We start from the raw sequence: 142,263 nt of genomic DNA, 5'->3' as shown, positions 1-142,263 counted from the left end.
TGACTACTAGTAAGAATTTTACCTTTTTTTATCTTTGAAGCAACTGACCAAATGCCTTTTTAGGACTGCCAATTTTGCTACTTTCCCTGACTACCTTGTATTGCACATGAGGAAGTTTGTGATGGAAGAAGGATGGGTGCCAAAGAAACTAGGTATAATCCTTTTATTGTCTCAAGTCTTGGTGTTTTAATTTTTCCTTATGATTCCTGCGTTGTTCAATAATAGTTTACAATATGCATTGCAGATGTTTATATTGATGTTCCTGATGTAATTGACATCACACACATGCGTGGCAAGGGTTTGCAGCCAGGAGAAGAACTACTACCAGAAACAGGTCGGTAATGCTTATCTTTTAGATTCTCATCATGTTGGTGCGTTTCTGAAAAAATGGATCATCTGTTCAGCTTTTCTTCTATAGCTTATAATTTGATGGGTAAGTTTTGTAGGTCCTGATGGTGATGTTGAACACACCCATTTAGTTGCCAGTGAGGACATTGTTTCTAAGCTCGCAGCCATGGGTTTTAATTATCTGCATTGTCAGAAGGCTGCTATAAACACTGCAAATGCTGGAGTTGAGGAAGCAATGACTTGGTTGCTATCTCACATGAATGATCCAGGTTTGTGTATGGAACCACGAAGCAAGCTATTAACACTGAGTTTACTTGGCCATTATGTGTATAGCAACCAGTATTTTTTTATCTTATCAAGAAAATAATTGGTGAATAACTTGTTTTTCGGCACCCGATGCAGATATAGATGATCCTATTTCCCATAGATCAGATGCTATGGAACTTCAATTTGTTGATGAAACAAGTGTTGAAACTTTGATTTCATTTGGGTTTCAAGAAGATGTTGCTAGAAAAGCACTGAAAGCTTCAGTAAGATTCTTTTTTAACTTGAACTCCTTTTCATGAAGTTCCATATACTTGTATTATTTGAAATGACCCTTTGACTGTTGCTGCTATGCATATATCACTTTTAGTTGGTTGCAACTTTAGTTCTTTCATTCTATGTGGCACTTTTCTCATCTACATCCAGAAGTATTTCCTATAATTTGGTATTATCAGCTAGTCTGCTGGATGCACTAACTTTGTTATGGTTTACCCTTAAATAGGGTGGGGACATAGAGAAGGCTACAGATTGGATATTTAGCCACCCCGAGGCATCTGCCTCAGCAGATACAGATGCAACCTCAAGTGGCATGCAGGCTGGAGATCCTGGAGTACCAGATGGAATTGGCAGTTAATTTCCTTCAACTTTTGCCCAATTATTCTAAGCACATTAGGATAATAAGTTCCACTATATCCTTGTTTGCATTTACTGTTTATTTCTTTGTGTTTACTTACAATGAGACATGCACTTGGTCGCTTTGATATGCCCAAGTTCTGGCACTTCATTTATGATATCAACTTTGAGAAATGAGCTGAGGCTTGAGTGACAAGCACCCAAGGGTAGTTTTCTCATAATTTTAATTGCCCTCAGGTGCTTAGAATATATAATGTAGAATTTCTAGCCTTTAGTTGAGTAGAGTTATCTTTTCAGACAATAGAGAGGTAACTGTTTTGTCAAATGTTTTTGGGATTTGTAGATTTCATAAATCATTCAAATATCTGAATCTTTGACACTAGTTTTCTAAATCCTAATTTCATAGGCTGATCATTTTCTTTTTGAACATTAGATATCAATAGCACTTTATGTTAGGGAAAACAAAGTGTGGTCTATGAGCTTTCATTAGTCATTAAAACATTTGAATCTTTGTCATACGTTCTTAAACTCAGTTGCATGGGTTGATCAGTTTCTTTTTTAACATGAGATATAGATAACACTTTGTTTTGTTTATTAAAACATCATGTTTCTTTCTGAAACTCAGTTGCATGGGTTGTTCTTAAATCTGTGTGATTTTGCTTTGTTTGTCTTTTCAACTCCTTATCATACTAGTGGTCTGTCTTATTTTTTGAGTGCTTAGTTGTATGATAAAGCTTTATATATATATATATATATATATATATGTATGTATATATATATATGTATGTATATATATATATATATATGTATGTATATATATATATATATATATATATATATATATATATATATATATATATATATATATATATATATATATATATATATATATATATATATATTTGTGTGTTTTGTCTGTGCTTTTAAAAATATCATTGCTGGCAAACTATGTTTCCTTTTGTAAACTGGTTTTGTTTTGCTGGAGGGAAAATATTATGCCTCGGGGTGTATGGTGCTCTTGAATTCTTTGAACTTTGTTGATCTTGGTCAGTTGTGACGCATCTCTTATGCAGTTGAAAGTTTCTGTTGGCTCCTCTGCTGTGTTGGTTGCATGATTTTGTTTTCTTTTCCAGGTGTCATTTTAACGATTTTAATGTGCAGGATACAAGCTTATGGCATTAGTTAGCCACATTGGGACCTCTACCCACTGTGGGCATTATGTGGCCCATGTGCATAAAGATGGAAGATGGGTGATATTTAATGACAGCAAAGTCGGGGCTTCAGTTGATCCACCAAAAGACATGGGATACTTGTACTTCTACGAGAGAATAGATGGCTAAAGTCGCACTTGGTCAACCCTCTATTGAAATCAGCAAATCTCTGGTGAGAGGGGAAATGACTAGCATTTGACAGGTCATAAAATTAACATCCCCCTGCTTATGCTTCAGTTCGACATCAAGCAACTTTTGTTTAGGCATTGTTTTCTATGGTTTGTTTTATTGGTGATTTTCTGTTAAATTATTCCTGATGTGAGGTCGATTGTCATGAATGGTTAAACAAAAATGCATTTGTTGCCTTTGCTCACAGACAAGATGATATTTAGTGTCGGTCCAAACTCTTGTCTCTTCCTATATGTTCGACTGTGCAACTCATTAGATGAGATAGTCAAAGGTACTTTGGTAGTTGTGGTTTCTGGTTTACGGTTTCTATACAGAGTATAGGACCGATACATGTGATTAGGTAGGAAGGAAACCATCTTGATCTGAAATTGGTTTGGGTGACGCTTGTGATCTGTAGCACTATTTGCTGTGTTGTAGTTATAGTGAGAGTAACCTGGAAATTGTTATAGTGTTAATGTTTCCGTGATATTACTGCTACGATAGTGATGCTGGAGCTTGGTAAATGTGGTTCTCATGCTGAAGGAAGTTTTCACCTACTCGGCAACTGTGTGTGTGTGTTGTTTGTTGTTTGTTGTTTGTTTGTGTGTGTGTAGGTCGGGTCAGGGCGTCGTCTGACAAGTTCGCCCAAGGTTTTGTGTGTGTGTGTGTGTGTGTGTGATGTATAAATTGGGCTCATGCCTGGTCGAGATGCATAATTTGTGTTTGTGTGTGTAGGTCGGGTCAGGGCGTCGTCTGACAAGTTCGCCCTAGGTTTTGTGTGTGTGTGTGTGTGTGCGTGCGTGCGTGTGTAAATTGGGCTTATGACTGGTTGAGATGCATAATTCAGGCTCATGGTCGGGTCAGGGCGTCATCTGATAAGTTCGCCCAAGGTTTTGTGTGTGTGTGTGTGTGTGATGTATAAATCGGGCTCATGACTAGTCGAGATGCATAATTCGGGCTCATCACTAGTTGAGATGCATAACACGAGTGTAAATTGGGCTTATGATTGGTCGAGATGCATAATTCGGGCTTATGGTCGGATCAGGGCGTCGTCTGATAAGTTCGCCCAAGGTTTTGTATGTGTGTGTGTGTGTTTGTGTGTGTGATGTATAAATCGGGCTCATGACTAGTCGAGATGCATAATTCGGGCTCATCACTAGTTGAGATGCATAACACGAGCATTGGTTAGCCAATACGTATAATTCGAGCATCGTTTAGCTAAGATGCATAACTCGAGCTCATAACTGGAGAGGGTCAGCTTTAGGTCGGGTTAGGGCGTCGTCTGACAAGTTCGCCCAAGGTTGTGTGTGTGTGTGTGTGATGTATAAATCGGGCTCATGATTGGTCAAGATGCATAATTCGGGTTCATCACTAGTTGAGATGCATAACACGAGCATTGGTTAGCCAAGATGCATAACTTGAGCTTATGATTAGCTAAGATTCATAACTTGGGATATGACTAGTCGAAATTCATAACTCGAGCTTATGACTGGTCAAGATGTATAACTCAGATTTTGGTTGGTCAAGATGTATATCTCGGGCTCATTCAATTGTGACCCTATCGATGTGGGCCTTGGGTCTTTCTTGGCTGGCTCGAAAATCCTTAACGAGATGTATAGTTTTTTGGTGAGAAAACTTGTGTTTTGGCGAGACACTTGCTGGTAGGAAACTTTGGTGTTGGCAGGACATTTGCTTGCGGGAACTCTGGTTTTGGTAGGAACTTCGTTTTTGGTAGGCTCACCCACCGGGGAGATTTGGATTCTTTGAATTCGGTCGCTTTTTTCCTAGGAATCATGATGGCGAGGTGAGCTGTTTCCCTCTCCTAGGAAGGCGAAGGGTTGTGTCAGGCAATAAGGTTTTTATAAACCCTCCATTGCCTGAGCAGTTCATTCCGCTCATTTGCTCCATTTTCCCCCATCACCTCATTCCTTCCTCTCATTGGGCATTAGCAGTTCAAGTCAGAATGTCATCTTCCTCCTCTTCGTCAAGTCGATTATCGCCTGAGGTCGTAGCATCGTCCTCGAGTAGTCCTAGAGAAGTAGTTAGTTCATCCTCGGGTGGCATGTCCCCAGTCGATATAGAGACCTTCAAGGCCTTACAAATGATGAAGTTGTCTCATGACTACGACTCAATCATGATCGAGCAGCTTCTCGAATGCCTTCGAGAACGCTATAACATCCCAGCCGACTATGAGCTTCATGCTCCTTGGCCCAAGCATCGCTCTTACGACCCCCTCCCGAATGGGTTCAAGCTGACGATTGATGCGCTCGAGGTGGGACTTCGGTTCTTGCTACATTCGATTATCGAGGCTTACCTCGAGTGGTGGCGGATCTCGCCCTCATGACCCGTATCCTCTTCTTTGCATATTTTTACCTTTGCAAGGGATAGGGCAGCTACCACCTAATTGCCCGAGGTGGTTTCAAGGTGAGCAGGGCACCTTCTAAGAAAAGGGTGGAAGACTTGTTACTTCTTTATAAGTTATAGTCAGGGATGGTGGTTCGGTTGTTAATTATAGATGTCTTACAAGCCAATCACGTAAGTGATGACACGTGTGGTACGCCACACAATCTTTTTACTTAACAAGAGACAATATATATATATATATATATATATATATATATATATATATATATATATATATACTACTGGATCTAAATATATACAAGCTTAACAAGGGATAAAAAAAATTACCAAAAAAGGAAAAGGGGCAAAGCTAATGGAAGAGTTGGTAGAATATGGCTTGTTTGGTTTCTTCTGCCCTCCTTTTTCTTTTTCCTCGGCTTTTTGCCTCATCCTTTAGCCTCTGGTTTGCTGAAAGCATTTGAAGTGCATAATGCATATCCTCTCCTCATCCACGTTTCTTTTTCTCGGAATCAGCTTTTGATCCTACCTGGTTCCTTGCAGACCTGAGATGCAACGCTTTTGTGTTACTCGTGCACTGTCTACATGAGAAGAAAACAGTCTCTTCCCAAACAATAAGATAAGTTGTTCCTGAACAACAGGTGATCTGAGCTGAGTAACATGAGATTGTTTTGATCATTAGTAACATGAGATTTTTTGTTTCTCTTCATGAGAAAATTAAGACTGAATTCACAGCATCAATAAGCTTTAATAATAAAAAGCCAATTAGCCTAAAGCTTGATGATGTCTAGTGTTATGAGACTGAGAAGCCGACAGAGATGTTTGAACGCAACCAATCTCTTCAATAACATCAGATTCTTCTTCCGAACAAGTATGTAGGCTTCTGTCTGCAAACCTTGTGATGCTCCCAATCCACTCCTTACCGTATAACCACGAATGAAACCATGCATTACAATGCAAATTTAGAAGAAGAATAAATGAAACACCGAAATTAATATTGAACTGAACGAAATCAAGCAGGAAAGTAATATTTAATTCTTAGTAACATCATATATATCAGCATCGGAAACATGCCTTGACGATTACTACTATCGTAGTGTAACACAAGCTTGCAATAAACCAGGTGAAGATACACCTCAAATAGTTTGCAGGAAGAGCTACGGCGCGTGGAGACGATGACTCCATAGTTGACTATAATCATCGTCACCCTCAAGCCTCAGACGTCAACGCTACATGACGAAATCTGCTGCAAGTGGAACGACGGGGCGCTGCCGCTGCCTTTCCCGTTGTCGATCGCAAGGAAAGCCGGGCAGTTAACCTGCAGGTGGTAGTGACTGGAGACCCATGTCCCGACCTTCCACCGGAGACGCCCCTCCGCCTTGATATAGACCAGAAGGAGCCCCGCCTCGCGGTCTTGGATGAGGGAGAAGGCGAGGTACGGCGCCACGGCGACGGCGGCGCCGTACAGGTAGGGCGACCACACGACAACATCGTCGTGGCCCTGGTAGCCGGTGGGGAGCGCCGTGGAGGCGGTGATCCGCTGTCCCTTGTAGGCTGCAAAGGCGTCGAGCTTGTCGTAGTATATGCCGACGCGGTCGTTGAGGTTACGGGAGTCGAGCGTGACCTGCATGACGGTGGTGAGGAGGTTGGAGCCTGCGGTGAGGTTGAGCTGGAAGATGGAGGTGTCCTTGAGGTAGAACTTGGGCTTGGAGGGGCGGAGGACGAGCCAGACGACGAGGATGACGATGAGGACAACGATGATGAAGGTGAGGACGGTAGCGAAGAGGCGTCGGTACAGCTTGCGCCGCTGGCAGTGTCCATGGTTGCCACAGTCCTTCGCCGACATGATAAAAGGATGATGAACAAGAAGAAGAAGAAGAAGAAGAAGCAGGTTGAAAGGAGCCAGAAATGTGAAGATATATAGTGATACTAGAGAGTCAAAGAGAGGTGTGATGTTGGTAGGAAACGAGATTGAAGTGGTGTCATGCAAGTGTTACATGTATATGATCATTATTGCTGATGCAGTCATCAACTCTCATTGCTTCTTTTGCTGTCTGCGTCCTTCCACCTTTTCTATGTCCCCCATCTTCTGATTGCTACAACCTAAACCATCCAATAATGACAATGCTGGCCGGTCATTCTTAAATGAGTTTGAGATCTTTCTGTTGACTTGCACACTTGGAGCTATCAAAAGGCTCATATCTGCAAATTATTTGTTTGCTTATATAAAAAAAAAACTTGTGAGCAAGGTTTTAAATACCGGTGGATCCATAGATATTTACTAGTTTGTGGAATGATTAATATCAGATCATATTATTGGTTATCGATCCACATATTTTTTTGTTTTTTTCCTAATATTGGATGGTATGAGTGAGTATGTTAATACAGTGATATCATACTAATGTTGTTAACATGTGATGATGTAATTTTGAATAGTTTGAGCATACATATAAAAGTAATTCCCAAGGCTTAGAAAAGTTACTGGAGATGGCAGACCAAGGAAGCCAAGGATATCCCAAAACCTACGATGGAGGGCTTCATATATGAAAGAAAATAGATAATCCTCAACACTAGTGCTTTTTGAAAAGCTTGCAAACTAAATAGCAGCAAGAACTGTTTGATTCCTGAACTTGAATGTTTGATTAGAGAGGGAACAGGATCAGCAGTGAAGAGAAAAGAGATTCTGTGATGTAGATGATGGAAAAGATTAAATGGAATATGCTAAGAGAGAGAAAAAGAAAAGGAGCAAACGGCAGCATTAGCTAAAGTTGAAGTGGACCACCTTGGAATCTCACAAAGTTGAGGCAAGAAACATGTTGACATTTGGTTCACATCAAACCATCATCATGAATTATAGCAATTCTTATTATGTTAAAAGGTAGGCAGAAAACAAGATGAGTATTTTTTAAATTCTGAAGTTAGTATTATTCTTGGATATTAATGAATTCTAGTATGGAAAGACTCTTAATTGAAGGAAAAAAATTATAAAGTTTAAGATTTGATCATTGTATAAATACTATGTGTCCTTGGGTTATGATAAGTCAGATTCAGGCTCTTGGAGCTTTAAAAGTGAGTCACTGGGTTATAAAGTTTTAGAATGGAAACTCATTCTAAAAATGTCTCGTATCTTGTTTATAATTTTTTAATGCATGTTTATAATTTTTTAATGCATCAGCCCTATAAGATTTAGTCGAGAGAATTCTTGACAAATGCCTCTCTGACGATAAAGTCAATTTCTAATATTAAAATATTAAGAACTAGTTGGATTGGTGAGATTAGTCAAACAAGCTAATGAGATCAGAAGAGAGAATGTTTTGAATGTATACCTTGTCTCTTTATAAGGTCATTTGAAAATGGTTATGTTTGAGATCGTCGGTAGAGAAAGGGGATCCATCCCTATGGCATTTTGTGCAAGGGTGTGTCGTGATGTTCACCACTCTTTGTTATCTAACTATGCCTATCACGGGGTCAGGAATTAGGCTACATACAGCTTGTAGCGACCATGTGTCATTAGATCCGACCGCCACCTATCGATTGGATTTGACTAATATGTTGTATAGATCATCGACTCATCGGCTTTGTGTTATGTTTTAGCTTGTGTTAGGATGCACATTTGGCCCACGGGTTGTTCATCATCAAAATACACATTTGGCCCATAGGCTATTTGTCATCGAAGTGCATGTTTGGCCCATAGGTTATGCATTGTTGAAATACACATTTTGGCCCATGGGATATGCATCATCAAATAACGTTGGTCGATCAATGCAAGGGTCATGTGGTCAGACACTTCCAGTCAACCCAATAGACAATATTTGGATAATCGATCATTAGGTCAAGAGGGCCTCTTGCTTTGGTGTTCAACTGGTTAGCCCAAGGCTTGAGACAAGTGACATTCATGGGCAACTTTCTCTTCTCATGTGATCATGACATGTAGACTTGCATGCACCAACCCTTCCTCGATCTTTGATAGATACATTGATTTGGACGCTTGACAAATTTAGTGAGATCTGGTGACTGTGGTTTCAACTATCACACTACTTACATGATGCCTATAGGAGCATCAACGCAAGGGTTGCATATACCATTAGGAATTTAAAAGATCACAATAATTTTGACTAATCTGTTGGGAAATCATAAGGGGGGGGGCATCATATGCGCAGCGGAAGAACAAGAAAAACAAAATCCCCGATTCCCAAAAAGATGTTCGTCGTCGTGCGAAGATTGATGCGCAAAATCCGCAAAACACAAAACTGCGTATAGAGATTGTGTTACCTAGGGAGATCGTATATCCCTGTTTCCTTGCAGATCCTGAGGAGAGGGTGAAGGAGGTCAAGCGTCCTCCTCTCTAGCGGTGATCCACACAGCAGGGTTGCGACGACGCTCCTCAAAACTCCAGGCCTACTCTGAGGTGGAGAGGGAGAGGAGAATAGGAAGGGCAAGCAAAGACTCTAGCCTATGAGGCTGTGAATCCCTCCTATTTATAGAGATCCCGTGTCAAAACCCTAATGGGTCCTTTCCCTAGTGGGTATTGGATCTGCATCCAATAAGACAAGGGCTCCGTCGGATATCTCATATCCGAACCTCTACTCATCGCAATGCCTACCATATGTGTGTGATCCTCTAGGCCCAATATCGAGCTGGCCGTGAGTCATACCTGTCAGAACTCCTTCTAACTCAGTGAATTATTATCTCTGTAATAATTCACTCGACTCATCGACTACGGAAGTACTAGGCCACTACGCCGTAGTCCCCAGACGATACAGGGGAATCCAATCCATTGGACCTGTCTGTCCTCAGTTACCATGTACCTATAGTCCCTCATCCATCTAATATCCCAGAGACCGTATATCGAGCATGGTGCTGTCAGACCCATACGGTTTCTACTCGAGTCTCGCTCTAATCGGATTCTCCCGGAGAACTCTTTCTCTCTCAACCCGAATGACCCTGGCCAGGGATTTGTCTGAGCAAGAACACATGGGATATTCCTCTCATGATACCGAGAGTGGATGATCCTCTATCGACACTCAATAGCCCTCGTAAGGTCGACTACCACTCCCAATGACCAGCTGTACTAGATCTGGGAACAGCCAAACCTATAAGTCTGGTATCAAAGAGTGGAGCACTCATACAGGACATCCTTGGTGTCTCAAGTCTAAGAACCAGATACACCACTAGGACTACGGAATCGTTGTCTGACAATAAGGCATCATCAACCATCCAGCATTCCGTAAGCGGATCAATCAGTGAACTCATTCTCCAATGAGCACCTGTACTGTATCCCTAGTGTCCCTACACGAGCAGCTATGAGACCAGCTGCATCCATCATATGGACGGGTATACAGCACACCAGTCTATCCGGTTATCACGATGTCCCTCTCGAGTAACCTATGACCGGGATTATTTAGGATATGTGTTTAAAGGTGAATCGATCTCATTATCGTGATCTCATCACGATCCGATTCCCATTGCACAAATCCAAGGACATCACAATATATATGCATTTATGCAATAGTTATAAAGTGATATACGCCAAAATATAATAAGCAAAAAGATTCTGTATCAAGTCACACGTGCCATCACTCACGTGATTGGCTTGCTGGGCACTTATGACTAGCAATCTCCCACTTGACCTAAAGCCAATCACCTATGTGTCTGATCCCCATCAGACCCCTGTGACGCTCAAAGACAATCTGAGACAATGGCTTTGTTAGTGGATCTGCAATGTTATCTTCGGATGGAACTCTTTCCATTGCTACATCTCCTCGGGTCACGATCTCTCTGATAAGGTGGAACCTCCTCAGAACATGCTTAGATTTCTGATGAGACCTAGGTTCCTTCGCTTGAGCAATTGCCCCGTTGTTGTCGCAATATAGGGAAATCGGCTCCTCACTATCCGGCACGACTCCCAAATCTGTGATGAACTTCTTCAACCAGACTCCCTCCTTTGCTGCATCTGATGCAGCAATGTACTCCGCCTCTGTGGTCGAGTCAGCAGTGGTATCTTGCTTGGAACTCTTCCAGCACACTGCTCCTCCATTCAAGGTGTACACATACCCTGAATTCGACTTGCTATCATCGACATCAGACTGAAAACTTGAGTCAGTGTAGCCTTCAACCTTAAGGCTATTACCTCCATATACTAGTAAAAGATCCTTAGTCCTTCTCAAGTACTTAAGGATACACTTTACTGCTTTCCAGTGCTCCAAGCCTGGATCCGCCTGATACCTGCTCGTGACACTCAGAGCATGCGCTATATCAGGCCTAGTACATAGCATGGCATACATGATAGACCCTATTGCTGAGGCATAAGGTATCATATCCATGTTCGCCCTTTCTTCTGGAGTCTTTGGGGACATACTCGTAGAAAGCGATATCCCATGTCTCATCGGTATGAGACCTCTTTTGGAATTTTCCATGCCAAACCTTTTGACAATAGTTTCTATGTACCTGGACTGGGACAAGCCAAGCATCCTTTTGGATCTATCTCTATAGATTCTAATCCCCAAGATATAAGATGCTTCTCCTAAGTCCTTCATGGAGAAGTGTCTAGATAACCAAGCCTTTATTGTGGATAGCATTCCTATGTCATTCCCAATGATGAGGATGTCATCCACATATAACACCAAAAAGCTAATAGCGCTCCCACTTACCTTTCTGTATACACAAGGCTCATCTTCGTTCTTAACGAAGTCATAAGATCTGATTGCCTCATCAAATCTTATGTTCCAACTTCGGGAAGCTTGCTTTAGTCCATAAATGGATCTAAGCAACCTACACACCTTATCTGGGCAGTTCTTGGACACGAATCCCTCAGGTTGCATCATATACACCTCCTCCTCCAGGTTCCCGTTGAGGAATGCGGTTTTCACATCCATCTGCCAGATCTCATAATCATAGTGTGCTGCAATAGCCAATAGAATTCTGATGGATTTTAGCATTGCTACGGGTGAGAAAGTTTCGTCGTAGTCAACACCTTGCCTTTGACGATACCCCTTAGCCACTAGCCTTGCTTTATAGGTCTCTATCTTTCCATCTACTCCGATCTTTTTCTTAAAGATCCACTTGCAACCGATGGGTACAATACCTTCGGGTGTATCAACTAGGTTCCAAACCTTATTGGAGTACATAGAATCCATCTCAGAATTCATGGCTTCTTTCCACTTCCCGGAGTCTATACTCATAATAGCCTCCTCGTAGGTCTGAGGATCAATATCCTCTACATCCTCTGCTCTAATATGTCCCACATATCTCTCAGGAGGATGGGATACTCTATCAGACCTGCGTAAAGTTGAAACTTGTGTATTAGATACCTGAACAGACTCGGGCTGTAGAGTGGTGCTTGAGCTTGGTTCTCCAACCACGCTCAATTCTATCATTCTCCCACTGTCTCCGTCAAGAATGTGTTCCTTCTCAAGGAACACTGCTCTCTTAGCTACAAAGACCTTTTGGTCCTCGAGATGATAGAAGTAATACCCACAAGTTTCCTTGGGGTATCCCACAAATTTACATCGCCCTGTCCTTGATTCTAACTTATCGGGGTTGTGTCTTTTAACATGGGCAGAGCAGCCCCAAATCTTAACTACTTTAAGATCAGGCTTCTTCCCTTTCCATATCTCATATGGTGTAGACACCACCGACTTAGTTGGAACTCTGTTCAGAAGGTAAGCTGCGGTTTCTAGGTCATATCCCTAGAATAAGATGGGTAGGTCAGCGAAACTCATCATGGACCGTACCATATCTAATAATGTACGATTTCTCCTTTCAGAGACACCATTGAGCTGAGGTGTATAAGGAGGTGTCCATTGGGATAATATCCCATGGTCCTTGAGGAAGTGAGTAAACTCTGTACTTAAGTACTCACCTCCTCGATCTGATCGAAGAGTTTTGATACTCTTTCCAGTCTGGTTCTCCACCTCATTCTTATACTCTCTGAATTTCTCAAAGGCCTCGGACTTGTACTTCATTAAGTACACATATCCATACCTTGAGAAATCATCAGTAAATGTAATGAAGTAGGAGTAACCTCCAATGGCATGAGTTGACATGGGTCCACATACATCACTATGTATGAGTTCCAACAACTCAGTGGCTCTCTCTCCAGTTCCACTAAATGGAGAGTTGGTCAGTTTTCCACGAATGCAAGGCTCACAAGTTGCATATGACACATAGTCGAATGGATCTAGATATCCATCATTTAGCAACTTTTGAATCCTTCTTTCATGGATGTGACCTAGCCTACAATGCCACAGGTATGCATTGTTCAACTCATCTCGTTTCCTTTTGGACACATTTATATTCATGATATGTGGAGTGGTGTCTAACATAAATAAACCATTATGCAATGTTCCTTTCGTGATGATCTTATCATCTAATAATATCGAACAACCATTGTTCTCAAAAACAAATTTATATCCACTAACTGTTAAACATGAAATGGAGATAATGTTTTTGATAATAGAAGGAACAAAATAACATGCATCTAATGCAATAAAAGCTCCACTAGGCAGATGTAAGGCGACCTCGCCAACAGCTAATACAGCAACTTTTGCTCCATTACCCATCTTGAGGTCCATCTCGCCTCTCTCTAGTCTCCTAGGCCTTGCCAGAACCTGCAACGAATTACATATATGATAAGCACTACCGGTATCTAATACCCATGTGTTATCATAAGAGTCTGACAAATGGAGACTGATCATGAATGTACCTGAAGCTTCATCAAGCTTTTGTTTCGCCCTTTCTGCAAGGTACTCTTTGCAGTTTCTCTTCCAGTGCCCATCTTTACCACAGTGGAAGCACTGGCCTTTGTCCTTTGTTGGGTCTTTCTTAGCAACCTTTGCTTTACCTTGTTTGCCCTTGCCCTTTCCCTTCTTAAGGGACCTTTCTGCTTTCCTTTTCTTTCTGGTCTCACCAGTGTAGAGAACTGGCTTCTCTTTCTTAATAGTACTCTCTGCCTCCCTCAACATATTGAGGAGCTCTGGGAGAGTCACCTCAAGCTTGTTCATATTAAAGTTCATTATGAACTGTGAAAAGGAATCTGGTAGGGACTGAAGCACAATGTTCACACACAAGTTATCCTCTAGGACCATTCCTAGACCTGTGAGTTTCTCTATCCACTCAATCATCTTTAGGACATGGTTCTGAACCGGTGTCCCCTCAGTCATCCTAGCGCGGAAAAGGCTCTTGGATATCTCATATCGTTGAGTCCTTCCCTGTTCCTCAAACAATTTACGGACATGTAGGAGAATGGATCTGGCATCCATCTTTTCATGTTGTCTCTGTAACTCTGGAGTCATAGAGCCCAACATATAGCACTGAGCAAGAGTGGAGTCATCAATGTACTTCACGTAGCGAGCGATCTCATCCTCGCTTGCCCCTTCTTCGGGCGTAGGCATCACTGTATCAAGGACGTACACGATTTTCTCCGCTGTGAGAACAATTCTCAAGTTACGGAGCCAATCCGTATAATTTGGACCAGTGAGGCGGTTGACATCAAGTATGCCACGTAAGGGATTTGAAAGCGACATTTTCTGAAAATAAAGATGTAGCAAAAATGAATAACATGCAGATTTTACAAGAAATAAACTATCAAGATATGGACTTCTATCTTAATATGCTCCCACTATTTTACTAACGAGTCACGCGACACCCTCAGCACGTGAAACGGAAGTCTCCGGCAGACTTCTAGTGGGGATCAGGATCCAATCAGCGTCTTAGTGTAACCTCGAGGGACTCGACCAATCACACTAAGCCTAAAAGGTAGACAACTCTTGCCGATCACAACTCCTTGTGATTCCCGTCCTGTTCGGCCTCCGAATCACCATGGCCTCGAGGGACTCGACCAACCATGATGCTCGGTTAAGTCAACACCTTCGTTACAAGATGAGTCTGATTTGATGATATACCCTCGAGGGACTCGACCAAGCATATCATGCCCTCAGGTCACCGGTGACATCTCTATGTCGTAAGCAAGATAGCGAATCGCGATATAGGTGAGTCTCGAGGGACTCGACCAACTCAACCTACACCGGGATTCGGTTCCTACTCATAACGATGGAAGGCCACGTGGGTCAATCTAATTGCCTCACGTTTACCGACTTAATATTATCGAGAGATGTTTCTATGATTTGGTCTCCTAATATGACATGTCACACATATACATATTTAATATATATCTACATCGCATGCAAATATATATACATATCTAGTATGTGTATAAGCAATCACACCAGATGATCATGGACCACAACCTAATATGATTAGGCCCGAGCCAGTAGGCCTAATCACTCACATCAAGATCTATGTGTGCAACGGTGCATCTCCATGCCTTGTGATCGTCCATCTCGTCCTCGTCGGTTCCGTCGACATCTTGATGCATCTCCATGCATCACGATCGTCCGTCTCGTGGGTCCCGCTATGGCTTCCACGCTCCCGCTGCGCCTCCTCATGTGATTACAACTTAATCATAGGCACGCAGGCTCGACAATAAACGAGAAATATAATGGAGGTTCGCAGACCTCAATAATAATAATCACAAGTACACACATCACACGGTCCATGATCATCCGTCCACTCATCATACATCACATGTATAAATAATCATCATCATGTAGGACTACTAGATAATAATAAAAATAATAATCAACTAAACCTTTTAATTAATTAATATTTTCTGAAATCAGGGATATATAGGGAATTTCTCAATTCCTAAGGGTATTTTCATAATTTGGACAAAAGACAGAAACTGGAATTTCTCAAATTCCGAGGGGCAAAATTGTCTTTTTCCCAGAAAACCCTAATTCCCTCTTTCTGCTGCCGCTGCCGCCGCCGCCACCCTGCTGGCGGCGGCCTGTGCGGCGGGGCGAGGGCGCTGCCCTCGCCTGCAGGCGGCACGCTCGCTGGCGGCGCTGCCGCTGCAGGTGGGCTCTCCCTTCGGGCGTCGCTGCCTCCGCAAGCGGTGCTGCCCCGCCGGGCGGCCGCCCCTGTGGGGGGGGTTTCGCCCGCGGGAGCAGCGGCGGCAGGCGTCGCGCGTCGCTGCCCTGCGGCGGCAGGCGTCGCGCGTCGCTGCCCTGCGGCGGCAGGCGCCGCTTCCTTTCGGCGGTAGGCGCCGCTGCCCTGCGGCGCCTCTGCCCGTGGGTTGCCAGCCCCGCCGGCAGCAAACCTGCTGCAAGCAGACCGCTGGCCGGCTGCTGCAGGCACTGCGCCGGCGTTGTGCTGCCTGGCTGCGGCTGCGGCTGCAGGTGGCTGCAGGCATGCAGATCGAGGGCAGCAACTGTTGCTGCCCTTCCTTGCTTTTGCGTCAACGATTTTGACGTCAATATTCTTCCTAAACACAACACACGCAGTTCAAAAACCAATCATTCGCACGAACAACCTGGCTCTGATACCACTGTTGGGAAATCATAGGGGGGGGCATCATATGCGCAGCGGAAGAACAAGAAAAACAAAATCCCCGATTCCCAAAAAGATGTTCGTCGTCGTGCGAAGATTGGTGCGCAAAATCCGCAAAACACAAAACTGCGTATAGAGATTGTGTTACCTAGGGAGATCGTATATCCCTGTTTCCTTGCAGATCCTTAGGAGAGGGTGAAGGAGGTCAAGCGTCCTCCTCTCTAGCGGTGATCCACACAGCAGGGTTGCGACGACGCTCCTCAAAACTCCAGGCCTACTCTGAGGTGGAGAGGGAGAGGAGAATAGGAAGGGCAAGCAAAGACTCTAGCCTATGAGGCTGTGAATCCCTCCTATTTATAGAGATCCCGTGTCAATACCCTAATGGGTCCTTTCCCTAGTGGGTATTGGATCTGCATCCAATAAGACAAGGGCTCCGTCGGATATCTCATATCCGAACCTCTACTCATCGCAATGCCTACCATATGTGTGTGACCCTCTAGGCCCAATATCGAGCTGGCCGTGAGTCATACCTGTCAGAACTCCTTCTAACTCAGTGAATTATTATCTCTGTAATAATTCACTCGACTCATCAACTACGGAAGTACTAGGCCACTACGCCGTAGTCCCCAGACGATACAGGGGAATCCAATCCATTGGACCTGTCTGTCCTCAGTTACCATGTACCTATAGTCCCTCATCCATCTAATATCCCAGAGACCGTATATCGAGCATGGTGCTGTCAGACCCATACGGTTTCTACTCGAGTCTCGCTCTAATCGGATTCTCCCGGAGAACTCTTTCTCTCTCAACCCGAATGACCCTGGCCAGGGATTTGTCTGAGCAAGAACACATGGGATATTCCTCTCATGATACCGAGAGTGGATGATCCTCTATCGACACTCAATAGCCCTCGTAAGGTCGACTACCACTCCCAATGACCAGCTGTACTAGATCTGGGAACAGCCAAACCTATAAGTCTGGTATCAAAGAGTGGAGCACTCATACAGGACATCCTTGGTGTCTCAAGTCTAAGAACCAGATACACCACTAGGACTACGGAATCGTTGTCTGACAATAAGGCATCATCAACCATCCAGCATTCCGTAAGCGGATCAATCAGTGAACTCATTCTCCAATGAGCACCTGTACTGTATCCCTAGTGTCCCTACACGAGCAGCTATGAGACCAGCTGCATCCATCATATGGACGGGTATACAGCACACCAGTCTATCCGGTTATCACGATGTCCCTCTCGAGTAACCTATGACCGGGATTATTTAGGATATGTGTTTAAAGGTGAATCGATCTCATTATCGTGATCTCATCACGATCCGATTCCCATTGCACAAATCCAAGGACATCACAATATATATGCATTTATGCAATAGTTATAAAGTGATATACGCCAAAATATAATAAGCAAAAAGATTCTGTATCAAGTCACACGTGCCATCACTCACGTGATTGGCTTGCTGGGCACTTATGACTAGCATAATCATCCTTGGCCAATGGCATTGGTGCCACATATCCCATTAGTCGAAGCATCGAGCAATGAGGGGATCAAGTGCAAGGTTGTTTGGGGACCATAAATAGCCCTCCAAACAATTCACACCCTTTAGTCTTCAAATCCTTTCAAAGCCTTCGAATCTTTAGACCTACTCGGAACCTCCACATCTTCTTTCGCCTTCATACTACTCACTCCAACACTCGAATAGGTCTGAATGACTTCCTCGCCGAGCTCGTTTCCAATGTTCGACCATGAGTCGGATAGTTCTTTGGTCCCCTCACCACCTTTGGTATCAACTTCCACTACTTCCCCCTCTAATGAAGGGGTCAAAGTCATCGCGATGAGGGAAGCAATCGAACCTCATTGATCATGTCAAGGTCGTATGACTTCAACTCTTGGATCTTTAAGGCTGACTTGACACACATCAAGGAAGCTTTCAACATTCTCTATGAGATCTTGCTGATACCTCCTTCGCTTAGCGATTGACTATATGAGTCGTGTCATTTCTTTTGTACCTCCCTTAATGCCCTGAAAGTGGGGCTCAGATTTCTCCTCCATTTTTTTTTATTTGAAATATTTTTTAAAAAAAATTCTCCTGCCCAATTGGTGCTACTTAACTACCTTTGTCAAGTGGTGCCGAAGGCTTGGTATCCCCCCATCATCAACCCTACTACAAGCTTGCTTTATCGTGACTCTTAGGGATTTGACCTATTTTCTTTTCGATCATTCCGGATGTCAATGTTAGGATCAGAGTGGCATTAGGGGGGGGGGGGGTGAATTAGTGCAGTGGATTAAAACTTGTAAGGTTAAAAACGAATTCGTAAATATGAGGAGATTTAGTTTTGATAGTAACTTGAGTAGATGAAAATCGAAAGCTAGCAGTAGTGTAAATAATAATTTCAGGAAAGTAGGAACTCACACATTCAAGGAATACACCAATTTAAAGTGGTTCGGTCAAAATGACCTACATCCACTTACAAAGCCTTCTTCGAAGAGGCTCACAATTTCCACTAGCAAATCACTTTGAAGGGGAAGGACAAATACCCCTCTTACGACCTTTTACAAGTGGTTCACACTCTTACAAATTTTCAACCAGAAAGAAGGAAGTGAACACTCAAGCAATTAAAAATAAGACTTGCTAAAGACTTTGCTAAGGCTTTTATCTCAATCTATTGCTTCTCAAAAGTTGTATTCTCTGTTGAGAATTGAGGGGTATTTATAGACCCCAAGAGGATTCAAATTTGGGCTCCAAATTTTGAATTCTCTTAGATTCCCGAAGCTGGCAGTGCCACTGCCTATCAATGTCACATTGACCATGTACTGGCAGTGCTACCGCTTGTCAATTTTCACATTGACAGTGTTCTGGCGGTGCCACTGCCGGAACTCTCGGGTGCTGGGCGGTGCCACCACCCAGTCCGGTGGTTCCATCGCCCGACCTTACCGGTCATTAGTTGGGCTTCAAATCTAACCCAAACCAAGTCATATTCGGGCCTAGTTGGTCCCTAACCATGATATAGGATTATTCCTTAATCCTAACCTTAATTACATGTAAACTATACAACTGAAAACATAGTCCTAAGCAAGTCTTTAACTGGCAAACGTCGAGTGTCTTTCCGACGATCTTCCGACGGACTTCTGATACATTGGGCGGTGCAACCGCCCAGGTCAAGCGGTGGAACCGCCTGGGCTCAGTCTCCGAGTGAGACTAGGCAGTGGTACCACCCCTTTCATACGCTAGTACCGCCTAAGCTTGATCTCCGAGTGGTAGTACTGCCCAGTTATGATGGTAGTACCGCCAGGACCCCGAAAATTTGGGAAATGATATTTTTAAGCTCCAAATTCAAACCAGTTCGGGGCCTATATAAACCCCACCCTTTCCTGCATGAAAGGGTACCGAAAGTTTGATCTTACTCTGTGATTTTAGAGCTCAAAAGTGTTGTAAAGGTCAAAAGTTCTCCTCCCTCTTTTCTTCCAAGTTTTGATCATTCAAGAGAGGAGTGAAAATTCTATAAGGGTTGTCTCCTAAGCCCGTCAAAATGAGTGAAACTGTAAAAGGGTGGTTGGCCTTCGCCTATTGAAGGAAGGCCTTAGTAGACGCCGGTGACCTCGTTGGAGGAGGAAGCCGAAAGTGGATGTAGGTCTTGACTGAACCACTTTAAAATCTGGTTTGCATTTCCTTTGTGCTATTTATCTTAACTGTAAATTGCCTTCCTTACTTTACTTCAAATACGTTTCCGTAAGCTTTCAATGTTATTATCTGTACCGAACGACTTTTACGTTGGAATCGGATTTCAACGTACAAACGTAGTTTTAAACTACACTAATTCACCCCAACCCCCCCCCCTCCCCCCCTCTTAATGCTCTTGATCCTAACAGTTTCAAACCCACTATTTAGAATTTAAAGTCATACGATTCTCTATTCCTTTATAAAAATTTGGAGGGATCTTTCATGCTTAAGAGTTGGTGGTGATGAAAGTACTTCTTGAATTTTTCTTCATCGAGTCATTAATAAATCAAGAAGAAAGTTTTCTTGTCTCTCTTCCTCACGCCACATGCATAGCTTGATTTTGAGGCTTATAGTACCCCTTCTCTATTATTTCTCACACATGTTATGATGCAAGCAATACATGAATGCTTTAATTTTATGATTATTAATGAGATCAGGGGATAAAAAATGATATTGATGGTCATTTTTAATAACGTGGCTCTTATACCACTATGTTAGAAATGTGATAGAATTGTGAAATAAATATTGTAGAGGAAGTAAATAAAAAATATAACTTTATTGGTTCTAAATGTTCAAACTTATAATCATAATAATTTCTTATATCTATTTATAGGATATTAGAGTGCAATATTACATTCATAAAAGACAAAACTAAAAATTACCTTAATTTTCATATATTTTCTCTTTAATAGATATCTTGATAACTTTCCACGAGGATTACATTATCTTCTAAGATAACTTTACCGTTTTCTAAAAGATATTAAAGGTATTTTTTTTATCTTGGACTTGAACTTTTGAAGAATTATATTATCTTCTAAAATAATTTTACCTTCTTTCAAAAAATATTAAAGATATTTTTTATCTTGTCAAAAGGTACATACACTTGTCAAGATATCAGAATGTTTCAACCATAGTTATCCTTTTTTTGCTTTTTTGCTCTTTGCTTTGATTTTATTAGTCTTCTGAAATGATCAAGATCTACTAGTAATTACTTGCCATCTTCTTATTAGATCATTCAAACACCATACAAACTAAAATTGGCTTGGTATCTGACTTCCATGCCCGAAGGGATGTTCTCAAGTATTTCTCAGTTTCATCTTCCTAAGGAATAGATAAGCCAACAATCTGTAGCCAAAGACCATGGCTATCATGGTTCCTACCTCCATCCCTCTGTTGTCCAGTCCAAGTTCTTCGATGAAACGAGACTTGCAAGGATTAGCGTTGTGGTGGCTTGTGCTCGCGCATCCATACTGAGCCTGGAGGAGTAACCGGTATGCGTGATAGTTGAAAGACAGATGCCGAATCCATGACATGAAGAATGGAACCCTCTGCAATCACAACCAAGTTCATTTATGTTGCTACACTATATATATATATATATATATATATATATATATATATATATATAAGGATCAGAAAAAAGAGCTGCTACTGACTGATGCGTCGACGGTTTTTACCTGCACGAAGAAACCACCAGATAACATGAAGGTCATGATGATGACAGAAGCTAATGTTGTTGCCTTCTTGATATCCATCAGAGCTGCACCAACGGCAAGTCCCAAACCCTGTCAAAGATTGCAGAATATGTTGCTCATTTATTATTATGAGTATAGCTAGTCTTGCAGTTCTGATAAAAGGCAGTGTTTTCTTAAGAAGAGAATGGGATCATCCAACACCATGACATACATACCTGGGCAGCTACAATGCTTAGAAATATTGTCAGCAAGCTTTCTAGAAATGTTGTGAAGTCTGATCTCAGGCCTGCCATGAAATAGACAATTAACAGGAAGACTATTGGCAGTGTGAGATCCAATGGCAGATCACTCGTCGTTCTGGCAATGAAGTATGCACTGAGCTTGTACATGCCCACTGATCTCTCTTTGGCCAGTATCTCCCGTTCTTTAGGGAAGGTGAAGATAGCTGCAAAGACTGGGAAATAACCCCAGAACACCGAGATGAAGAACAGCAATCCTGCCTGATCTTGTAGTTTTTTGGGCGTGGAAGCGTCTGAATGCCACCACAGCAATCCAATAATGACTGCAGTGGCTACAACCTGAATGACGCGGATACAACTCAGGTATTCGTGGCGCCTTTCCTTTAACCCCCTCCAGAAGAGGATGTGGTACTGCTCCCACCAACCCACCCTCGATTCATCCAAGCTGCAGGGGCCTCGTCCTTGCATCATCCACATCGTGTCGATGGGAGCTGGCTTGAGAAGCTTTTGCTTCTCAATTCCGGCAACCCTGGTTTCGTAGGCACCCACCAGGTACTGCATGCCAAGGAAAGCTGAATGCATGAGCCCAACATCTGAAACGAGGAAGAAGCGATCGATGTAAGAAATGTGGATATATCAGCTTATACGTACTTCATGGATGTCCATGGACGATGACGATCTTCCTTCGATTTCGGGAGTTTTGCATAGGAATCTACGTTGCTGCAGTTCCAGAGGTATCGATTTGTCGTTGATGTTGCCGTTGGCGAGATCTATAAGGAACTCAGCTGGGTTCATCGGAATGAGAGGGCTGCAGCCAATCGAGGAGAAGTAGAGCATGGCTTCCGATGTCTTTCCGAAGTACAAGGAGCTGCCTCGCCCCAGCAGAATCAACTTGTCGAACATGTTGAACAGCCTGCTCGAAGGCTGGTGTATGGTGGTGACCACCGTCTTCCCGGCCTGCAGAAGAAGTGCCCCCGGTTACAACTCGCGAATCCCAAACTTTTGAGTTGAATTCCCAGTTCAACAAACATACAAGAGCAATGTTGTGGAGCATCTGAGCTATCCGAAGTGCCGTGGTTGAATCGAGACCAGATGTTGGTTCATCCAGAAACAGAAGTGATGGATCGAGAAGGATTTCATTTCCGATACAGACCCTCTTTCTTTCCCCGGCGGAAATCCCTCTCGTGTATGCTCCACCTATTATGGTATCTTGGCACCTGTGGTAGGACATCACAGATCTCGCTTCCTCAACTAGAACTGGTCGTGGTTCTGTACGGATGATGCTAACAGTTCTTTACCTTTCAAGTCCGAGATCATGGATCACATTTATAGCTCTTTCTTCCTTCTGCTGCTTGGTTAATGTCTTGGGAAGGCGAAGAAGAGCAGCATATGTTAATGTCTCTCTCACCGTTAGGTTGGGAAACACAACATCATCTTGCAGCACAAATCCTATCCTGCTCATCGGGCACAAACTTCAACTTTAGCATAGCTCTAATTGATAATATTGCACAAGAAGTTTGGTACCTTCGTTTAAGCCATTTAGAATATGGCTGATCGTTGTAGGTTATGAGGCCTCCATGGTCCTTAATTCTCATCTTCCCACTGAGGAGATTAAGCAGAGTTGTTTTACCTCCTCCTGATGGTCCCATCAGTGCTAGAACCTCACCAGGTTCCACGGATCCTGTGACTCCTTGAAGGATGTAGTTCATGGCAACAGAGCTCGTTCCTCCATTATCTGCAAACTTGTATCCCACGTCCGAAAACTGCAGGATTGCAGAATTCTTTTGACACTAGTCCTAATAAATGGAAAACTACCTGTATATATCAAGAGCACGAAATTGTACCACATACAGTACCTTGAGATATATGGGGAAAATTAGATCTATCTTCATTGCCATCCAAATATCTGAATCCAGGTTTTTCTTGTTGTTCATGGATCCTTCAGCTTCATCATCTTTTGCTGGAATGTTAACCAATCGAAATGTACTTGAATTTTGATGTCCATAAGGCTGAACTCTTTTATAGATATAAACACAGTTTTCGATTTCTTGAGAAGTTGCCACTCTTATTACTCTATGGTCTCGAGCAGAATAGTTTTGCATATGGACTTCTGACCAGAAATAATGGTGATATGCAGATATATATATATATATATATATATATATATATATATATATATATATATATATATATATATATATATATATATAATGTATCTTACCATTAGCTACAGAAAAAATTTTAAATCAGCAGCAATTAGAAAGAAAAAAGATACCGCAACATAGCTATAGAATTTTGCATCTTAGTTGAACTCAATCATATGTTTTTTATTGTGATCCCTAAACTGAGATAATGTAGCTGCTTCGGCTGTATTAATAGCTATCACCAATGTAGAACATGTCCTATAAGAGTGAAGTGGGCATGAATCTCTCACCATGTGGATGGTTCTTCCTCTGTGAAGTTTCTGGTGTCTCAGATGATGGCTTGGAGGCCCAAAAGTCAACTACATGCTCTATTTCTCTTGAGCTCAATGTGCCATTAATGGCTAGTGCATCAGTAGCTACCAAATCTTGTGCTCTCTTTGCACATCCTGCAGAAAAATTTGATACTGCTGATCCACCCTTGCTTCCGAAGCTTCCGTTCCTCTTCAAGTTGATCCTGACTCCATGTTCAACATCCTTCATGCCGCTGCTTATCATAGAGTCAGTGCTGTGAGATTTCATGATGCTATGGGTTGGCCTTGATCTCGGAATGACATGGTCATCCATGATTGGGAAGGTTTGTTGAGTTCTTGGTACGAGTGATTGCTCCTCCATTGGCAACTGGCTGTAATGTATCCGAGTGTCAAGACAAATTAAGCTTCCTAGTTGCTATTACAGAATTATAACATGAACTGGACTTTTGTTCTTTAGATTGATCTCTCTTATTGGTCTTTCTAATTGCTCGGTTGATTCCTACGCAACATTATTTCCAAAAAAATTGAGCAAGAGGGAGCATGCATGACGAGAAGATATCTAGCGATCGATTACCTGAGAAGATGGAGCTTGCCAACGAAAATAGCCCACACTCATGTGAACAAAGAGGAGATGGTTTGGAATGTGGGATGGAGTAGGGTGGCCTTTATAGAGTTTGCTTTGGGTTGGTGGATGTGCTTTAGAGAATGTGAGCCGAACAGATGCCACAATGATTGGAAGAGTCGGAAGGAAAAATAATCAGCCACGTCACATGTATCATCTTTGCAAATTTATGAGCCCTCTGCATCACATTTCGGCAAAGTTGTATTTATTTACACCTTCCAATGTCTCCCACCATAGTAGAATCACTGATGCAGGCCAAGGATGATGATGTTGGAGATTCAGTAATATTCACCGAAGCTAGTTCCCATGTGGGTTTACGTGCAAGAATCAAACGTTCAAAGGATATACATATAAGCAGTTTCCAAAAATGCAGCTTTAATTTGTTTGGCACTCACTACTTTTTGGATTCTTTTTTGTGTTTATCACTCATTTCTTATCGACAGCAGAGTATAAATAATATTCGCAAAATGTAAACAAAGAATTAGATATTACTCTTTTGTTCACCAGAAATTACTGTAAGCTTCATGCAAAGCACACATCTGTGCTTCTAGTACTGACATAGATTGTCCAATTTTTCGATGTGTTATTTGTTTGCTGAGAAGAAGATAGCTAGATGTTACTACTGCTGGCTTCCGGTTCTACTTGTGTGTGTGACAGAGATGGCACTGCAAAGTTATCTTCCATGGCAGCGTAAGTGGAACTGCAATGGCAAAGCGACAAACAGGTGAGCGTCCATGTCCAGTCCTCACGGCTGGCTTAACCGAGAACGAAATCGACACAGGAAGGTGGTTCTTCTTTTGTTTACTGCAGCAATTATGATGCTTAAGAGACTGCTTCATTGTCATGTCACTTCTGATGGTCGTTCTTCATGGACAAGAACGAGTAGGACATCACAACACTAGTGTCAATCAAATCACACAGTGACCAGCTGCAGAAAAAAAGGGAGCAAAAGAGTCCTCCATGTGTTATTAACAGTGGCAACCGGATTGAAAGGCGTCCCCAAATCGCGCTCGAATGTTCGTCTCGGCCATTACGAAACTTTTACTAGTAAATAGCTAGTATAAATTAAGAATCATACCTTTTGTTGTTTGATGGGTTAGATCTTGATCATCCACCTAAAATGAGGAGGATGAAGCTGATCAAATTCTTTCATTGATTTCTCCTCTGACGTTGAAGTCAAAAGTTGGTTGGTAAAGGGGCTTCCTGAGCTCTGGAGAAGAGAGAAAGAGAGATGGAGGAAAGCTACGGTGGCGTTCACCATGGTGTTCTTGTGACTTGTGAGTATCTTGTCTGGAGATCACATCCGGACTAACAGATGTTAAGGTGTCAATGTCTTCCAAGTAGTGTGCCGAGAACGCCGATATCTTTTGGATTGATTTGTCGATACGGAGGTCTTTTGTTGCAGTGAACATAACTACGTGTCAACAGCTGACTGATGTGGTATATCATTCGGTGAAATCCAATGTGGGACATAATGGCTCGGGTGAGATCTGATAAGACATGCGTTAGGTGGGTGTGTAGCAAGCTCAAGTGGTCAAACCCTCAGATGATGCGTGCGTAAATGCAGAAGCTCGTTGATCCTTCGACGAGTCGGCTGATCACCCTCAGAATGTGACCACAGCGAGCAGAAGCCATCACACAGGAGCGTACAAGCAAGGCATTAATAAATGCCAAGCTGTGCAGGCGGAGGCGATGCCCCGTTTTTTGGGGAACGAAGGCTGCCCACAATGGAGTGTGCTACCTCCCCGTCTTCTTCTTCTCACAACTCCCCTTCGACAGGACGTCTTCTGTGCTACACTGTTGCTGGAAAGCGCAAACTGCGGAGCTCGAGAATCGCAAAGCAACACTGTTTGCTTGCTGCTACAGGGTGCGGATGGAGATTACTGTACCCTTTCCCAGAGAGTTGGAACGAGCATTGATGAAAGCAAAAAGCGAGTGGATGTATACATGGCGAGAGTACCCCCAAAGCTGAAACATTGGATAAGAAGGCCATTAAGTGGCAGCCTTGGTTGCACTAGTTTTTTTCAAGTTTGATAAATCAAAGATGAAGATTTTGGATTGGTCAATACGTGGGTCCCAAACTCAAGAACAAATAAATAAAAAGATGAAAGACTATGTTAAAAGAAGCATCGATTTGTAAGCCTTCGCGTTTGGAGTTACCCGAGTTGCACAATGAGTCAACGTTATGTATCAAAATGTGCTATAAAATTATCAACTAACAATTGACAGATATTTAGAAAATATTATTAAATTATAAGAGAAATAATTTTTATAGCTGAGAAGAACATAACATCTATTGGCCGAACCACTTTTGAAGTAATAAAAGCAGTTGCTTGGACGCTTCGCACACCCACATAACACACACACACACACACACAAAAGAATAGTCATTACGATTCACAATTGACATATTGTTTCTTTCTAACACTTCTTTGCTTTATATCCAATAAAAAAAAAGGAATAGTCATTATAATTCACAATTGACATCTTTGTTTCTTTTCAATGTGTTATTGTTTATTCAAAAGTACTAATTCACCCTCCTTTTTAGTATCATTATGATCCTAACAATCGCGAGGGTAAAGATCGGTGGCGATTCAGTAGGAGGTGACAGTGCCGTTGGACAAGATAGCCACGACATCACTTTGGGGCTCAGTAGGAGGCGAGCTGGCCGAGGAGTCCCTCGACTCAGCTATTGAGCTAGTCGACCTTGTTGACTTGTTCTATGACATCAAGCAGGATCAAAAAGTGATGAATGGCCAAAAGTCGTAATCAAATGGGAGTAGGTTACTGTCGTGGAGGGAGGAGAGGCTCTAGGACGGAGACTAATAGTGCTCACTTGAGGTCGTGCTGGTTGAGTTAGAGGGCAACTCGATAGTGGGTGATAAGAGCTGACAAAGTCTCTAGCGACTACTACAAGTACATCGACGTGATCGTTAGGGCAATGCTTGCTACATTATGGACATCAATCTTGTCGTAGAATTTGAGATCGCCAAGCCAACCACTGACTACATAATGCTCCTTTGCATCCTTCTGACGATGTTTGTTGGCAGTCGAGACTTGATTGAGCATGTCGAGAAGCTAATGTGCGTTGCCAAAACGAAGTCATCAGACAAAGGGAGTATATGCAAGCAAAATGATTAAGCTCGTACGGGAGGATAGCCAATGGTGCGCTCATAGAGAAAGGGTGTCATTTGGGTCGTGGGAGAGGCAGCAAGGATGCAGTGATCTCATGTTGGTGGTGGGAAGTTGTGTAGGATAGAAGTTGGATATAGAGAGATGCCGGTGAGTAGAAAAATGTTCAATGGTGTATAGAGGTTATAAAAATTACTTTTTTAACCTCGTTTTAGAGTCATTTTCTACGGTGACTATATGTGCAGTATTTCCATCGATAAAATTAATATCGTGAGAAGAAACGATATTTTGAAAGTGTCGATACTAGAATGATAAATATAACTAACTACAAGGGATAATATATAATTAGCACAATCGATTTTTATTGGAATATAAAAAAATGGGATTCTTTGCTGACAAAACAAGATTGGTACGAGAAAAACCAAAAATATTGGATACTTTTGAAACAAAAAATATGAGATATTTTTTAAAAAATATGCTTTTAATTATGATTTTTTTTTAGAGAACTATTCTATGTTCCATTTGAGAACACTATAACTTTATCCAAAAGTTTTATGACTAGTTCAATCGAACCGATTTCAATTCGAATATGAAAACTAGAAAAAAGAGTGATCGAGAAAAACCAAAAATAGGCTACACTTTTTAAACATGAACATCTACTAACACAGAGGTCTCACCGGGATTTGAACCCAGGTCGCCAGATTCAAAGTCTGGAGTGCTAACCACTACACCATGAAACCATTTACGTTTGTTATTCTTAGAATATTATTATAATTTATTTAGCTTCTGAAATGAACAGCCAGTTGAAGGGTGTGCTCTTCGTTTGCTGCTTAAAAAATGCTTCAAGGGACACTTTAAAGCAGACTATGATCATCCTCTACAAACTTTTGAATCATGTTAGTGCATGAAATGTAAACTCTGGTGGTCGAAGAGAAAAAGTATCATTTAGTCAGTCTCATTCAAACTGCTCTCCTCTGCACTCTGTATCTATCATCTGTATGGATTACTTGGGAGTTAGAGAAGCTAAAACTAAGTTTCATAAGCAACCTTCATACAAGGTGTGTGACCTTGCATCACACCTGGTCTGTTAATGAGATACTTTAAACGGAGCTACAAAATTGGCCACCATTTTTTTGGGCTGTTTCTACAGGTCATGCTAAAGGTTGAAGATGGTAATCTGTGGCTTCTCCGCTCCGGGAACACTGGTGGTTTCTCCAAGAAGAATGAGCTCTTTGTTGGTCGTGTTGCCAGGCTAGGATTTGCAGCAATGAGTGTGCTCTTTACCTTTTGATTCTACTTTGATCAACACAACACTCAGCTGGATAGTATTGGTTGCTCCTCTCTTGGACGGTCCGCTGGATAGTATTGGTTGAAGCTATCTCACATTTCCTTTGTAGAAAAAGCAATAGAGATGCTTAGTTCCTAATCGACAAGAAAAGAATTTAAAGGGGCCTAAATACATAGTACTGATTCTTGGTCTTAGAATCTTGAATTGATGTTCAGGTAGTAGCACTGTTGCCGGCTTAGGTACTCCCCAAAGAAATATCTCTGTCGCTTATCTTGACAGTGAGTGCTCCAGGGTCCATTACTGTGGAAAGAGTTGCAACATAAACCTATTTGCCTCCTCCTTGTTTCAAAATATAAGCGCTTGCCCTGTCTTGTATTGATTAATGTTGGAGTTTCTAGACAGCTTTCAGAGTCATATTCTAAATTCTAATCCAGGCAAGCTGATAGGAGTTTTGATGATTTTAATGTTCATTTCCTTTTATCTCTTATTGGTTTATCATTAGGTGTTATTTAGATCTATCAACCAACGATTTCTTCTTTTCTAGAAAACTATTGGGTGAGGTAAATATAATCTTCCTGCTAAGAAGATAGGAGGAACACGCAAACATTTCTTAGTTCATACCTCTATTGATTTGCAAAGGGTCCTCCTCCCATATTTGTCGAGTTACTTGACAACAACATCCAACGGTAGATAGATAGATAGATAGATAGATAGATTGATTGATTGATTCAAGAAAATATTACTTTTATGTCATGATATTTTGATTGAATAATTGTTAGATTGTGTCTTAATTGTTAGATTAAGAGGAGGAGGAGAAGAATGAAAAGAAGAAAATTAGAAAATAAAAGAGGAGAACAGAATTGTAGTTAAATAGTAAAAAGAAGATCTTATTAGAATTAAGTCTTAGATTGAGCATATATATACATATATATATATATATATATATATATATAAAGAAATAAATTTAAAATTTTTAAAATTATAAATAACAAGAAGGGGGTTACAAATAATAATCTTAAAAAAAAAAACTGGATCTCTTTGCAAAACACACACACACAAAAAGAAAAAAAAAAAAGTGAAAACAAAATGTTTTCTGGGAAATTTGTCCTTTTTATAAGTAAGAATATTTAGAAAGACTCCGAGGCGGGTTATCGATCCAGACATTTTTTATTTGATGGTTGGTATCAATCCTTTCGTTCTATAAATTGGCCGCATCTACCACTGCCACTTGCGGCATCGGCGGTGAAAGGTTGTCTTCCCTCCCCTAAATCCTCGAGTAAACCCTACACTGTAATTCCTCTTTTTTCTGCTCCATTTTTCCTTTATTTTCGGCAACATTGCATTAAAAAAAAATTTCTGTAAATTTTTACCAAGATTTGAGATATAAAAGATGGTAGCTTCAACAGAAGAAGCAGCCGCGGCCGCGGCTCGCACACTTCCGCCGCCGCCTCCTATTGGGAATGGCAACTGCGCCGGAGTTGCAGCGGAGTCCGAAAACCCCCCAAAGCGATGTCGAACGGTGGAAGCATCGTGTCGATGAATACAATTCTAAGGTCGATGAGGTATCGTGGTAATACATTCAGTTAGATCCTTTTCTATGGCTTATCGTTCCGTATCCTTTTGTGGCTTTTGTTAATATTGTTGTTGGATTGCAGCTGGAGCAAAGGGTGAATGAGGTTCTGGAGCACTATGCGACTAGAAAGCAACCAAAAACCTCTAAAGGGAGCTCCGGTGCCAAGGTTAAGGAGATGGATAAATTTAGTGCTATTAATAACAGTGGAAGCAACCATAGTGGTGGCAAGCTGGTTGAAGGGTGTCCAAAGGAAGTTATTTGCTCAAAGAGAATGCAGGAGCTCATGCGGCAGTTTGGCACCATATTGAAGCAGGCAAGCACTGACTTTGCAGTTCTTATTATGCCTTAAGTTGATTTTTTACGTTTAGATGTATGTATATACATGAACTTAGATGTCAGAACAAATAAAAAAACAGTGAGATCCCTTTTTTAAAACTTGGTGCATTTCACGTACAAGGTTGTTTTGTGGCTCCCTTTAGGTCCAAGTTTATTGCATAAACTTTACAAATTATGGGCATTAGATAAGACGTAAGCAAATCTACAATGGCCCACACAAAAGTTATGAGTCTTAGGATCAAATGTTTACTTCTTGCTTTATGCTTCACTAAACTGCTTGCACATCATGCTTTTCCTTGTTTTATCCGTTATTACTTTAGTGTAAACACACCTCGGCTGGAAGCAATTATGTACTCTATCATTCTCACTGCAACTTTTTCTAATTGTTCTCATTAAGTAGTCCCTTATTCTTTTTGTAGATGTCACAGCACAAGTGGGCTTGGCCATTCATGGAGCCTGTTGATGTTAAGGGTCTTGGTCTAGATGACTATCATGAGGTGCGATCCTTGTTTATCCTCCACTATATATGCTTTCTTTCAATTATTTGTACATACTCTTTGACTTTCTATCATAAACGAGTGACTTGAAGTTGCTGGAATGAATTCTACATATGAAGCTGACCATCTCAATTCAATAGTTTGTCTATATAGTAAAATTCAAGTTCGAAATGTACTGAAGCATATCTCATTCTTCTTCTCGATTACATATTCTCTTTTTTATTGTGGAATAAATCTTAACAACATTGCTTGGTAGTCTTGAAAACAACCATTGGTTTCCTTATGGAAGTTTTAGATTTTTTTTTCCTTTTGGCTGAGACATGAAGTATCTTTATGATTCTTGTATATCTCATGTCCTTAGCCCATTGTGAATAAATTTCTAGTACACCATATTAAGATCAAGTAAAATCTTCTTTGTCATTATGGTTTGATCACTATAATAGCATGTATAATTGAGTGCTATTTAAATTTGGGTAAACCTGTAGCTAGTTACTTCAATGGTCATCTGAGGAATAAATCAGATTCATCAGATTTTCTTCTCAAAGGACTTGCTTTCCTTCAGAAACTTCATTTAGCTTTATTTGATCTTATTTTGACAAACAACATTTGGACTTCTCTGCAACCTAGGTTATTAAAAGGCCCATGGACTTTTCTACAATCAAGAACCAAATGGAAGCAAAGGATGGCAGTGGATATAAGAATGTCCGTGAAATATATGCTGATGTGAGATTGGTTTTCGCTAATGCAATGACATACAATGATGACAGAACTGATATTCATGTTATGGCTAAAACATTGCTGGAAAAATTTGAAGAGAAGTGGCTGCAACTACTTCCTAAAGTTGTTGAAGAGGTAAACAATAATTTTCTAATTTCTGTTGCACTTTTTGTCACTTCTTGCTAGCAGTTCCTCTTTTGTATTTCTGCATGGATATGGAATAGCTTTTGTCGTGTCAAGTTGACCACTTATCTCTCTTCCATATAAAAATTGTTTGTTTTTATTTTTATTCTTTGGTTTTCACTTGACAGGAAGCAAGACAAAAGGAGGATGAGGCTTGGGATCTTGCAAATATGCAAATTTTTCAAGAGGCTTCTTATGAGACAATGGCCAAAGATACCAGCAGAGAGGTACTCTTGAATCCACCTGTAGGCAGAATGGTTTCCTTGAGCAATGGCCATTATTTTGGAAGATGGAAATGATTTAAAGGGTAGTGTTGTTGGTGATGACAGTGTGGAATGCTTAATTGCTAGACCTGGATGGATTTGATTTTCTTTTTCCTGCACAAATTTTTTTTGGGACTTTCCTGGATCATAGCCACAATTGGACATTGTGGTCAGCATTTCCAGTAGCATACCTGTCAATATGAATATAATCTTGTCTTCAAGAAATCCCTCAGTGTCTGACAATTTCTTTGTGATTAACTTTCAGCTTGATGAACTCAATTTGCATTTGGAAAAGCTAAGGGAGTTGGTAATACAGAAGTGCAGGTAACTATTTATTTATTCACCACGATTGTAGAATATATAGATACTAAAATTCTGCTAAATTATTTGAAAATCGGTTAATTTAATTTTCTAATATTTTATGGAAGTGAGCAGTGTGACAGAAAAAGGTTGTGAACTAAAAGTTAATGAGAAGAAAAATTAATTGGCCCATTTCTTTATTTAGCATTAAATTGAGAACTGCCTTTGTAAATAATTAGCAAGATGGCAGACCTCGCAAATGTGTTCCACACTTGCAGTATAATTAGTCATGCTATGTAATGTAAGCTTAGACAGTTTGTATAGGGTGTGCAGTAGTCATGGTAGCCCCGCTTTTCTTGGTTGGTAGCATTTTTAGTTGTGTTCCTGTCTTGTAAGACACACAAGTGTTATAGGTTGAGTAGTGTAGCCATTTTCATGTGAAACAACCCCATTTTCATGTGCCATTGTTTGAATTTTGGCTGATGACCTTGTGGCAAAAACATTAGTGATCTTAGCACCCTAGAACCCCTAGGTGGCATCGGACTAGATGCGGCCTTAGTTATATATCTGACAGGTGGTGCAATGCCTTTAGTGTGCCTATTTCTATTTGACAAAAGTGCTAAATGAACATTGGGCCTGCACTGCTTGTGGAAGCCCTTTATAGGCGATTGTCAACCCGCTCTTGAGAGCTTTTTATACCTAATAAAATATAGTTGCTTTGTATTATTTGTGATCTTGGTTTTCTTACCTTTTTTGTGTGTGATAGTGGCATATTACCCATGTGTTTGTCTTTCTAATTTTTTTTTCTTTGTACAAGTCCTTGGTGGATTCCATGAGGTTAAGGTATAGACTGATTCTTGTGAGCGGGTGTTGCATGCCTTAGACAATCCCATCTAAGAACGTGATAGCAGAACATAATAGCAGGGTGAGGTGTCAGTTACTACTAATTTCTATCTCATATTAGTAATTTCCATTGTCCAAGATCAATAGAACATTTTTAAATCATTTAGTTGCTATTGTATTATGTATTATCAATTCTTATTTCTTGCTAATTTCATGAACTAATTGTTGGGATTTGCTTGAGATGGTGGACCTTGGTTCAGTGGTAACTTTGCCACTTTAGGACCTGGGAAACTAGGATTCAAGTCTCATAAAAAAGTCTCTTTGAATATGGACGTAAGGATGCGTACTTTGACCATTCCTAAATCCCATATTGACGGGAGCCTCATGCATTGGGTTAGCCCGTTTTAAATGTTGAGATTTACCTGTTTCCACAAAGAAGATATGAGAGTTCAGGTGGATCTCTTACTCCCTATTTTTACAACTTATCCAAAAAGATTTTCAATTGATTTTGTTAGAACAACTCAAATATGTATTGCAGTTGTATTGTAGATGGCATCTCAACAATAAATGCAAACTTTGTATGCGAAAGAGATGGTTGAACTCTCAAGTGTGACTGCCTACATTTTTTATAAATGGACTGCAATTTTGTCTGAAATGGGATGGTACGACTGGTATGTACTGGTTTGATGGCTTCCTGAAACCCAAACCAGCCTATTTCAGCTAAACACACTGTGGTATAAGGTGTATGACCAATATGCCTATTGTATCGAGTGGTACAGCAGAAATCCGATCGGTACCACTCATTAATGGCCCAATTTCGACCAGTACAATGTGCTAAGGTTTAAATTTGACCATTGGCCTACCTTAGGGGTTATTTAACTTCCTCTTGGCTCCCCCTCTCACTCACTCTCATCGTCTTTCTTACCCTCTTTCTTAGTCTCAATCTCACTTCTCATCCTCTTTCTCACTCTTTCGATTTCAAATTGTGATTGGTGGAGGTTGATTTGGATAAAAGAGGCTTGGAATCTTGAGGTCATGTGGAAGTTGTCTTTGATCAAAGGTATTCACCTAATGTCTGTATTTTTTCATAATTTTTATGTAATTAGCCTAAAATTATTGGTGATTACTGATTAGAGATTAGTGACTAACTAAGCCTAATTAGAGGTATTTTAGCATAAAAGAGGATCATAAAAAATATAATAATTTCTATTTTTTATCCTTATAGCTTAGAATTTCTATTGATTTTTAGCTCAGATATACCTTATTCTTATTTAATTTGAATTTATATACCAATATAATAGAAGAAAAGACCTTGAAATAGTTTTTTTTCAAGTTCGGCTGAGTTTTGAGGCATTTTCTTGAAATTTGGATACCTAACCCTATGCCATGTTTTGATATGTTGGTACAGACGTGTATGTACCAATCCAGCCATGGACCGGTATACATAGTCGAAACGAGATGTCAATCTTTGGTGTAATATTCAATTCTTGTTTCTTAATGTGGGATTAACTAAGGATTTTCTATTAATAATGCTCATCAACTTTTCCAAGTAAGCTCTTTCTTTCTTTGCCTTTAAGAGACCTCAGCATTCTTACCCGGTATCTAGCTAGGGCCTATTTCTCAGACAGGACAACCAAAAATGTCCAATGTTTAGAGTCTTGGATACCAACAAATGCCCTATGTAGAAATGAAATTATTTATAGCACATCGAAGAATCCTGAAATGCTATTCCATTATCTAACCTCAAGCATGCAATTACATGCAAGTAAGCTGCCTAAGTTACTCCATAAAATAGAAAACAAAATAGTTCACAAAACAATTTTGTGTTTATCGTTTTGTATGAACATGAGGCAATGAATTAGGTTGATACAATCTAGTAAAGCTAAAATATCATAAACTTGAATCCTTCTCAGTGAGTTTTTAACTTATAGGTCTACTTGAGCTAATTAGTATTACTATTAGTTTAAATAGAGTCGATATGAGTTTGATTATCTTTCAGACTTTAGGATCTTTGTTTAAATAGATAATATGTTAAATTCAGTTCTCGAAGACAAGGATCTTTGTTTATGACTTCAAAAGTGGTATTTTAATGCTTAGATGTGTTGACTGTTGCACTTGAAAGCCTTTGTATAAAACATATTGTAGTATTGAAAGCTGCTAATCTTATGTAAAATACAGTGTTAATCGGGCTGTCTTCACTCTCTTTATGAGGAAAGGCTTGAATACGATTCTAACAAAGAAATTTTACCAGAATGTTCCACATAATGTGGAGTATGGGGATAATGAGATCCTAAAATTAGCTATAATCAGTATTCTCCTGAAAATGTAGTATAAAGAAAAGAAAATCTTTTCTTTTCATTTGTCATGAAATATATTGTTAATTAGTTGATTACTTGCCTCAACTTTCTTTCAGGACATGATATCCTAATTTTAGTTGTACTCCAAAGTATTTAGCATAATATATTTTTTATTTAACGATGACCTTTGTTGACTGGCATCAGTTAGGTTTATACATGACTAACTACCTACTTTTTTAGGAAAATGTCGACAAAGGAGAAAAGAGAACTTAGTGTTGGCCTGAGCTCGTTACCTCCTGAAGATCTTAACAAGGCTCTAGAAATTATTGCTCAAAACAATCCTATCTTTCGAGCTACAGGAGAAGTGGTGGATCTTGATATGGATGCACAGGTTGTTTCTTGTGCATGTTTTGAACTCTTCTTAAGATAATCTAATTGTCATGGCAGATAAAGATTTTTCTGTACTCCTTTATTGTACTGTCAATTGGAATATTATAGCTATATCCAATATCTAGTTGGTTAATCAATGGTTATCTCGTGCTCTTTGTTTAAAGAGAAACCAGAGATGGTGAATATCCAGTTGAACAACAGATCACTTGCTGGAAAGGAGCAAGGTGTCATCTAATGGGGCTTTTAGATTTGACATTTAATGTTGCTATCATGTTGAACATTTTCCTTTTTTGCCGCTATCCTTTGGTTTTAGATAAAATTGCATTCGTCTGTTTCATAATTGTGCTTACTTTGATGGTTCACCAAACTCTTTCATTCTAGTCCTTAATCTGGAAGTGAGCATCAGCAACATACTGTTATATAAACTAAAAACTTTCTAGAAACTGAAACTTGTACAGCAGTCCTACTGATAAAAAAATGTGCAATCTATTGCACTCTATTGTTTTTTTTTTGTCGGTGCAGAGTGAAAGCACATTATGGAAACTCAAATTGTTTGTCAAGGAGGCATTGGAGCTTCAGGCAAAGAACTCTGCAAGCAAGGCAGATGACACCATAAAGCGGAAGAAGGAGATATGTGATGCTGTGGCAAAGACTGCAAGGAAGAGAAATAAGAAGATCCACCCATTGTGATGTTTTATGAGTTCATATAAGTTAATTTGACTGCTACGTCAGTGATACATCAGCTGCTGAAGTGCAACTTAGATGAAATTTTAATTAGCCTCTAATTGCTGCCTTCAGCTGCTGCCTGGAAAGCTAGATGGCTTACTATGAGCACAACTTTGTTTACCTTTGCAAAACTGTCGTCAAAGTAAGCAGAAGAATTGAATTATATGTATACCGTAAGATGATTTTTTTTATTTGCGGACAGAGTAGGATGAATTATTTGGTGGAAAGGTTCCTGAAAACATCATGTGCTACTTTCTGGGATGTTTAACTCCTACTTCACAGAACAAATTCGCTAGTCTTTGATTCCATAGCATCAAATGATAGCACGCGAGCGAGCATATCTTCGATGTCCATGCATAACTGGGTTTGGCAGATGAATTTATGTTAATTTTCATGTAATTAAATTGTATAAACTACACGTTTTCTTGATTGGGGACGTCGCAGGTTGCATCACAATCTAATCACATGTGAAGGCTTCACCCATAAAACACATCAACGTAAGGTTCATCTGCGATGGTCGTGTACTAATCACACTTACCGAATATTAAGGATTTAAAATAAATCTCATTTTTTATATCTACAAGCATTAGTCCATTCGATTACTTTATATATCAAGAAACATTAGTTGAGATCCACTAATCAAATAATAATAATAATAATAATAATAATAATAATAACAATGTCAGCTAGCCCAGCTCATAGACATATTATTAATACTATGATCTTATGATCCAATCCTATTCGCTGCATAAAATACAGATATTGGTACGTGCATTAATACAGATCAAGGTTAAAGAACAAGAACAAAGGACTAAAGATTTGCAATTAGTTCAGTGTCCTATTATAAACAGTCGTTTTATCTGTTCACTCAGTCGATCGAGTGCACGATGTGTTTTGCATTGAAGATTAATAATCCATGCATTACCTCATGATCAACCTCTCATGTCCTATGACCTCTTCATATCATCTTCCTGTGACAAGGAAGACTTTGAATCGCGGGACGAACCACTCTCAGAGCCCAGATCTTGAGCGCCAAGGGATCAAACGAGTCTCCGCTGGAACAACAAAGCCGTATCATCATCAGCAGCTCAGCTCATTACAACCAAGAAGAACTCAAACCTTGTGCTGCATTACCCAAAGTGTTTGTCCTTGTAGCATACAAGGTTGAACAAGCAGGTGCCGTCGACTTCGACGATCCACGCATCCATGCCGTCGTCGGTCGTGACGATCCCATCAAGGTAGATAAAGATCTGGTCGATGACGGTGTCAAGATACCTGCTGTATTGGCCTCGGAGCATGTAGTCCTCCACGCACCCAATGCATTGACCACCCTCCAGCTCCGGCAATACCCCATGTCGAAGGCCATGCTCGAGCAGAGGCAGGAGGAGGACTTCGCGGCGGTGGCTCTCAGGAACAGGGTCGCAAAGCATCACAAGTAGTACTTCCCCATATAGCCACCATCGATGTGATCACAGAGATGGAATTCTGCACAAGGCGACACTGCAAACGATGCTTGATTTGTGTGGAAGATTGGAGTTACGTAAAGCTACAAGAGACGATGCTTCTTGATTCTTATCCCTTCGTTTTGCTTGATTTGAAAAGGACAGAGGATGGTTGCATTATCATCACATGTTTCTTAGTGTCCGGATATTAGAAAGATAAGCAAAAGTAAAAGGAACAGTGAGTCAATTTTTATTATGCTCAGGAAACAAGCAGAAAATGATCAGCTATCGAACATCACCGTAAGAATGCAAACAAACACGCCTTTCACCTCATACAACAAGACGACGACAAAGTTTAGCTTGGTGTGTCGAAAGGGACCTCGAAACAAACCATGTTGAGGCCGCTGACGAGGTGTAGCTTCAAATCTGGAGTTGGCCTGGACCTGAATTTGGTTCGTTATGCTTCTGCTACGTCTGTGAGGCTGTTGCTGCTGTTGTTGTTGTTGTTGTTGATGATGATGATGATGATGATGATGATGATGATGATGATGATGATACAAGGCTCGAAGACGAGAAGCTTCTTGCTCCAATACATCATGCTGAACTGTGCCATTCAAAAACAAAACTGTGATACTTTTGCCACATCACTTCTCAGTAGGTGAGTAGTAGTCAAAGAGATTGACAGTTTTATAAAGTACAGAAAGAAAGATGGTGTTTTTTCTTCTTCTTTTTCTTTCCAACACTTTCCACAGTTTGTCACTGGCAGCAGCTAAAGACTCGGTTGTTCATAGGTTTTTAGTTCTCTCTACAGCTTGTTTGTATACATATTTAAGAGTCAGTGGTGATTTGTATACATATCTATTAGTCGAATCCTTGTCTGAAGAGCACTGCATATGACCAATAAAGTCCCAACTCTAAGATCAAAAGCATACCGCCGTAGATGAACCTGCATGTACAAGCTCGTCCTTCACCGATGGAGGACTACTACTTGGATGGGCAATCATGTTGTTGCCGAACTGCGAGCCCATACTTTGTGAGTTCCTCCAACTGAATTTACATCCATTTGATGAGATGCGCGCTGCATGTCCTTGAAATACTCAACTTTCTGAGATCCCCATGAAGGAGCTGCAGTTAAGGTGCAGTGCTTGTTACTCTCATGGGCTGTGTACCAGCTGCGTTCCATGAGAAACCAGACGTCTCCAAGTGTGCAAAAGAATCACTCGTCGATGAGCGCCTATGAGTGCCTCTCGTCACAGCTGTCTCGGGTTCATTAAGGAGGTCATCAAGCCATGAAGGCTGTTCCTCAAGATGAAAGCCCTCGGACGCAGCACGGTGATGCATCGTCAACCCTCTTTTATATGGCTTATCAAAAAATAATAAAATTTAATGAACTAATATATTGTTGAGATAAAGTGATATAAGAAACACTTTTAACTAAAAGATCAATTGTCGTGCTAGAAGATAGTCGAGCCAATAAATTAGACATCGAGACGTGCTTGAGATTGAACATTGTACCGAGGATAGAGCAATGTCTCGAAAGATTCAATGATATATCAATAGTTACAAAGATGTGCTAGAAGCTATGATCGAATTGCTACCGCTTGAAGCATTCCGTTAATAGGGCCAATGAGGGACCTCATCATACTAGTCGATGATATGATATAGAGACATCAATAGTTATGGATCTCACCAAATAGATGACCCTACTCAACACTCCCTACACCTTCATTTATTTACCAATATCATAATACTTCAACAAAGCATTAAGATATTACCATCTGAGCTCGACAGATCCAATACACAGAAGAGAGAGATAGATAGAGAGAGAGAGAGAGAGAGAGAGAGAGAGCAAGCCAGGAGATGTGAATGCAAAGGAACATAGACAAGTTGTGGATTCCACCACAACCAAAATGGACTCATAGTGGGTTTGGCTGAAGCCATTTATTTCCGTGACCCCTGACTCCGGCTGCCAACCGATCAATCTTTTTGAGGGGTTAGCAAATCAACTTGTTGGTGGACAAAAGTTATGGCATTTATTGGTCAACACACTGCAGCTAAGAGAATATCTCACATTTTTCTCATGAAGCATTCATTTGTGCACAACTTCTCATTGTCTTTGCTAGAAAGTAGCAACTACAAACCTCGAATTGTGTGAGTACCAGAAACAAGCAGAAAATAACTTTTAAAGTTTAGGTGAGTTTAAGAATCTTTCTTTCTTTCTTTCTTTTTTCCAACCCTTGCAGAAAACTTTCATGAGAGCCACACTGAATGAATGAATTAAAGTTTGTCATAGTCTCCTTTCACCAACATGACAACTAAGAATGAGTTGACTTGTGGTGGATAAATGGAGCAGCCTCCGATCTGCTTCCTCTTTTAAGCCTTAGCTGTCTCCATTTAATAATCAACTATCACCCTTAGGAGTGCACACCTTTTCACAATAGATTGCTGGCACTTTTTTTTTCTTCTTCTTCTTCTTCCTCCTCCTCGAACATCAGCAGAATCAATATGTTGGAGCTGTGGACTAATTTTGTCAACTCTCACCCTTTTCCATTTCTATTCTGAAAAAACTGGTAAACCCAGGCAGATATCTACACCAAAAGATTTTGCCACCTTATTCACCTGGTGCTGTTATATAGAATTTTATGAAGAACAACACTCCAGGGAATGTCTACTTTGTTATCAAAGTAGTGATCAGTAAACAACAAGAAGCTTTGATTTACCAATTATTTAGCTTAAATTTCTTTTCGTTATTAAGTTGAATGGATAAAAAATTATGTGCAATTTGAGACCCAGAGCATGTTACTCACAAGGCCATAAAATTTCTCTTTGAAATAAAAAAAAATGATGAACCTTGAATTTATAACCTTTCTATTTTTTCCATTTTTTTTTAAATTTGAGAATGAATAGTATATAATATAAGATTGACTTTTTTTTAAAAAAAATTATTTTTATTTTTATTTTGATTTTTTTCTTTTCTAATTCTACTTCAACGGGGAATCTCGTGCATTTGGTTTATATTTTTAAAATTCTACGTATCAAATTAGTAATTTACAACTTCTTTTTAACGATCTCAATAAAAAAAAATAAAAAAGAAAACCAAATCTTGCCGCTCGAAATCAAGTCAACGCGGCAGGCGAACACGCCATGAGTGCCAGAATCCTGTCCCGTTATTTGACCATTCCGAACCGGAATTTCTACAGAATCCGATATAATGGACCGCTACCTAACAATCCAGCAGCTATCCGAAAACTTTTCATCCCATTCCCGATTGCCCGTTTTCGTACCAGCCTTTTTGTTCGACAAATTATCCGGATCTGCGTGGGTCCCAAGTTTTGATCAAACAGTGGGTAATTTAGTTTTGCTGTCAATTTATTATGTGTTAAAGGAAGTTCCTTTTCAATAGGTTAAGACGCTTTTAAATGCTCGCCTTCGAAGCCAATGAGTCTTGTCAACCTTTCGAGCTCTTTCTTCGAAGTGGGGATTCGCTCCTCTCTCTCTCTCTCTCATCCCTCTTGCGTTCTCCCCTTTCGAAGGCGAGGGGTGCTTCTTTAGTCGTCGAATCGAAGGCGGATTTGCACTTCTTCCGATCGTTCTCCGCAGCTGATGGGTTCCAGGTAAGAATTTGCTCCGACATCTCGCTGAGAAAGTCGAGTTTTTGTTCCGGGTTCTGTAAGAGCCCGATGACAGGGGATTTGCTCGTTCTTTTCATTTTCATTGTTGTTTTATTTTGAGTTGATTTTAATGGTTTAAAATTAGCCATGATGGGGTTTCATCCATAAAGGAAAGTTTTTACTTCTTTCTTTGTTGGGGATGGCAAGCGGTGTGCAAGGTTTGCTTCTTGTTATCAGCTATGCACGCGCATTGCTGAACCACCAAACAGTGAAAAGATCATTTTTGGTGTTTAAGAGGTTTTGATGTGCGTCTGATCTGTGTCTGGCTTATTTCCGAAATGTAGTAATTGCATTCTTTCGGTTCTTCTAGAAATTGTAATTGGCTGAAGAATTAATTTTTTATTTAATCAAAATATAGCATGTATGACATCCTCGACTAGCATTGGCTTCTCTTTCCTTTTCTTTAACCAGTGCAGTATTCTTGATTTTGATCATTGTAAGTGGTAACATTTGTCGTGCTTTTAATCTTGGACTTGGTTGGTGTTGTTTTTTAGCATGGAAAGTTTTGTTTTGTAATTACTCATAATGAGACATTTTTCATTCTTTTACCAGTCTAATTTGTTGATGTAGTTCACTGAATCTGGATTTCACCTTAGTGGGCTGTCTAATATATAGAGGATAATGCTATCGCTGAATCTTTGTCTAAGTCAGATAGTCTTGAAGAACTGCTTATGTTTTGGCAGTTTTCTCGCTCATTTGGCGCAACTTGTCATGCTGATGAGACATCTCTTTTAATAATCATCTGGATCATATAAAACCATTAATTCATGCCTAGTTTCTGGTCAATGAGCTTAAGTTTATGAATTCATTCATGCCTAGTTTCACATGGTTTTATGAACGAGCTATGGTTTTATATAATCATCTGGATCATATAAAACCATTAATTCATGCCTAGTTTCTGGTCAACGAGCTTAAGTTTATGAATTATTTGGTGGGAAGCTACAGGACACATCTTAAGCTGAATGGAATGAATTTTAGTCTTATGACAAATCCTCTTTGGCTATTTTCACGTGCTCTTAATTTTTGCTGTGATATTAAGTTGTAGAACTTAATTATATTGAATCCAGTCCTCAGAAGTGTACAAATCATTTACACCTCGGATCAAATTCAAATGATTCTTTCTCCTCTGGGAGTGTACTGATTTCTTACTATGATATGAAACCTGTGATTAGTTTTAGAGTGAGATGTTTGATTGTAGAACAGAACACAATCCCAAGAGTACTCCATGAAAGATATTTAGATAACTTTATGATGAGCTATCAACTGAATGTCAATTTTGTCATAGTTATTACCAAATAAATGGTCAAGGCTATGTTTAGACAATGGGGGAACATTCCATAACGCCTACAGTGCAGATAGGTATTACTATCTCTTTAGTTACAACCGAGGTTTATGTCAGTGTGGTAACTCTTAAAACTTCTTGAATGGGAGGAATTTTGTTGAAGTGGGAAATAGCAAGTTTTACTTCAAAGGGAGGATTTCTCATCATTGAAAACAGGAAGACAAGACAGCCCTTGTAGGCATATGTACTAACATTAATGCAGTAATATTGTCCGCCCATTTGTATATGACTATAGATATACATATGTGATCTGACTGGCTGCTAGATTACTTCTCTGTCATTCTTCACTTCTTGAACTAATTCAAAGCACATTTTATAATAGTTAAACCAAGTTTTCTTCATACATGGAAAGTACATGCCCTATAATAGTTAAACCAAGTAAAATATTCACATCATTGAGATGGGGTACAAATTTAATAGAAGTTAGTTCAACTAGAATATTTATTATTTGCATCCAGCTTGAATTGGCTAGATCAGTTGGATTTGATTGTGGGATCAGCTTGCTTGAAACACTTCGAAATGGACTGTAGAAGTTGGTTAACTTGTCTTTGTCAGCAATCAGCTCACCTATTGGGTCAACCAGTGCCAGCTGAATCTATGTGATGGGAAATAGTTGAAATTGATTAAAACGGCAGAACTTGGTTGGAATGTCCTAGTTTGACCAAGTCTCTACGGGACAAGCTGAAACCTATAACACTAGTAGATGTAGCTATTTTATTATGCACTAAGCTTAATACCTGATTGATGCAATCATTCTATCTTGATTATAGTTTATCTCGATTGATACAATGTGGCTGTTAAATCATTTTATGCATGATTAAAGAATTACAAGCTAACTCATTGCTTATTAATGGGATCTAATAAAGGTTTAGTAGTCCGGGCTTGTTTGCTTTACATAAAAACCAGTACTGTTTTATTGAGTTCTTGGGCATTGATTAAGGCTAAATTCTAGCTTGTTGCCCTTGTTAATATAAAGTTATTAATATAAAGTTAATAGAGAATATAAAGTTATTAATCACAACACAGTAATACTACAACACAGTAGTACATAAAAAGTAAATGTCTTGTTTCTTACAAAACCTTGGAGTTGAGTGCAATAACTTATTCGAGCCAAGGACAAATGGATAAATTAGTTCAACTAGAATATACATTATTTCCAAGTTTAATATAAGTTAGTTCAACTAGAATATTTATTATTTGCATCCAGCTTGAATTGGCTAGATCAGTTGAATTTGATTGCGGGATCAGCTTGTTTGAAACACCTCGAAACAGACTGTAGAAGTTGGTTGACTGGTCCTTGTCAGCAATCAGCTCAAGTTGGAATATGCTATTAACTCTTAGTCTTGAAAAATTCAGAGCTTAATAATTTACTTATATTCAAAAAAAGATGAACCAACAAGAATAACAGGGAAAACATTGTAACCTTTAGATGCTGAGATGAGAAGGAAAATCTCAGTTATAATCATAGTATCACAATAAGCAATGGTTAAAATCAAGGAGACACAGCATTTTTTAATCTATAACAGTAAGCAGATAGAATTATTGAAGAAGTACAGGTGAAAATAAAATAGAGAAGAGGGGATGAAGGTAGAGAAGGCTACTAACCAAATGAATTTTTTTTTTTTAATTCAGTGAAATGATATATGAGATTCTAGCCTGAAAATTAATTTTCTTTTATCTGTAAATTTCTTAAATGATCTAGCTAAGCTAAGCAAACTTATTGGGGAAGACTTTCACATTTTTAGGAAAGTTATAATATCACAATCTTTTCCAAAAACATATAGAGCTTTCTAAACTTGAAACTTAGTAACTAAATAACTTTCTCAATCCAATTCCTACTTAGCCAAATTCAGTTCCTACTTAAGGTGGGAACATAAACTGTGACTTTAAGTAAATGTTGAATTTTTTGTTTGCAAGAGATTTTATTCTAGATCTTCGTCTTTAGGAAAATTATTTTACGAATTGTTACATGTTGTCTATGTCTCAAACATGTACTATGTCTTTTCTGTGCCCTTCTTGCTTTAGTGAATGAACTATACAATTTATCTTTTGTTCTAATCCTTATTGTTATAATTCCAGAGTTGTTCCTTTCAGTAATCCTCGAAACTCTCCTGATGGAGTTCTTGGAAGACTTGGATCTCAAGATACAAGTGGGTTGGTTCTAAATGGAGAAAGATCTCTGCTGATTAGCCATGAACAGAATGGCGGTGTAGTTCCCGTAACAAGTCCACTAGTCAGTGGAAGAAGAGATATCAGCAGGCAAGCCTTATCACTTCTCATAATTTGTTTCTTGTCATCCACATCCCAGTGTCTTTCGTGTTAATTACCAGTTCCTTTTTTTCCTTGACATCTCTTTTAAGTATGCTCCATCTTTCAGATATCTTAACCTAAAAATAAGTATTTGCAACTTGAAGTGCTGAATTCCTGTAGAACAGGAGATTAGGTTTCCATTGTATTTCATCTGTTAAACCTTACAACTGCCTGGTCTGATCTTTACAACTTTGTATTTGATTAATAATTATACTTTTTGACCTTTAAATATAGCTGAACAAAATATTACAAAGTAATAAAAACACAAATTGACTGGTAAGAAGTAAAATAAGTCAACATATATATTTGTTCTAGTACCCTGTCCTTTTTTATCCTAGTATTTTGATTGATTAAGGTTCAATCTTACAAGTGAATTTATGTTTCATGTCCACCTTGTTATTACTCATGTGGCTTGTCTATTTTATATGAGAAGGACTATCTCTACGAGGTCGAGCAGTTTTTTTGTTTTAGACAAAAAAGATCTATTTTACACTGTTATTGTTGATGAGAATACTTTGAAGAATTTTCAACATATGTACTGATAGGCTGATAGCTAGATATCAGTTAAGCAATGAATTCTGACTTTAGACTGTTTCCCCATACGTACATTCTGGCTTTTTCCCCTTTGTCTTATATTCAGTTTTTTCTCCACACTAATTTTTACATTGCTGTTTCACTCAATATTAGAGTAATCTTACGAACCAAATACTGTACATACTTATTACCTTCTAAGCTTACATTTTGTCTTTTGCAAATGGAAGACATACACTATTCATTAAGCATGTTATTGCCTTTTATTTTCATGTTATTGTGCAATGTGGGAATTATATTGTTTATGTCAGATAATATTAATATAAAAATACTATCCTTCGCTCGATTGTCATAAGATTGATTAAAGGGTTAACTCAAGGTGCAAGAGACTTAAGTTGTACATCATGCTACATATAAAGTGTACATCTAATTTCGTGGTTGCATTTAGAGCTTGTGGATACCACCTATGTGTATGTTTTTTGTATAATCTGGAAAGTAATTGAACAAAAGCTTGGTGTTTTTTGCTTCTCTCATTTCATTAAGCATGTATTACATTATAGCCGTCTCTTTCTTTGATCCTATCCATCTATCTATTAATCTGCTAAATTATGTGTATTGGCTTTTTGCAATGCCTCCTTTTATATATATAGGTCGATGGCTGGATTAAAATCTTTTCGTGATGTTGAGATAGACTTGGAAGATGGTAAAGTTGAGAAAGATAGGGATAATATTTTACGTGGCTACAAACCTATAAAGCTACGTAATCAAGCTCTTCTTTCTGGTCTTGCATACTGCATATCATCATGCAGCATGATACTTGTAAACAAGTTTGTGCTGTCAGGCTATGATTTTAGTGCTGGAATATCGTTAATGCTTTACCAGGTGAGTGGCAATCTGTATTCTATTTTGTTCTTCTAAATCACACCTAATGAACTATAATGTAATACATTATCCCAACATTAATGGTCTAGAATGACTAACAATTTGATGCCTTTTTTGTTTGCAGAATCTTGTTTCAGTAATTGTAGTTTCCATTTTGAGTTCATCAGGTGTAATATCAACAGAACCTCTCACATGGAAACTAATCAGAGTCTGGTTGCCGGTGAATGTTATATTTGTTGGGATGCTTATCACAAGCATGTTTAGGTATAACAAGTTTCTAGAACACAGATTTCTTTACTCTTATCCTTTTGGATAATTCCAAGATTTACTTATGTCTTGAATTTTACATTTAAATTAATGGGCTTAACTATTAAATTAGAATGAAAATGATATGACTAGTCTTAGTGAGAAATGCCAATCAATTCAAATTTACGTCCAAATTTTCACAATCTGCTTGTAATTTTAGGGCCTTTTCTACTTTTATTTGGATAGGTACTTCATGTCGCGTTTGCTTGAACTACTTGCACTTTGTACTGAAGTGGAGGAAAATGAACCATCAAAGCATTCTCTTTGTTTAAAGTTGAAACATGATTTAATAAGTGTAGACTGTGAGAGAACAAATTTAGGAATGCTAATCTGCTTATAGATTTCATGCCTTCAGAGCTACAGGAAGCTCTTCACAAAATATTTTTCTAATATCAAGGCTGTGATATGAGGCAGAGAAGCTTTAGGTAACAGCTATATTCTTTTTGGATAGATGGATCAGTGAGATCTGTTTGCTAGCAGCCAGTGAAATTATGCCAATGAGTTTTTTGTTATGCTACCAAGCCATTTTAGAGCAGAATATACAGAGGGCTCCTCACTTCTAAGAAATCTTGTTTCATGTCTTTGTTTCTTGTCATAATATTTATCATCGAACAGCTTTTTTTCATGCCAATAGATCTTGCAACTATATACTCTTGAGATTCAAAGCAAATTAGGGTTCAATCAAACAATTAGTTTTGAACTTTTCGGACAACTGATGATAATATGGATTGTCAAGGTGTCAATGACTCAATAAAGTCAAAAATCATTTACTCTGTGCTTCTTGGTTTCTCCATTTCTTTGTTATTTAGTATGTTTAAATATGCCAATTCTGTTATATGCCTTTGTCAGTTTGAAGTACTCTCATTTAGTCCTTGTTTTTGTTAGTCTAATTTATACATTTCTTAATTTATATGTAATTCATCAGTCTTGCATATGGCATTATAATACTTTTGGAGTGCTTTATTTCCCTACTTGCATAAGCTATAAACCACAACTTCATCACATATGACTGACTATATGGAATACTACATTCTTGTGTCATCAAATTCTTTCTCGAATGTTGCTCAATGAATGCTTTCCATTTGCAGCTTAAAATACATCAATGTTGCCATGGTAACAGTTCTTAAGAATGTCACTAATGTCATTACTGCTCTGGGGGAAACATATCTTTTCATGAAACATCACGACAAAAAAGTGTGGACAGCCCTGTTCCTAATGGTACACTCCTGTCATGTTTACAAATTTTCAACATTTACTTCAAGAAAAAATACAGTAAATCTGTTGTTGTTCCTTGTTTTGGTAGCATCAACTGATGGTGCATACATCTGCATAAGCTAAGTGTTCTTTATAAATTATTTCAAAAAGAAATTTGGTATGAAGAAGCTGTTTCTCTTTCTGCATTGCTCTTTGGACTCTGAAATATCTTTATTTCAAACAATTGTTAGATGCAAATTAGTACTTTTCTTTTACTACTTAGTACTCAATAGTTTAGCTAATTTTCATCACGTTCATGTCTAAATAGATCACAGTGCTTCGTGCTCTGAGAAAGTCCACATTGATCTTTAGGAACAATTAAAGGCTATTGAGATTTTTTTTAGTTGTGAAGGATTTTGAACTTTAACATTTAGTTTTCTGATTTTTAACATTATCTTGTTTTGCAGATAATTTCTGCGATTTCTGGAGGGGCAACTGATCTCTCCTTTCATGCAACTGGCTATGCATGGCAGATCATAAATTGTTTTCTGACAGCATCATATTCGGTCAGTTGCTTATGTGCCTTATTCTCTCAACATATATGAAGTATCCATATTTTCTGGTTTTGTCAAAAATGAAGAAGTCACATCATATGCTATATAACTTTTCTATCTTATTCCTAAAAAGATGATTTTGTTTGAAGAAGATTTTCAACATTTGTATAACCAAATAGACTTTTAGTGCCAGGAGTTCCTCCTCTTATATTTCTTCTTTTTCCCTTCCACTTTAATTCTATGTTAGTGTCGCTGCAATAAGATGTTGAGATGAATACCTTGGGCTCATTTTGCATTCATGTATTTTGCAAAAGGTAAGATCTCATTATTCGAAAGATAATGTTACACCATATAGTCAGTTTTTGCCACAGCCTCGAGGGTAGAGGTGATTGACAACAAGACTCAGGAAACTATATATTGCATAAGTTCCCACAGCCAGGATTACTCCAGTAAATGCAAGGACATATATAGATTACAATTCAGCTTATCCTTAAAATTCTCCATCTTTGGCATCAGCATGGAGCATCATCCTATCAAGCTCAGGAGGGAATTTGAGATAGTTTTTGGGTTCTCTTGACCAAAGACTATTGTATTGTTCAAAATGGTCTGAAATGAGCAATACATACCGAGGGCTGGTCAAAACTCAAACCAGCCCATCTGCTCGATACACTACATTTGCAAGGTATACTAGTCGGTCACGCCTCACATATATTATTGGATACCTATTTTCTGGTTACTTGATACATTTTGTTTGACCACATTGGAGTCAGCTTGTTACAGCTGCTGACCTATATACCATTTTGGCCCTACTATAAAAGGTGCATATTCTGCAGTCTTTGAAGTGGATCTGTAATTGATTTTTTTTTGCTGGCTATTTTTGTGATATCTAATAGTTGACAAGATGGAAATGCTACATATATATCATAGTTAATTTCATAACAGCATGACATTAGTCTCTTTTATAACACCAAGTTTATTTTATGTTCCTCAATATGAATGACTGACAAATGCAGTTTTATATATCACAGTTAACACTACGACGAGTCATGGATACTGCAAAGCAAGTCACTAAATCTGGAAACTTGAATGAATTTTCGATGGTTTTGCTCAATAACACTCTTTCTCTGCCTTTGGGACTTTTGCTTATATTTGCTTTCAATGAGGTGGACTATCTCTATAAAACGTGAGTGAATAATTCAAGTTGATTATTATAATTTTTACATTATTTTCATCAGTTATACTTCATATATGCTTCTTCCACTTTTATTACTCAAAATAAGTTTATTTTAATTCTATGCTGTGTTACTTAAGCCATTACAAAACAAGTAAACCATTACGAATGACACAGTTAGATTGAATTGAAAAGTCTACTTACCATGGTGGTTAGCAGTAATTGTGTTTCAGCTGAAACACATTGTTTTGGCCAAAGTTTACTGTTCTGATAAGGGAATTACAGATGCAATGGGAGTTCTAGATTATACATATTGTCAAATTAATTGCATTTGATTAACAATACTCCTTTTTTTTTAATTAGAAAAGGGGGTGATGTTGTTATTCCTTTTAACCTTGCCCTTTCCCGTTTGACACCCTTTCTACCGAATTGCAATTTGCAATTTTACCATGAGTTTAACTGCAACCATAGTAAAGACCACAACTGCCTCAAGCAACAGAGGCATCTGATGCCTGAGATAACCGGACACAACCTACTGACATGCCCTTAGTCCCATTACAGGTCAGTTTTCAGGAAATCAAACCAGGTGGTCCTTTTATGTATTTCTCTATGTTCTTTCTTTTCTCTATGTTCTTTCTGGTGATTGGTTGGCATGACCCATGTCGTTAGAACTTAAATGCATGTTTATTATGTTATAAATTTGATATGTTTATAATTCAGAGACCAATTAATCAATATTAACAGAAGAAAATTCAAAGACGTACTCTACTTCAGCAGTGAGGTATAACAATTTGGTAAGGAAAACAAAAGATCTGCAAATATATGTACTTGATGAAAATTTTACAATATATGCAAGAGCTTTAAAATAAAACTGATATTGGTGTTAAAATTTAAATCAATTTACCTTTGAAATATGTAAGACCAAAGAGTTTTTTAACACTTAATTACAACAATAACAACAACAAAGCCGTAAGATCCTAACTATTTGGGACTGGCTAATTAAAAATATTTCACAGGAAATGAACTCAAGTTGGCCAAACTTTGAACTCAAATAACTCTAGCTGCCTCTGTCAACTCATTCAAGTTTTTCAAAACATTTGTAATCAAAAGGAAATGAACCTTATTATATATAAAAAGCAAGAAACAAATGCATAAAACTAATTAAATGTGAAAAGCCTTTTTTGTTGGAACTCAATGTATAACTTTGAAGGTAACCTATCTTTTTCTCCTCTGCACTTAGCCACTTCATCTCTGTAGTACCTAAACTGGCTTGGTGTCACTTTGACAATTTAATCAGAAGAGAATATTGTTCTCTTATCTTGGTTGTTTTAGGAAGGAGGTGATATCTTATGAATTCCTAGTGAATTGGCAGGCCACTTTTGAAGATGCCTATGTTCTGGTTGGTGATAACTTCAAGTGGTTTTTTGGGCCTTGCTATCAGCTTCACATCAATGTGGTTTCTTCATCAGACAGGTGCAACTACATATAGGTATGGTGGAGCAAACTTTAGTTGTCAGATAAAATATGTTGCACTTTCTCATTTTTCTGTTAATTCTATCCTCACACGCAACCAGCGAAGGTTCACATTCATTTGACCATTGTAAGGATATTATTACCTTCACCCTTTTTCTTTGCTCGTCTAGATGAATCAGAAGAGAAACAGTATCAACAATCAACATCATTGAAGCATACTATTTCTCTAGAGTTTGAGTTGCCAAATAAACTGTTAATTCTTCCAAATGATTTGTAGATTTTATGAAATTTAGTCTAAAGTTTTTTTCTTTAGCCTCAACTTCTTCAGTGTTTATGCTCTTCTATTATCCTACTCTTGCTCTGATTCAGCATAAAAGGCAATGTACAAGATCGAGGACAAGTTTCACAAGTTGACCATATACACAGATTGAGGCATCAGTAAGGTGGTAAAAAGTTATTTCAATAAAAGACACTTAGTGGATGAATTAACCAATTCTGAATCTGTAGCTGGTTTATGTATTTTAAGGACAAATAATGTACCTTGCTATCTGGGGGTTAAAATCATATGTATTTTAAGGACACTAGGAGTTGGCAGCATTTGTTGGTAGGTCCTAAAAGTAGGAAAATAATTAGATTAATTTTTTTATGACAGATTGATAAAGGTTCAACATGTTCCATCCTTGGTGGACATGGTGAGTTTGACCTCAAGGCTATAATCCAGCATTCTGTAGCTTCCAAGTAGGAGTGAGTTTGAGCTCAAGGCATTCTATATTTGGGCTTTAAGGAATACATTTGGCAACTTCTTTTGCTGGTTGTCAACAATTGAACATTACCATGCTAGCTGTACATATTTTCAAAAATTCTGAGCAAATCATGACAGTTGTGTGGCTTTTGTCAGCCTTGTAGGATCACTCAATAAGATTCCTCTTTCGATTGCTGGGATCATTCTCTTCAAAGTTCCAACCAGCATGGAGAATTTCTTGAGCATTCTTTTTGGTAGGTTGTCTTCATTTTACGACCCTGCCTCAACCTGTGTGCACATATGCATGTTCTCTAATAATTGATTTGTGTAAACCACGTCTGCAGGCCTCTTAGCAGGTGTATTGTTTGCAAAAGCAAAAATGCGGGATGGATCTCAGTCCTGAGGCAGTAAAAGATGCTCGTCGGACCACAACTTAGATTTGAAAAAGAATTATGGACAATTCAATTAGCGGAGATGCAACTCATATAACATGAAGTGTTAGTGGAACCGAGGACATTATTGATAACAGGGAACGGATACATAGTACAAAGTTCGATACCACTGAAACCTCCTTATCCAAGGTTAAAACATTTTGCATCGAGGAAAAAGGAATTTCACTTTCCTGGAGGTATACATGGTAGATAAATGGGCATTGGTACAGAAATTCTTGGCTACCTACCTCTGCCAATATATATGTAATTTTTTTGGTGTTAGCTGATTTGAATAGGGAGCGCCATTTCGCCTAGTGCCGAGCTCGAAGCCAAACATCACGATGCTACATTAATTATTCTTTTTCATAAAGAATATGCTTCAATAATTTTTATCCTTTCAAGAATAGTTGTTGGTACGAAGGCATGTATGTTGAATCAATAACTAAATTGTCATTCAGCATATAGAGCAGGACAATGTTGAGAGTGTTGTGATTGTTGAGTTGCTAAAGACCCGAGGACCATTGTGCTGATTGTGAAGCTAAAGTATGAGGTCCAAGGATCTTAATACGTGCCTAAACAGGAAGAAAGCAGCAGGTATTGAAGTCTGTTTCTTCATATTGTAAGCATGCTGACACTTGTGCAAGAAGAACTCTTCTTGAGAGGTAACTCTTCTTAAAATTTTCAATCAGTGTTCCCCCTTTCTTTTTTTTTTTTTTGTCATGTTCCTTGGAATAACTCAACAAGACGTTATTAGGGAACTATAAATTTGAACGAAGCTGCTACATCTGTAGTAGTAATTTTTTTGAAGTGAGTATTGTTAAGGATGCGAGATTCTGGTTATTCATACCCACCTAAAACTATATGCACGCTATTTGTCGTAATATATGCATTAATATAGGCGACATTCGGCATCACAGGTCATTAATTTTCCAAGAAATCTGTTTCATGAATATATGGTCTTGTGTTTGGTGAATATATATCCATACGGAATGAAATATTGTTCCTAAATCATTAATTAATCAAAGTTCATAAGTTGGTTTCTAATGGATTTAGAGTTGTTTATATTCCTCATTAATAATATTTTTTAATAAATTTACAATGATATATAGAGATGTCAAAAATATTAGTCTATTCAAAAATATTATAACTAGCAGGCTAATTTCATAAGGATACATAATTGAAACTTTTTTTTATTTTGGTATATGAGAGGGTTTCTTTTGGGTTTTGGGTATTTTACCTCCATTACCATTTTTTTTTTTAATAGACTTGTAGTTTTTCTGGTGGGGTATCAAAATCAAAATCAAAATCACTGTGGACATATTCGAAAACACTATAAACTAATATACAATAGAAGTGAATTTGGTTGTTCTTATTGATCCTAAATCAATAAGTCATTTTAGACTTTTTTTTTTTTTTTGGAACTGCCACGACACAAAATCAAGACCATATATTGTCATCGTCTTTACATCCGATAAATCAAGAATTCTTATTACGTTTGGTCATTTCATCAATATACCAAATATCTCATTTTTCATATGGGATACTTGCATCTTCTTCATCTCCGGCCACCCAACAAAGGAGAAGAAGTGAATCTAAAGGCAATGGCACATGACTACTACTACATATTTGATAAATATTTCTTAATCCTTTCACCGACTTAGAGTCATCTTGAAGAGTTGATGCTTCAGCTTTATAGTTGTAAGCAAACGATTCTATTTATCCATTCAGGACAATCTAATCGATCCCAATGTAACTGAACTAATCTCAAGTTTGAATCAGAACTTAAAATCGCATGGAACATAACTTAAATCTCACTCAAGTTCAACTCCGATCGAGTTCGATCGAAGTCCAATTTAAAAATTGATATCGAAATCCAATTTAATTAGATTTTATTGATGGTTATCAGTCAAATAAAAAAGATTTCTTAGGAGACGATTTTAATTGAAATGACTCTCTTAATTACTTACTTATTTTAGACATTCTACTTTATTCTCCTCTAACTAAATATAATGTGACGAATACATTATATTTAAAATTAATAGCTAAATTTTTTTATCTAAAAAATAAAATAATTTCATGAAATCTTATAATTGATAAGAGAGCTTAAAATAACTATTTTTTTATTTTTAAACTATTAAAGAATCTATTTTAAATTTTTAAAAATAGGTCCTTTAATGGTCCATTTTTTTAAAAAAAAATAGTCATTTTGATTACAAGGTCTTATAAAAATTTTAAAATTTTTGAAGAAATTTTTTTTAATTACATTCTATTTACTTATTTTAGGAGCTTTGCGTACAAAACACGTTACTTTTAGTCTTGTCAAGGCAATCGCCAAAAAAAAAAATAATAATATTTATCGACCTTCTTTTTCCTTTTTATTTTTCTTTTCCCCTATCCTTCCCGCCCGTAGTTTCTTGTGGACTAACCAACCCTAGATCTGGATCTTGAACCGCTCTTATTCGTTCTTCAGGTGCTCTGCGATCCCTTTTTAGTTCTACGCTCATCAAATTTGTGGTTGTTTATTTTGCTTCACATAATCGGTTTCCGTTTTCTAGGGCTGTTGAGGACGTATCCCGATGGCTTCTTCACGCCTGTGCGCCACTTAATTCTCGCCTCATTAACATCCACGAGGTCCAGTTTCAGTGAGAGCTGAGAGCTTTCTATCTTCTCAAGTTTATATTCCAGCGCACGATCTGGTCTCCATGTGCCTGTACCATGGCCCTTCCTCGAGAGTCTTCTTGCCCAAGAAATGGGGGCGTTGTTTGAAAGCAGTGAAGTTCGCACCTCGCTCCTCGAGCTACCAGCAGAGGGCGGCGGATCGCTTGTCTCCTTCCCCGGATCTGGAGGCTTCGGATGAGGAGGTGGGGCGAGGTGTCGGTGGGGGTGTGCACAGACGAGGGAGGGGCCGAAGGCGAGGTAGTCATGGTCGAAGTGGAAGCGTTGAAAAGGAGAATTTAGTAAGTGTCAAAAGGACGTAGCTTTTCAGTAGGTTAAGACCATCTTATATGCTCGCCCTTCGAAGCCCAGTAGGTTAAAAGGACGTTCCTTTTCAATGTCTTGTCAACCTTTCGAATTCTTTCTTCGAAGCGGGGATTCGATCCTCTCTCTCTCTCTCTCTCTCTCACTCTCACATCCCTGTTGTGTTATTCCCTTCGTAGCTGACCCTCGTCCTGCTGTGAGGGGAGGGGGGCTTCTTTAATCGTCGAAGAAGGCGGATTTCGATCGTTCTCCGCAGCTGATGGGTTCCAGGTAAGCTTTTGTTCCGACCTCTCGCTGAGAAAGTCGAGTTTTTGTTCCGGATTCTGGAAGAGCCCGATGACAGAGGATTTGCTTGTTCTTTTCATTTTTGTTTTTGTTTTACTTTGGGTTGATTTTAATGGTTTAAAATTAGCCAAGACGGGGTTTCATCCATAAAGGAAAGTTGTTACTTCTTTCTTTGTTGGGGATGGCAAGCGGTGTGGAAGGCTTGCTTCTTGTTATAAGCTATGCATGCGCATCGCTGAACCACCAAACAGTGTAAAGATTTTTCGTTTTTTGGATAATTTGGGTGTTCAAGAGCTTTTGATGTGCGTCAGATATTTGTCTGGTTTATGTCGAAGTTGGAACTGGATGTTCGTATCGTTTCAGTTCTTCCGAAATGTAGTAATTGCATTCTTTCAGTTCTTCTAGAAACAGTAATTGTCTGAAGAATTCATTTTTGTTTAATCAAAATGTATTATGTATGACAACCTCTGCTAGGGTCTGCTTCTCTTTAACCTTTTCTTTCAACAGTGCATCATTCTTGATTTTGATCATTGTAACTTGTAAGTGGTATCCTTTTGCCGTGTTTTTAATCTTCGACTTGGTTGGTGTTGGTTTTTTCATGGAAATTATGGTTTTGTAATAACTCATATCGATACCTTTTCCATTCTTTTACCAGTATAATTTGTTGATCTAGGTCATTGAATCTGGATTTCACCTTAGTGGGCTGTCTAATATATAGAGGATAATGTTATCTTAGTTATATTTAGTGTGTACTCATGTGTGCTCTACTTGATCGAAGTTATCAGAAGACTTGGTAGTGTTTGATTGGGTATTTAGATGTTTAATGGTCACCTGAATTTTGATTGTATCTTGGAAGTGAGAGATTTTCGAAGAAAATGTTTGTGCTTCGACAGTTCTCTTGGTCCTTTGGCACAGCTTGTCATGGTGATGATATTTCTCTTTTAATACTTGTTTGGATCATATAAAACCATCAATTCCTGCCTAGTTTCTAGCTTATGAGCTTTAAGTTTATGAATTATTTGGTAGAAAGCTACAGGACCCACATCCTAGGCAGGGTGGATTGAATTGTCCTGTTACAACAAAACCTCTTGGGTTATTTTCACGTGCTCTTGAATTTAGCTGTGATTATAATTTGTAGAACTTGGATATATAGCATCCACTCCTCAGAGGTGTACGAATCACCTCGACATAAATACTGCAGTTTGCTTGTGCCTGGAATTACTAGATAATTGGCAGATCAAATTCAAATGATTCTTTCTCCTCTGGGAATGTACTGATTTCTTAATATGATGTAAAACCTGTGATTAGTTTTAGGGTCAGTTGTTTGGTTGTAGAACAGAACACAATCCCAATAGTGTTCCATGAAAGATATTTAGATAACTTTATGATGAGCTATCAATTGAATGTGAATTTTGTAAATAGTTATTCTTATAATTCCAGAGTTCCTCTAGGTATTCCTCTAAACTCTCCCAAGAGTTCTTGGTAGACTTGGTTCTCAGAATACAAGTGGGTTGGTTCTAAATGGTGAAAGATCTCTGCTGATTAGCCATGAACAGAATGGAGGTGTCGTTCCAGTAACTAGTCCATTAGTCAGTGGAAGAAGAGATGTCAGCAGGCAGGCCTCATTACATCTCATAATTTAATCCACAATGTTTCTTGTCATCCACACCCTAGTGTCTTTCATGTTAATTACCAGTTCCTATTTTTCCTTGTCATTTCTTTTAAGTATGCTCCATCTTTCAGATATCTTAACCTAAACATAAGTATTTACAACTTGAAGTGCTGAATTCCTGAAGAACAGGAGATTGGGTCTCATTGTATTTCATCTGTTAAGTCTTGCAACTGCCTAGTCTGATCTTTACAGCTTTGTAGTTGACTAATAGTTATACATTTTTTACTTTAAGTTTAGCTGAAAAAAATTACAGTAATAAAATCATAAACTGACTATTAAGAAGTAATCAAAGTCAAGATTTATATTTCTTCTAGTACCTTGTGCTTTTTCAGCCTAGTATTTTGATTGATTAAGGTCCAATCTATATGAGTGGATTCATGTTGAGTGCAACTTGTTTATTACTCATGTGGCTTGTCTATTTTGTATGAGAAAGAGTGTCTCTATGAGGTTGAACAGCTTTATTATTAAAAAAAAAATCTGTTTGCACTGTGATTGTTGACAAGAATACTTTAAAGCATTTTTTAACATATGTATTGATAGCTAAATATCAGTGAAGCAATGAATTCTAACTTCTTTCCTTGCTGTTAAAGTTCAATTTATTATTTTAGTTGCTTCTATAAAATTGATTAATATATTTGTATGATTATCAAAATTCTTTCCATAATTCACTTTAAATTTCAAGCTTTTTTACAATTGTTTTTTAGTTGAAGTTGAAAATAACTCTGTCCAAAAGTTTTAGCTTGTCTTCCATACCCATATTGGTGCACAAGTAACCTTATTTTTTACTTCTAATCTGCAGATCTTGAAAATTTCCAAGATATTAAACCATTTAATCACATATATAGAACTCTTTGGTCAAACTAGATCTTTAATCTTTCATACAGTAACTTTTCAATCATCAGTTCCTAGCCCAAATATACAATTCTTATAACTTTGCTGTGAAGTTGCTCTTCCTCTTGCTTTTTTTGATGTGATTTTAGTACCTTTCCATTATTGTTTTCCTTTTCGTTTTCTGCTTAAATATTATTACTCCCTTTGCTGTTTATTCAGTTTTTTCTCCATATTAATTTTTACATTGCTGCTTCGCTCAATATTAGAGTAATCGTAAGCACCAAATACTGTCAGTCCTTGTTACCTTCGCAGCTTACATTTTGTCTTTTGCAAATGGAAGACATACACTATTCATTAAGCATGTTATTGCCTTTTATTTTCATGTTATTGTGCAATGTGGGAATTATATTGTTTATGTCAGATAATATTAATATAAAAATACTATCCGTCGCTCGATTATCATAAGATTGATTAAAGGGTTAACTCAAGGTGCAAGAGACTTAAGTTGTACATTACAAGGTTTTTAATTTAGTACTATACCTACGTATTGAGCCTTGCTCGGTACAATACATACCGGCATATCGAGTGGTACACCTAAAATAAGCATAAAACCCTCCGAAAATATCTAAAAAATAAAAAAATGTTAGGATAGGATTTTTAAGTTCGAAATAAATATACATTTAGTATAATTTTAGCAAAACTAATGTAAATTGGGTAAAAATAGTGCCATATATCTTTTTCATGCTTTGAGGAGTAGCTTGTGAATAAAAATTGTTGCTTTGTTGAGTTTAGGAAAGTGAAATTGTGAGAATAAGAGAGAGATTATGAGTAAAAACGAGTTTGAGAGAGTTTAAGAAAGTATGAGAGAGAAATGGATTGAAAGAAGGGGGAGGAATGAGTTTTAAAACCCTATAGGATGCCTTCAATAGTCAAATTGATTTGAAAACCGATATAAATTGGTAACGGTCGATTTCGATCGTTACCACCCAGTACAGGTCAGTAATAGTTGAAATTTCGATTGTTACCACTCGGTACAGCCCCATATTGCTCGACGGGGCAAAAAATCTGGTATCGCCCGGTAGCGAGTGGTCCGCGTGCTAATAGGCTGGTGGATCGGTACATACCACTTGTGCCGGGCAGTACAGTACGAAATTAAAAACCTTGGCACATCATGCTACATAGTATACATCTAATTTCTTGGTTGCATTTAGAGCTCATGTGTATGTATATGTTTTTAGTTTAATCTGGAAAGCAATTGAAGAATAGCTTGGTTTTCTTTTCCTTCACTCATTTCATTAAGCATGTGTTACATTATATCTGTCTCTTTCTTAATCCTATCCATCTATCTATTAATATGCTAAATTATGTGTATTGGCTTTTGCAATATCTACTTTTATATATATAGGTCGATGGCCGGATTAAAATCTTTTCGTGATGCTGAGATAGACTTGGAAGATGGTAAAGTTGAGAAAGATAGGGATAATATTTTATGCAGCTACAAACCTACAAAGCTACGTAATCAAGCTCTTCTTTCTGGTCTGGCATACTGTATATCATCATGCAGCATGATACTTGTAAACAAATTCGTGCTGTCAGGCTATGATTTTAGTGCTGGTATATCGTTAATGCTTTACCAGGTGAGTAGCAACCTGTACTCTATTTTGTTCGTCTAAATCACACCTAATGAACTATAATTTAATACATTATCCCAACATAAATGGTCTAGAATGACTTATAGTTTGATGCCTTTTTTTGTTTGCAGAATTTTGTTTCAGTAATTGTAGTTTCCATTTTGAGTTCATCAGGTGTAATATCAACAGAACCTCTCACATGGAAACTAATCAAAGTCTGGTTGCCGGTGAATGTTATATTTGTTGGGATGCTTATCACAAGCATGTTTAGGTATAACAAGTTCCTAGAACACTGATTTCTTTACTATTATCCTTTTGGATAATTCCAAGATTTACTTATTTCTTGAATTTATATTGAAATTAATGGTCTCAACTATTAAATTAGAATGAAAATGGTATGCCTAGTCTTTGTGAGAAATGTCAATCAATTCAACTTATTTACTTCCAAATTTTTGCAATCTGCTTGTAATTTTAGGGCATTTTGTACTTTTATTTGGATAGGTACTTCATGTTTCCTTGCTTATCTTTTGCTTGAACTGCTTGCACTTTGTACTGAAGTGGAGGAAAAGGAATCACCAAAGCTTTCTCTTTGTTTAAGGTTGAAACATGTTTTTATAAGTGTAGACTGTGAGAGAACATATTTAAGAGTGCTAATCTGCTTATAAATTTCATGTCTTTAGAGCTTAAGAAATTTCTTCCTAAATATTTTTCTGATCTCAAGGCTGTGATATGAGGCAAAGAAGCTTTAGGTAACAGATATATTCTTTTTAGTTATAGATGGATCAATGATTCCTGACAACAAGCTTCATTTGTATGCTAGCAGCCAGTGGAATTATGCTAATGAGTTTTTTGTTGTGCTACATTGCCATTTTAGAACAGAATATACAGAGGGCTCATCGCATATAAGAAATCTTGTTTCTTGTCATAATATTTAGCATCAAACATCTTTTTTTTCATGGTAATAGGATTGAAAGCAAATTAGGGTTCAATCAAACAATTATTTTGGACTTTTTGGACAACTTATGATAATATGGATTTTTCCAATTGTTCTTTATTTAGTATGTTTGATGCCAATTCTTTTCTATGCCTTTGTCAGTCTGTAGTACTCTCATTTAGTTCTTGTTTTTGTTAATATCAGTGGTCATCAGTCTAATATATACCTTCTTTATTTGTATGTAATTCATCAGTCTTGCATTTGGTAGCATAATACTTTTGGAATGCTTTATTCCTCTACATGCATAAGCTATAAACCACAACTTCATCACATATGACTGACGATATGGAATTCTATATTCTTATATCACCGATTGCTTTCTCAAATGTTGCTCAATGAATGCTTTCTATTTTCAGCTTAAAATACATCAATGTTGCCATGGTAACAGTTCTTAAGAATGTCACCAATGTCATTACTGCTCTAGGGGAAACATATCTTTTCATGAAGCATCATGACAGAAAAGTGTGGACAGCCCTGTTCCTAATGGTACATTCCTATCATGTTTAGAAATTTTCAACATTTACTTCAAAGAAAAATAAAGTAAATTTGATGTTGTTCCTTGTTTTGGTAGCATCAATTGATGGTGCATACATCTGCATAAGATAAGTGTTTTTTTGAAAATATTTAAAAAAGAAATTTAGCATAAAGAAGCTCTTTCTCTTCATGCATTGTTCTTTTGACTCAGAAATATCTTTATTTCAAACAATTATTAGATGCAAATTAGTAGATCTTTTTTTTTTTACTACTTCTCAATAGTTTAACTAATTTTCATCACATTCATGTTTGAATAGATCTAAGTACTTCATGTTCGGAAAAAGTCCACATTGATCTTTAAGAACAATTAAAGGCTATTGAGATTTTTTAGTTGTGAAGGACTTTGAACTTTAACATTTAGTTTTCTGATTTTTAACATTCTCTCTTTTTGCAGATAATTTCTGCGATTTCTGGAGGGGCAACCGATCTCTCCTTCCATGCAATTGGCTATGCATGGCAGATCATAAATTGTTTTCTGACGGCATCATATTCGGTCAGTTGCTTATGTGCCTTATTCTCTCAGCATATATGAAGTATCAGTATTTTCTGGTTTTGTCAAAAATGAAGAAGTCACATCATATGCTATATATTTTTCTATCTTATTCATAAAACATGATTTTGTTTGAACAATGTTTTCAACATTTGTATAACCAAGATAGACTTTTAGTACCAGAAGTTCCTTCTCTTATATATATATATATATATATATATATATATATTTATTTATTTATTTATTTATTTATTTTTCCTTACACTTTATTTCTATGTTAGTGTCGTTGAAATAAGATGTTGAGATGAATGTTTAGGCCAAGGTCTGCCGTACCGAAGTGTACCGTCCGGTACCGCTACAGTGCTACAGTGCTATACTGTAGCACTGCTACAATATGAAAAAATAAAAAATTATTCGATACACCAGGGCATACCGCTCGGTACGCCCTGATGTACCGCCCGGTACACTGGTACCGTATCGTACCGTACCGAGCCCGGGTCGAAACGTCGGTATGGTACGGTACAGCGAACCTTGGTTTAGGCGCACAGTAAGATTAGAAACATTTTGCATTCATGAATACTGCACAAGTGGGGGCAATTGCAACAAAGTTTAAGGTGCTTTCAAGTTTCAACATATCCAACAAAGATTATACAAGCACTAGCCAGGTGAGGTGAGTACTATATATATATATATATATATATATATATATATATATATATATATATATATATTTATTTATTTATATATTTATATATATATTCGAAAAAGGTTAGATTTCATTAATTGAAAGATAATGTTGCACCATAAAGTCGGTTTTTGCCACAGCCTTGAGGGTTGTGGTGATTGAGAACAAGACTCAGGAAACTATATATTACATTTCCCAGGATCACACTCCAATAAAGGTAAGGACATAAAGAGATTAATCTCAGGAGGGAATTGAGAATTGAGATAGTCACTTGACTATAGTAGTTCACAGATGAGAAAGAAAATTGGTGGCTCTATTTGCTTCTCTTGTGCAAAGGAGAACACTCTGTGATCAAATGATGATCCCAAAGCTTGAATTTGATCCACTTTTATCTGGCACTTCCAAGAAGCTTAAACCCTTTCATTCAGTATCTCCATAACAACCTTTAAATCTAACCATGAGTAGATTAACCTCGAACCACTTTTCTTAGCTTCCACATGGCCAAGAGATATTTGTCTGAAATTCATGAATGAGAATATTATCCTCCTTTGGTCTTCCTTTGACAGAAGCAATAATAGGCTATTCTTAGTGATTTAGCAAATTACATCCAAGCCCCATCATGGTTGGACACAGGGATCTATCTGTATGACCTGTGATCCATTCACATGGAGGGGGCAACCATCTCTCCCAGGAATGTAGTTGATAGTAGAAAAGAGAGTAGAAATGCCAATTTTGAGAACAGGCCCGATTTGTAGGAGTGTCTTCAGCCTTGTTAATATAGTGTTAATTATCCTGCAAGCATTAGAGAAAACATATGAAGAGATGATAGAAGGTGATTTATGGACCTGCCTTTTGAAACTTTAATTTCTTTCGGTCCACAAAGGATATAGTAGCACTTAAAGTCTTAGAAGAGAATTTTGGGAACAATTAAGGAATATGGTAGTTTTTTGTTTGACAAATAATATTGTCCTTAATGGAGCTCAAAATGACCCTAATTACTCATGATCTACATCTATTATTTTTCTTAATTTTGGTGTTAAATCATTCGAGAAAAGTGGGTATTAGTATTCACCTTGTCATGGAGAAAGCCTGTATGCCAACACTCGTATAGTACAATGTATCTTCATGCTTAGTTGTAAGTACTTGGATACCTATTTTCTGGATACATGATGCATTTGTTTGGCCATATTGGAGTCAGCTTATTACAGCTGATCTATATACCATTTTGGCCCTACTATAAAACTTACATATTCTGCAGTCTTTGAAGAGGCTTTCTAATTGATTTTGCGTGTTGGCTATTTTTCTGATCTCTAACAGTTGATATATAGAAATGCAACATATATATCACAGTTATTTTATAACAGTATGGCATAAGTCTTCTCCATAACGCCAAATTCATTTTATGTTCCTTGATATGAATGACTAACAAATGCAATTTTATATATCACAGTTAACACTACGTCGAGTCATGGATACTGCAAAGCAAGCCACTAAATCTGGGAACTTGAATGAATTTTCGATGGTTTTGCTCAATAACACTCTTTCTCTGCCTTTGGGACTTCTGCTTATATTTGTTTTCAATGAAGTGGACTACCTCTGTAAAGTGTGAGTGGATAATTCAAGTTGATTATTATAATTTTTACATCATTTTCGTCGCTTCATATATGCTTCTTTCACTTTTATTTCTCAAAATTAATTTATTTCAATTCTATGCTGTGTTACTTAAGGCATTGCAAAACAAATAAACCTTTATGAATGACAGAGTTGGATTGAAAGAAAAGTCTGCTTACCATGGTGGTTAGTAATAATTGTGTTACAGCAGAAACAATTGTTTTGGCCAAAGCTTACTGTTCTAGCGAGGGAATTACAGCCAAAATGGGAGTTCTAGATTTTATACATATTGCCAAATTAATTGCATTTGATTGACAATACTCCTTTTTTATACTAGTTTAAAAAGGAAAAGACATACAAAAGAAAGGGGGGGTGGTCTTGTTATTCCTATATGCTTTGCCCTTTCCCCTTTGGTGGCCTTTCTACCAAACTGCAATTTCGCAATTTTACCATGAGTTCATAGCAAAGACCACAATTGCCTCAAGCGACAGAGGCATTAAATGCCTGAGATAATTGGATACAACCTACTGATATGCCCATAGTCCCATGACAGGTCAGTTTGTCAGGAAATCAATCGCCTAGTCTTTTATTTTTTATTTTTTTATGTTTTTTCTTTCTCTCCTCACCATTTATTGTTATTATTATCATATTTTGATTTTTTTTTCCCAAATGGTAGCATTTGCACAAGCAATGGCATGTGTTACTATAATGGCACATTGTTCTGGTGATTGGCTGGCATGACCCATGTCGTTAAACCTTACATACATGTTTATTAGGTTACAAATGTGATATGTTTATAATTCAGAGACCAATTAATCATTATTAACTGAAGTGGAAATTCAATGACATACTCTACCTCAGCAGTGAGATATCACAAATTGATAAGGAAAACAAAAGATCTGCAGATATATATACTTGATGAAAATTGTACAGTATATGCAAGAGGTTTGAAAGAAAAACTAGTATCTGGTGTTAGATTTAAATCAATTTACCTGTGAAAAACGTAAGACCAAAGATTTTTGAATGCTAATTAAAAATAATAATGGAAATGGATCTTCTTAGTCAAACTTTGAACTCAAATAACTCTAATGTGCCTCTGTCAACTCATTCAAGTTTTAAAAAGCATTTGCAATTAAAAGGAAATAACAATTGTTATATATTAATAACAAGGAAAAAATCCAGAAAACTAATTAAATATGAAAAGCTTGTTTTTGTGAGACTAAATGTATAACTTTGAGGGTGATATATCTTTTTCTTCTCTGCACTTATCCACTGCTTCATATCTGTGGTACCTTATCTGGCTTGGCATCGCTTTGACACTTTAATCACAAGAGAATATTGTTTTCTTATCTTGATTGTTTTGGGAAGGAGGTGATATCTTATGAATTCTCTTGTGAACTGGCAGGCCACTTTTGAAGATGCCTATGTTCTGGTTGGTGATAACTTCAAGTGGTTTTTTAGGTCTTGCTATCAGCTTTACCTCAATGTGGTTTCTTCATCAGACGGGTGCAACTACATATAGGTATGGTGGAACAAACCTTAGTTGTCAGATAAAATACACTGCACTTTCTCATTTCTCTGTTGTCTAGCCTCACCCACCACCAGCGAAGCACCACATATTTGTTTGAACATTATAAGGATAGTTTTACATTCACCCTTTCTTTTTTTGGCTCATCTATATGAATCAGAAGAAACACCATATCAACAATCAACATCATTGAAGCATATTGTTTCTCTAGAGCTTGAGTTGCCAAATAAACTGTCAATTCTACCGAATGATTTGTGGATTTCATAAAATTCAGTCTAAAGTTTTTATTTAGCTTTAACTTTATTGTTTATGCTCTTTTATTAGACTACTCTTGTTCTGATTTAGCATAAAAGGCAATGCACAAGATTGAGGGCAAGTTTCACAAGTTCACAATATACACAGATTGAGGCATCGTTAAGGTGGTAAAAATCTATTTCAATAATGACACTTGGTGGATGAATCAACTAATTCTGAATCTGTAGCTGGTTCATGTATTTGAAGGACAAATAATTTACCTCGCTATCTGGGGGTTAAAATTATATGCACGTAATTTTGATCAGTATACAGACTGATTTTGGTTGACAATAGAAGATAAATTATCTTGCGTTGAATTGACTTGGCAGCAGAAACGTACGAAATATAAGGATTAGAAGGTATGTTAGGAAAACTAGAGGAGCTTATGGACGATAATAGCAAAGGAAGGGTGATAAATTATATATTTCCCTTTTTTTAAGAAATTTCATGCATATTATATTTTTGACAGCTAGATACATTCTTGTGCATTTACAGAAAAAAATTTGTTATTTTTATCAAGTCCAAAATGAATCACAAATTGTTTGTCCAAGTAGAAATAACAAACAAGAATAAACCATATGTCGCAACTATTTGGGGTCAGCTACGTAGATCTTTTTTGTTATCGAGCTTTTAATATCCCTATTTAACTAACTGTAAAATTAAGACTGAGGCTTTAAACCAAATCTTACATTAAAGCCAAACATGCATGCACCGGCTTGTTGTTGCTGAAACGCTCGTCCACTTGACATTCCAATGGAAATCTAATTTAAATTCAAATTGGTTGAATTTTAACATGTTGAGTATGAATTCCTACATTAAAATCATCAAAAATCAAAGTTGAATACTTGAATCTTTTTCTGTATCAGAAAAATGAAAATACACAAATGATGGACCAAACTTGTTGAATGAACTAGAAAAATATTAGTGTAGGATGTCCTTTTACGTAGGATCTGAGATGCAAGCTTTTGAAATGTGCTGCCATTAGATTCTGGTGCAGAAAGTGAATCCTTTGACATGTAATTGATGGACGGTCTTCAAATAGATCAACTTAATTTATCATTCTAGATAGATCCCTCTATTTTATTTATATTACTAAGGTATCATCAACCTCACGATGAGCATGCCAGTCTGATGGTACTTCAGTAAGTCAGCTAAAAATATAATGTGTTTTTCTTTTTCTTGAAGTCCTTTTTGGTGACTTCGGCACTGTTTCAGCTATTCTTTATTCCGGTTCAGATTGATTCAATTGAGATCTCTTTATATAGTCAATTTTTTGTTTCATCGTTTAGTTGATACCTCTTCAGAAATTAGAATGCTCTAATACCTGGACCTCTGGCGTACAAACGAGCAAATCTGTTTGACAGACATTTAAAACTAGTTGATGCAACACATGTTGTTCACTTTGGTTAAAATAAGCAAACTGAAACAGAACACTAAAAGTTGAAGAATATAGGAAAGAAGAGCAAACATAGAGAGGGCCAATGGCTAGAGAAAGCAGTATCTCCTTTAAAAACTAAAACAGTGTGCTGTAGCTTGTTAGACTCGGGATAGAATTCAAACTCACCATGTTTACCTTCAGAAAAAAAAGTCAAAACACAGCTCATTTATATTAGTTGTTCACTTAAATAGATATAACATGTTACAGTAAGCCTATATTTAAAATAATAAATTAAACTCAAACTCCACCTAATGCCGAAGCTAAAGTTGGGCGGCACAATATATTAAAATAAGAATTAGTTTTGTAAAAGCACATATTGAGGTATAATTATTTTTAAGATTGCTAGAATTTTTTTCTGGATTGGCAGCATTGGTTGGTAGGTCCTAGAAGTAGGAACATTAATTAGATTAATTTTTTTATGATGATTGATAAACATGCATCATGTTCCATCCTTGGTGGACATGGTGAGTTTGAGCTCAAGGCTATAATCCAGCATTCTGTAGCTTCTATGTAGAAGTGAGTTTGAGCTCGAGGCCTCAAATCAGACATTCTATATTTGGGCTTTAAGGAATGTATTAAGCAACTTCTTTTGCGGGTCAAGAATCGAGCATTATGATGCTAGTTGTACAAAGTTTTAAAAATTTTGAGCAAATCATGACTGTTGTGTGGCTTTTGCCAGCCTTGTAGGATCACTCAATAAGATCCCTCTTTCGATTTCTGGTATCATTCTCTTCAAAGTTCCAACCAGCATGGAGAATTTCTTGAGCATTCTTTTTGGTAGGTTCTCTTCATTTTACTTCTCTGCCTGTGAGTGCGTATCCAGATTCATGTTTTCTAATAACTTATATGCTTAAACCACTTCTGCAGGCCTCTTAGCAGGCGTATGTTTTGCAAAAGCAAAAATGCGGTAGCGATCTCAGTCCTGAGGCAGAGAAAGATGCTCACACAACTTAGATTTGAAAAAGAATTATGATATACAATTCAGGCAGTGGAGATGCAACGCATGTAGCATGAAGTGATCGTGGGACCGAAGACATTATTGATAACAGTGAACAGACACGTCAAAGAAGGTCCAATGCCATTGAAACCTCCTTGTTAAAGGTTAAAATATTTTTAATCGAGGAATTTCGTTTTCCTGGAGATATACATGGTAAAATTAATGGGCATTGGCGTAAAAATTCTTGACTACCTACCTCTGCCAATATACTCCCACATGTAAATTTTTTTTTTTGTGTGTGTTAGTACATCAATACATATATAATTGCACTTTTTCTTTCTTCTGGATAATTTATCTATTACAGCTCCTGTTATTTATTTCAACCTTGCCTAATTGTACTTGGCAACTAGCATGTCCGTCTTGGTAAGGGCCTAAAAGGCCATTCTTTGATTTACTTGGATTGTCATGCCATCAATATAAATGAGTGACAAAATAAGAAGCTATCTATGTTACAGCTGGGCAGGAGAGATTTAGGACTTTAGCAAGCTCGTATTACAGAGGAGCACAAGGGATAACCATGGCTACCGGTGGGTATCTGTGTAAAGCCATTTGTCATCTTATAAAATTGCTATTATTCCTTCACATATATATATATATATATATATATATATATATATATATATATATATATATATATATATATATATATATATATATATATATATATATATATATATATATATATATATATATATATATATATATATAGTTTACCAAATATTAAAAAAAAAAGAAAGAGTAGTAGTTTAAAAGTAATATATCTGAAAGCGGAATTTCTAGCATAAATCAAATTAGTTAAGCAATTTTCTTTGAGTTTTAATTGGCCATTATCATGGTCAGCATTTGGTTTAGACGTTTTATTAAAAAAAAAAGAGTTTGAATAACTTAGTGTGTCTTTCTCTAGTTTCACTAAATAAAGAGTTGATCAATTTTTCATTAAGGTAAGGCTTAAGTTATATATGACTTACAATCGAATGGATCTAGGTATCTATCCTTTTAACAACTTTTGAATCATTCCATATAATGTCACAAGTATGTATTGTTTACCTCATCTTATTTTCTCTTAGGCATATTTACATTCATAATATGTAGAGTAATATCTGTTGAATCTCGTATTTTGATGATGAAACTACTTGATATATATGTTTATGATTTAATCTGTGTTTTGAGTGACGCAGGATGCTTCGATCAGGATGAGAAAATTAAAGCAGGAAAATCATGTTGTGCCGAAGGAACATGTCAGAAGATTGGACGTCGGGCCGGTGGATCGGTCGACGTATCGACAGAAGGCTTCGGGCCGTGGACTCGGGCATCGGGCCAAGAAGAGCAGGTATTGTGCCAAGGATAGCGGAGTCAACTGGCCGATTGGGCAATAGGCTGCAGGAGAGGATGATGCGCCGAAGAATCGGACGAAGCATCGAGGGACCAATGACATGCCGGACAACTTGGTTAATTGCTTAGGATTAATTGTCTCAATCGAAGTTTTGTTTTAAGTGTGCAGGATTAACTACGATGAAAGTTAGACAAGCAGCAGGAGTTACGCCGGAGTCAAGTTCATGATCACGTTGGGAGTTCGAGAGTTCGACGGAAGTTCGGACGGTCATCGGAGGTTCTGCGAGAACAGATCCGAGAAGTCCAGAAGCTTGCCAAGTGAAGCTCGTCGGAACTCGCCAAGTGGATCGTCGCAAAGTCCAGGAGTTTGCCGGAAGTCCGCAAGAGCATCACCGAGGGTTCATCGGATGATCGACGGAAGTTCACCGGAAACTTGCCGGAAGAAGCGATTGACGCACCGAAGCAAAGCTGTAGAAATTGTCTTAGATCTAATCGTAGTTAGCACGTTGATTAAGTTGAAAAATGGGAGGTGATCCCATTAGCTTAATCTTGGGGCAATTGGGCCCATGAAAGACTGAAATTGGGCCGAATGAAGCTAACCATTCGGACCCTGATTGCACCAGGAGGTGCAACCGCCTAGGCCAGGAGGTGGCACCGCCTGGGCTAAGCCTCCCAGCGAGACTGGGCGGTGCAACCGCCCCAGCCAGGAGGTGGCACCGCCTGAGCTCAGTCTTCGAGCTAGACTGGGCGGTGCAACCTCCCTGACAGAGAGGTGGCACCGCCTGAGCTCGGTCTTCGAGCTCTGGCAAAGAGGTGCAACCGCCTCAGTCAAGAGGTGGCACCGCCTGGGGCTCAGTCTCCGAGCCAGACTCAGGAGGTGCAACCGCCCCTGATAGAGAGGTGCAACCGCCTGGGCTCAGTCTTCGAGCTCTGCCAGGCGGTGCAACCTCTCCAGTCAGGAGGTGCAACCGCCTGATCCCGGAATTCCGGGATTTGATCGTTTTGAGCTCCAAATTTGAATTGGGTTGGGGCCTATAAATACCCCACCCATTCAACACTGAAAAGATACAGACCTACACCGAATTCTTGATCTTTTCTGTGATTCTAAGAGCTCAAATTTGTGAAAAGTCCTAAAGTTCTCCTCTTTCTGTTCTTCAAGTCTTGAGTTGTAAAGAGAGGAGAGGAAGGTCCTGTAAGGGTTGTCTCCTGAGCCAATCAAAAGGAGTGAATCTGTAAAAGGGCAGTTGGCCTTTGCCTATTGAAGGAAGGCCTCTAGTTGACGTCGGTGACCTCGTCGGTGGAGGAAGCCAAAAGTGGAGTAGGTCAAGACTGACCGAACCACTCTAAATCTCTGGTTTGCGTTTATTTTGAGCACTTTATCATTACTGCAAACCTCCTACATAGCTACTGCTCTCTGCGCCTTTACGAACAAGTTTCTAAGTGCTGATCTTTCCGAATCTGCATTCAGACGTAAATCGGTGTTTTCATACATTACAGTTTACGTTTACGTTTTGATTCTGCAAAACTGTCTTCTGCGCTTTTACGAACGAAGTTTCTAAGTTCATATCCCTTTAAAACTGCGTTTAGACGTAAACTGCACAAACTGTGTTTAGACGTAAAACTGTGTTTTAGACGTAAACTACTTTTAAACGTAAAACTACGTTTAGACGTAAAACTGCGTTTAGACGCAAATTGCGTTTAGACGTAAAACTACGTTTAGACGTAAAACTGCGTTTAGACGTAAAACTACGTTTAGACGTAAAACTGTGTTTAGACGTAAAACTGCGTTTAGACGCAAACTGCACTGTGCTTAGACGCAATTTGATCTTAGACACAAACTGCGCTTAGACGCAAACTGCGCTTAGACGTAATCTGCATTTAGACGCAAACTGCATTTAGATGCAAACTGCGTAAACTGCGCTTAGACGCAAACTGTGTTTAGACATAAACTGCACTTAATCATAAGTATTCTTAGAATCGGCTTTTGCATCAAAATAGTTTTTATCAAACGAACGCAGGTTTCGTTTTTAATCGCTGAAAGATTTCCGCTACACTAATTCACCCCCCCCCCCCCCCCCCTCTTAGTGCTCTCGATCCTAACAATTGGTATCAGAGCGGGGTATTTCTCATTTCGGATTTACACCCGAGAGATATGGCTCTTCAAGAGGGCTTTTCGGTCTTTCGTCCACCGTTCTTTAACGGATTGGACTACACTTATTGGAAAACTCGAATGAGAGTTTTCTTGATTTCTCTAAATCTGGATTTATGGAATATCGTTGAAAACAGTTTTCAACTTCCCTCTAAACCGACGAACGAATGGTCGGATTTGGAGAAGAAGTATTTCTCTTTAAACGCAAAGGCTATGAATGCCTTATTTTGCGCTTTGGACAAAAATGAGTTCAATCGGATTTCTACGTGCGAAAGAGCTTTTGACATTTGGCGAACACTTGAAATCACGCACGAGGGAACTAGTAGTGTCAAAGACTCGAAAGTTAACTTTTTATTGCATGATTTCGAGCTTTTTCGAATGCAACCAAGCGAGACTATAGGCGACATGTACACCCGTTTCACGGATGTCGTCAATAGTTTAAGAGCTCTTGGAAAATGTTTTTTGGACTTTGAACTCGTAAACAAGATTTTGCGTTCTCTTTCTAAGAAGTGGGATTCAAAAGTAACTGCAATACAAGAAGCTAAAAACCTAAACAACTTACCACTTGAAGAACTAATTGGTTCATTGATGACATATGAAATGGTGCACAATGCACATGATGAACATGTTGAACACAATCACCTTCCAAAGAACAGGAAGGATTTGGAACTCTGGACAAATGAATGCCACTTGAGCGATGACTCAAGTGATGAGGACAATGATGAACAAAACAACCTTCCAAAGAACAGGAAGGATTTGGGACATAGAACATTTGAAGACCACTCGAGCATAAGCTCAAGTGATGGTGAACTTAAACTACAAATGAAACGAAAATTAAAAAGCAAAAAAGAATCAAACTACTTGCTTTAAACGCAAGAAGAAGAACAAAAATTGGGATGAATCGAGCTCCTCCGAAGAAGAGAAAGTCAACAAAAGCAAGGCGGCAAACTACGCCTTAACAGCCTACAATGATGAGGTAATCGAAATCCCCCTAATTTATTTTGAAATTACTTGATGCTTTCATGATGTATTTTTCTCTTTTAGTTTAGAATTAATTTTCTTAAAAATTACATGTAAAAAAAAATTATTATGATCATACTAAGTAATTTCGAAAATGATAATATTACATATTTTATGATAAACAAATAAAATGATCTTGATTGAAAATATGAAATCATGGTTAAGAAGTAATAATGTGTATTACGTTGATTTCCATTATTATTTCTCGATTTTGATTAAAGATCATGTTTGATTTGAAGAAATGCATAATGATGAAATTAAATATTTTGATTAACAATTTTATGCATGAGATTTTAAGCCGATGATAAGCATGTGTTATTCTCATGAGTATATTTGAAAAACTATGGCAAAAATGTGCTCGAATGCATGAACGTGTTAAGATTATTTTTCGGACATTCTGGATTCAATGTTCAAAACACTTAATTGCCATGATGATTTTACACTATAACATGTTGGAAATTATATGTTTTGTATACATAAATTTTTATGATCATGAGCATGTTTTATCTTCATAATTAAACTTGAAAATCTATAGCAAAATCTTATCCGAATGCATGAAAGTACTAATTTCATTTTCGGATTCACTTAACAATTGGTATCCTAACAATCGGATTTTCTCATACACTTTTGAAAAATATTTTTCTAAAATGGATTTGATGAAATGATTCCTGCTTATAAATTCCATCTTGAAATATGAATGATAGTGTCTTTGCTTGCAAAGATTTGTTTCACGTACATATCTCCTATGATTCATGTGCAGAAAAAGAATTTATAAATCATAATACAATGAGATTTCTTATGCAAAAATAAAGTGCTTTTGTGATTCTTTGCTAAAGAGAATAATTAGTAAAATCATGATCTTGATAATTATAACATGAAGCTCTTTATAAATCAAGATCGTTCATTATGCTCCCTACATTTATCAAAAAGGAGTTCTTCAAATGAAATGCAACTTGTCTTTTGATTTCATGATATTTTATGAATTTCGAAATTAATTTTAATGACTTGATTATGAGTTTCAAGTTGACGATATGATTTAAATAAGTTATGTCTAAATCATAATCATGATCTTGCAAAATTGAAATCACAAATAATATCTTTTGGTATTCATGAATTGATACTCACAATATGAAAGTATTGGTATTCATGACTTGATTTTGATTGAAATATTACATGCTTAAATTAATCATTCTTCTATGTTTCAAAAATTCTTTAAATGCCTTATGTGATGACTGAAAATTAATTTGCTTTATGATGAATCACGAATCATGACTTGATCTATGATATTGAAATATTTTAATCATGATTCTTGGTTATATAATTCCTTTGCCCTATTAAAAGGATTTGTTGAATGGATCATGTCCTTCTTGAACTTTCTTGATATCATGACAAGATTTTGTAATATGGCCTGTATAATAATTAAAAATTTTTGGCCATTGATTTCTCCCTTCTTTTCGACAAAAACAAAGGGGAGAAAGCTTTTGCTAGTTAGAACATGCAAAGAAAAGCAAGTGCAATTTTGCACATGAAGCAAGTGTTGAATTGCCATGATTGAACCTAAGAATCTTGCTATGCTTTTGTGCTTATATGTTGTGATGAAAATATAGTTTCATGTTATAAAAACTTGCATATATTTTAAAATAGCTAGAGCTACTTCTCCTTTTGTTGATGATAAAGGGGGAGAAATATATGAATTGATACTATAAGTGCCATATTTGAATTTTCATCATGTTAAGATATCAAGAACTTGCATCGTAATTCTACTTGATGATATCTTGCCATGTGATGAAATGCTACGATTTGTTGCTAAAATTATGCATGCAATACTTATGCTTTCTACGTAATGTATTGCATATGATATGAACCTTGATTAAAATTGCCTTGATTTGAATTCAAGGTTTATCTCAATTATGGAATTTTGAAATAAGAATGATTACTCACCTTTGTCATGATTTAGAAATTGACAGAAAGGGTTTTCCCTTCTTTTTTACAATGACTAAGGAGGAGATAACTTGCATGCACAATTCAAGAAGAAAGCAAATTTTCACTTCTCAAAAGAGAAGAAATTGCTATCTTGAACATCTTAAGAAACAAAAAGAACAAAGGTGCTATCTTGCCTATCTCAAGAAGCAAAACATACTAACTTGCGCATCTAGCAAAGTGGACAAAATTTTCATATTTCAAGAAGCAAGAGTTGCCTTCTTGAACATCTCTAATTTGCTAGCTTGTATGATGTAGAACTTGCTATCTTGAACATCTCTAATTTTCATACCAAGTGCTATCTTGTATGCTATAAAACTTGCATATCTAAAACTTGATAGCTTAAATATTCTAAGCATGATTCAACACTTGCTATATTTTCTAGCAAAATTGCATGATGATAAAACTTGATATTATGTTTTTCATGCAATGAGTTGAACCAATATCACAAACACTTGATTGTGATACTTCTCCTTTTTGTTGATGACAAAGGGGGAGAAGTATGTTGATGAAAGTATGTTGATGACATGACATGTGATGCATAAGTTTATGCATATGTTCATGTTGACGTGTTGCAAGTATTCATGATGAATATTGCAATGACTTGAATTCAGTTTGAATTCAAGGTTCTATCAATATGGCATATTGATAGGGGGAGTTTGTTTAAACTCCGGGAGTTAAGTTTAACTCCGTCATCAAGTGGTTGTCATCATCAAAAAGGGAGAGATTATTGAATCTCGTATTTTGATGATGAAACTACTTGATATATGTTTATGATTTAATCTGTGTTTTGAGTGACGCAGGATGCTTCGATCAAGATGAGACAATTAAAGCAGGAAAATCATGTTGTGCCGAAGGAACATGTCAGAAGATAAAATCATGTTGTGCCGAAGGAACATGTCAGAAGATTGGACGTCGGGCCGGTGGATCGGTCGACGTATCGACAGAAGGCTTCGGGCCGTGGACTCGGGCATCGGGCCAAGAAGAGCGGGTATTGTGCCAAGGATATCGGAGTTGTGGAGTCAACTGGCCGATTGGGCAATAGGCTGCAGGAGAGGATGATGCGCCGAAGAATCAGACGAAGCGTCGAGGGACCAATGACATGTCGGACAACTTGGTTAATTGCTTAGGATTAATTGTCTCAATCGAAGTTTTGTTTTAAGTGTGCAGGATTAACTACGATGAAAGTTAGACAAGCAGCAGGAGTTGCGCCGGAGTCAAGTTCATGATCACGTTGGGAGTTCGAGAGTTCGACGGAAGTTCGGACGGTCGTCGGAGGTTCTGCGAGAACAGATCCGAGAAGTCCAGAAGCTTGCCAAGCGAAGCTCGTCGGAACTCGCCAAGTGGATCATCGCAAAGTCCAGGAGTTTGCCGGAAGTCCGCAGGAGCATCACCGAGGGTTCATCGGATGATCGACGGAAGTTCGCCGGAAGAAGCGATTGACGCACCGAAGCAAAGCTGCAGAAATTGTCTTAGATCTAATCGTAGTTAGCACGTTGATTAAGTTGAAAAATGGGAGGTGATCCCATTAGCTTAATCTTGGGGCAATTGGGCCCCTGAAAGACTGAAATTGGGCCGAATGGAGCTAACCATTCGAACCCTGATTGCACCAGGAGGTGCAACCGCCTAGGCTAGGAGGTGGCACCGCCTGGGCTAAGCCTCCCAGCGAGACTGGGCGGTGCAACCGCCCCAGCCAGGAGGTGGCACCGCTTGAGCTCAGTCTTCGAGCTAGACTGGGCGGTGCAACCTCCCTGACAGAGAGGTGGCACCGCTTGAGCTCGGTCTTCGAGCTCTGGCAGAGAGGTGCAACCGCCTCAGTCAAGAGGTGGCACCGCTTGGGGCTCAGTCTCCGAGCCAGACTCAGGAGGTGCAACCGCCCCTGACAGAGAGGTGCAACCGCCTGGGCTCAGTCTTCGAGCTCTGCCAGGCGGTGCAACCTCTCCAGTCAGGAGGTGCAACCGCCTGATCCCGGAATTCCGGGATTTGATCGTTTTGAGCTCCAAATTTGAATTGGGTTGGGGCCTATAAATACCCCACCCATTCAACACTGAAAAGATACATACCTACACTGAATTCTTGATCTTTTCTGTGATTCTAAGAGCTCAAATTTGTGAAAAGTCCTAAAGTTCTCCTCTTTCTGTTCTTTTACATGCTATGTTGGAACATATTGTGCTACAGAGATGGGGGATGAATACTGGTCGGACTGTACCGAACAGGGTGAAATTGCAGTCCTTATTTCTTGGAATATATGGTATAGAAAATAGAAGCATAGCCTAATAACTATATTGATCATGTCTGATCTTTCCGAATCTGCATTCAGACGTAAATCGGTGTTTTCATACATTACAGTTTACGTTTACGTTTTGATTCTGCAAAACTGTCTTCTGCGCTTTTACGAACGAAGTTTCTAAGTTCAGATCCCTTTAAAACTGCGTTTAGACGTAAACTGCACAAACTGTGTTTAGACGTAAAATTGTGTTTTAGACGTAAACTACTTTTAAACGTAAAACTACGTTTAGATGTAAAACTGCGTTTAGACGCAAACTGCGTTTAGACATAAAACTACGTTTAGACGTAAAACTGCATTTAGACGCAAACTGCGTTTAGACGTAAAACTACGTTTAGACGTAAAACTGTGTTTAGACGTAAAACTGCGTTTAGACGCAAATTGCACTGCGCTTAGACGCAATCTGATCTTAGACACAAACTGCGCTTAGATGCAAACTGCGCTTAGACGCAATCTGCATTTAGACGCAAACTGCGTAAACTGCGCTTAGACGCAAACTGTGTTTAGACATAAACTGCACTTAATCATAAGTATTCTTAGAATCGGCTTTTGCATCAAAATAGTTTTTGTCAAACGAACGCAGCTTTCGTTTTTAATCGCTGAAAGATTTCCGCTGCACTAATTCACCCCCCCTCCCCCCCCCCCCCCCTCTTAGTACTCTCGATCCTAACAATATCTAGCATAAATAAATTATTATGTAATGTTCCTCATTTTATCATCCAATATTATTAAACAATCATTATTTAAAAAATTAATTTATAGGCATTAACTATCAAATATGAAATGGAAATAATATTTTCAATAATAGAAGGAACAAAGTAACATGCATTCAATGCGATAGTAACTCCATTAGGAAGATGTAGGGTGACCTCACCAATAGTTACTATAGTAATTTTTACTTAATTATCCATCTTGAGGTCGATCTCGCTTATTATTAATCTCCTAAGTCTTGTCAGAACCTGCAACGAATTACAGAAGTGATAAGTATTATCGGTATTCAATGGATCAACGTTAGAGAGAAGTTTGCAAGGGCTCCTTCATCCACAAACTAAGATCTGCGATTTAGGGAATATACAATCTCCCCTAGGTGAGAACGTCTCAACCATGTACATGTTTTTTGTCGATTCGAGTTTTATGCGTTCGGTTGTCACACGGAAATCTAATAAGATCAATTTTGGGAATGATTTTTGTTTTTATTTTTCACTGTGTATGTGATGCTCTTTGACATTTCCTAACACATATGTATATACACGGTGTAAGGCATACATTTTTCTAGACAAAGAAAGACTAGTAAAGGAAACCTTTATGTTATTTACTAGCCAAATAATTAATACAAGAGTTCAAACATATACCTCTAAGGTCTAGCAAGACTTCTCTCTTGGAAAAAACTTACAGCCCCTTCTTGCTCATGTGTCCTAATTGCTTAAACGACAATTCCATGCTGAAGTCTTTCTTTGTAGCATTCAATTGCTCATTGCTGGTCATAGTTGTCCTGCAAGTCAATCATATGAGTGATGACACATGTGACATGACATGCACTCTTTATTATTATTATGATATATTTTCTCACTTTACATTGCTTAATGATAAATATATTATGATGTCCATGGATCTGTACAATGAGAGTCAGATCGTGATGAGATCACGATAATGAGATCAATTCACCTCTACACACAAACTCTAAATAATCCTAGTCATATGTTATTTGATAAAACATCGAGATAACCGAATAGACTGGTGTGTTGCATACCCGTTCATATGATGGAGGCAGTTGGTCTCAAAATTACTCGTGTCGGGACACTAGGGCTATAGTGCAAGTGCTCATTGGAGAATAAGTTCACTGATTGATCCACTCATAGAATGTCGAATGGTTAATGATACATCATTGTCAGACATTGATTCCGTCGTTTCAGTGGTGTTCCTTGTCCTTAGAGTTGAGACACCAAGGATGTTTTGTATGAGTATTCCACTCTTTAATACCAGACTTATATGTTTGAAAGTTTCAAATCCAATATAACTGATTATTGGGAGTGACAACCAACCTTACGAGGGCTATTGAGTATTGATAAAGGATCATCTACTCTTGGTATCATGAGAAGAATATCTCATGTGTTCTTGCTTAGACAAATCCTTGGCTAAGGTCATTCAAATTGAGAGAGAAAGAGTTTCCTAGGAGAATCCGATTAGAGCAAGACTCGAGGAGAAACCGTATGGGTCTGACAACTCTATGTCCGGTATATAGTCTTTAGGACATTAAATAGATAAGGGACTATAGGTACACGATAACTGAGGATAAATAGGTCCAAATAATTGGATTCTCCTGTATCGTCTAGGGACAACAGTGTAATGGCCTAGTACGTTCGTAATCGATGAGTCAAGAGAATTATTACGGAGATAATAATTCACTGAGTCAGAAGGAGTTCTGACAGATATGACTCACGACCAACTAGATATTGGGCTTAGAGGGTCACACACATATGGTAGGTGTTGCAATGAGTAGAGGTTTGGATATAAGATATCCGCCGAAGCACCTATATTATTGGATATTCATTAAGCTCATGAATTATTAGATCCTATAGATGAGATCCAATAAGAGTTAATAAGAGATTATTGGGTAGAGATCCAATAATCTAATAGGCTTGGGTAATTAGATAGAGATCCAATACTCAATAGGGCAGGATCCATTAGGATTAAGTTGATAGATGAGCTCGATAAATAGGAGAGAACCAAAGGGTCATAGGCTAGGCTTCTTAGTTATCAATTCCTATTCTCCTCTCATCTTCTCCTTCTTAACCAATAGGTGTGGAGATTTGGGCAGCGATTTGAGGAGCATCTGCATAGCCCCTGCTGTGTGGATCATTGCTAGAGAGGAGGACGCTCGATCTCCTTCATCCTCTCTCATAAATATGTAGGAATTCAGGGATATACAATTTCTCTATGTAATACGACTATCTCTCATATGGTTTTCAGTTTCGCGGGTATTTGTGCACCAATCTTCGTACGACAATGAATACCTTTTGAAAAAATTGAGATTTTTGTTTTATGTTCTTTCGCTGCGTATGTGATGTCGCCCCTAGATTTTTCAACACTCACTATAAACTTTAGCCTACAACCTATACATAAGTGTTATATTTTCTTTCCACTAGCTACAAAAAGAGAATTCTTATTGAGCTTTCATTGCCCTTTGTGAAATCTACTATCAAAATCTTCATCGACTAGCCTTCGAACTGTAATTAAATTTAACCTCAAGTCAACCATATGCCTCACATCCTTAAACACCAATTTGTAGCTAAGGTTGATCTTTATATGAATATCAACCATGCTGATAATGTATGTCATACCATAATTGCCTATCTTGACAACACCATAATTTTTAGATCTATAAGTAGCAAAGAACTCCCTCCGTGGTGTAGCATGGTAAGAAACACCTATGTCAATCACCCACTCAAGATCCTAACACATAAGTAAAAATATTATTAGAAGTAGACAAAATCATCATGCACTATAGCTATGGTATTCTCTTTTAACTCCATAGGCTCCATTTATTTTCTTTTTGCTATTCTTAAGTTGCTTGTATTGATTCTTATAATGTCCTTTCTCATCACAATTATAGCAAACAATATATTTTCTTAATTTTGACTTACTACTACGCATGTGTAAACCACTTCTATTCTTAGATTTTGACCTTCCTATATTCTCTGAGACATTATTGAATTTTTTCCCCTCAACTCCTATATGCTCTTCTTAAGTGCCTATGAATCAATATGAGATATTATTGAATTTTTTCCCCTCAACTCCTCATTCAACAAACTGCTTGTTACTCGCTCATAGTAACAACACAGTCTAGCACAGAATTGCTGAGGGAAACCACTAGTTTCTCCCAACTTTATAGCAATAAGCTAAGAAGTGTCAATGCTTGCAACTCACCATCAAAAGATATTTTCATAAACAATAACTGGTTAAACAATAACTAGTTAGTGATACTTTGCATTTCATTCAAATGCTCAGTAATAGAAGTGCCCTCTTTATATTTCAGGTTCACAAGTTTTCTGATCAAGAAAGCCTTGTTATCAACACTTTTTCTCTCGTAAAGACCTTTTTATCTTTTTCTAAAGAGAGTGTGCAGAATTTTCAATGGAAACATGATGAAAAATATTGTCATCGAGCCATTGTCAAATAAACTCAATTATTTTTCGATCTAACTTCTTCCATTCATCATCTATCATGGTTGCGGGATTTGTACTATTCTCTTGAAAGATGTATACAAATCCTTATAATACAAAAGATCTTTCATTCTTGATTTTCATATCATTCAATTGTTTCCGTTCAAGCTAACATACACAAAATATTCATACGATCATCGAAAGAATATTATAGAGGCATTATGTATACATAGGTACATATGTCTTCTTAATACACAGCTTCGGGTCGGGTTTGAACATATTCCCAACTGTAATATTCAAGCAGACTAGTGTTTCATAAAGAAGAGGATAAAAAAGACACCAATCCAATCGTTAATGCACCACATGATAGTTACAACATGAAGATAAGCATCGTAAACATCAAGTTACCTATGAATCATGGTGGACTAACGAATAAAATGGTATAATAAGGATGGTCGATCAAGCTCTTTGTTCAATCTTCAAGGATATGAACCACATCGTTTACATTGCAATCGGAACGTCATCAGGAAATGGAAGAAGAAGATTCATATCATTTCATACAAAACTTGCTTGCGAGTTAAGGTCATCAAATCCAGCCACTGTGAGATCCCAACCACTTGATCGTCGACATATGCAAGAACAAGGTCACACCCACTTATAAGCATGTGCTTCTCCTAGCTCCTCACAGTCTTAGGATGATAAGGAAACAATCATTGCATGAAGAATCGAAGCAGGCTAATGATGGGATCTTCCAGTCCCAGCACAATCCCCTGGCCTTCTTTGGCAGACATGTCGATGGAGATCTGACCAGGTTTCCTCATCAGGTAACGCAAACTCTGACCCCTTCATCATCACCCTTCTCCAACCGAGAAGGACCATAACATGTCATATACTTGCCCCTTCCTTTCCATATTAACCTCCTCCAACCACTGCTGCAACCGAATAGATCGTGGAGTTATAAGAGGGTCGAGGCAGCTACGGCCGGAGAAGAAGGTCGTGATCTCCATAAAGACGACTGCATGCAGTGCTTGCCCTTTGACCGATGAGATGCCGGAGGCCGGCTCTACCGGTCAAGGGAAGGCGTCGACGTCGTCGAGGAGCAGCAAGAAGGATGTGATCCACATGGAGCGGAGCCGGAGGGAGAAGATGACCGAGTTCTACACCATGCTGCAGTCGATGGTTCCAAATCTTTTCCCCAAGGTCAGCACTCTTTGTGTGAGGAGTTCATGGATTCTCTCGACGTAACACCTGCTAAAGCAGATCCAACAAGTTGTGCAGGCGACGAGGACGAGGATCGTCGACGAAGCAATAGCGTACATCAAAGGCCTCGAAGAAGTCATCGGAGCGCTCGAGGCGCAGAAGGCGGCGAGGGAAGCATCGAGCGGACCGGCCACGCTGCACAGCCAACGGAGCTCGACGGTGGAGGTGTCCACGTCGGCCAATACCGCGTTCTTCGCGATAAGCTTCGCGGCACGGCCCGGCATGGTCATGAAAGTTCTGCAAGTTTTCGAGGACCACAAGGCGGAGGTCCTCAACGCCACGATCGCGTGCAACGATGGAAGCGTTACGGTGACCGTGACGGCGTCGGAGATGGAAGAAGAGGCTCTGGGTAAGATCAAGGGGGACCTCATGATCATATAGTCTCAGAGTTAGTCGCCTACGAGTGTTTGTTGTGTTTGCAATGAGTTGGGTTTAGTGGAAGTAGGTGAATTGTACATGATTAATCTCTGAGGCTATGAACTGTACAGTTTCAGGTGGCTTTGGGTCCCCAGTAACCCTAAGAAAGACGACTAGAACTGCACGGTTCTGAAAGCAGACTTTAGGTTCTCTCTTCCTTCTTCTTTCCAAGTGTTTTGACTAGTAGAATAGCGCGGTTCCCAAAGCATATCATTCGAGGTGGACGGGGCTTTCCCGACTGCAAATTCTCGTCAGTCAAGCTGTTCTCTCTCTCTCTCTCTCTCTCTCTCTCTCTCAGTCTCTTTCTGTGAGTGTTCTCTCCCATCATCTTCGTACAGAAGATATGGATCGCCAACGGGAAAGGAGGGGAGTTGTTATCGGTTGTGTCGTCAGTCATTTTTGCGGCGCATGCCACCGAAAGGCAAGCGATAGGAGGACAGCAGTCTCAGTACTCACAACAGAGAAAACAAGTAACAGCTAAGACCGAGGTCTATTTCTAATTATCAACAAGGACTTGACTGCTTTGACTGTTTGATTCATGTCCTTATCAGCAAAAAACACACAAGAAGTAGCGAAAAGATTCAAATTGATGTTGCTATGTGTGTACATGTAGATGGAACGGCCATAGGGAAGGTACTCTTGGATTCATGGGTTACTGCTTTCCCGTTCTAAAATAATCTTTGTTCCTAGTTCTTAGTTGGATGCATGATCTTGTCCTGTTAGCAAGCATTTTGAGTGAGAAACAACGTAAAGAGAAGCATTCTTTCACCAGTTTGAGACATGGAATAATTACTTCTCCTTTTACTGCCATTGGCGACAGATCAGTGAAAGTGCAGACCATGAGGTGTGTGGTGTATATAAATATGTTCTACTCCAACGCAAAAAAGAGAGACAACATTTGCTGCTGCTGCTCCTGCTGAACGACATCAAGTTGATGAGCCAGTTAGTCACATGAAAGATACGTAAAATAATTAAGTATATGACATTTAAATAAGACATGGAAATGATGTAGGTAATATATAAAGATCTTAGATGTGTTCTTTAGAGCAAATATCAGTGTTGCTAAGAACAAGATTACGTTGTGAAAGGAATAGTTGTGTAGCGTCACTTCTAAAGGATGCAAGTCAACTAATTTCTGACGCAGACTCTCAAAGAAATGAAGAGGAACTCGGTTACAGCATTCATTCAGTTGAATGTTTAGGGTTTCGACCACATTAAACATGGTATATACGGGAATTCAAAGTCATGTATAATTCAAAATCAACTAATAAATGTGTAAGTCATAAAAACTGTAACGTACTCATACAAACTAGCTAACACATCAAAAATAAAAATAAAAATAAAAGAAGCTGCCTGACCTAAGTTTAGGTTACTAGTAGTGTATATGTATGTAGCTTCCCCGAGATGACCATCTATCTTTCCTCTCAGATGGTCATACACTGCACTCAATCATCAAACAGGGCTTCCAAAAGGTTTGTCAACTTGGAATCATTGGTCCCGTTCTCCTCGAAGATATCTATAGAAGCTGATTGCTGTCTGCTCTTCCGCTCCTCCACAATGGATTCAACCGAACTGGCACAATAATTCCTCCTAATCTGCTTGACGGGTTTCTCAGCTACGGTGAACTTGTTGCCCTCTCTACTTCTTTCAGGAAAACCTGCCCAAACTGAAGGGATCCCATAGAAAGGAGACGAGAGCGTAAGAGAGCGGAAACAGAAAAGGAATGAACAACACTACATTGCAGCATGACCAAGTATCATAGAGTTCAAATTATTTAAAATTGCAGAATTCACTGATCTTAAAACCCATCAAAAAGAAAATGTTAGTCATCAAACAAGATGCTAAAGACGCAGAGGCAAGAGTGTCATAACGCACGTTGAGTGTGCAAAGTTTGGCAATGAATTCCAGGGCATATCACTGACATTTTTCCCAGAAACAGATTGATAACAACTCAAGAATTTGTAAAGATCAAGAGAATATAAATTCCCTAGCTCTTAGCATACCACTACAACCTGTCCTCTACTTCATATAGAGAAGTATTCCTCTAACCTTAAACAACAGATCTCTGAAATCTTTTAGTTCTAGGATAGCTTTCCTTGACAGATGTTTAGTTGCCATTGATACACATCATTGCCAACAATCAACTAGCCATGAGATGTTTGTTTGATTGTCAACTTTGTAAGTGCAGCCCTTTTACTGAATTGGTTACTCTATTAGAGCAGTGCACTGTAAAGTGAGTTAAATTGAGCAGATATCATAAAGAAACCAGTTCAACAGAACAAATGGGAGAAGGAAAACAAGAATTCTAAGAGAAAAAGTTAAAGCACCAAAGCTGCAAAATGCAAAGTAAATTAATTTCACATATAATACAATGAAAAAATCAATCTATCACCCAATAAAAAACCATAAACAGCATAAAGAAAAAAAACTGTGTAAATGCTGCAAAAATTAGCAAAAAATCTTGAGTATAGGACCGTTGCTTGTATTCATGGTAAATCTTCATATTTGCATGCACAAAACTGAAAGATATTTGCTCACATACAAAGATCCAAGGTGTGCATCTGTAACATAAGAGCAAGGAAATTATATATTTGCAACTCTAGAGGTCTACATGTAGATCTGTTTCCAGTCCACCAGAAGCTTTCCCATATAGGCATTAAACCTCCTAAATATATTAAATGCATTAGTAAAGGTTGGCATCATGGATCAATTCTCTGCCATCAAACTCTATTGAGGAAAATAAAACTAGTCCAACTAGTAGTGATAATATCTCATATTATTCTTTCTCATAGAATTTTCTGGAGGCCTATAGGTAGAGATCTATATTGAATGGCATCGTAAAAATCAAATTTAGCTTCCAAAATTTTACCACAACTTCTGTATTCCAAAATCATTAAATATTCCATAATATGGTTTCTACCTAAAGACAACATATTTTGAAACATCCATTATAGTGTAAAGAGAATTTTACAGTTATCTAGTATCATATGTTTTAAAAATGTAAGTTGTTTACAATTCCATAGGGTTCCATCCCTAGAGATTAATCTTCAAACAAAATTGTAATATAATCCTTATCAGGATCATTGCTTAATTTAGCATCTTTTGGTGTCAATAGTTTCTTTGATGCCTTTAACATATAATTTCCTTGCATGTCATGAAATCACCTTACAATATTTGAGCAATGAACGTTATAAGTTCTTTAGGAACAAAAGAATCCATTCTATTACTTGACTAATTACTATATATAAGTAATAGTCCATGACTCATTAACCATTGGTACATACAAACCAAAGACCATGAGAAAGCCAAATTGATTTACTTTTTCTCCCTAGACCAACTAGGCAAATAAGTCTTGGAGTTCTCCTCAGAGGAAGAAGTTTATTTTAACCATACCACTAGGACAGGAAGGATATATCCACTGCCTAATTTTTCTTATTTTCTTTCTGACTTCTGCTTTCTCACAACTGGAATGATTTTCTGTTCTGGCCAGGTGCGTTAGCTTATTACTTCGGCGTGCCGACATCAATCAAATATTATAGGGGTGAGTCTCTAGTGGTTTCTTACTATCTCTTTCTATACCTGTGATCATTCCCTTACAGATTTCATCTTCTCAGGATCTATCTTGACTCGGATGAGCCGACGATGTGCCCCGGGCCCCCAAGTATACCAGCTCCCTCATCTTGGTCAAGTTGTCAATAAGCACATTCTTGTCGTTTAAGGCAGGGTAAACTCAAATTATAACTAATCTATGTTGCCCCTGTAACGGCTTGTCTGGAACTCACATAAACACAACAGAACTAAGCTTGTTTGCTTGTTCCCTGAAACTCGACGAAAGCAAGATTTTGATCTACCTAGCATAATGCAAACTTCTTATTGTTGTGGGGTGCGTTGAGCCAGCTGTCAGCAGTGTGTATACGGGTGTTGAGTATGAAAGCAAACCACTAGGAAAGTGCCCTTCGGAGTGGGATGAATGACCATCTCGCTCAGATGAATATTTAAGCAATACATGAGTGAGAACGACCTCTAGTGTCAAGGCTCCCCCCTTTGACCCTACCTTATATGAGAGAATTGATTAAAATCACGGCAGAGCTTCCAAAACTCGCTGTTTACTTTACTTACTGCTAGTTCAACTTATGTGCTTCGGAGTTTCTTACTCAAATCAAGTAAACAAACTGCTGACACAAACTCACTGCAAATTCCAGAAATTATTAGAATTCAATTTTCTTTTATTGGACTGAAAGAATCAAAATCTGCCAAGAAATACCAAAGAAAGATGGGTACGCTGAGATTCATGAAAAGCAGCACGGACACCTCGACTCTGCCCCCTCCCCCCCCCCCATCACACTGAAATCTTCTTTAATTTCTCATGATATAATTTTGAATAATTTTCAATAGTTAACAGATCTGCATTTTGCACATCCATTTAATATTTTCCATAATAAAAAAAGTGTACCATGAATATAAGTTATACTATGTGGTGGGTTACATGATTGAGGATATAGTTTTTTTCTATTTGCTCGCAACTTAAGGTACAGTTTAGGACTACTTCCTATTTTATTCTTTTATACTAGTGAAATACTGTGAACTACTTCAAATCATTTTTGTCAGTGCATTCACTGATGGTGTTTAACAACTATAGAGAAGTTCTTATTGTCAGCAATCATTTTAGTGGAAACCTGTCCTAATCTGTATGGACATATATACAATTTACAGTTGAAATATGTGTAGATGCAATCAGTAGTTTTAAAAGTGCTATGCACCAAATGGCACCAAGGTTCCAAAACATCCAAGGAGATGCCCGCCCGAGCAAAGCAAGATGCTCCCGAATATTAAAATTTAAAAAATATATATTACGATTGATAAATAATTAAATATGATCATAAAAATAAAAATGACACATCAAATTGGAATCATATAAATTACCAAATTATATCTCTTGCAATTATGCCTACCTAACAGCTCTCATAAGCTTACTTATACATAATGTGTGTGTATTTTCTAGAAGAGGTGATGGACACAGGCCATAGAAATGCTATCACTGTAGTTCTTTATGAAGATTAATAAACATGGAGACCATACTGGATCTGTTTGTCTTTTTATACCAGCCAAGTAAGCTGCATGGCTGTTCAAATGTTCCCTTTTCTTCAAACCATCAAGTGACTGAGGTTAAAATTCCTAATTGAAGTTCTAAAAAGACAGATAAAAGACAGCATGGTAGATCCCTTTTATTTTCTTGACTTTTGGAATAAAACCTTGACATTTTGATGTAACATCATTTATCACTACACTTCTAGTGCTTAACTTGTATGAGTAACGAAAAGGTACGTTCTTCTTAACAGTGTAAAAGGCTATTACCTATAAAATAAGAAAGAGAGGAGATGGAGAAGTAACCGGCGCAAGGCTGTGGAGGAAGGTGGGGGAAGGTGGAAAATGGTAGCAGACGAAGCTGCAAATGGCGGTGGATGAAGTTGCCAATGGCAGCGGATGAAGCATAGGGTTTCGCTTGTTGCTTTCACTGGGTTGGGGGGTAAGTGGCATTAGTTGGTTCGGTTAAACCAACTTAGTCACCTAGACTCAAACCTAGGCTGAGCCACGACCAATTTGGCTTGGGCGCACACTCAAGTTGCCCAGCACCTAAGCTCTAGCGCACGCCGAGTGGCACTTTATTGAAACGTCTCGCCCCGTCATGTTACTACCTACTCGTGTCTCGCCTCGCCTCGCCTCATCTGAGCACCTTTTGAAAACACTGAATGCAATGGTTTGGTTGCTAAAGGCCTTAAATCAAAATCACATCAACATACAAATTCTCATAACAATTAGATGCTCAACAACTACTATGCTTTGTATTCATAGAAGAGTAAATAATAATTTGAATGGCAGAGAGCAGAAAGATATGGTTACAAATATCTATGAATAGACGCCATGGACCTATTTGATCATCAAGATGAATAAAAAAAAAGTTCTCAAATAATCTATAGTGGTTGCTTCTAGGTTTAATCTAATAAAAGCAAACATCAATGTGCATCCAAAAAAGTTTTGAAGTTATCATAGAAAACCTAAAGATATAAAGTAGAATTGCAATTCCAAAATCCAGTGTATGCACAAAGACCTTCATCTTAAATGTCATCTAGGAAAGCAAAGTGGAGAGAAGATGGAAGGTCCAGGCACTTCTCCTTACAATTAAAGCTTCACATTTTGAATGAATAAACAAACAGACAAGCTGCCAATTTTCTGCATGGACAACCGTGGGACAGACCTTGTACAGCAGTTTCGAGTTCTAGTCAAATCACATTTTAGCATACATACTTGCAACTAGTTTCTCGATAACTTCAACAACTCTCGAGTACACTAGAAAGTGGACATCCTTCATAGCTATTAAATTAGGAGGTTAAAGCTTGTGACATTTGTATTTAGCTATTAAATTTACTTAATAGTAAATTTCTAATTGTTGCATAAAAATGCACCATATAACAGTACATCAATTATATAACGCACTTATCTAAAGCAACAGACATCAGTTCTTGAATTAAAAAAATGAGATCAATATAGAGAAAAGAAATGGCTTCTGGATAGCAGAAGGAAATAAAAATTACCTCCGAAGTGGTGCAGTACAATAGAAGCCGCAACTGTGACATTAAGTGATGCAGTTCCACATCCGTATTGGGGAATGTAAACAAAGAAGTCACATATCTCACACTCCTTCGCGGAGAGCCCCGTTCCCTTCATCACGATAAGAAGAAATTCCAAAAAAATGTTCATAATCATAAGAAAAAGAATAAGGAGCAAAAACTTCAATGCAAGCGGAGCAGACCTCGTTGCCGAGGAGAAAAGCTGTGCTCTTCCTGAAAGGGTGATCCGCGATGGAGAGCGCCCCATCGGTGATCTCTACCCCGCATACGTCACAGTTCCTCTCCTCCTAAAAGTAGGATGAGAAGTGGATGAAGAGGACCAGATTAACGCGAAATGGAAACCCTAGATTGGGAGGAGGGTTTATGAGAGAGTGCCTTGAGGTAGTGGCGCGCTTGGGAGAGGGAGTGGAAGTGGCGAAAGCGGAGGTGGGAGGTGGATCCGTGGCTGCCGAAGGCGTTGAAGTCGCGGCGGCCGACGAGGACGATCTCCGACACGCCGAAAGCGGTGGCGCTGCGAACCATCGTCCCCACGTTGTGGCGCTTCGCCACGTTGTGCACCACCACCAGGCTCTCCACCGAAGCCGGCAAGGTGGCCGCCTCTCCCGCGTCCATGGCGCCGACCAGAGACAGAGCGGGGGCTGGCGCAGAATGACTGCAATGGTGCTACGGAATAAAGAGGGAGAAAAAGAGTGGTTCGAGTCGGGAAGGTAACGCTTAAAAGAGAAAATTCAAAAATTAAAAAATGCCATTAAAAAATTTAGTTCGTCGACAGCAGGGTTCGAACCTGCGCGGGCGGAGCCCAACAGATTTCAAGTCTGTCTCCTTAACCACTCGGACATATCGACAGGTGTCGAAATGTAATGATTTAAAATATAAAATTATAATTAAATAGATTATATATATTGAATATTTTTATTATAGATATAATATATTTGAAAATTTTAAAATATGGATACTTTTATAAAATATTAAATTTTCCGCACATGCTTGTAGAGGAAAAAACATTAATGTTCTTACTAAAATTCAAATATTGTTGGATGATTTCTCAAAAAAAAAAGTCTCCTCTGTTTAGGTTTTTATTTTCAAAAGATACTTCCTTTCCATATTTTCCTAATCATGTCCTTCTTTACCTAAATTTGAATATACCTTTGATCTATCTGGTCACCAAACACCTATCCTTTTTCCTCCCTTTTCATCTCTTTTCCTACCCCAGTTATAGTGATTTTCTACTGCATTATAGTTTTTTCTTTATATTATTAAAAAAATATAAATTAGTAAAAAAAAATTACTATAACTGAGCATTTTAGGTTTGATTCATACACCTAGTATAGGTAGGAATCATAAGTATTTTTCAACTAATTTTTATATGAATGCATAAAAAAAGTTCAAAAGTATTTTCTAATTTTTTTTAAAGTCCATTTCCCTCTATTATAGTGTTTTATAATAGAGCTACAGTGCTTTTGAAAATATGGTATAAGCACTCTAACCATATTGTTATAAAAAAAAAAAAAACACTCTAGCTTATATAGAAAAGATAAAATTATTTGAATGTTTAATAGAGAACATTTAAGAAAATATATATTTTGAAAATATTATAGGACTATAGTGTTTTCAACGGAAAAATATTATGTACCCTTTTATGAAATCTAGTTATTTTTTTATTTTGGAAAAAAAAAATCCTTAATGGTGAATATTGGCGATATTTTCATTAAGGATGTTATTAACTAGATACTATTTCGATGGTTGATCCAGGGATATTTGTATAGACTAGGGAAATTAATTCTTTTGTTTTGGAATGTTGTTACTTCCTCTATTTATCTCCTCATAAAATGCAATGCATGAAGAAGACCAACGGCTCCCATTTGCATATCAATACTATCCCAAAGTATCCTAAATTATATCCAATATACCACCACTTGGATAAGAACAAACCTGCCGCCATGAATCAAGGAAAGATTCGGTAGAATTCCATCCTATCCAAACAAGCCAAATCCGTCTCTTCTATTGTCGCCGCAGCACGTTAAATACCATTTCTGATCGGCACAAAAAAAATACTGTCACCTCTCTCCCTCCTCTTCCTCATCTCTCTTCTTTCCGCCAAGACCAGCCATGGCGAGGATCTCGGTGCTCTTTTTCTTCCTCCCTCTTCTGCTTCTGGCCACCGCAGGCGTTTCTGCTGGCGCGCCGAGGAAGAGGGTCGGGATTTATGAGCTCAGGAGAGGGGAGTTCTCCGTCAAAGTCACCAACTGGGGTGCGACGATTACCTCGGTCGTTCTCCCTGACTCCAAAGGTTGAGGATTTCAGATATTACTGTTGTGTTCTTCTGTAGCAATAATGCACGTCGGTTACCATGTTTTGCTTCTACGTGACAGGGAAGTTGGCTGACATAGCTCTCGGATATGATGGAATCCGCCCTTATACTGTAAGAAATCGTGATCCCTTACGGATGCATCTCTTCCTTGTTCTTGCGAAACATAGCAATGAGTTCCTTCCTTTCTAACATGTGTACAGATTCGACAAGTTGATCATTTTGATGTCCAGATTAGGTTGTCCTTTTAGGGTTATTTTGTTGGAAATGGCAGCAAAGTATTTTTCTCGACATTTGGGTTGATTTCATTCATCATCCTCTTTATAAGTTTATATCAATTAGTAGTATATATCTTTCAAAAACTCAAAAAGAGTTTCGACTTTTATTTTAGTTAATTTCCATTAGTTGATTACATCAAAACTCAACAACAATATTTATTTAATGGGACGCTTCAAACTATGATTAGGTAATATTGTCAGTTTTAAGTCTTCAATTCTTTACTAATATTTCTAATAAATATTGTTTTTCTTTTAAGATTAAGTTTATTGTAAAGGACAATAGCATGTCAATAGCAGTCATTGTCATAGTAGCATGTCAATCCGCAGACGTACATCACGCAAATGTAATCTTAAAAATTGGTTTCGAGAAATAAGTTAATTCTTGACTTGGAGATTTCGTACTGAAGATTATGATTAATTGAATAGCTCCACAATACATTGCATTTGTTTGTGCAGAACGACACCACCAATTTTGGAGCATTGGTGGGACGAGTTGCCAACAGGATTGCAAATGCACGGTTCACTCTCAATGGGAGGACGTATCATCTCTTGCCCAACGACGGAAACAACACTCTCCACGGTATGTCTCCTTTGATTCATGATATATTATTATTATTATTATTATTATTATTATTATTATTATTATTATTATTATTATCGATTGTTATTATTATTCTGCATTAGGTGGGCCTAAAGGATTCGGTCGGGTGATTTGGACTGTGAAAGATAAGGTTGATGGAGAATATCCTTACATCACCTTGTACTATCGCAGCTTCGATGGAGAGCAAGGTATAATTCCCTCCTCCTCCTTTTAATTACATTAAGCTTCCATTTTATGCACTACAAGATGTGACCTAATTCTTTTTACCCATCTTGTGGTTTCTTTGCTAATTCTAGTGTTTCTGATTATCTTATTTTGTGACGAAAAAGATGAACATGATGATGCATATCGACATAACTTCATTCTCCAAGTGTGAGAAAGCTTAAAACTGATGAAAGACGATTGTCAATAGAACGATACCTCTTAAACTGGAGGAGAAAAATAGAAAAAAGATCTAATATATATGAAGATTAAGATAAACAATGTACTAAATAAATGCTAGTAATAATGACTGCACTGCAGTTAACAATCTTTTTGCCTGCTCTGCATCATCAAACAGGCTTCCCTGGTGATCTTGATGTCTACGTCACCTACAAAATCGACGACGACTTCGTTTTGAGTGTCATCATGCATGCGGTGCCGCTGACCAAGCCCACACCCATAAACCTAGCGCAGCACACCTACTGGAACCTCGGCGGTCACGAGAGCGGCTCCATCCTCGAGGACAGGATCAAAATCTTCGCCTCCCATATCACCCCCGTTAACGACCAGCTCATCCCTACCGGCGAGATCAAGTCCGTCTCTGGGACTCCCTTTGACTTCCGCGACCCGGCGAAGATCGGGAGCAAGATCGGCCGCGTCCCCGGTGGGTACGACATCAACTATGTTCTCAGCTCGCCCGCGGACGTGCAGGGTGTGAGGAAGGTTGCCGTCGTGGAGGACGGTCGCGGCTCCGGGAGAGTGCTCGAGCTTTGGGCTAACCAGCCCGGGGTGCAGTTCTACACGGGTAACTTCCTGAAGCACGAGAGGGGGAAGAATGGGCATTACTACAAGATACATGACGGTCTGTGCTTGGAGACACAAGGCTTCCCTGACTCAGTGAACCACCCCAACTTCCCTAGCCAGATTTATAGTCCCGGGCAGGTTTACAAGCACCTAATGCAATTCAAGTTCTCATTCAAGTAGGGAGAGAGGCCTTTTCTTATTAGTAGAGTAGATTCTTGTAACGATTTTAGTAAGTGTGGCTCTTTGGATACCCTCAAATTGTTCCTGATCCAAATAAACTAGAGGCCTATATATATATATATATCATTACCTGATGCTTCTGATCCATAAATTAGAATCTTAAATTCTATGACACATCAGGAATTGCTTAGATTTTGTCATTCCTGAAATTTCGGTTCACAAGATGTGCTTAATTCATTTGGAAATTTGATTCTATTTTGGATTATAGCAAGGTCTGTCGTAGACCGGATACGGTATGGCAGACCTTGGTTTATAGTTCCCCAAGCATAAAATCTTGAATTTTCATCATTGAAATAATTTAAAAGTATTTACAGAAATGAAAGGTGAATTACACTATTTGTGAATGAAACAAAAGAAATAGTCTAACTATATTCGAATATAGTGTAGTAATTAAAGTCTTTCAAAATTTTGTTTTCTTAATAAAAGTGATTTTCCGATCATAAGTGGTTGTAAATTCACCTTAAATCAGAAAAAAAATACAAAAACATAAATTTAATCTTTACATGACTAAAATAAGTAAAAAAAAAAAAATCTATCTTAAGGTTTAAAAATAGAAAAAAGATGGTGATTTAGGTCTTTGTTAGTATTTGCAATGTTTTTTAAAAGTAAATTTTTTTGAAAAAAAAAGCCTCTAAAACCATGCAACCCTATTTAAAAAGAGTGTGATTCAGATTTTTTTTTTTTCAATTTTTTCTAAAGACTTCAAAATTGACTTTTTTTAAAAAAAATCCCCTTATATGATATTCAGATGGTTTTTGACTTAAATGATCATAAATTCACTTTAGATTGGTAAAATTAAAAAAAAGATGAAGGGTTAAAATCAATACAAAATTTCCATTTTAAAGGCTTAAAAATTATCATTTAGGCCCTGACAAGTCATTTCAAGGTTTATTAAAATTTTAAAATTTTTGAAAAAAAATGAAAGATGTGCTACACTATTTTTGGACATAATTACACTGTTTTAGAATAATACAGCATAATTTTTTTTTTTCTCAAAACATCAAAAAATCATTTTATGATAATTTCAAATTTATGATAATATTTAAGTGATTTTCCCAAATGGCTGTAAATTCACCTCGAATTAGGCAAAACTTAAAAAAATCGATACAAATTCAACATTTTAAAGTTGAAATTAGTAAACAAAACCTATTTTAAAAGACTTCAAATGTAGAATAGTTAGTCATTCAGGCTTTTATAAGTTGTATTCGAAGTTTCTAACAATTTAAATTTTTTGGTAAAATGTAGAAGGTGTGAATTACAATAGTTTTTAATGAGGTTACATTGTGTTTTGAATATGATAAAAAAAAACCGATATCAATTTATTAAAATACAGAATAATTCAGGTCTCTATTTTTTAATCAAAACTTTTAAAATATCTTCTTTTACAATATTCAAATATTTTTTGCCACAAGAGTTATAAATTCATCTCAATTTGTGTAAAATTAAAAAAAAAACATAAATTAAACCTTGAAATCAGTAAAAAATACATTTTGTTAAAAATTAAATAGAGAAAAAATAGTCATCATAATATTATTGTAAGTCTTTTTCAAATTTTGAGAATTTTTACAATTAATAGTTAACATTTATTATTTTATTTAATGTATTATTATATTATATTAATTTTGTTTTAATTCAATAATATGAATTTTATTTTATTTATAATCATAATTTTAATTTTTGTAATATTTTATATTTTATATATTTATTAAGATTATATATATATAGTTTTTGATTTTATTGGTTATTATTTATTTAGGACAGCCGTAATATTGATTGACTTATTAAACCGACCTCTATTGTCATGATTTATTTAGATCGAGCTAAAAATTTCAAAGGAAAAAACAAATAATTAAGGTAGGTTTGCCGGGCAGCAAACAATCGAAAGCGAGGATTAATTGTTATCTTTCAAAGCACGGGTTTTTTTGGAGAGATTAAATTTTCCGGAAATACAAATATGTCCAAACTTTATTAAGTTATGCATATGCATAACCCTGCGCTGCCAAAGAGACTTCCTCCCCCGCCTTGCTCGCCTCTGCTGCTCTCTATCATCTGCGGCGGCGACTGCGGTGACACCCAAGGCACGCCCACCTCCTCTTCTTCTTCTTCTTCTTCTTCTTCTTCAAGCGGCGGCGCTACCGCCTGCCCCTCCCGTTGCCTCCTCTCCTTCTCCTTCTCCGTGTCCTCTCTTCTGGCCCTAGATTTAGTCTCTGGGTTAGGGTTTTGAAGGGTCTGTGGGTTCCACCAGATTGTTCCGTTTGCGATTTCCCGTCCTCGATTGCTGTCTTTCTGCGGACCGTCTGCTTTGTTCCTTCTTGCAAGGGAAGGTTTCCGGAGATGGCGGAGGATGGGTCGCCGCAAACTTTCAAAACTCTTGGAGTGAGAGAAGAATTGGTCGAAGCATGCGAAAGCTTGGGGTGGAAAGCCCCCACGAAGATCCAGATCGAGTCTATTCCGTATGCCCTTGAAGGTATCTTATCGCTTGTGGCTTTTTTAGTAACTTTTCATGACGTTCTCGTCTTGTTAAGTTCGAGATTATCCAGTGGCTTTTTTTTCATATAGAAATTTCAAAAAAATAATGTGGAAATACTTTGTTTGGTTGGTTGATAGGGAAAGACATTATCGGTCTGGCTCAAACGGGGTCGGGTAAGACAGGAGCTTTTGCAATCCCGATTATTCAAGCTTTGTTGGAGACTCCACAACCCTTTTTTGCTTGCGTGCTTTCTCCTACTAGGTTCGTTCGCAATTACTTGCTTGGAATCTTCCTTGTGAGAAGTTCTGTGAATTGGTGATTATGGATCTCACCTCTTGTTTTGTTCCTCATTGTTTTCAGAGAGTTGGCAATTCAGATTGCTGAGCAGTTCGAAGCATTAGGGTCTGGCATTGGCGTAAAATGTACAGTGGTGAGTTCTGGGATCTAGTTAGACAATTTTTGTAGTTCTGGATCCAGCACCTGTTATTTTGTTTTCCTTGCCTTATACTTATGATATTTTGTCAACTGTTTATTGAGTTGAATGATACCAATTGATAAATCATGTATATTTCCGAGAAAAGCTTATGACACAATTCATCCTGGAATTTTATTGCATAATATATGATGTATGAGCATTTAAAGTGGGGTCATGTCTCTTTTAAAATTTGTTGTGCTCGATCATGTCAACATGGTAATCAATATGCATTATTTTTGTTCAATCAAAAGTTCCTTCATGGAGAAGTTCAATGATGATGCTCTTATTTAATCATATTAAAGGCTTGATTTGTGCTTTAATGTTTTCATGTTGGTATGACGTTTTGGTTGAACTTTTTTTGTCACAGCTTGTTGGAGGGGTTGACATGACACAGCAAGCAATTTCTCTTGGAAAGCGTCCCCATATCGTGGTATGTTGTTGTAGATATCATTTTTTGTTGTATGTCTGCCTTTGTGTTAATTTTTAGAGGGCTTGTAGGTCATAATGATTTATACTAGTGACTTTGTATACTTGGTGTAGCTACTTTACTGGATAATCAGCGGTGGTCACCACACACAAGTTTAAACCAGAAATGAGATTTGAATTAGCTCCTGAGTGGAGGAGGATGTTTCTTAAAAAGCCTTTTTTTAAGATGAGATGCCCCTCTATATATCTCAGAATTTATTTATACTTGTTCTCATAGAATGAATACTTTATTTCAAACTCAAAGTACCTCTTCATCATTGTCATCTGAGGGTGTACTGAAATATTCAAAATGTTCTCATATTATGTTCTTACCCAGGCAGTCCATTCTTCAATCAGTAATATACTGGCCTACAATGTTATCTTATTTTCTGTCCAAAAGAAATATCTCTAGAAGAACGAAAGACTTTTAACAACGAAGAAAGACTATTTGGTAATACACAGTAAATATAATCTTTTTGGCAATTTATTCTGATGAGGTTTAGGTAGATGATTATTACTAATGATTTAAAAAGCGTTAGGCGCTAAAAGGCTCCAAGGTCTCAAAACGCCTAAGGCGCTCAATATATAATATAATTAAAAATATAATTATTTAAATAAAAGTATGATATTATATTAAAAATATACTGTTAACAATATATTACTTAAGTTAGAGGGGGAGAAAAAAAATTCTCTGAAATATTAAAATATAAAATATAATTAAAAAAATATAATTATTTAAATTAAAATAATTAACTTAAGTAATGACAACAGCGAAAGCTGTAGATAGTAGCAGTGGTAACGATGGAAGCTGCAGACAGTAGTAGCGATAGCGGCAGCGACGGAAGCTCCAGAGAGCGCCCATCGATGGTCGAGGAACCTGCGGTCCTCTCTCTCGACAGTGGAAGGAAGTTACGTGGGCCGTCGGATTTATCCGTCGACAACAAAGGAAGGCTCGGTCCGCTACATTTGCGGTGAAGGCAGCGGCGGCGGGGGTAGAAGCAGCACTAGGGTTCCTCATGGTTGCGTGGGCGTGAAGCGTGGCTTTCGAGGTATGAAACTATGAACCGAACCAGCCTTAAACCGGTTTGGTTCGCCTAATTGAATCGAGCGCTCGCCTGAAGTGCCCAGCGACTATGTTTAGGCGAGCGCCTCATTGAAGCACGCCACCTAGTGGACACACGAGGCGCTCGGGCCTTTCTTCACCTCACCCGAGCACTTAGGCGAGTGCCTGAGAGCCTATTTAAATCATTGATTATTACTAATACTTAGTAAGCAATCATGCTGTTTTAAGCATACTTATTTTTGTATTTGGTGTTTTCGTAATGTGATGTTTTACACCATAGGTTGTGCATCATTTATAGAACTTATGGGCAAATATGTTGTTTTAAGCAGCAGTCCTTGGTTATGTTGACTAATCTTATCAGTAATGGCCTAATTCTAATTCTTTGCTGATTTGGGGTCTATCTCCAATCTTATATTAGCTTTCTATGGCCATTGTGAACCACTCAGATGGGTAACAATGGGCTCATAAAGAATTTAGTTGATTTCATTATCTGTTTGAAAAAAGTTATATTTAGCATATATTTTAGCATAGAAAGGACATGGAGTCTATTTACTCATTCTGCATCTCTTTCTAATTATGTAACAACCAAACATCTGACACTCTTGGAGCTCCTGCTAGATATGCACAGTTGTCTGTGATAAAATTACTTTTGTCTTCCATTATTGAAGCTTTCAACAAGTCAATTCTGCCTCTCAAGCGTCAATGCTGTGTCATCTGACAAATGCTATTTCTTGTAGGTCGCAACCCCTGGGCGTCTCTTGGATCATTTAACTAACACAAAAGGTTTTAGTCTCCGCACAATAAAGTATTTGGTAAGACTCAATTGCACCATGTTGATGTGAAGTGTGTTTGCAAAAGTATAATATTCTCCATCTACATTTTTGATGTTATGACTTGTTATTTTTGTAGTTCTAAGTGTCAATTATATTTTTAGTGGAAACAAGCAATTATATTCTATTCATCAGAAATAATCAATTCACTAACTATTAATGGTGCTGAACCCTAAATTATGTTTTGCATTAGACAGCTTGGTGATTATATTTTGAATTATATTGCAGATATGTGAAAATTTAAAGTTAAATGCACTCTAATATTATCATGCAACAGAAAGAAAAAGTTAGGATAGTTACTGTTTAGTGTCATCCTGGCAGAGTCATAATTCTTTGATTGGAAGATATATCTGCATTGCTTAGATCATTGAAATGTTGAATGCCTTTGCATTAGTGGAAACTTGCATCTCATATGCAGCATCTATGGATTTAGGGTGTCTTGTTTGGGTGTCTGCAGTTGCAATTTGAAAACCTATTTGTGAATTTGGTGTTTGGATCTGAGCATTTGAGACCATATGCGTATCCCAGAATCATGGCTATGCAATGCAAGGGCATTGAAGCATGGAGAATGACCTTATAGTAAGAAATCATGAGAATGGAGATCTATGCATGAGGAACAAGGATGTTGGAAGCAAATAATAGATAAAGGAATTAGTTCAGAAGTATATCTATGGCCAATTTGGTCTAATGAGGAAGTTCAGGATTTGAACCTAAAAATGCATTTGTAATTGCAATACTTAAATTTTGTATGGATCTACATTAGTTTATGCACTGCTTGCATGATATGCAGGGAAAATGCAGAGATTTGAGCTAGCCCATTGTGGTGAATGCACCTAGAGAGAGGCATTTGCTATTGATATACAATCTGTTTATTTTCTGTACGCTTGTTGAATGCTAAAGCCTTACATAGGAATTGTGTGCTAAATTGAAAGTTTGAAAAGTTTGGTGGCTGTAACAAAGCTATAGTTCATTCTGATCAAGGTTATTCTTTTTCTCTATCCTCACTGGATGTGGCATGGTAAAGCCAGTTTGCATATCTGTGCATTTCAACAACGATTGCTTGTATTTTTTCTTATCAAGATGAACCATAACTTATAAAACCAGGTTTAAACTGCCATTATATAGAACATGGTTTGATGTGTAATATGCATGCTGGAGTTACATTGGCATTAATCGACATTCATGTTCTTTGACTTCCTGCTTGTTATTAGAAGACTTTTAAAACTAACTAGATATCTCAGGCTCTTGCTAAAAGACAAATTAAAGTGATACTTTGTGCACCAAAAGTTATCAATGTTAAAATGCTAAACCTCACTCTGTAATAAGATCTCAATGATTGTTGTGTGTCAGTTTTTCTCGAGAGATGAAGAGAATCTTGAAAAATGCCAATGCTAGGCAATTTATAACGCAAACCACTGAAAATCTAGAAGTCCTAATATTATTAACTGCTGTAGATGTCACACTTTTAGAGTAAACCTCTGATAATATGGCCATTCATCAAGTCATGGATTATTTAGCAAATGTTAGCTAACGTAATTTCTACATCTGTTAGACATGATGATTGCCCACTAGGTTGCCCACACATGAGAAAGGACTCAAGGCTCTGATTTTGTTTGTTGGTGAAGTGATAAGACGAGTGATTACATTTACCAATGGAGAATACATCAACAAAAACTGAGGCCAAGTCAATTGGTTGGATTCAATAAATTTGTTCGAACATTTTTCTGAAATGGTTCTGTCCATGCAACAACTTTTATGTAAATGTTTCACTTCTAGCTATGTTCCTTTCTACTCAATTTTTTCAGGGAGTCATCAATTCTTCTCCTTGATTGGCATTGCAGTAGCAACTTCTTAGTGCTTTTCTCTCATTATATTCTTTTATGGGCACTTCTATATTTACTTGTTCAATGGCACTGTTTTGTCCAGTATGTAAAAGGGCTTTGAAAGATTTAGAGAAGGAAGTTTCATTGTTAAAGCTACCAGGGCATGTTAAGTCAGATGGAGTGCAGCCCAACACTAGTAACTTACAGTGATGTTCGAACGGAGGTATAGGTGCTCCACAATTAAATTTAATTAGATTAACAACATATTGGTATATTATTTGAATGATTAAAGTCCTGCTGTGGCACTGAGAATTCAATGTGTTGTCACAACAATTTTAACTTAGGCTATGGTTTCTTATGCAGCTCAGTGACAACAAAACATATATACAGTATACAGCCGACTTAAAATAGTTGGGACAAAAACACAATGTGCAGTACAAGGTTGCTACAGGAAGAAAGATGCAGAATATTGTTAATAATAATAAACAGTGAAGGGGATGAATAAATAGAAGGAAGATTGATTATTAGAGATGTGGCAGCCATGGAAAAGTGCATAACATTTTTCAAATTCATAGAGTACAAAATTTCCACTGCTAATAATCAGTATCTTACTTTAAAGCAGACCTAAATCATATTAGACTCTTTTAGGACTCGGAACTCCTAAAAATAGCAAGAAGCTACTTTATTTAAAGAGCTTAATTATAATAACAACTAAAATTGTAACCTGCCAACTAGCTTATTGTAGCATGCTATTTTAACACTACAATACTTTGCACTGTTTCTTCGGCAATGTGTGACCAATAGATAAAATTAATAGCCATCTACCTTTAATTGCCTAAATTCTTAAACTGGCTATAGAACTGATTAAAATTGAACCCAAACAATATTCATGCTGCAAACCTGACGCCCATGATTTTACCTGAAGATGGTCAAATCACTTCAGTGGCAATATGTTAGCCAAGAGTAAGTTGCAACAAAAGATTTTCAGAAGAATTATTTGTCATCAATTATGTGGTCTTTTCGTTTCAAAATTTTGTTGTAGTTAGGTTCACATGTAAAACTAATTAATTTATGGGGTGTGATTTTCAACAAGCATTTTAATTAGTTTAGGCTGTTTGCTTATTTCTCACTCTATGTTGGTGAGGTTGGCGATATTCTGCAGTAACCATTTAAGAAGCATTTGATTGCGACAGACATCTCCTAGTGCATATCAACTTTTATTCTGTGTGTGGGTGTACAAATGCATTTGTTTGTGTATGTATTTGTGTTGGTGTGTGGTGTGTCTATGTTTATTCTCAACTGAGAAGGGTGACACCTTTTACATATCTATTCTTTTCTTTAAATAGTGGTTGTGAAGAATTATGTCAGTATAAACTATTAGAATTTATTTATTAAATGACCTGGTTTGATCTTCTGATGGTAAGGTCCTAGATGAGGCTGATAGATTGCTCAACTTGGAGTTTGAGAAAGCAATTGATGATATTTTGAAGGTTATTCCTCCTGAAAGAAAGACGTACCTGTTTTCAGCCACTATGACAAAAAAGGTCAGTATACATTTCCAAGTGGACTTTTGTATCTAGCTTCAGGGACAAGGATCTATACGTCTAGCATTAGTTACACCGAACTTGCAATTTCTGTGCCATCGTCTGAATGAAAATACTTCTTCCTAAATTATCTGGGACAATTTGGTGCTGCATGCTGGGATCAATTCATGTAGGATTTGATTTTCCTATAAATATTCCTACTTATTATGATATAGCTCTTGATTTTGCTAGAAAATGAGTTGTTGTTTTATTGATTGATATCTGACAGTTAATGCATGTGTTATAATTTCCTCTAGTGCCATTATGCAGGCACTTAACAAGTTGTGCTTGTGTATGCTGCATCAGTTCTATTTGGCCTTTCTGTCATTTATCGAATTGGGTTCAAACATGGTAATGACCAGTAAAAAATCCATGCAATTCCAGTACTGGGTGGTGTACCAACCTGTACCAGTGTGGTATCATTGAATAAGGTATAAAAAAATTAACGCATGAATACAGAACTATATGTTTAGATAGTACTAAGTCAGACCAGTAAATATTAATCTGTATGTACCTGTTTGACCGGTATTCAAATCCATCTTTCATAAATGTTAAGAAGTGCTATAATTGAGAGTGTATAACCAATACATACTTTTAGCTTTGTCATTTTTCATTTGTATGATATCTGTAAAAAGATGTGTGGCATCCATGTCATGGCTTCTGAATCATATTCTGAGGTGTGCCTTTCATGGTAACATATCAAATTGGTGAACATGTTATGAAATTTGTTTTTTTGAGACACATTAATTTGGGAATATATTAGGGTCTTTCCAGATTGAGACACTTTTGTTTCTTCTACAGGTGAGCAAACTTCAACGGGCTTGTCTTAGGAATCCTGTGAAGGTAGGCACTGATATTGTTTTTGATTTTTCTTATTTTATGTTTGCATTCTCTTCCATTTTTAAGGCCATATTGCCCTAATGCTTGCCTATCAATTGATCGATGATTGCAGATTGAGGCTGCTTCTAAATACTCCACAGTTGATACACTGAAGCAACAGTTTCGCTTAGTTCCAGCAAAGTATAAGGTTGCTTACTTTATCTTGTTTTAATTATATTTTAGTTTTGACTTGATATGAGGTTGTTGAAAGTTGAAACTGACTTTGGAACAATATATCTTAGTTTTACTGCATAAAGTATTCAATCATAGCAAAAATCGCTTAAGATATTTCTAACACAACACAAGTAGTTTTGTATTCTTTTGCATCATCCAGACTTTTTTTCCTTACAAAATAGCCTTGTAAAAGCATGTAATTAGATTATGGATTTCTTTTTTTTGTTTCAATAAATTAAGGGGACATCATTGTGAAGCTTCTCCATTTAGACTAGATAATCTCTAAATCCATTGTTTGTTAAGATGGTAAATAACTAGGTTGAAAACCATACTAGAATTTTGCATATGGCTGCAAGTTATTTATTCGATGTGCCCTGTTTTCTGGCAATATCTGCAGTAGATGCTCACAATAAGCACTGCCCCAAACGATTCTTAAGCTGATCAACAAAACATAGATGGGCAGACCAGTTCTGCTAGCCCTCATAAGTTGGTAGTATTAGCTTTAAGCAAGGTTTTAAATACCAGGTGGTACCAGTACAGTCTGGTATTACCAATTTTATAGGAATTGGCATGCTGACCAAGCAAAATTATCCTGTCAAGGTCAAAATAGTTGTATATAATTTTTTTGTCCCTTGTCAAAACAGCCGCTGACAGTTGATAGCCTGAATAACCTTTTGTTTGATTCCTTTCTTTTTCCTGTTTTCCTCTCATTTCCCCATCTCTTTCCAATGCCTAGCAGCCTCCACTGTTGCTGTCTCCTACCTCCTCCCTGTCAACAGCTGTTGAGAGCCTCAACAGCCTTTTCTTTTGTTCCAATGTTTTCCTCTTTTCTTTTGTTTTCCCATCTCTTTCCTTCGTCTCGCAGCACTAGTTGCTTATGCCTTTGCCATCGTTGTCTCACCTTTTCCTCGCATTACCGTAGCCATCATCTCATTCTGTTCACTGTTCTTTCCCTCATCTTCCTCCTCTTCTCTTTCTTCTCCTCATTCCTCATCTGCCACCACTTGCCTCCTACGCTGTCTCCATGCTTGTTTCCTCGTCTACTACCACCACCACCCCCTCCTCTGGTTCCTCCTTATCCACCTTCTCCTTCTCAGTTCCTCATTTACTTCCTTATTTATTCTCATCCTCATCCTCTCCCTCGTTTGACTGGACCCATATCGAGGTGTACCAACACATTGTAGGCCCTACCATCTGGTACCGAACTAATCCAACCAGGTAACTGTATGGGTTTCTGACTGTAACTGTAAACATTGGCTGCAAGTAATAGTACTGAAATATTATCATTCCTGTCTCAGATATAGTTGACAATTCTGTCATTTGGTTGATCTAGTTGACCCATTGACTTCTTGTTTTGGTTCAGGATTGTTATCTGGTTTACATTTTGACTGAGATGTCTGGAAGCATGTCAATGGTATTCACCCGAACATGCGAGTCGACACGACTTCTCTCTCTAGTTCTCCGGAACATTGGTATGAATGCCATCCCTATCAGTGGTCAAATGAGCCAGGTAACTATTTTTCTTTGAAAAAGACATGGATATCCATTTGTTGAATAATTAACTTATGTGAACATTATTCTGACTATAGCATGCAATTTGAAACTGACCTTTTCTCTTTACATTACTAGAAACTGTCATTAGTATTTTCTGCAGTAATGACTTAACCTTTTTCTTCTATGGAATTGATTTGACAGGCTAAGAGGTTGGGGGCTTTAAACAGATTTAAATCAGGAAACTGCAACATCCTTATATGCACTGATGTTGCAAGCAGGGGACTTGACATCCCTTCAGTTGATGTAGTTATAAATTATGACATACCTACAAATTCTAAGGTTCATGTTTTCCCCCTTTATTATTGTTCATCACATTTTCTTAATGCCTGTTGCAGCCTATAATTCCTGTAGTCGACAACATTTCTTGCCTTGAACAAACTTATTCCATGTTTTTCTAGTTGAATAATAAAGAGTCAGATAGCATAAAAACCTTCTCGCTGACTTTCCACCTTATATTTCACACTTGTTTCTTGCCTTAGAACAACTTAAGTAATATCAAGTTTATTTAGTTGAATAATAAAAGTAGTCAGTTACTGGAAGGATTTTCTTGTTGACTTTCCATCTTAAATCACATGATGAAAAGATTGCTTTTATGGTGCATTTCATTTCTCACCTTTGATTTATGAAAAAAGAATCTTAATCAAACATGTCTTCACATCATGGATGTAAATCTTAGTTTGCTACTAAGTACAATAGGCCATCGACCAGTAGGGTACCAATATATTGAGTGGTTTACCGATTTATACTGCCCGGTATTATTAAACAACTAATACAATATAAAAATGAACGGATTTGTACTAATATCAAGATATATGTTCAACACTGATCTTGATAATGACTGGTATTTAAAACCTTGCTTTCCCATCTTGATTAATTGAAAATTGAACACGAAATGCATGTATAATGTAGTTCCGGCCTTTCTCCTGTACGTATGATACTTTTTAGTGTTTTTCTTTGCTTGCCTAAGGATGAGCATACGGTACTGATGGCTGTATTGCTAAATTCTACTGTGATTAACTACCTACTCATGATATCAGTTTGTTTCACATGAATATCAAGGTAGTCATATCATCTAAGGAAATGAATTTCAGTCGTACTTTTGAACTTACGTTGGTCCTTATGAATGTCAAATGATTCGTTTGGGCATTCAGTCAGTATTTCATATTAAACCTTTAAGAAAGTTTAGTTAATAATTTGGAGGAGCACTTTGATGTTCTTAATTCTGTAGTATCCTGAACTACCAATATTATTCAAGCTAAGTCTATAGAATGGACGATATACAACTAGGTTCATAGGTTAGATACAAAATATTTTTCAATTAGGTTAGGTCATTTACTATATCTGTAAATAATTTTGTCTTTGCAGTACTGTAGGATACATTTGACATGTGCATTGAAACTACTTTCTAAATGTTCTTTTGAGATAACCTTGTAATTAGTAGTTTTGCCATCAACCACTGCCTCATGTTACTATGTACCATGATAGGTTGGATATCCTTTTCTTCTTTTTGAGAATTTGAATTGTACTGAGATGGTTTCCATAAATAAACTCTTCCAAAATCCTGATAGTCTTTTGATACTCACCACTTTTAAGCCATTATAATGGTTTTGGTGCTCTATAACCCTTAATTTTGCTAAGTACCAGTGGAGTTTTTTTTTTTTCTTGTGGTTTTTCATTCAACTAATGTCGTAATTTGTACTGACTGACATACTGCAGGATTATGTCCATCGTGTGGGCAGAACTGCACGTGCTGGGCGATCTGGGTTGGCGATATCTTTGGTGAATCAGTATGAGGTTGAGTGGTACCTACAGATAGAGCAGCTCATTGGTTGGCTTCACTATCTTTAGTTATGCTCTCTGTCATATAGTGACTTGTGAAAGCACTGATATACTTGTACCATTTATTTTATAGGCAAAAAACTACCAGAATACCCAGCAAATGAAACTGAAGTCCTTATATATTTGGAACGTGTATCGGATGCCAAGAGGATTGCTCTCATGGTATCTCACTTCTGTTTCTAATTTGTTCTTTTGTATAGTCCTTATCCAAATTCTTATTGCATTATATTTCATATTGGGGATTAGCTTTCGACTGAATTTTTTTTGTTTTTGGGTTAACTAGAAAATTAAGGACAGCAATGGCAATAAGAGGAGGAAAAAGGTAGAAGAAGATGGTGATGAAGCAGAGGAATATGCTGCTGGGATTTCCAAGAAGGTAAAAGCATCAAAGAGATCCAAGAGATGGTAACATCTTCGAGCAGAAGAAAGATGAGTTCAATGAAGAGGTCGACCTTTTTTCCTTCTTTGTTTGAATTGTTTATTTTTAAAGCGAGTTTGTCATGCTGGTGATCGTGGCTGTTGAGATTTCTTTTGTTTTTTTCCCAAAAGCAAAACCGCTATATTACTGAATCAATCTAGGAAGAGGCCATCAAGCTCCTCGTAGCACAAAAAATGAGCCAGTTAGTATTATTGTTCTCTTCTCTAAATACATTTATAAATAACCTAGACCAAATGTCTTAAACAGTTGAGCAAAAGTCATGTAAAAGACTCGTTTCTATTAAGGAATTTGATAATCGATTCAGTATCAGATTCAATCAACAAATTGGAGATTCCCTCCTCAATTCTAAGTTCTATCTCATGTTTAATTACACTCAATTGTGCTATCAGGTCTAGTTGTCTTTGATAAATATATATAGTTGGGCATTATTGATGTACGTGCATCATCTAGGATAGAATCAAAGGTCAAATTAACCTTTTGGGTGGTGTCAGCTGTTTGCAGAGTTTGTAAGAGTCGAAGGTACTAAAGAATCATCATATCAGGGGCTTTTTTTATAGTAAGGTTTAGGACCGTTAGGTCATGATTTAATGTCAAGAACTTGTACGTCTCCTCGAATGTTGGGTATAATCGTGATGCATCGAATATGAAGAATATAGTGTGTTTGTTACACTAAACATGAATAATTAGATTCATTCAAAAAAAGAAAATATGTTATTACAACAAACATTAGAAATTTTTTAAATCGGTAATAAATTATTAAACATGATTCTTGCAAATAAAGATAATGTATATAGAAATGAAGGAATTGACTTCGTGATTAGTAACACCAAACAAAAGCCAACTACATTTGTTAAAGGACTCACATTATATATGTTCCTTCTAAAGTTAAATATAATTTTTGTGATAGATGTGATTATTATATTTATATATGTTCATTTAAAAAATATAGGTAGCGTAAATTAGTTTGGGTTCCTAAAGAAACCATAAATGACTTAATGCTAAAAGTCAAGATACGTAGATATATCGTCAAATATCCAAAATTAAATGGGTATATAAACCAAACCCACATTTCTTGTAGATATGTCTATAATGAATGCTATGAGTAAAAGATAACATATTGATAGAAGATGCTCAAAGGCATATGATCATATATCTAACATACTTTTCAAAGTTCACTGGTCGAAACAATAATAATAAATGAAATATCATTGAAATTGAAATTATTGGTAAAAAATCAAATCTTTTGATTGGAGATATTTTATTAGTAGATGGTTTAAAACATAACTTATTAAGCATAAGTATGATAAGTGATATAAAATTAAATTTAAATATAATGTTTGTATCATAAAGATACCACATAAAAATCTTTGATTGCTTTAAGGAGGGATAATGGTTATACTATTGATCATGATGATTGTCATAACGAAACTTATTTTTCAGCTTTAAATGATGATGTATGGGTTAAGTATAAAAGACTATGGCATGCTAGTATGAAATCAATCGCACAAATTAAAACTAAAGAACTTATAAGAGGAATGTATTTTTTTCTTGAAAAATTTCTATCTCTAAAGCTTATCGAGTTTTGAATTAGAGATCCCTAGTCGTTGATAAATCTATTTATGTTATTTTTTTATTATTCTCTTGAACTTAGAAAATGATTTTGATGAAGATTTTAAATTTTATAATTCTTCTCTCCAAAGTAACTTGCATACATCTACTTCCAAAGAATCTTTACCCAAGGTACGTAAGTATGTAGATACACATTCTAACGAGTTAATAATTGGAGATACATCAAAAGGTATTCAAACTTATTTTTCATTAAAAAATATTTATTCAAATACGTGAATCGAGAACTTTTACTATTTATTCTCATATGATTTTTTTTATTAAAGAGAATATTTACCCAAACGAATCATGATCTTTCACTTGATATTTATAATTTAGATTTATTTTGTATGAGTCAAGATCTTTTACTATTTGATCTCCAAAGATTTTTTTTTACTATTTACTAAAAATTAAGATATATTAAAATGAATCATGATCTTTCAGTATTTATAACTTAAGATTTATTTATTTTATATGACTCCTTAGTTTATGATTTGTATATGGCATTATCAAATTGATCTCTCATGATCTTTAATACTAATATCTTTTATGTTATGATTGGAAAGGTAAAGAAAAAAAAATTTACACCATTATATCCTTTCCTTCCTTTTGATAACGATAAAGGTGGAGAGAGAGAGAGAAAAAGTGGCTTATATATTTCAAAGAGAAATAAAAACTTACACATTTCTCCTTTGTGTTGATGACAAAGGAGGAGAAGTTGACTGTAATCTTTTGATAATTTAAAATTTTGATGATTTAGAATGATGCATGCATTATATCTTAATGACTTGAAATTATGATATTATGATGTATGCATTGATATTTTAACTATAATGTGTTATATATGACTTTTGCAAAGAAAGTCACTATAATTAAAATTAATATGAAATCAATTAATGAGTTTATGAACTAATGAGCGTTTGAGAAAAATGAAGCATGACAAACTTTGATTATAGAAAAGCAAATCATTGAAGCCGGAGAATCATACACTCGGTCAAAGTGCATCATGTTATAGATTGGGCATCGGGCCAGAAGGATCAGATATTGTGCCAAGAAGATCGGATGTTGTTGGAGGTCAACATACCAATGGATTAGGCAATACGTCGAAAGATAGGATGATGCATTAGAAGTTCGGATGAACTGATGACATGTCGAACAACGTAGGCTTTATGATTGTAGTTGTTGAGTCTTGATCAAAGTAGTTTAAGTGTCTAATTGAGTTGGTTTTGGGTGTAATTATGTCAACTTGATTAGGAGTCCATTGGGCTTGAATCAGGGTTGAATTAAGCTTATTGGAACACCGATTCAGTGACTTGAGGTTGGGCTAAACGGTGGCACCACTAGGCCAAGCCATGGTACCGCTTGTGAGTTAGAAAGTACAAAATGTATTTTTCTAAAAAAACCCGAGGGTGGTATTGCTAGGGTCAGCAATGGTACCATCGCCTAGTGTTAAGCGATGGTACCACCTAGGTAGGCAGTGGTACCGCCGGTGCTTAGGTTGTTAAGAGATAGTACTACCCTATGCATGCGGTGGTATCGCTAGTATCCCGAATCCCGAAATCTAGGATTTGAATTTTTGGCTCCACTTCTGAAGTCATTTAAGACCTATAAATACCCTTCTCATGCTTACTTAAAAAAGTATGAAAAACTTGTGATTTTAAAGTGTTGTAAACTTTTGAAAAGTGTTGAGTCTCTTACTCATTGTGTCTAGAAGTCATTCTAAGGGAGGTGAGAGGTCTTCTTACTCATTGTGTCTAGAAGTCATTCTAAGGGAGGTAAGAGGTCTTTTGTAAAATAGAGGTATAAGGGTTTTCTCCTAAATCTATGAAAAAAAAAGAAAGAGTTGTAACAAAAATAGTTGATCTTCGCTTATTGAAAGAACATTGATAGTGAAAGTCGATGACCTTGAATAAAGAAGAATCGAGAATGGACGTAGGTCGGGATGATCGAACCACTATAAATCGATTTGTATTTCTTCTTTTATCTTGATTTATTATTGTATACTAATTTACTTACTAAGCAATCCTTACTGGTACTTTTTGTTAATCATATTTTCGATATTGATTTATTGATTAAACTTTTAAATCGAAATTTTTTGAAAGCACTAATTCACTCTACTCTACTCTTAGTGCCTTTACGATGGATGAAGACCACTAATGTAAGTATTAACGAAGATGAATAGATTGGGATCCTAGACTATCTTACTTGTTAAATATTTTAATATTGCTAGCAAGTGTATCTTATTCTTGTTGGTCTTTTTAAAAGCTTATAACTAATAAAGTCATGCTAAAATTTCTTCACCAACTATCTGAAGGACATGATCGATTCCTCGGCCAACTAAAATCCTTTGACAAAGGGGCATGTATGGCTTTGGCTCTAGTTGTTTTCCCTGCTTAATCTCCTTCTTTGAGATGTCGGTCAATCTCGATGAGTTGGTCATGGACATCAAAAGGAAATCCAACGGAATGGATATTTGACTCCTTTGGCATTTTAGTTTCTCGCATGGTGGCATTCCGTGGTGAGTAAACCTCAAAGGAGTCTCTACCAAAAGGCAATGCGACTCAGCCAACTCTGTAGGGAGTTGGTGCCGACAAAGGAATCGGGGCGTGGCCGAAGGAGTTGTTCTTTACTGTGATAACTAGGCAAGTTGGGGGATGAAAGAGTGATGGTTTGAATAATCTTATTGGGTTAGGTTACTGAATGTTGCATTAAAAATTGTGATAGTAGGTGGGAGTGAAGTTGGTTGTGGAGTAAACGGTGGATGGTTGGTTGTCACATCATGAATAATTGACGGAAGGCAATGGATTTCGAGATTGGGAAGGTAGGGTTTTTGGTGGACTCGAAGGTGGGTTTTAGGTGAAATTGTAATGTTAATCTATTAAGATATATTATGATTGTTTGACTTAGATGTCGATTTAGAATCAACTGAGATTATACTTCATGTTTGTCTCGATGTGAGATAGTGTCAGGTCCAGAGGTTCCAATATCATTCGATTTAAAGTTGTGTTGAACCATCGATAACTATGCTAAAGGCATTCGTCTTTCCGAAGTTTAAGTTAGCATTTGGATCGATTGTATTAACTAAATATCGAGTTTGTAAGAGCTGAAAGCATTAGAGGATTGGAGTCTCGTACCTATGGTGATAATATGATGTAATTGTGTTGGGAATGGTTATGGGCCTCCTTTGGTCTTGGGTGTAATCATGTTGCACTAAATCCTGATGTAATCATACGGTGATGAGGTAGCGACAACGTAGTATTGAAGTGTTCGACGTGTAGTGCTGAGGTGTCTATCATATGATATTAAGGTGTTAATCATATGGTGTTGAAGGGTTAGCTATGTGATGTTGACGTGTTAACCACATGACACTAAGTTGTTGATGATCCGTCATGACTTTGGTTAGGCTTTGATTTTATTATGTATACAACCATAAACTTGATTTTAATTAATATAGTATGTTTGCATGTATTACATGTTAATTATTGTATGTTTATTTTTGCGTATGATAAATAATTAATTATAACAAAGTTGAGTGCTTCTTGAGTCAGGTGGCATTTCAAGAAACTCTAGAAATCTATCATCAAATTGAATTTCAAGATAATTTAAATTTCAAATTTTTATGTACATACGAGAATGGACATGTATGTTTCCTTCCATAAGAGAAGATAGTTATCAAGAATAATCGGTTCGTGCATAGAATAAAAAGAAAAGAGAGAAAAAACCTTTGTCATCAAAGAGTTTGCAACTATTTATAGCATGGGGATGGAGATATCCGCCGATTCATATTTTATTATGATGATAGATCGTATTTCGAACTATGCTAATATGGCAGATCTGATTCATGTTTTATATTGTAATTTTCTATCAACACGAACTTATAAGTCTAACATTCTCTCCTTTAAATGTCTAATATAATATCCAATCAAGAGAAACTTTCTAAAATTATTTTGTTTTTTTTATCAAAAACAATTGAAAATTCGACACATGAATTAGAAGGATATTATATATATATACACATAAAAGAGTGGCAAAATAAGCAGCTTCCTGGAACTATGATCAGCTGTCTATTTCTCGGTGTGACCGCCTTATCATCTTTAACAGTATTCTTCTGTGGAAAGGAAATTTAACAGCATGCTTGTGTTGAATATTAAGGTCGATGCCCATAAATGCCAAGTTAACCATTCAATCGTGCAAGTTGCAAACTTGGACTTCACTTCCCACAAGGAAACCAATAAAAAAACTCAAGCCTTCAACGAAGACCACAACTACTCCTCGGTCGTTTTAATCCAACGAAGACCACAACAACAAGAAAAAGATGCTCTTGAAAATTCTGCGTCACATTAGTCCGTCACCGGACACCGTCGGCAGATCGATCCTTTTCTCGGCTTCCAAGACTTTTCTTATTCCTCCTCATCTTGTAAGCGTGGATTAAGCAACCAGTGAAAGAGGCAAAATTTGGCATTCCTACGACAAAAGATCTACTTCGAATTCGTCACGAATCATACCACTAGATTCTCCCCGATATCGTTGTCAACGCATCACCATATTCAAAGTCCACCAACCACACATTGTCTAAATGCCAGCGTGCGCTTCATTGCTACACTATAAATGAATCTGATGCCTCCTCCCACATCAACCACTGCAAAACTGTAGCAATACCAAGTTATCGATCCCAATGGTCAGCCTTCCTAAAGCTACTCTTCCTCTCCCCTCCCTCTCCCCTCCCTCCCTCTCCAACTCCAACTCCAACTCCAACTCCAACTCCTTTGCATGCGCCTTCCATTTTTCTTACCCTGATAGAAGACGCCATGCCCACCCCAAGATCTCATGCAAAGCTAGCGATGAGCATGAGATGACTGCAAATGCCAAGCTCGACCGCCGCGATGTGCTCGTTGGCCTCGGCGGGCTTTGTGGAGCCGCTGCCGGCCTCGGGATCGACAGTAAGGCCCTCGGAAATCCCATCCAGGCGCCTGATCTTACCAAGTGCGGCCCCGCCGATCTACCCACCGGTGCAACGCCCACCAACTGCTGCCCGCCTTATTTTCCTGACAAGAAGATTATCGATTTCAAGCGTCCGCCGAATTCGTCACCCTTCCGTGTCCGCCCGGCCGCCCACTTGGTCGACTCCGACTACCTGGACAAGTATAAGAAGGCGGTGGAGCTCATGAGGGCACTGCCGGCCGACGATCCGCGCAACTTCATGCAGCAGGCCAATGTCCACTGCGCTTACTGTGATGGCGCCTACGACCAGATCGGCTTCCCCAACCTCGAGCTCCAAGTCCACAACTCCTGGCTCTTCTTCCCTTGGCACCGCTTCTACCTCTACTTCCACGAGAGGATCCTCGGCAAGCTCATAGGCGACGACACTTTCGCCCTCCCTTTCTGGAACTGGGACGCGCCCGGCGGCATGAAGCTGCCGTCGATCTACGCCGACCCTTCATCCTCGCTCTATGACAAGTTTCGCGACCCCAAGCACCAGCCGCCGGTCATCGTCGACCTCGATTACAACGGAACCGACCCTAGTTCCACCGACGCAGAGCAGATCGATCAGAACCTCAAGATCATGTACCGGCAGGTGATCTCCAACGGCAAGACGCCGTTGCTGTTCTTAGGCTCGGCTTACCGTGCCGGCGACAACCCAAACCCCGGCGCGGGCTCGCTCGAGAACATACCACACGGCCCCGTCCACGGGTGGACTGGCGACAGAAGCCAACCCAATCTCGAGGACATGGGCAACTTCTACTCCGCGGGGCGCGACCCTATCTTCTTCGCCCACCATTCAAACGTCGACCGCATGTGGTACTTGTGGAAGAAGCTCGGCGGGAAGCATCAGGACTTTAACGATAAGGACTGGCTCAACACCACCTTCCTCTTCTACGACGAGAATGCTGACTTAGTTCGAGTCACCCTCAAGGACTGCTTGGAGCCGGAGTGGCTTCGTTACGATTACCAAGACGTCGAGATCCCGTGGCTGAAGACCCGGCCGACTCCCAAAGCCTTGAAGGCGCAGAAAACCGCAGCGAAAACACTGAAAGCTACAGCAGAGACGCCGTTCCCGGTGACGCTGCAATCCGCGGTGAGCACGACGGTGAAGAGGCCCAAGGTATCGAGGAGCGGCAAGGAGAAGGAAGAGGAAGAGGAGGTCCTCATCGTGGAGGGGATCGAGTTCGACCGCGACTACTTCATAAAGTTCGACGTCTTCGTGAACGCCACCGAGGGTGAGGGCATCACGCCGGGCGCCAGCGAGTTCGCGGGCAGCTTCGTCAACGTCCCGCACAAGCACAAGCACAGCAAGAAGGAGAAGAAGCTGAAGACGAGGCTCTGTCTGGGGATCACTGACCTGCTCGAGGACATCGGGGCGGAGGACGACGACAGCGTGCTCGTCACCATCGTCCCGAAAGCCGGCAAGGGCAAGGTGTCGGTCGCCGGCGTACGCATCGATTTCCCAAATTGAAGTAATACTATATATTTCTAGTACCTATCAAGGAAAATAAAAGCCGCACCATCGTAACAGTGTAAAGCTCAACTTTAATCGTCGAGTCACATCGGCGGACGTCGTAATGTTGCGTTATGGACCGGAAATGAGAGAGAGGACACGGCTAGTTACGACCATTCGTAAGCGTGCAACAGTTTTCGCGTTTCACATCCTTCGAATCGTGTCGTAGTTACGTAACCCAGAAGGCTTGTCATTAGTGTGGTGTGTGGTGACCGTGTGGATCAGATATCGCATGAGGGAGTGGAGACGAAGGGATCATCGTAAGTTTTGACGTACGCCACGAGTTCCCCTAAGTCAGTCGTTATAATTTTTTTTTTCAAATAAATGAAATAATGTTCACACTCTATTATTTTTACAGGATATCTCTTATATTCTAGAATTTAAAATTATAACCAAACTCAAGAGGATGAAAAAATTCAAAACTATGCTTTATAATATTTTTTTTGCTCATGCACCATCAATAAAACTCGAGTGACGTATTTATAGGTTTTAATAATGGAGTTAAAAATTTAAATTTCTAAAATTTTTGAGGTACGGATAGTACTGTCGTTGGCACTAGACGTTCAAAAAAACGTTCTACGAAAATAATAAAAATTTAAATTAAAAAAAAAATTTCCCTCCAATTGTAAATGAAGAATAAGAATTCTTTCGATCATCCACCCTATTAAGAGGCAAATCATTTCTGAAGTTGCTTTTAAAGTTTGAAACCTTGGGTAATATCATAGTAATTTTATGTAGGATGTTTTTTTAGAATTTCTATCTTTTTGATCGATTTTCTATCTCGATACACCGCACGTACTGTACATTGTGTAGTTTTCTCATTTTCCTTCCGATATAACATACAATCTTTTTTTTTTTTGAAAAAAAATGCAATCATTTTTACGTGTATCTATCGATTCATAGTAAAGACCTAAAATGCCTTTTATATCATGATATGTTTTAGATAGCATATTTCCCTCAGGAAAGATATCGCATAACCATTCCAATATGCAAAAACTTTTATCTGCCATATGACTCATGCACTTTATATGAAATTTTTTTAAGAGAAATAAAAGTTTTCAAAAAATCATGAGACTAACTGAAGAAAATAATAGAACGTAAGAATAATTATTGAAGAAACTTTATTGAAGAAGAAAAGAAACTTTATTGAAGAAATGAAAATGCTTCAATACATTAACATGTTGCCTCTCCTATTTATACAGATTAGGAGAAAAAAAAATATTTCTCTCAATAGAATAAAGGATTTTTCTTAACAGAATAGAAAGATTTCCTCGTATAGTTGGAAAAATCTTATCTTCTATCATTAACAACTCAAGAGAGAACTGCTTTATAAAATTAAGAATAAGACTTACGATTTGAGGAACTCTTTTTTACAAAATAAGACTTATATAACTTGTTAGAATACAAATTTCTCACATAAACTCAACAATTGCTTTAGAACATTTGACGATTTCTATGTTCAACCGACCAACCATCATTATAGAGACCTTAATCACCTCAAGACATGAAGAAAATGATCAAAAAGTATTCCAAATCAGGAGCACTAAGCCAAGTATAAGCCCACTAAGGGCCCAAGTCTATCTCATTTCTAGCTCTGTGCTTACCTATGCTGAGCCCAGTATAAGCCCACTAAGGGCCCAAGTCTACCTCATTTCTCGATGTGACGTCGTCCATTGTTTGTTCATACTTCTTTAAAGATTTTAAAATGCATCGAAGAAATGCTTATCTGCAAATTATTTTTGAATGTGAATTTACAAAACCGTGATGGACTACTGGTTGGCAGCTTCGATGCAACTGCAGCTCCGGTTCTTTTTTATCTCACCCTATTGCGTCTCCACCACGAGGCTGTAGCATATCCCCTTCAACTCCTTCATTTTGGCCTCGAACTCATTGGCCTCTGCCTCCTGATTTGTAGCCTCCAGCCAACTTATGGTCTGCTCGATGACGCCGTCCACCTTCTTGACGCTGCTTTTCATCTTGAGGGCGTACTTCTCCAGCTCATTCTTGGCCTCTATCTTCCTCTTATGCTCTTCGTCTTCCTCCTTGTACTTCTTGGCTCGCCAGACCATCTCCTCGATCTCTTCCTTGCTCAGCCTGGTCATGTCACGGGTGACGGTGATCTTGTTTTTCTCCTTCCCCATGGTCTTGTCGTAGATCGACAGGTCCAAAATGCCGTCGGCGTCGATGTCGAAGCAGACGTTGATCTCAAGCGAGCTGTCTTGAGCTGAAGGAATTCCACAAAGTTCAAATCGGCCGAGAAGGTTGTTGTCCCTCGTTGTGCACCTCTCACCCTCGTAGACCTTGATACATGCTCGAGGTTTGTGGACGGCGGTGGACAAAACCCGCTCCTTCTTGGTGGGGACGACGGTGTTCCTCGGTATCACAACGACCATGTTGCCGCCACCGGCTTCCAGGCCGAGGGAGAGGGGAGCAACATCTAACAACAGCATGTCGTGGAGATTCTCGTGGTCGTCTCCCCTCAGCATGGCAGCTTTGGCTGCAGCGCCGTAGGCGACAGCCTCATCGGGGTTGATGCTCTTGCATAGCTCCTTTCCGTCAAAGAGCTCCTGCAAAAGCTGCTGCACTCGGGGAATCCTCGTCGATCCACCGATGAGAACCACGTCGTGGATGCTGCTCTTGTCCATCTTTGCATCCCGGAGACATTTCTTTACGGTGTCCGCGCACTTGGTGAACAAGTCGTCGTTGAGCTCCTCGAACAAAGTACGAGTGATGGTGGAGGAGAAATCCGAGTCCTCGAACAGGCTGTCGATCTCAATGGTAGCTTGGTTGGTGGAAGAGAGTGTTCTCTTGGCTTTCTCACATGCTATCTTTAGCTTCCGCAGTTTCCTTGGGTTCCCGCTTATGTCTTTTCGGTGCTGCCGCTTGAACTCATCGACGAAGTGGCTCACCATCCGGTTGTCGAAGTCTTCGCCACCGAGATGGGCATCACCAGCAGTGGCCTTCACCTCAAAGACGCCCTGCGAAATGGTGAGCACGGAGACATCGAACGTACCACCACCAAGGTCAAATATGAGCACATTCGTCTCGCTGTTTGATCTTTTGTGGAGACCGTAAGCAATAGCAGCAGCGGTTGGCTCGTTAACGAGTCCTACGATGTTGAGACCCGCGATGGCTCCAGCGTTCTTGGTGGCCTCGCGCTGGTGGTCGCTGAAGTAGGCAGGAACAGTGATCACCACGTCGTCAGTGGCGCATCCAAGATAGGATTCAGCAATCTCACGCATCTTTACGAGGATCATCGAGGTGATCTCCTCTGCGGTGAACTGCTGCTCCTCGCCCTTGTACTGGACGACGATCAGGGGCCTGTCGCCTTGGCCATCGATGACCTTGAATGGCCACGATCGCATGTCATTCTGCACCGAGGGGTCACTGAAACGCCTCCCAATTAAGCGCTTTACATCTGTAGAACAAGGTGATCATGTAGTCAAGGGGAATCTTGACGATAATCTTCTCGTACATCAGTTTTCCGGAATATTATACCAGGAAGAGCAAAGTAATGGACTCAAAATTAATTGTTCGTACAGACCACCTGGTTTCATGGAACACCAAGAAACCGAGAACTGAACTGTAGAAGAAGAAGAAGAAGAAGAAGGTAAGGAGAAGTCAGTCACCGAAGACAGTGTTGGTGGGGTTCATGACCACCTGGTTCTGGGCCTCGTTGCCGATGAAGCGTTGTGTGCCGGTGAAGGCGACGGAGGAGGGGGTGGTGCGATTGCCCTGATCGTCAGCGATGATCTCGACCCGGCCGTGCTGCCACACCGCGACGCACGAGGAGGTCGTTCCAAGGTCGATTCCGATCGCCGGCCCTGCGCCTCTTCTCCCCATGGAAGGAACCATAATAGAACTCGATCGTAAGAGCACAAGCACAAGTGGTAGCAGCGAAAGAAGAAGGCTGATGGCCGAAGGATTTATATCCGAAAGCTTTGGCTGAAAGAAGAATCTGATGACTCGGTGGAAGACTTGTAGTAAGCGGCGCATAGTAACTTCCAACCTTTCCTCGTGACATGATGACTAAGAGCATTAGATTCTTTCATAGGGATTATAACTTTCGGTGGGTAGCATTAGATTTTTTTTCAAAAACAAATATCTGTTTAATTATAATGTTTTTCGGATTAGTACTTTTTTTTTTGTGTCATGTATTTAAATGGTAACAAATTTATTGACTTCAACCGAAATTTAAAATTTTGAATTGATCAGATATATATATATATATATATATATATAGTGTGAAGAAGATTGTTAAGGTGGAGTGGAAGTGATTACTTTTGTTAGGTCAGAAATCAGTGATTACTTATTCAAAAACTTGAAAAAGTTAGATTCTTTTTCACATATTTGCATATATCCAACTTATATAATAAGCAACTGATTGGTTGAGCTGTTGGCCACATATTTATGCGGAAGCAAACAAAGGAGAATAAGTGCTTTTCTTGCCGACACTACTTTATGCACTTTATCAATCATAGAAGAGAGAGAGAGATAGAGAGAGTAGCTCGCAACTCAACTACAGTATGAGCCTTTTATTTTCTTAGAAGCGCTAATATGAATGTTTTCTCCCATCAAATGGCTTAAATTAGTTTGATTGATGATGCATTATCTAAGACAAATCCATACAAAAAAAAAAAGGATTTTGAATAAAAAATATTAAACCCAATCTAACGGGGGTTAATATTTAAACCTAAATAAATAACAATAGACTCAATTAGTCCTTACTGGTTCATTCTATTTGAAGTTAGTCTAACTCTAGATATTAGAAAGTGAGTTAAGACTAATATTAACTTATAAAAGATAGTTTCACGTGAGTTATGACTAATATTAACTTATAAAGATATGATGGGTATATTATTATTAACTTTAGTTTAGATATTTTGAACCAATGATATAGGTTTAATGAAATTAATAAGCTAATTATCTTATTAGATCGGATCATGATAATTAATATCTGAGCTAATTTATTATTAAAGTATAGTGAGGGGCTTGAGTAAAAAAGGGCTACATGCTACATGATAATGGTTTTAGTTGATTGGTTTAACATTCACTGGTTAGTTTCCAGATTTTCTTATTGTGGATCTTGTGTTGTCTAACATGTTCAAAACTTTTTCTATTGATATCCTTTTTTATCAATTCTAACTCACTTATTTTAATTTCAAATAGAAATATAAACTTATTCAGTGAGGATACTATTCTATTTTTTATGACTAATTAGAGGTGTTGTAAGACTATATTTGACATCTTCCATGAATATTTAACTAACTAGTGAATCAATTTCAAGATTTTCTTTCATTGTAAAATGATTTGTAATATCTTTAATCTTAAAAGAGGATAAATTTATTTTCAAATAACTTGGGACGATGATTTCTTTAATCTTAAAACAATTTAGCAAAAGATTAGTTCTTGGTAGGCTAATTTCCTCTCTTTCCTGTTCACTTGCTTGTTGTCTGTTGGATGTTGATAATTTTTTTTTCACAATATAAAAAAGGTACTTGTGCTATGGGTTTACATCTTATTCAAAATCTTAATCTCATCAAAATCACTTATCATGGTTTGGTATGATGGTATTTGGTATATAGCTAATCTATTTATTTAACTACTGAACTAAAAGGGAGTCCATTAATTTATTAATAGATAATGTACTTATATCTTTAGCTTCTTTTGTAAAAATCATATCAAATTTTGAATATAAATTTTATAAAAAAATTTCTTTAATCTTTTAGATTTTCATCATAAGATCTCATTTGATTCACAATAGAAAATACTTTTGAGAAGAAATTAGTAATAGATTCAAAATCTTTAATTTCGAATTCACCTTATTGATGTTGATGCTATCGTGACTCCAAAAACAGAGAATCATCTATTGTTTGTGGTAGCATATAGAAGACTTTTACATATTTCTATATATTCTTATTCATCTGACCTCTTTTAATTTTAGTAAGATCGTGTAAATCATACTTAAGAAAATTATTCTCTATCAAATTTCATAGTCCTTATGAAATAAATAAAATTATCATCTTCACAGCCCAAAATTAATAATTATCACCTTTAATTATTAATAATTAATAATTATCATCTTTGACACAATACAAAATATATTATTTTTTTGGTTTAAAAAATCCTTGTACGTAAGTATTACATTGTTCAGACCTAAGATCCATCAATTACATAACATTTTTTTGAAGTGATGAACAACACTACACATTTACCTCAATGCCTAATTACGTGGGTCAGTGAAAGGATAACCAACATCTACAAGCCACAATTTAATCCCAATTCAGGATCTCCATCAATTTCAGGATTTCCCTTGTTATTTTAGCATTTTACCACACAAGATCTTGGTGAATTTTAACTGCGTCACATCGAGAACACTGAATCCTACAAGTTGCCCATTGTCACCAGCCCAACATAATTATTTTTACAATCGACAAAACAGTATGTAGAGAAGGGAACCATGATCTGATGTGGTAACAGTTGTGAACAGGTCGAACAACACACATCAAGATTCAAGATACAAGGATCTTTCAACATGAAGAGTGAGATAAAGGAAACAAAGTAGTGAAAAGCACAGAGCAGCAAGCAACACCAACAGCATCACCTGTAACGCCAAGTGTGGACTCAAGAAAAAGACGACAGCGATGGCAGCGCTTTGCCACACCTTCAGTTGTGCAAAAGCCGATTCCTGTTCAGCATTTTTCAGATAAGATAAATGTTCTATTCAATGCCTAGTGAGAGAATCCAGGCTATGAATCATCAACAAAATACAGAACCAAAATAAATCAATTTATTCTTCAGTAAAGTTTACATTAGAGAAACAAGATAAAACCGTAATCAAAATTCGCATCATCACGAACCAAAAAAATTGATAGTTAAACAAGTATCAACATGACAAGATCGCTGAAAGAAGTTTAAGATATGACACAAATGGCAGAGAATAGTGTCAGGTCACATTTAAATTCTTGATAGTGTGGTTCCATCATTGATGCACTTAATGTGTGAAGGTGTGAAACCTTTGTTCCTGGGAGTCGATCCTTGAGTTAAAATGAATACAATTGATTTTATTACTGGATCATTATCTTTTTCTTCTTTTTCCACTAATCACCATAAAGAAGAATATATTATTTCTGCTTGTCAAAAAACATGATCTATATCCGATTTTGTATTGGAGCTCATGAAGTTGTTGGGCATGCAAAAACACCAGCAAGTTTAAGAACATCTTATTTTAGGAGTAAATCTTTGCAACTTTCCCGTCTGTATAGTCACTAACAGGGAAAAAAGAATTTACTTATCATGTTTAGAAAACATTGAATACATCTTTAAGTGAGGATCTCTGGCACCAAAAGAGATAAATAGAAGATAAAAACTATCTAATATCTTGATCTACTCTGAGAATAAGCATGCCCAACAGTGTAAATAATCACAGATTTTTTATTATCTTTTTCTTCTTTTTCACAAAGCTTTCATTGTATCAAATTCATGAAACAATATGCATAGCATTGTCAAAGATTATTATCTAGCTCAAAGCTGCCAAAAACAGAAATCAGATTTAGTTGTCAACAAAACAGTTTAAAAGATATCAAAACAATTGGCCATCGGAAAAGCAATTTGGGGAAAATATAACATACAATAAAATGGAGACTAGCACAAAATATATCATAAGAACAGCAAAATAAAATAGTTAAAAACATATACTAAGACATTCCATTTAGAATGTCACTAGCTTACATTACCTTGTCATGCTTAAAGAGTATTCCAAGTAATGCACCCAGCTGTGTGTTAAACACTCCGTCTCCTACACCCCATATAGCCCCCATGAGAAATGGATATATATAGCCAAGTAGCCCACTTGTTAAGCTGTGATGTAGACAAGGATAACAATATTCAGGGACAGAGTATTAAAGCAACTAGCTACGAGTTGACACATAAACTAGAAGACACTACTAGAAGTCACAGTGAAACCTGTAGCCAAGCAGAAGCCAGAGGATGACAATGATCTGAAGCAATGATCCACCAAACACAAGTAAAGTGATAGAACGCAAACCAGAAGTCAGCCGCCCAGCAACCATAGAACACTGAAAATAGTAATTCATATAAGAGGCTGAATCAATCTACATAACCATTTCATGTCATATAAAATATGAAATATACATATAACCAAGTTACTTGACGTACATATTTTCCAGATATTATGTAATTAGCTCAAAACCAATAATCAGTAAGAATATATGTCAATTCTTGGCCTAACTTGTTCAAACAATGGTTGAGGGTTTGAAATCTCATCGGATGTATTTTTTTCACATCTAATATGTACCAAACACAATTGCCAAATATTAACAGTTTGAGATATCAGAATCTAATGTTGGTACCCAATAGGTCAGCAGAAGTGAAGCACAAGACAGAAGGATGCCTCACAAAAAAGAAAAGAGAAACAAAAACAATATACAAATAAATCAAAGTATGATTAAGTTGACTGTATGCAGCATGCAAATAATTAAATAACAAGAAAATTAGGCAAATTCCCATGAAAAGCCTCTCATTTTCGGCTTTCTCAGTTGGTACCCTTCTTGTTTTTCCCCATCGTTGCCCCATATTTTCCAATATCCCAAAAAAGTGCTTAACCAAACAAGCCAAAAGAATGTCCGCCCTTTGCATTGGATTGGTTTACAAGGTGAACTAGTAACTGATCCAGTTATGGTCTTATTTTATAATGATTTTGGCACATCTATAAAAACATTATAACTGATAAATAAATACCCAAGTACAAATATAAACCAACTTATCATTAATTGTGGAGTTTCAAATACGTATTCTTATTGGTTTCAGAACAAGGGCATACAAAACACTTGACTTCAAAGTCAATTGCAATATTTTTATCACCTATACAAAATTAAACACTATAAGCCTATACAATATCATTGTAATTGAGGAACAACAACTAAAAATATAACACAGACTAACTTCCCATCCTTGATAGGGTTCCAAATAGATATTTTTATAACTTTGGGTGAAAACGTTCAGAAAAACTTGGACTTCTAAGTCAATTATAGCTTTTATAAATAGGGTTACATTGGCACCTCCAAGCAAAGGGCGGAAGGCTGCTGCTTTTGGATGTCATGTCAAGAGTATTTTTGAGACTAAGGAAAAGGGAGCACCAAAGGGGAAAAACAAAATGGGTATACATCTCAGGAAAAGCCCAACATGAGGGGCTTTCCCCAGGAATTCGCTTGAGAAAATTCACTATTCATGCCACATGAGATCCATCAAGGGAATAATTGATAAAGTAGTTGTTATTTATATCGAATGTTGTCAACATCATATATTATCTTTATAATCAAGAGAGTGGAGTGAAACTTCACTTAACTCATACATGCGATCTTTCCAGTACCATATCAAGGGAAAATTATATATGAAAAATTGAATCAGAACAACTGGAAATTAGTCTAGTGATCTAGTGATAATTCATCTTTAATCCAGGGTATTTAATTTTGTACCGTACCATCCGGTACATGCGATACATACCGGTCCGCCAACAGACTGACACACTGTCACGAACGGTCGTCGCGCACTCGCAACAACTTCGTTCAACGAACCGTTTGTCGCTTTTGCATGCTTGTACAGAGACATGACAGCTTGTTTTGCCTTGGTTTTGTGTGTTTTTGCTTGGAAAAATATATGTTCAAACAGGTTGTAGCGCACAGTGCGATCGCTCATCGCGCCGGGACAAAAAGCCCCAAAATGGCTTCATTTTCGCGTGTCGCGGGCTGTTTTCTGCAGCCCACTGCACCCAAAACATCGGCCATCTTAGCACCCTGGAACCCCTCGGGTGGCACAGGGCTGGATGGGGCTTCGGTATATTATCGGGCATTGAAAAACTCTTCACAAGTTCGCACGTTAACTTGACGGGAACTTGCTTTCGTGCCCGACACCCGGTGAGCAGTTGTTTGTGGACTTGCAACTGTTCGTTCTACCTTCTAAAATCCTTGTTTTCCTCCTTCCTCTCTTTTCCCCTGTGCACACAAGGTGCTTGCTGAATTACTTGTAAAGCTTCCCTCTTTGCGAGACATCGGGACTTGTCCGACACTCGTTTTCAATCTAATAAACTTTCTGTTTTACAAGTCCTTCGGGACCTGTACTAGATTACAATTAGGCTGACCCTTTGCAGATGCGTATGTTGCAAGGGGGCCTCATGACTTAGGCAATCTCAGCTAAGTCCGAGAAATTGGCGCAAGGGTGGTTCGTGACTTAGGCAACTCAAGCTAAGTTCACGTCTTGGCCGCAAGGGTGCCTCACAACTTAGGCAATTATAGCTAAATCCGTGACAACGCGGACTGCCTGCTACCGGGCGGTATCAGGTTTTTGGCCCTATATCGGGCGATACGGGGCTGTACCAAGCGATAACGATCGAAATTTCGATTCGATCGTTACCGACCTGTACTGGGCGGTACCAAAGATTTCAGCTTTTGATGTTGATTGTTCGAATTTCTTATTAAACCAGGAATTTTTGGTAGCAATTTGACGTAGAACAAGTGTTGATGGAGTCTCAAAGAGGATTACCGCAACTCATTGAATTGAAATGAAAGCATAAAGCTGCTGAAATTCTAGAAACAGTACATAAAATTGTCTTAACAATGATTTCATGAAGATAATATGATGCAAGTCATTGTCCAATACTTCAGATTTATAAATTTAAATATCATTTTCAGCTAAAACATGCAGCAATTATTGCAAGATAATTTTTAGGAAAAATCAGTTTATGATAGGATGAACCATAGATTTCAGCTTTTGATGTTGAGTCATTAGTAACTCTTTTTGAATGACTCCATTATTTATAAATTTAAATATCATTTTCAGCAGAAACATGCAACTCTTTTTTTCTATTTTTCAGGTAGTTTTGGAGAGATTTAAGCCTATTTTAGGCATATCACTTGGTACGCCCTGGTATACCGCTCGGTACATCGGTATCGTACCGTACCAAGCAAATCTTGATACACTGGTATGGTGCGAGATTAAAAATCTTGCTTCAATCATATATTAACTATTTTCTAATAATTTCATCAGGATTTCTATTCACTACTATGATGAAAAGAGTTGAAAAATACAATGAATCTAGGACTTAGTTTAGATGCAAGGCTACTAGTTTAAGTCAAAGAACTGCTTGTTGATAAAGACTCATAATATTGGGTTGCTAGCATTGAACTTCTTATAAAACAATTGCATCTTGATAATGATTGATGTTGACATTAATCAACAAATCTAGCTATAAGTTTTGTGGGAATGACAAGGAACACTATCTTGGACATTGCAACCCTAATTTACAAGAATGTCAACCTCCTCTTGGCCAAATAGAGGGTATCTATTGTATAAGACATCCACAAAGGTAGTTTAAGAACTGATATTGGTTTCCTGAAGGATTGGGAGGCTTCGACAATATATCAAAAGCAAATTCATCAATTTAGTAATTTTATCGATATTTGTCCTCCACTCCCACAGTTGATAATGCCCAAGTTTCCCACACTTAGTATTACTACTAACAAGTCAGTAGGAATACAAATATCATACATATATAATAATGACCTAGCGACATGTTATGTGATATTTATGCTTCATAAACATAATAGATAGCATACTCATGTTAAAGGTTTTCTGAAGTTGAAGTCTTTTAAACATGCTATGCAAAACATTCTTCAAAATACTTTTTGAAAAGACTTTTCAAAGTATATGAGGTATTGACACCTTTTCTTTAAGTATCTTTTAGTAGCGAAAAGGTGCAGTCCTCAGGATAAATGAGGAGAAAGATGTTAGCGGTCTTGTGTACAAGTTAAGTTACCACAATGAGCATGCATACATTGACTATAAAAGATTTTCGCATTGCATTACACCTCAAGTGTTTCTCAAAGTTTGATTGAGTTTGATCACATTTAACGTAAATGATTTTGAGGTTTAACTATCATGTGTTGTGTAGGATAGTAAATTTATTTATTTATACATGGGTAAAATATTAGATAATTGGGTGACGATAGAAATCAAAATGAAATCTCATATTATAAAGGTAAAAATAGATACGTAAGATTGAGAGACGAACTTAGACCAAAAGATCATCAAATTTTTATCATCAAATTTTTATCAACCCAAATTACACTCATTTGTATCAGACCTAAAATTTTGTTAAAAATAAATAAGAAAACATAGCCAAAGATGGGCTTTAATGGGTTAAGCACAATCCATTATGGTAACACAATAAGCAGGACCAAATCTGGAATTTTCTCACCTCCTCATATGTTACTCTTATCCTCATCAATTCACCAGATATGGCAAGCCCCTCCATCACTTTCCTCACTCCTTCATGGAGATCAAGCTCCCTTGTTCTATGGAAAAAAAAAGAAAGAAAATTCTTCCATTGATATATGGTTTCAACTTAACAGCTTTGTAAACTGATATTTTTGGATGATCTCAAATAACTTAGGTTTCGAACTAATTTCTGACTTTGGGATGCTGTATATTATCAGTTTTGATTATATGACTTCTTGAATTGCTTTAATCCAAGGTCTGTGTATAAAGTTATGGGTTTATCAAAATCAAGTACTTGAAATCCCCTTTTTTCTGTTAGAGGGTTCTGTATAAGCTAATTTGAAACTCTTAATGATACAATTAGCTTCTGTGCTTTTGATATGTATTAGAAAAATGCCTTACGGTTTTGTAGGCTTTGGAATTAAGTAAATAGCATTTTTGTGCACCATGATATGAACCTTGTATCAATAACTAGTTTAAGTAGAACAAAAGAGGTAATAGTTGAATTAGGAGTGTAGTTTAGCCTCCAAATGCTTATGTTTTAAGCTGAAATTTTGTATGCATTTAGTTTTATATATCGCTTGATTTCTTACAAAATTTCATGGTGATATAAGATGGTTTGGTCATAGATAATAGTGAAGCAAGATGCTTCCAAACAACTATGTAGTTGTACGATTGATAACAACTGTTATTTGACTATAGATTGAGTTGTCAGCCAATTGGTGTTGGAATTTAGGAGAAATTCTATCACAATTCTTTTATAAATTATAGTTTATATCAAGGATTGAAATTTCGAGCGATATAATATACCGAGCGATATAATTCGGTATACTTTTCGGTATATATAAAACTTAAAAAAAAAACCGACGGCCTCGTCACCCTTTTTGGCACATGGGGAGAAGAAACCTTCTTCTCCCTACACAGGCAAAAAGCCGAGGCGATGTCGCAGAAAAACGAGGCGACGTCGCCTCGTTTACTTATATATATATTTATATTTATATATATTTACTTACCTTATTCTCGTTTACTTATATATATATATATATATATATATATATATATATAAGTAAAAAAAATCTGCCCGCGACGTCTCCTCTTTTCTCCCCACACTGAGAGAAGTCGTCGATAGACGAGGAGGGAGAGCGACGTCGATCTCCAGGTTTTCCTCTCCTTCTCCCTTTTCTTTCTTCCTTCGCTTAACACTACCCTTTTCTCTTTCTTTCTTCTCCCTCGATCATCGTCCGAGGCGGAAACAATCCCAATCGACGGCACCGCCCGATTGCAGGTGGTCCATGTATCGGTCTACTGACGGACCGGTGCATATTGCCTGGTACGGACGGTATTATTCAAAATTGAAGACTACTGAACGGTATTATTCAAAATTGAAGATCTTGATTTACATAACTATAAATGCCCAAGCTTCTTGATTTATGCATATCATGACTATGTGTTCCAAATTTGACATGTTTATAGCTCCCCAGTACATTTGCTCACTAAAAATCATGGTCTCATGACATCTTAACTTTGAGTCAAATCAGATAAGTATACCTTAATTTACTACAAAACAATAGTCATATGTATTATGTACATTCATATTGTATTTTCAAAGCATATTTTGATTTATATGAATGTCATGAATTGGATATAATATAAAAATATATGAATTATAACGAAAATTTATTGAACACGTGTTGCGATGCGCGGTGTGAGAGTACACGTAGGTGGGATGATGTGTGGCGTGCGAGCGCATGCATACGTTATAACGTGTGGCGTGCTAAGTGCACGCATATGTTATAACACATGATATGGGAGTACATGAATGTACTATCATATCATATGCGATGTGCAAGTGGACATATATGTTATGACGTGCAATGTGCTAGTGAACTTCTATACGACGTGCAATGTGCTTGTGCACGTATATTCTTTGATTACTTCTTACATGCGATATAACTTACTTATGCACATAGCATTATGATTTACTCTAGATTAAAGGTTTCCTTTTTTATACATCTATCATATTATGAGATGATACATTGATAAAGAGGTCATAAGAAGATGATTTAAACATGAAATATTTTATGTATATGATTTCCAAATATTACATACATAATATGATGCATACTCACCTAAATAGAATCATAGCTACTAAGTTATAACTTATAATTTATCCTGTTTTGCAAGTAAGGACGCTAGTGTCACACCTATGTGATGGGTTAGAAGGTAAGCAAATGTGGACCCATGCTAATGTAGATATAAATGACTTGTCAAACATATTTTTTGTATATAAATTTTAAAAGAGATGCATGTTTGGTTCCTGAGACGTGTTTTAGTTGTAAGCAAGGTTCGTAATTTTGTATCATACCAGCGTTTCAAGCTCTGCTCGGTATAGGCATACCAAGCGATACACTAGGGTGTACCGCTCGATACGTGTGTGTATATATATATATATATATATATATATATATATATATATATAAGGAGGCGTACGCTACCTTGGCGACGTCGCCTCCTTTTATTTACATCAGATGAGGAGAAGACCAGTCTTCTCCTCATCTGCAGTGTTTGGCGAAGGCGTCGAAGGCCGCAGATGTCTCCCGCCTTCGACGAAGAACGCGGCAAAGATCGCAAGCGTCTCCGACCTTTGACGAAGAAGCCGAGCCATCACCTCTCCATTACCTTATGGATCGGGATCGTCGAGGGAGGGCGACGACAGATCAGAAGCTTCGAGGTTCTCTCGATTCTTCGAGCGCCTTCTCCCTCTTCGAGGGGAAGATGTTGTCTTTTGTTATTCAAGAGGAAGACATTGTTGCTGATTAGGTTTTCCAAATGAAGAAACAGGGTTTAGTGCAACCCGAGGGAGGAATTGACTGTGAGTTGTGTGCAGGGGAAGGGGGGAGTTGGGCTTCCACTAATTTGGTTTTATCAAATAGAATCAACACATCTAACTCACAACCGATCAAGCAAGCTTGATTTAGTTCAGGGATGCGCCTAAACCACCCAGCGCATAGGCTCAAGCGCACGCCTAAGATGCACCCACTTCTAAGTGCCCTCATATACCAGGTCCTTGGACCTCGCCTTGTCCAAGTGCCTAAGTTAGCACCCAAGTGCTAATTTCCCTAGTGTCTGTTAGTGATAATACCTGAACTTCATCTAAGATGAGTCAAGCAAACTCAAAGATTCCCCAAAAAAGAAAAAAAAAAGAGTTTCTTTAGTGTAAATCCATTGCAGGTAGGTAATGTGTTACAATGATGAACATAGTAGCATTGTATATAAACAATAATGTTACTAGGTGATTAATTTTCAGAAAGAAATGCTAAATGTTAATGTTCAAACCAATTTGGAGATCTATGAGAATCAATAAAGTATAGATGTATCTGATAAGAGGGCAGGCTAGTGCATAAGGTTCCCACGAATAGGCAAGAGAACATTAAATATCTTTTATCAAAGTAAATTACCAGAACCAGGATAAAGGGAAGAATGTTTTTAGAAACAGAAGGATAATTGGTGCTTATATAACAGAGGAAAATCATGCCTAAAACATTTAGTAATGTTGCTTACAGTGGCATCAGCAGCACCATATATTGCCATGGCACCACCCACGCCCGAGACACCTAGTACTGGTGTTACAATATGCTTTGTAAATTCAGCCCTGAGAACAAGAAAGCATAAGAACGAATAACTCCAACAATATAATTGTTGTTAAAACTTAAAAACAGCATGTAGTGCTTACCATACAAATGCTTGTTGTAAGCCAGAATATGCAATAAGAGGAATAATTAACAGCATTCGTTTGTCCAATAGAGGAGCAACAACAGACTTCAGTATGGATCCAAAAGATGAGTTTGTTGCAAGACTGATTTCTTTGTTGTTTCTTTTCGACAGAAAGCACATCAGAATGATGCCCAGTACCACGCAACAAAGGAAAATAGTAAATAATAAGTTTTTGCCTGTGACAGTGTCTCCTTCCTGCACTAAAAGTGAATACGCTCAATTTTGACACCAATGCCCAAAAGAAGCGAGGGAATTTCTTTATCATGCTTCATAATTATTTAACTATAATATTAAACAGCTTTTGCAAAATGATCAAGACAATAACCAAAATGCACAGTTACGAAAGGAAAATAATACTTTAAGTTTTTATTTTCTATTTGAACAGCATTTGTTTATATATATATATTATAAAGTACAATTAGTAGCAACTGCTAACAAGAATGACCAACATTAGATGAAGTAAGTCCAATATTGCCATAAGCAAATGGAACTAAAACCCTCTTACAAGAACTTGTAATTTTGAAGTGTTGAGATTGTAAAAGGAACAAAAGCTCATTGGTAACTAATGAAAGCAGTAACCACTAAAATGAAAAGAACACCAAATTAACCGAACACTCCTACAGTGAAATAATATTTCCCATAATGAAAACCTAAGCATTTTTGCTCTCCTGGCATGGCAGCATGCCTATACCTAGCAGTAGTCATGAACATCGATCTCTAAATATGCTAGACCTAGCCGAAGATCCTATTTCTCCATTTTCTATACCAATAATATTTAAATGAAAACCACTTGACATCAATCTCATTCTATTTTATAGTTATTATCAGCATTTATTATGAACCAATCATCTAATTATTTTGACTCTATATAAGATCATACAAAAGCATTATTTTTATTGACGGAAAATGTTTACAAAGAACACAGTTACAAATGGTTCACATACTTCAATTACATAACTGTTCAATTTAGTTGCATCTCTAGACATACAGCAACAGCCAAAATTGATATAGTAGCGTCACATTGCCAATAATTATGCCAACAAGCCTTGTCAACATCAACTTGCTGCAACTACTTGAAAATTCACACATCAATAATTAAATTCCAAAACTTGGCCAAATGAATCAACCTTGTACTACTCCAAGGTTATCAATTTCTTTGTAAAGTGCATGTTAATCCTCTCCAGTTTCACTTGTACCAGATTTTTAGAAATGGCAAAAGGAAAAGAGAACTGCACTAATAAATAATTAAAGTAACAATAACATCCATAAATTCCAATTGGAAAGCAAAAATATAAAGTCCATGCAAAAACCGTAACCATCAAAAAAGTAAAACCAATTTGAACAACAATTTAAATTTTGAGTTGGCAGGCTCTACTATAAGTACGAACTATGAAGATTATGGTATGAAGATAACTGACCTTCCCACCTCGCAACAATGCAAGTGACAATAAATTGCCAATCACCTGCTCAATCAAAAAATAAAATAAAATAAAGTAGGATAACAGTAACAGTAGCATAAGCATTTTTCTCTAATGGAGAAATAAAAGCAATAGGCACTGTTGCATGTTTCTTACAAAGTTACAATATGATAACAAAGGCTCCCTCCTCATAAACGGTTTAGCAAAGGAACTTTTTGTACCTGGTGACTAGCAAACACTCCCCAAAATTCTCCATTGAAGTTACCAACAACAGTCCCTTCATGCAAGTGGCAATCTTTTGCATGGCTATAAGCAGCTAAAGTGAGATATGTTCCCTAGCATTGTATAACCATCGACTATCAATTCATTTTTCAAATGAAAAAAAAAAAAAAAAAGACTTAAATCTTACAATCACACACCTGCCCGACCCAGATGATAGATGCAGTAAAGCCTAGATACAGTGATGCTGGGACCATTGTGTACCTATTTGAGTCCAAACAGATAATAAACATGATTAATGAAAGTCCTATTATAAGAATTGTACCAGGAATTAACTTTTATAAATTTTCAACCTTTTTCAGGTTTTTTCCAATACTCAATACATACTGACAACATGATGCTGTGGCCTAGGCCAGGACCCCATGGGTCCGATGCCCGATATTGAAAACCATGATAAAATACTATATTTTAAACAGGCTTTTAGCACAATGCAAGGGCCATCAAGTCATAATTATATATCAGCCGGAAGCTCATTGATTATGATCATACTTCTTTTCCATATAAGAGCATGACTCAGTGTTCAAGTTGTTTACTTTATGCTTTATCATTTTTATCCATCAAGAGCTAATTATGTACACCTTGAAGAATAAGAAATACTGCCATATCCAATCTTCAAAAGCCAACTAAACCCTCTTATAATTTTGACTAGAGATAGAGTTCAAATTGGGTTTAATTCACTCCCATAGTAATTCACTGCCCCTCAAATCCATCTCTGCAATGTGGTAGGATATCAATTTTGACAAATGCATCTCTGAAGTCAAAAAGGATTATTTGCACGTAATATTAAGAAATTGGAGGCTTAGAAAACTTTGCATAACTTTATCATTGTAGAAAATTAAATTTGTTTAAATCCCAGCAAATCTACTTCAAGTTTGAGAGTTGAAATTGCATATTGCACCACAAAGTTTCCATCCTTTTTTTTTTTCGGCTCAATAGCAACAAAGTAACCCTTGTTGGGTGATAGGGGCATAAGAAACACCTATGACAACCAATGATAGCTAGGGGCCAAGAGACACATCAGCCAACAACCACTAGGAGGTTCCACCATGTTGTCTCGCGACCACCTCTCTTGTCAATCTATCGGAAAAAAACCTTTTGACATCGGGCTACTTAGACTAAGAGATTGCGCCTACCCACACATGGAACAGGTAGTCAAATAAACCCTACCATCAATCCCTAGTCATCTTGATAATTTCCAACTTCCTTTCAGACTACCTTAACCACTTCTCCATCTTCTTTGATTGCATTCCCACATCTGGTGCTACCACTACCAAGAATAGGCCATCCATTGGAAACCTCATCAAGCAAATTCCATTTATCCCTACCAAGCAACAAACAGCAGATATTTTCACGAAGGGATTTCAAAAACTGGGGATGCTAAATATCTTTGAGCAAACTTGAGAGGGAGTGTTGAGATCTGCTAGATCTGCAATGATTTGATTTGTTGAGATCGGATCTACTATGATTTGATTCTCGACATACTACCTTATTTGATGTGATAGACTAGGATATGATTGTTGATTCATTCTTTATTATATTATATTATTTGTCTACATCTACTAGTTGCATATTTCCTAGATTAGCACCTAGATCTATTTAGGTAGTTCCTTTTTTTATTTTCTATGGTCCGACTATATGTACTTTATCCTGTATACAAGCAACACTAAAGAAAAATGAAATTCCCTTCCTACTATTTGCAGTTTCTTTAAGTGGGTTCTATTATATTGTGCAAATAGCGGGTTCTACTAGTTGCTTTTACCAAGACAAGTCAATGTTGTCCTTGCCTGAAAATATTATGCACACATCAAGGCCATTGAATTCCTACTACATCCCATTTTCTGAAGCCTTTAAATCCTAGTTATATTGAGTAGGTTAAAATAGTCAGCCCATATTTACTGGCTCCATAGCTGAAATTTGTAATATTTACAATCTGCATAACTAACAGCATCCCTAAACTAGGCAAGGTGGTGCAAAACATTTCTTCAATAAAAGATGTTACAGAAACGTAAAAGCAAAGCTATTTCCATATGTAACACCTCCAAAATATGCAATTAGAATGATTCTCTCATATAATGTCATTCGGAGAATAAATTCTGTCCAACGAAATACCGGAAGTGTGAGGGATTACTATGCACGAAATTGGTAAAAACTAAAAACGTCAGAGCATAAGGCACACCATAAGGGCTTCAAATTGGAGGCTATGAACAGCAAGTAGCCACTGGTACCGAGAACGAGGGCCGTCTTTGACCCCAAAGCCCTCACCACAGGAGAGGCCACCACCGCGAAGAAGGTGAAGGACAGGTACAGAATCCCCAACGAGGTTGTCCCCAAATCTTCCTCCTAACCAAATCAAACCCAATAAAATTTCAATTAAGTCACAGAAAGAAACAAGGAAAAAAAAGGGGGGGAGACCCGGAACAAAAGGGATGACCGTGTTGACGCTGCTTTGCAAGTTCTGGGCGGCCCCATAAGCGGAGAAGATGAGTAAGAAGGCCAAGCTCAAGATGTGAACGTCTCTGGCGTGGTTCCTCGCCGGACGCGCATCGGAAGAAGAAGAAGAGCACGAGCTGACGTCCACCACCAGAGGCGCCGCCTCGTCCTCGGGGGCGGACCGGGCATCCATGGTGGTTTAGGGAGAAGCCGGACGCTATTCCTAATCGTGGGGTTAGCGATGATTCCAAATGGGATCCCGTTAGTCGATTCCTTAAATGCCGATGGGAGGGGTGCTTTGTTTCTACGAAGGATCTTCCCCAATCTCTCGCTTTCAAAGAAATATTCCGGAAGAGAATCTAACCGTCAAATGCCGGCAGAGCCACTATTGGTGGTGGGAATCGAGTCTTGGCGTTTTAATATCAGCCGTCGCATCAAAACGAGATAGCAGCAATCCGTGGAGGGGATCCGCAAATATAAGTAGAAGGCAAGTGACAGTTCACCTTGCGCAGGCATTAAGGAAAAGAAAGCCATTTGAAACATGAAACCGGCCGCCGGCATTTGGCTCTAATCTGCTCGAGCCATTGTTAGTTTATTATTAGTATCGAACTATATTATATATATATATATATATATATATATATAACTTTTTTCCCAAAAGACAAATTAGATAGGCAAAAACAAAAGTACAAAAGATCCTAGAAGATGTTAAAAGAAAAAGTACAAAAGATCCTAATAGAGTATTTATATGGTTAATTAAATTCAAAATTCTTTGGGTAGGTGGAATCTTTGTATCAAGGATATTTGCAATGAGTCACTTGTATATGTTGCATTCCTTTTTTGCATTACAAGATAGATAGATAGATTGATGTCATTGTCGATAAACTTATATCCAACAAAAATAAAAAACTTTATTTTATTATAAAATTAATTTTTTTTATAAATTTAGGATAATTACATATTACCTTCTATAATTAATCATAATTAGTATCATGATCCTTATACACTAAAAAAATAGTATTGAGATTCTTATGTTTACGAAGGTAAAACATTTAATCTCAATTTTTCTCGTGTCGTTAATTTTATCAACAAAAAAATCACATATATTATCACGTGAAAAAAAAAAAAACATAAATAAAAAGGATAAAAATATTAGAGTTTATTAGGCTAATAATAAAAGCATATTAGTTAAATGAATTTATGTATTGTTTAAGACAGTTGGCTAAGATCTTAACAAATATTCTATAATTAACATTAGAAAGAGAAATTCATCTAAGTGCTAAATTTCATAAGGTTAGTACATTTTAGTCTAATCATAAGGAAGTTTAACATACCTATGTTAAGGAGTAAGAAATGATATCCTAATAGAAGTTGTTAGAGAGATTAATCAAACCAAGTAGGGCTAAGTGTCATTTATAAAGACAAGAATCATTGTTAGAGAGATTGACATGATTAGGGCCAAGTGTTAGAGACAAGATACAACATTGTTAATGTAGAGAGATTGACAAGATACAAATTTCATTTATAAAGACCAAGTAGGGCTAAGTGTCACTTCTAAGTGCAATTTTTGTTCCGGTATGAAAGAAATCCTCTTAGTTTCTTAGGTCTACAAGAGATGTCTTCTTGCATGAGATGAGAATGGAAGAATTTAAGGGAGATTTTTACTACTCGAAATGATATCTTTAACTTCATTGTACTCCACTCAAAAATATTGAAATTTGAATAGCTTACAAAAATAACTTTCAGAAATATTTATTTGAAATAGGATGGGGGCAATGGTCGGAAAAGATTCTAAGAAGGTGTTTAATCGTAGAATTTCGATCAAACCAAGATTAAACAAACCAGCTTCTGTAGTAAATTTGGTCAAAACATGATTAGAAGATGTTAAAGAGAAACTTCTACCACCAAGTTTGTCTTTTCGATCATAAATACAATTAAAATCCCAAAGTGTACTCCACCTAAGCGAATTCAAATCGAGAACCTAAAAGATTCCAAAATGCATTAAAAAGAATCTTCATAAAAATCTGATAAAATCCAAGGAAAAAGAATCTCGATGTTGATTAACAACATCTAAGCATAACTATTGTTGAACTAGATAGAAGGAAGAAAGAGTCGTTATAAAAGAAAAATTAGGATAAGATAAAACCTTCTATATTTCACTTCAAATTTTCTAAACTTCAAAACCTTTACGTGTTTGATGATACAATATATGGGGTTTATATAGCCCATAAAGATATATTACATTAATTACATTTAGTATGAATTAATCTTTTTCAAGAAACCCAATCAATAATCAATTTGATTTATCCTTCGATAGAGATTTAATGTATTTTTCTTGTAATAAATCTCTCTCGATGAACAAGTTTGCTTTTAATATTTTTCTTTCTAAAACTTATTCCATCTAACATGCTAAGTTTCTATCGAAGCTGTTGAAATATTTTAAATTTAAGAATTTTTGTAAGTATATTATGTTTACTTGTCTCGACAAGATGCAGCTCCACTTCTTTGTTTTTGTTGTAATCTCTTATAAAATGAAAATCAATGTTGATATATTTCGAACTTTCATATTAGACTGGATTCTTGGCGAAGGCAAATAGTTGATTTATTATCAACATAAATTTTGATTGACTTCTCTTCTGACATATGAAGTTTTTAAAGTAATCTTCTTAGTAGCAATAGTAGCAATAGTATAACCTCAATATATACATGATAAAAGATTCCCAAGTATATTTTTTTTAAAATATATCCTCTTATAAATTTTAAATTATTTGAATCATCTATTAACCTAAACATCAAAGGAGACTTTATCACCTATGCCTCCCATCAGTTTTTTTAAGGGATTATCTATGGAATCCTTCATCTTTCTAACACTAAACTTGTGATTGAGTCATCCCATATGTAATAAGCAAAATCTAACTTGTTACATATAAATCTTATATTCTCTATTTAATTTTTCAAATGTTTTTAGTAAGAAGTTAAAAAAAAAAGAAAAAAGTACTGTTGAAAGGATTGAGGTAATTTTTATGTTGATGATATAATACTTAGGTTTTTATAAAGAAACAGTGAAATTACAGGGAGAAGAGACCGATGCACATCTTGAAGGGAAACGAGCAACAATATGGACAAGAGAAGTAGCTCCATAGATACTGTTCAGGAGTACACTGGAGAGAACTAGTAGTACTGATCAGGCTGCGCTAAGCTACAAGTTTCTCGACCACCATCGTTATGGTCAGAGATCAGATGATGGGTCTGAAGTAGCATCCTGAGCTCTTCGTCATCGATCTTCCACACTGCCTCAGAGCAGCATTCCCACGTAGGAGACGACGGCATTAAGGGGCACGAGTCCTCGAAGCTCACCTCTTTGATCACCTCAGACGTAGCAATCTCATTCCAAATCTGATCCATGGGGTAACTTGCCACGCCTTCCTCCTTCTTCTCAAACTCCTCTGCAGTTAAGCAGCTGCAGGCACTACTGCTCTTTAGATCATGAGCTTCCGCCGCTGCCTGTAGTGGAAGCTCAGTGAGATCCAGGGAATGATCAACACGCGACGACGATGAGCTCCGCTTTCGTTCTTTGGTCATCTTTCTCATGTGCGCTCTCCAGTAGTTCTTGATCTCATTGTCGGTGCGACCGGGAAGTTTACGCGCAATCCGAGACCACCTGCATCGGGCCTTTCCTTTGTCAAGCAGATCGATCACATAATAACTAGTCATGGATTGATGCGTGGCACCGAAAACATGCAAGAGGAGTAAGTCGAGGTTGTTTATGACTTCAAAAAAGATGCAAGTAAACCTGTTGCCCCAGAGAGAGTGGAGCTCAAGAACAAGGCGCTTCTCTTGGGGGGTCATGCGGCCTCGCTTGAGACCGGGGTGAAGGTAATTGACCCAGCGCAGGCGGCAGCTCTTTCCTGTTCTGTTGAGACCTACAACATGGCATCAAAGGATGCAGGGTTAAGCTGTAGCTTTCTTTCACCTTGCATCGTCTAACTAAGCCGCTACCTGGCCTGTCCCCCCCCTCAAACCTGATACTTTCGCTATGAAATCCCAACGACGTTCACCGAATAATCGCACAAAGCATACCAGATGCAGGTCCTCCTGCTCCGTCCATGACCCCTTTCGCATCTCTTCCTTAACCATCACCATCTTAGTCTGCTCTTCGCTGCCTAAGGCCTACAGAACACCACCTCGTCCTCCTCCTTCGTATAGGCCTCCACTCAAGCTGCAGCAGCCACAACTCCGAGTGTTAAGAAGCTGGTCTGATGGCAACTCCGAGTGTTAAGAAGCCTTTGTTGCACTAATCTCTTTTTTTATAGCCAGTAATCGATCTCCTCACGTCATAGTCACTAGATAATTTGTTTGGTCGTCTGAGGCTTAACGTAAATTTCAGTTCGATTTGATTTTGATGATTCTAATGAACTGTTGTTGATGACATTTGAGTTGACATAATTTGCTAAACCCAAGATGATGATATTACATCGATCGTGTACTTGGGATATCAGTAAACAACGGCCTTAGATCCCACATAAATTTTCTTTTCTTCCTCTTCCTTCTTCTCATCCCGCATAAATTCCTTCATGCCGTAATCATACGTTGATCCATCTGCGTTCGACATTTATTACGAACCTAATATGCAAAGCATGATCATCCTTGGGACCGAGAGGCCGAATCAGTATTTAATCGTTTGGCCATGGTTGTGATGACATTATCATCCAACTAGGGAGAAAAATTAGGTAGATATAGTAAACAATAATTTTAATCCACAAAGATGTTTTTGGCTCAGCGCATTGTTTCAGCTTTCCATCAGCAGCACAATGAACTGATATACCCAGTATGCTCGTTATTTAAATGATCATCCTGGCCTCCATGACTGCTCTGGTCAGAACAAAAACTACTTGGAGGTGGTAAGATAATGATGGAGGAACACTCAAAACACATCAGTGAATGTGCTGCTGAAGGAACCTTACATTTTGGCATGAAATAATGCTGATTCACGACTGGGACTGTCTACTTCTTTGGCAACAGAGAACAAGAAACCTTCTTCGTATGCAGCCATCCTGCAGACCTTCCATGCAATTGGAATGCACGCACGAGTAGATATTGTGATCCCAGTTAGGACACCAACACCTTGTAGTTGTCATCGTCATTTCTGTAGATGCAGTGAATAAGTGGCAGTGTCTGGGCCACGATTGCTTACTGACCATCGTAATTGTCACATCATACAGACCTACGGGAGAGCACGTAAC

General features: G+C 37.7%; 13 protein-coding genes and 2 non-coding genes across 23 annotated transcripts in view; 7 read left to right on the top strand and 8 right to left on the bottom strand.

The window, feature by feature from the left end:
* LOC135588844 (ubiquitin carboxyl-terminal hydrolase 14-like) overlaps window positions 1–2,836 on the top strand; it is a 20,463-nt gene extending 17,627 nt beyond the window's left edge. Inside the window, exons 14-19 of the mRNA XM_065081192.1 lie at window positions 64–152; window positions 245–334; window positions 447–617; window positions 751–878; window positions 1,115–1,241; window positions 2,407–2,836. Of these exons, the coding sequence (XP_064937264.1) occupies window positions 64–152; window positions 245–334; window positions 447–617; window positions 751–878; window positions 1,115–1,241; window positions 2,407–2,585 (784 nt within the window). The 3' untranslated portion in view covers window positions 2,586–2,836. The remainder of the gene's footprint in view (window positions 1–63; window positions 153–244; window positions 335–446; window positions 618–750; window positions 879–1,114; window positions 1,242–2,406) is intronic.
* A 3,123-nt stretch (window positions 2,837–5,959) lies between these two features.
* LOC135589258 (NDR1/HIN1-like protein 1) lies at window positions 5,960–7,040 on the bottom strand. The gene has a single exon (XM_065081538.1). It carries the CDS (start codon window positions 6,829–6,831, stop codon window positions 6,202–6,204), a length of 630 nt encoding a protein of 209 aa, XP_064937610.1. The 5' UTR covers window positions 6,832–7,040; the 3' UTR covers window positions 5,960–6,201.
* Window positions 7,041–21,105: 14,065 nt separating this feature from the next.
* Window positions 21,106–24,895, bottom strand: LOC103996393 (ABC transporter G family member 22-like). Its single transcript, XM_009417316.3, has 10 exons — window positions 24,851–24,895; window positions 24,256–24,647; window positions 23,678–23,781; window positions 23,346–23,584; window positions 23,120–23,275; window positions 22,855–23,038; window positions 22,473–22,778; window positions 21,798–22,376; window positions 21,565–21,672; window positions 21,106–21,435 (listed from the first exon to the last, which is right to left on the bottom strand). The coding sequence occupies exons 2-10, from the start codon at window positions 24,635–24,637 to the stop codon at window positions 21,184–21,186; spliced, it is 2,310 nt and encodes a 769-aa protein (XP_009415591.3). The 5' UTR covers window positions 24,638–24,647; window positions 24,851–24,895; the 3' UTR covers window positions 21,106–21,183.
* A 3,803-nt stretch (window positions 24,896–28,698) lies between these two features.
* On the bottom strand, window positions 28,699–28,770 carry TRNAQ-UUG (transfer RNA glutamine (anticodon UUG)). Its single transcript has one exon. It is a non-coding gene; the product is annotated as a tRNA-Gln (tRNA).
* Window positions 28,771–30,436: 1,666 nt separating this feature from the next.
* Window positions 30,437–37,670, top strand: LOC103995515 (transcription factor GTE1). 5 transcript variants are annotated; one of them, XM_065081189.1, is made up of 9 exons: window positions 30,437–30,567; window positions 30,725–30,880; window positions 30,974–31,204; window positions 31,647–31,724; window positions 32,352–32,576; window positions 32,753–32,851; window positions 33,153–33,211; window positions 36,568–36,718; window positions 37,240–37,670. In XM_065081189.1, exons 2-9 carry the CDS (start codon window positions 30,779–30,781, stop codon window positions 37,405–37,407), a joined length of 1,113 nt encoding a protein of 370 aa, XP_064937261.1. In that variant the 5' UTR covers window positions 30,437–30,567; window positions 30,725–30,778; the 3' UTR covers window positions 37,408–37,670. The 5 variants fall into 5 exon arrangements, with proteins under 5 accessions (XP_064937261.1, XP_064937259.1, XP_064937260.1 ...); XM_065081187.1 differs by having other exon boundaries at window positions 30,452–30,608; XM_065081188.1 differs by having other exon boundaries at window positions 30,457–30,608; window positions 30,693–30,880.
* Window positions 37,671–42,318: 4,648 nt separating this feature from the next.
* On the top strand, window positions 42,319–54,177 carry LOC135588842 (GDP-mannose transporter GONST1-like). 4 transcript variants are annotated; one of them, XR_010476500.1, is made up of 10 exons: window positions 42,319–42,499; window positions 45,978–46,157; window positions 47,390–47,621; window positions 47,746–47,885; window positions 49,016–49,145; window positions 49,589–49,687; window positions 50,704–50,858; window positions 52,179–52,335; window positions 53,218–53,315; window positions 53,406–53,446. XR_010476500.1 is itself a non-coding variant. In XM_065081185.1 (10 exons), exons 1-10 carry the CDS (start codon window positions 42,489–42,491, stop codon window positions 53,462–53,464), a joined length of 1,206 nt encoding a protein of 401 aa, XP_064937257.1. In that variant the 5' UTR covers window positions 42,320–42,488; the 3' UTR covers window positions 53,465–54,177. The 4 variants fall into 4 exon arrangements, 3 of the variants coding, with proteins under 3 accessions (XP_064937257.1, XP_064937256.1, XP_064937258.1); XM_065081185.1 differs by having other exon boundaries at window positions 42,320–42,499; window positions 45,993–46,157; window positions 52,219–52,335; window positions 53,406–54,177; XM_065081184.1 differs by having other exon boundaries at window positions 42,320–42,499; window positions 52,219–52,335; window positions 53,406–54,177.
* Window positions 54,178–55,872: 1,695 nt separating this feature from the next.
* Window positions 55,873–69,751, top strand: LOC135588841 (GDP-mannose transporter GONST1-like). Its single transcript, XM_065081183.1, has 9 exons — window positions 55,873–55,962; window positions 56,048–60,896; window positions 61,022–61,161; window positions 62,241–62,370; window positions 62,813–62,911; window positions 65,044–65,198; window positions 66,610–66,726; window positions 69,144–69,241; window positions 69,332–69,751. Exons 2-9 carry the CDS (start codon window positions 60,624–60,626, stop codon window positions 69,373–69,375), a joined length of 1,056 nt encoding a protein of 351 aa, XP_064937255.1. The 5' UTR covers window positions 55,873–55,962; window positions 56,048–60,623; the 3' UTR covers window positions 69,376–69,751.
* Window positions 69,752–85,297: 15,546 nt separating this feature from the next.
* On the bottom strand, window positions 85,298–91,310 carry LOC135588840 (uncharacterized). The gene is made up of 4 exons (XM_065081182.1): window positions 91,074–91,310; window positions 90,881–90,985; window positions 90,663–90,789; window positions 85,298–85,735 (listed from the first exon to the last, which is right to left on the bottom strand). Exons 1-4 carry the CDS (start codon window positions 91,308–91,310, stop codon window positions 85,515–85,517), a joined length of 690 nt encoding a protein of 229 aa, XP_064937254.1. The 3' UTR covers window positions 85,298–85,514.
* Window positions 91,311–91,461: 151 nt separating this feature from the next.
* Window positions 91,462–91,543, bottom strand: TRNAS-UGA (transfer RNA serine (anticodon UGA)). The gene has a single exon. It is a non-coding gene; the product is annotated as a tRNA-Ser (tRNA).
* Window positions 91,544–92,733: 1,190 nt separating this feature from the next.
* Window positions 92,734–95,140, top strand: LOC135588839 (uncharacterized). The gene is made up of 5 exons (XM_065081181.1): window positions 92,734–92,988; window positions 93,071–93,120; window positions 93,741–93,864; window positions 93,969–94,073; window positions 94,445–95,140. Exons 1-5 carry the CDS (start codon window positions 92,808–92,810, stop codon window positions 95,068–95,070), a joined length of 1,086 nt encoding a protein of 361 aa, XP_064937253.1. The 5' UTR covers window positions 92,734–92,807; the 3' UTR covers window positions 95,071–95,140.
* Window positions 95,141–97,114: 1,974 nt separating this feature from the next.
* On the top strand, window positions 97,115–109,033 carry LOC135588838 (DEAD-box ATP-dependent RNA helicase 10-like). Its single transcript, XM_065081180.1, has 13 exons — window positions 97,115–97,597; window positions 97,738–97,861; window positions 97,961–98,030; window positions 98,443–98,505; window positions 100,341–100,415; window positions 103,681–103,800; window positions 104,641–104,682; window positions 104,792–104,866; window positions 106,256–106,402; window positions 106,588–106,725; window positions 108,163–108,274; window positions 108,359–108,447; window positions 108,569–109,033. Exons 1-13 carry the CDS (start codon window positions 97,465–97,467, stop codon window positions 108,692–108,694), a joined length of 1,314 nt encoding a protein of 437 aa, XP_064937252.1. The 5' UTR covers window positions 97,115–97,464; the 3' UTR covers window positions 108,695–109,033.
* A 5,858-nt stretch (window positions 109,034–114,891) lies between these two features.
* LOC135588836 (polyphenol oxidase, chloroplastic-like) lies at window positions 114,892–116,941 on the top strand. The gene has a single exon (XM_065081179.1). The coding sequence runs from the start codon at window positions 115,005–115,007 to the stop codon at window positions 116,781–116,783; it is 1,779 nt and encodes a 592-aa protein (XP_064937251.1). The 5' UTR covers window positions 114,892–115,004; the 3' UTR covers window positions 116,784–116,941.
* A 1,590-nt stretch (window positions 116,942–118,531) lies between these two features.
* Window positions 118,532–120,811, bottom strand: LOC135588835 (heat shock cognate 70 kDa protein-like). Its single transcript, XM_065081178.1, has 2 exons — window positions 120,455–120,811; window positions 118,532–120,243 (listed from the first exon to the last, which is right to left on the bottom strand). Exons 1-2 carry the CDS (start codon window positions 120,678–120,680, stop codon window positions 118,649–118,651), a joined length of 1,821 nt encoding a protein of 606 aa, XP_064937250.1. The 5' UTR covers window positions 120,681–120,811; the 3' UTR covers window positions 118,532–118,648.
* Window positions 120,812–123,193: 2,382 nt separating this feature from the next.
* Window positions 123,194–137,286, bottom strand: LOC135588834 (UNC93-like protein 3). Its single transcript, XM_065081177.1, has 10 exons — window positions 137,022–137,286; window positions 136,767–136,930; window positions 134,731–134,794; window positions 134,533–134,646; window positions 134,312–134,356; window positions 132,853–133,088; window positions 132,681–132,771; window positions 124,791–124,903; window positions 124,562–124,685; window positions 123,194–123,513 (listed from the first exon to the last, which is right to left on the bottom strand). Exons 1-10 carry the CDS (start codon window positions 137,211–137,213, stop codon window positions 123,331–123,333), a joined length of 1,326 nt encoding a protein of 441 aa, XP_064937249.1. The 5' UTR covers window positions 137,214–137,286; the 3' UTR covers window positions 123,194–123,330.
* Window positions 137,287–140,139: 2,853 nt separating this feature from the next.
* On the bottom strand, window positions 140,140–141,287 carry LOC135589257 (myb-related protein MYBAS1-like). Of its 2 annotated transcripts, none has more exons than XM_065081536.1 (3): window positions 141,043–141,287; window positions 140,814–140,943; window positions 140,140–140,681 (listed from the first exon to the last, which is right to left on the bottom strand). In XM_065081536.1, exons 1-3 carry the CDS (start codon window positions 141,161–141,163, stop codon window positions 140,192–140,194), a joined length of 741 nt encoding a protein of 246 aa, XP_064937608.1. In that variant the 5' UTR covers window positions 141,164–141,287; the 3' UTR covers window positions 140,140–140,191. The 2 variants fall into 2 exon arrangements, with proteins under 2 accessions (XP_064937608.1, XP_064937609.1); XM_065081537.1 differs by having other exon boundaries at window positions 141,101–141,281.
* Window positions 141,288–142,263: the final 976 nt, after the last annotated feature.

This window comes from Musa acuminata, chromosome BXJ1-8 (genome assembly GCF_036884655.1).
Source record: "Musa acuminata AAA Group cultivar baxijiao chromosome BXJ1-8, Cavendish_Baxijiao_AAA, whole genome shotgun sequence".
Classification (NCBI taxonomy): domain Eukaryota; kingdom Viridiplantae; phylum Streptophyta; class Magnoliopsida; order Zingiberales; family Musaceae; genus Musa; species Musa acuminata.
This window is presented reverse-complemented; position numbering and strand designations above follow the sequence as displayed.

Coding starts and splice junctions, on each gene's coding strand:
- LOC135589258 (XM_065081538.1), bottom strand. CDS start 6,831: ATGTCGGCGAAGGACTGTGGCAACCATGGACACTGCCAGCGGCGCAAG.
- LOC103996393 (XM_009417316.3), bottom strand. CDS start 24,637: ATGGAGGAGCAATCACTCGTACCAAGAACTCAACAAACCTTCCCAATC. Junction 23,039..23,119: donor CATGATCTCGGACTTGAAAG/GTAAAGAACTGT, acceptor GTCCTACCACAG/GTGCCAAGATACCATAATAG. Junction 21,436..21,564: donor CTGGTGGTTTCTTCGTGCAG/GTAAAAACCGTC, acceptor TTGTGATTGCAG/AGGGTTCCATTCTTCATGTC.
- LOC103995515 (XM_065081189.1), top strand. CDS start 30,779: ATGGCAACTGCGCCGGAGTTGCAGCGGAGTCCGAAAACCCCCCAAAGC. Junction 32,852..33,152: donor CCAAAGATACCAGCAGAGAG/GTACTCTTGAAT, acceptor ATTAACTTTCAG/CTTGATGAACTCAATTTGCA. Junction 36,719..37,239: donor ATCTTGATATGGATGCACAG/GTTGTTTCTTGT, acceptor TTGTCGGTGCAG/AGTGAAAGCACATTATGGAA.
- LOC135588842 (XM_065081184.1), top strand. Junction 46,158..47,389: donor GGAAGAAGAGATATCAGCAG/GCAAGCCTTATC, acceptor TTATATATATAG/GTCGATGGCTGGATTAAAAT. Junction 50,859..52,218: donor GTGGACTATCTCTATAAAAC/GTGAGTGAATAA, acceptor GTGAATTGGCAG/GCCACTTTTGAAGATGCCTA.
- LOC135588841 (XM_065081183.1), top strand. CDS start 60,624: ATGTGTATTGGCTTTTGCAATATCTACTTTTATATATATAGGTCGATG. Junction 66,727..69,143: donor ACGGGTGCAACTACATATAG/GTATGGTGGAAC, acceptor GGCTTTTGCCAG/CCTTGTAGGATCACTCAATA. Junction 69,242..69,331: donor TTTCTTGAGCATTCTTTTTG/GTAGGTTCTCTT, acceptor CCACTTCTGCAG/GCCTCTTAGCAGGCGTATGT.
- LOC135588840 (XM_065081182.1), bottom strand. CDS start 91,310: ATGGACGCGGGAGAGGCGGCCACCTTGCCGGCTTCGGTGGAGAGCCTG. Junction 90,986..91,073: donor AAGCGCGCCACTACCTCAAG/GCACTCTCTCAT, acceptor TCCTACTTTTAG/GAGGAGAGGAACTGTGACGT. Junction 90,790..90,880: donor CTTTTCTCCTCGGCAACGAG/GTCTGCTCCGCT, acceptor ATCGTGATGAAG/GGAACGGGGCTCTCCGCGAA.
- LOC135588839 (XM_065081181.1), top strand. CDS start 92,808: ATGGCGAGGATCTCGGTGCTCTTTTTCTTCCTCCCTCTTCTGCTTCTG. Junction 92,989..93,070: donor CGTTCTCCCTGACTCCAAAG/GTTGAGGATTTC, acceptor TCTACGTGACAG/GGAAGTTGGCTGACATAGCT. Junction 94,074..94,444: donor CAGCTTCGATGGAGAGCAAG/GTATAATTCCCT, acceptor ATCATCAAACAG/GCTTCCCTGGTGATCTTGAT.
- LOC135588838 (XM_065081180.1), top strand. CDS start 97,465: ATGGCGGAGGATGGGTCGCCGCAAACTTTCAAAACTCTTGGAGTGAGA. Junction 108,275..108,358: donor ACAGATAGAGCAGCTCATTG/GTTGGCTTCACT, acceptor TTTATTTTATAG/GCAAAAAACTACCAGAATAC. Junction 108,448..108,568: donor CCAAGAGGATTGCTCTCATG/GTATCTCACTTC, acceptor TGGGTTAACTAG/AAAATTAAGGACAGCAATGG.
- LOC135588836 (XM_065081179.1), top strand. CDS start 115,005: ATGGTCAGCCTTCCTAAAGCTACTCTTCCTCTCCCCTCCCTCTCCCCT.
- LOC135588835 (XM_065081178.1), bottom strand. CDS start 120,680: ATGGTTCCTTCCATGGGGAGAAGAGGCGCAGGGCCGGCGATCGGAATC. Junction 120,244..120,454: donor CCCCACCAACACTGTCTTCG/GTGACTGACTTC, acceptor CTTGTTCTACAG/ATGTAAAGCGCTTAATTGGG.
- LOC135588834 (XM_065081177.1), bottom strand. CDS start 137,213: ATGGATGCCCGGTCCGCCCCCGAGGACGAGGCGGCGCCTCTGGTGGTG. Junction 133,089..134,311: donor CATTGTTGCGAGGTGGGAAG/GTCAGTTATCTT, acceptor CTTTTAGTGCAG/GAAGGAGACACTGTCACAGG. Junction 124,686..124,790: donor TGGCTTCTGCTTGGCTACAG/GTTTCACTGTGA, acceptor TCTACATCACAG/CTTAACAAGTGGGCTACTTG.
- LOC135589257 (XM_065081536.1), bottom strand. CDS start 141,163: ATGGTGATGGTTAAGGAAGAGATGCGAAAGGGGTCATGGACGGAGCAG. Junction 140,944..141,042: donor TTTCATAGCGAAAGTATCAG/GTTTGAGGGGGG, acceptor GCCATGTTGTAG/GTCTCAACAGAACAGGAAAG. Junction 140,682..140,813: donor CACTCTCTCTGGGGCAACAG/GTTTACTTGCAT, acceptor GGCCCGATGCAG/GTGGTCTCGGATTGCGCGTA.